This window comes from Melanaphis sacchari, unplaced genomic scaffold (genome assembly GCF_002803265.2).
Source record: "Melanaphis sacchari strain LSU unplaced genomic scaffold, SCAv2.0 Contig182_pilon_pilon, whole genome shotgun sequence".
Lineage (NCBI taxonomy): Eukaryota > Metazoa > Arthropoda > Insecta > Hemiptera > Aphididae > Melanaphis > Melanaphis sacchari.
The window spans coordinates 221,861-333,659 of NW_020270870.1; the positions used below are offsets into that span (position 1 = coordinate 221,861).

General features: G+C 26.1%; 8 protein-coding genes across 24 annotated transcripts in view; 3 read left to right on the plus strand and 5 right to left on the minus strand.

The window, feature by feature from the left end:
• Positions 1-568: 568 nt before the first annotated feature.
• LOC112592637 (tropomyosin) lies at positions 569-32,349 on the minus strand. 13 transcript variants are annotated; one of them, XM_025336767.1, is made up of 10 exons: positions 32,240-32,343; positions 31,676-31,935; positions 15,997-16,130; positions 13,339-13,456; positions 7,086-7,156; positions 6,579-6,654; positions 6,090-6,152; positions 4,853-4,922; positions 3,604-3,682; positions 2,067-2,150 (listed from the first exon to the last, which is right to left on the minus strand). In XM_025336767.1, exons 2-10 carry the CDS (start codon positions 31,913-31,915, stop codon positions 2,147-2,149), a joined length of 855 nt encoding a protein of 284 aa, XP_025192552.1. In that variant the 5' UTR covers positions 31,916-31,935; positions 32,240-32,343; the 3' UTR covers positions 2,067-2,146. The 13 variants fall into 13 exon arrangements, with proteins under 13 accessions (XP_025192559.1, XP_025192558.1, XP_025192555.1 ...); XM_025336765.1 differs by lacking the exon at positions 7,086-7,156 and adding an exon at positions 7,641-7,711; XM_025336774.1 differs by lacking the exons at positions 2,067-2,150; positions 3,604-3,682 and adding an exon at positions 569-978.
• A 7,335-nt stretch (positions 32,350-39,684) lies between these two features.
• Positions 39,685-40,944, plus strand: LOC112592630. Of its 2 annotated transcripts, XM_025336754.1 has the most exons (3): positions 39,685-39,887; positions 39,982-40,133; positions 40,514-40,944. In XM_025336754.1, exon 3 carries the CDS (start codon positions 40,515-40,517, stop codon positions 40,917-40,919), a length of 405 nt encoding a protein of 134 aa, XP_025192539.1. In that variant the 5' UTR covers positions 39,685-39,887; positions 39,982-40,133; position 40,514; the 3' UTR covers positions 40,920-40,944. The 2 variants fall into 2 exon arrangements, with proteins under 2 accessions (XP_025192539.1, XP_025192538.1); XM_025336753.1 differs by lacking the exon at positions 39,982-40,133.
• A 1,780-nt stretch (positions 40,945-42,724) lies between these two features.
• LOC112592635 (unconventional myosin-IXa-like) lies at positions 42,725-64,700 on the minus strand. 4 transcript variants are annotated; one of them, XM_025336761.1, is made up of 32 exons: positions 64,298-64,700; positions 63,044-63,385; positions 62,730-62,973; positions 61,825-62,100; positions 61,658-61,752; positions 61,320-61,482; positions 61,109-61,244; positions 60,849-61,039; positions 60,612-60,787; positions 60,350-60,550; positions 60,105-60,240; positions 59,016-59,214; positions 58,867-58,936; positions 57,777-58,025; positions 56,794-57,025; positions 56,564-56,721; positions 56,279-56,504; positions 56,017-56,217; positions 55,877-55,947; positions 55,716-55,793; positions 55,566-55,645; positions 55,185-55,413; positions 54,057-54,307; positions 53,467-53,750; positions 45,217-45,393; positions 44,864-45,149; positions 44,554-44,798; positions 44,382-44,459; positions 43,998-44,194; positions 43,679-43,934; positions 43,438-43,621; positions 42,725-43,215 (listed from the first exon to the last, which is right to left on the minus strand). In XM_025336761.1, the coding sequence occupies exons 2-32, from the start codon at positions 63,370-63,372 to the stop codon at positions 43,109-43,111; spliced, it is 5,805 nt and encodes a 1,934-aa protein (XP_025192546.1). In that variant the 5' UTR covers positions 63,373-63,385; positions 64,298-64,700; the 3' UTR covers positions 42,725-43,108. The 4 variants fall into 4 exon arrangements, with proteins under 4 accessions (XP_025192546.1, XP_025192547.1, XP_025192548.1 ...); XM_025336762.1 differs by lacking the exon at positions 57,777-58,025 and adding an exon at positions 58,314-58,361 and having other exon boundaries at positions 64,298-64,699; XM_025336759.1 differs by having other exon boundaries at positions 43,109-43,215; positions 64,302-64,700.
• On the plus strand, positions 48,264-52,180 carry LOC112592636 (microsomal glutathione S-transferase 1-like). Its single transcript, XM_025336764.1, has 3 exons — positions 48,264-48,538; positions 51,773-51,858; positions 51,934-52,180. Exons 1-3 carry the CDS (start codon positions 48,401-48,403, stop codon positions 52,178-52,180), a joined length of 471 nt encoding a protein of 156 aa, XP_025192549.1. The 5' UTR covers positions 48,264-48,400.
• Positions 64,701-77,701: 13,001 nt separating the features above from the next.
• LOC112592603 (DNA-dependent protein kinase catalytic subunit-like) lies at positions 77,702-82,216 on the minus strand. The gene is made up of 13 exons (XM_025336714.1): positions 82,146-82,216; positions 81,916-82,073; positions 81,518-81,672; positions 81,255-81,457; positions 80,817-81,073; positions 80,490-80,740; positions 80,229-80,429; positions 80,045-80,160; positions 79,819-79,977; positions 78,633-78,796; positions 78,439-78,555; positions 77,995-78,368; positions 77,702-77,826 (listed from the first exon to the last, which is right to left on the minus strand). The coding sequence occupies exons 1-13, from the start codon at positions 82,175-82,177 to the stop codon at positions 77,749-77,751; spliced, it is 2,265 nt and encodes a 754-aa protein (XP_025192499.1). The 5' UTR covers positions 82,178-82,216; the 3' UTR covers positions 77,702-77,748.
• A 62-nt stretch (positions 82,217-82,278) lies between these two features.
• On the minus strand, positions 82,279-104,604 carry LOC112592614 (DNA-dependent protein kinase catalytic subunit-like). Its single transcript, XM_025336731.1, has 42 exons — positions 104,397-104,604; positions 103,445-103,692; positions 102,700-102,875; positions 102,361-102,538; positions 102,191-102,303; positions 101,936-102,128; positions 101,608-101,840; positions 101,310-101,488; positions 100,987-101,249; positions 100,750-100,911; positions 99,673-99,788; positions 99,196-99,606; positions 98,969-99,119; positions 98,552-98,827; positions 98,255-98,365; positions 96,865-97,067; positions 96,230-96,410; positions 95,407-95,606; positions 95,189-95,339; positions 94,565-94,787; positions 94,140-94,388; positions 92,846-93,089; positions 92,598-92,744; positions 92,289-92,404; positions 91,941-92,225; positions 91,041-91,114; positions 89,938-90,037; positions 89,622-89,862; positions 89,142-89,273; positions 88,672-88,887; positions 88,447-88,592; positions 85,922-86,095; positions 85,731-85,835; positions 85,204-85,660; positions 84,813-84,935; positions 84,213-84,429; positions 84,002-84,152; positions 83,799-83,943; positions 83,571-83,662; positions 83,301-83,433; positions 83,021-83,200; positions 82,279-82,320 (listed from the first exon to the last, which is right to left on the minus strand). Exons 2-42 carry the CDS (start codon positions 103,584-103,586, stop codon positions 82,279-82,281), a joined length of 7,431 nt encoding a protein of 2,476 aa, XP_025192516.1. The 5' UTR covers positions 103,587-103,692; positions 104,397-104,604.
• Positions 104,605-105,635: 1,031 nt separating this feature from the next.
• Positions 105,636-106,439, minus strand: LOC112592615 (ATP-dependent DNA helicase pif1-like). The gene has a single exon (XM_025336732.1). It carries the CDS (start codon positions 106,437-106,439, stop codon positions 105,636-105,638), a length of 804 nt encoding a protein of 267 aa, XP_025192517.1.
• A 3,025-nt stretch (positions 106,440-109,464) lies between these two features.
• LOC112592611 overlaps positions 109,465-111,799 on the plus strand; it is a 6,249-nt gene continuing 3,914 nt past the window's right edge. Inside the window, exons 1-4 of the mRNA XM_025336727.1 lie at positions 109,465-109,842; positions 110,904-111,186; positions 111,252-111,476; positions 111,538-111,713. Coding sequence (XP_025192512.1) covers positions 109,836-109,842; positions 110,904-111,186; positions 111,252-111,476; positions 111,538-111,713 — 691 coding nt within the window. The 5' untranslated portion in view covers positions 109,465-109,835. The remainder of the gene's footprint in view (positions 109,843-110,903; positions 111,187-111,251; positions 111,477-111,537; positions 111,714-111,799) is intronic.

Sequence of the window (111,799 nt, forward strand, 5' to 3'; positions counted from 1 at the left end):
TAAAATTCCTCAACATTTCAGATATTTTAACGAACGTGTCATGATATTTTATTATATTGTTATAGCAATTTTCTTTTTTAGTCGAATACAACCTATTTCATTTATAATATTCAAAATTCGAATTTATATTAATATATGTCCTGCCAGACTCTGGTTATCGACGTAATAAAAAAAATGTTTATCTACTCTGAAACAACTCTTAACACACACGATGGTCGATTTTGAGACCCTACTAATCCATCGCAATTTTCGTTATTTATATTCTTTGTGAGCTACATTAGAATGTAAACCAAATAATTTCACGCCAACTATTTCTTGACGTATCGTTTTCACCAATAATAAATACATTGATGACGTGTGGTCACGAGTTCGTACGTTAACATTATATAATAATAGCAGGTACACTAGGTAAATTGTAGATGTATAATGGAAAGGATTGCGAGGACAAGGATAGGCGAATGTGATACAAGGCATGCACAACAATGGTGATATGTGTATATAAAATCAAACATAAAACAATAATAATAGTGTGCAGTGAAATAAAATTTAAATTAAAAACGCATTCGACTGTGTGTAGGTACGGGTGTCTGTATAATTATTATATGTATATAATATATAATCTCTCGGGGTTCGGAACATAAAAACCCCTAATCAGTTTTTCGAAATAACAAACAGTATTAGCATTAATTAACATTTATAATATTTACATAGACAAAAAATAAAAACTGGATGCAATTCTCTGATACCTATAAAAATTATTAATAATTTGATGAAAATGGGCTGAATACAAATCAACATGCTCATGATAAAATATTGTAAAACAACAAATAATAAATATAATTTAAGTCATAGATATCGTATTAATATCATGATCATAGCCACCGTTATACTGAACGCGTTAATCAACAAGTTCAGAGAACGTTTGGTCAAGATCGTCACAAATGTATTTGTATTTCTCTTTCTCGTGAACCAACTCGTCTGTAAAAGAAAACAAAACGAAAATGTTGAAAGCAATAATTTTTTTTTCCAAAATCGCTTTAATATATTTTTTCTTTTACATTCTTTTATTGGTAAAACATATAGCACTTGGGATGACAATAAATATATGTAAAAAAAATGTTTTAATAATAATAAATAATAATTCGTAAAATAAGTTATCAGTGATTACGATCTAAAGTGTTAATGAAATAAATCGTCTGTACAATATAAATAAGACGTAGGTAATATATATTATTTATATACCGAAATGATTATATATGAGAAATTGTTTTTTTTCATTTATATTTTTATCGTTGGTTATTTGACTAATAATGAAAACAATACAAGCTCTATATAAATCACAAAAATACATTTTTCTTTTTAAATAGACATATACAGTTAGACAAAAGTTAGGTTATGGTTTTTTTTTAATGTTATATAAATAAAAACTAAGCGTATATATAAATAATAATAACGTTTGGATAAAAATTAATTATATTTAACAGACGTGTTTTCCGAAGAACAAAAAAACATTTAGGGACGCGTGACGCCACAGCCGGTACAAAGTATCAATAGACATTATTACAATTTCACTCAGGCGGAGAAAAAAGTTATTATAGAAAATAATCGTTACAATTTTATTTTTAATCATTGACTTCGGGGTAGTCAAAGGTCACACCTACGGCGTTTCATACAATTTTTCTACAAGCGTAAAAACAAAGCCGAAATAATATTGTAAAATCAGTAAGCTATGAAATACAATACATTGCAAAACAAAAATTAAATAAATAAATAATAAAAATAAAAATAAAATTTAGGTATAGGTAATTCACTAAAATAAACTAAAAGTTACAAGTTTTGTGTCGAAAAATATAACGCGTGGACACGGTGTTAGTAGCACTGTATTATTAAAATTATATTTTATTGTTTCGTTTTGTGTTTTGTTTATAAAGGGAATGTAGTGTGTGGTAGCTGGAGTAGGGTCAGAGACAGAGACGATGGAAATAGATAAAATTGAGTAAAATCGTGTGTGTCGGGAAAAGAGGAAGTCTGAATGTGTGTATATGTGTGAGTGTGTGTTTTTTGTGTTTAGATGCCATACAAGTCGACAAACGCAAGGTCCAAGCTGTCGCCAATGTCTCTGAATCTCTCCTTTTCGGCGACCAACTCATCTGAAAAGCAAATCGATTACCACCGAGTCAGTAAAAATGTTAGGATGCAGCTCAGGTTTAAGAAAAGAATTTTTGGTCAGGACAGTGTCTCGGCGGAAGTGTATATATATATATATATATATACATACGTAGAGCCCACATCACATAAAAGTACATAGAAAATAAGAGGATGACAAAGCCGAACCGAATTGTCGATCGGTTTTCCGAATAGAGAATGTTAGCAAGTTTTTAGTATAATACGAGTAATATCTACTATACGAATAGAAAAATTAATAATATATAATATTATAATACTAGGTTAATAGTTTCTATAAAGGGAAGAATTACGTCATGAAAGAATACCAATAGTGTTAAAACAATAACCGGTCCGATAATCTTACATGTCTATTAGACAATCATTAGTCATAAAATGTTGTTTAGTACGGAAATTATAACGTAAAAATATTAGTACACATATCAACAAAAGTATTTAAGAAGTCATTATTAAAACTAAAATCAAATTTTACCCAAAACCAAATAAAATGTCTGAACATATACTTAAATATTGTGTTGGTAGATTATGCGAAGTCTACATTAAAATAATTACCAATTTTTATTAAGTATTAACTGTGATTAAACCTACTAACAATTTAAAAGTTTAAAAACGAATAAAAGAAATGAATTTTTTTGTAATATTTTAAACTATAGATTTATATAGATACATTTCTTGTAGGTAGGCGTAATGCACGATGTGTGAATGATTCATTTTATTCATCGTAATTTCCATTATGTGCAGTCCTACACTATATGTGGTACCTACCTACATCATACACTGTAATTGAAATCGTAAGCCAGTCAGTTAATGTCAAGGTGTATTGTTAGAGAATATGTTCGAAATTGAATACAGTTATATTGTTTTATAGTTGCATGATGTGCGGTATTATTCTACTCAAATTATAAGAAGTGCGGACATTATTAGTGCATTTATCGCCTTCGAAAATTCTCTAAAAGTCGCACACAAAGAAATGAAATGAACCTACATCTTACGTCACATCAACATGTTACTTATACCATAAAAATGATTTTAAAATCCCTAGTAAAAAACAAACACTCGAACGTCGTTTTCGTCAACACGATACGTAAATATAAGACTTTGAGTATAGATGTTAGTAGTAGATAATATAGTAGTTTATAACATTAGTAAGTAGTACAGTGATAGAAGAAGAAAATCATAAATTAAAATATTAAAGTAATAAATAAGTGAATTATTAAAATGTGTATAGTCAAACCTGTGCAATAACGAAGTTAGTATGGAGTGCGGAAATGTTAAACAAAACATAAATATAACGAGTGTAAAAGTATAAAAAAAATTGTTTAAAAAATTAAATAATAATATTAGATAATTTTTAATAAGGAGAGGAAATTTGCTAAGAAGGGACGGGGAAGGAAAACATAGGACAGTATGTTATTTTACATGTTTTGAATGTCGTGCAGGGTGGCCTCCATTTCCTCTTGCAGATGTTTGTTCTTTTCCTTTTCGCCAGTTAAGTCATCTGTGTTGCGTCAGGTCCACAGCAAAACACACACACGCGTCACACATGAAAACAAAACATTTAGCTAACATGCACAAACAAGTGAAAATTTAAAAAAAATAAAAATAAAACAAAACCAATATCTAAGTATAAATCATTAGACTACTGGAAATAATGTTTAATATCAAAAAATAATAATAAAACTACGTGCCAAAAAATAAGACGACTTAATAATATTAAAATACAGAATCAAGGATGATAAACTCGGAGGCGCCGAAATATAAATTTAAATCACCAAGATATTGGCAATTGTACTCTTAACACTAAAAAAAAATACCAAAATTTATTAAGGAAAATGTAAACCACTCAAGTAAATGTATATTATATGCACACGTTTGGGTAAAGTAGTATATACATATCACGTATAATATCGCTCTTAATAATATTTACACAATGTAAATTATACCGCTGAAGACAATGAAAAGTTATGTTCGGCGCTACCGAGGATGATGTATCTGCAAATTCGATACTCGTTTACTCTTTATTGAATTATTATTATAAACATTCGTACGTGAATAGTGCACATCATTATCGTATTATTACTAAAATATTATTACGTAATAAACACAAAAGTTTATCGATTAATTGATGTTATTTTTATTAGAACACTTGGCTTTCGGACAACACACGAGCGCAATATTAGAAAACAATCTCAAACACGAAAAAACACATTATATATATTTATATTTTTTGAATTTTAATAGGTGATTCTCGATTGTTTACCATGCGTCTCCCTGCCGTGACATTGAAACGTCAACAGTTTTTGATCATACTGCAGTCATGTATACAGTATACGTCATATTATATTGCATAAAAAATTGATGGGACCAAAGAACCTCATTAAATGTATGGAATCCCCACCAGTTTTATAAAACGAAATTCAGATGACCGTATATTATTATATCACGAGTAAGACGTCAAAATCCGTGAAAAAAAAATTATATTCCCATGTATCGGGAGTGTAAAATACACGCGTTGTTATATTAGGTATGTATTATTTGCTATGCAACAGACTTTGCTAATCTTTATATACGCATTATATAATAAATTATCGATCCCAAGACTGTAAACCGATATAATAGTATTTTTGAAAATATATAAGTAATATAAGAGGGAAACGTATAAACTCACCTTCGAGCCTGTCGACTTCCTTCTGCAATTTCTGCACCGATCTCTCGGCGAACTCAGCGCGAGCCTCAGCCTATAAGTAGAAAAAAATGGAGTGTCGATTAATGTCTGTTAAAAATTCACAGTTTTGTTGGATAAACACAAAAAGTATAAACTTGTAAAGAGATTTTATTTCATCACGATGATTTGACCGTTTTACACGTACGTGTGTACAAATTATATTAGAAAATATCAAATTATCGTGATAACACTCTGTAGTCCGTACACATAGGCATAAAACCATGCGATATAATTAAAAATTAAATAAAACGATCTTATGTGATATATGGTTAATAAAACACAGTGTTATGAACTGCAAATGAAAAATTCAGTTTTAAAATTATTATTAATATTATGCCCATTAACGGGCAGCGTGTGCGCGCGCATCATGCGAAAACTCTGTGAACGCATCGAAAGCATCGGAATGTAATTAACTATGATAATAACATGTGCCATATCTTATACATGAAATTAAAACAAAAAGTTCAAAATAATGATCAATTTTTTTTACCGTAACCGCATAATATACAAGAACAGTCGTGATAATAAACAGATATGATTTATGTACTAAACTCAGCGTCCAGCGAAGCCTCAATTTTAATTCCAAAATTGAGTAACGCAATACGCAATACAAGTAGTGAAGAAACATAGATAATTAATTATTTAATAATAACTAAACGAGAAAAATGTAGAATGAAAATTATACATTATTATTGTTATAATAATAAATTATGAAGAGTATTAAAATTGAGCTTATACCTCTTTGAGCTGTGCTCCGAGACCTTTCACTTGTTCCTCAAATGTTTCTTCCCTTTGTGTGGCCTATATTTATTTTTAAGTACATAAACGTGTGCCGTGTTTGTGAGTTAAGCGTGTACAAACCAATTTGCAAAAAAAAAAAAAAAACAAAAAACAATACAAGTTAGACACAAGTATAACACACGTTAAAATAAAGTTTTATATTACATTTAATTTTGTCAAAGTGATTTTCTATGTATAGTGGGACAATATGTAATGAGTTTTGTGGGAAAGGTGTCATTTAAAAATCAAACGTTTTATTAGTGTTTATATAAAAACGGTACGAGTGGTGTAAGTACGTTATAAGCTTTGGTGTTTTTTATTATTTTTTTTTATTTTCTTAGGCAGGCTAAAATGCAAACAAACGTAGCCTGTGAGTTGAATTTATTTTTCTATAAAGTACCTCCTTCAAACGGTTGGTCAAAGTCTTAATTTGGTTCTTATATTCTTCTTCACGTTGGTTTGCCTGTCCAAAACCGTTAGTTAGAAATTTGAAAAATTTTAACATAAATGATATTATTTTTTTAATACACTGTTAAATAAAGGTTTATGAATTTCTGAAATTTTCGTTAGGTGTATTTCAACACGTCTAACCTACATCTTTAAATTTATTAGAAATATTTAATCTCAAACTAACTTAATTATTTTTAATCTTTTAAGTTCAGTCTAGTTATTTTTATAAAATTAAAATTCTCAAGATAAATTGACTGAAAAATGTTTCACCATTCCGTACTGCCCGGCTAATATTATTTTTTAATACAATCTTAAATTTAACAAACAGATATTGCTTTATTTCTAGCATTGATTGTCAAATAATAAATATTGTTTTTTTTATCGTTTTATTGGTCATAAAATTGAATGTGCTTAATTAGACTGAATTGTATACATGTACCTTTTCTTCTGAAACCTCGAGGGATTTCAAATTATTACCAACAACACGTAATTCTTCTTCCAATTCCACGATTTTTCTACAAGATAAAAAATAACACAGAATTAATTTAACAGATTAGTATAATCATGGACATAAAGTACTATGTCTTTTTAAATAAATATAAACTCAAGATTTTCTTCAAGGGTTTCTATAATATGAACAAAGGTTCAAAGAAAATTGTTTTGTTTACTATAAATACCCTTAAATATTACATGAGTAAATATAACAATAGAAAAAAATTGGTAATTTTTGATTGCGATGAAAAGCCACTCGGACATAACACCACTACTTTCAAATAAAGCAAACATACAACAAAATATATACCCATAGGTGTACATGTTTGTTATTCAGCACTTACCAAAAAATAGTCATTTAACTATAGACTAAAATAGGAGTGGAAATATTTAAAAATCCATTTTATAAATTCATGTTTTTCACTTCTCGACTTTAAAACGATTAAATACTTACGCATCGCTGTGTTCAGCTCTTTCTTCTGCTCTCTCTAAATCTTGTTCCATCATGACTAATTTACGGCCGACCTAATAGCAATTGAAAATCAAAAAAAAAAAAAATATAACAAACTAATTTCATGCAATAAAAACTAAAAATAACAAAATATCTTGGATAAATTAGACATAATATGGAAATAGGATGTGTATAATATTATAAATTATAATAAATGATATGGATAGAAGAAAAACACACTAAACACAAAAACAAAAAAATCAAAAAAATCAAAAAAAATTAAACTCAAACAACCACCGAACGAAAATTATAAAGCTATAGGTTTTTAAAAAAAATACCTATCATTGTGAAAAAAGCCCAAAATAACTTAATGATTATTTTATGCGCGCAACAAATATGTAAGCGTAGTATAATAACACATAATGTAATAATAATACACTACATTACAGTAATTCTGCTAAAGCAACGAAAAATCGCAATCATGAAAATTATCCAAAGATTTCCTATAAAATATGTTCTTTATAAATTATGTAAATCTAATGATTTAATCGTCCTTATGATTCGCCTGATTCGGCACGTTCTTCGGCTCTTTCCAAGTCGGCTTCAACCATGGCCAGCTTACGCGCTACCTAATCGCAATAATTTCCCAAAGAAAAATAATTAAACAAAAACGGTTTTAACAGGTTTTTTTTTTTTTTTAAATACAAATATAAAGAAACACATAAATTATTATTTAATACACACGCGCACACACAAATTATTATAATACACTCGTGAACATGTATTTATGTATAGAGTGGTGTAGCGAGGATATGTGTAAGGTGAGCCAGACATAATAATATAATAATTACTCCGTGAAAATCACGGTATGCCGCCCATCGTGACAAAAAGTTGAGCTCAACCCAACTCTAGAAATTTCCGAGTAGACAACGGTTAACAAATGATAACATCTGATTACCACGGTCAATCAAAATTCAATAAAAGCCACACGACACGATAAATGACGTAGCTTTGAATATAAGCTAAACACTTCCACTATGACACTGGTAACAAGTACATAAAATTATTATTTTTTTTTTTTTACTAATCAATAGAAAACACGTCATACAAAATAACTGATTACCAAGGCGTTATAGGTGTGCACTTTGAGATAAATCAATCTTGCGAGGCCAGGACTGATGGTTAAAAAAATTAACGGATTATTTTTGTGGGATATGGTAGGGTGATGTTTCATGTAATCCCTTAGCTACACCACATTTACATAATATACAATATGTCAACATTTTTGTTGTTTGATTATTACATTGATTGGGAATAACTGCAATATAATATACTGTATAGTTAAGTTGTGTAAAGGAACAGAAAGACAGTGAAAATGTTAAATTTCAAAAAGTTAAACAGAAAACAAACCACAAACAGCAAAACGAGTTATTTCATATTATAATGTATTTTATAATAATATCTAATTGTTATGGAAACTGTACCTATAGCTTATAAAAAAATTATTATTGAATCCAAGTAAACCAACTCTTTAAATGATCGATGACAAATTTGTACAATATAAAATTTAACTTAAAATTACATTACATATATAAAAAATAAATAAAATACTGAACTACCTATATTATATATTAACGTAATTTATAAACAGGTGTATACGAAAATATTAATTTATTGCTTATTTAATAGAAAATATTACTTTAAAATCAACCTGCGGTATATAAAAATAATCGCAGATAAATTTCATTAAGTAATACTATAAATAAGAAATAAGTAGTAACACTTATTATTATACAACTACCGATTCAGTCAAGACACGATTGTTATTTTTACTCCATGTATAAACAAATACAAAATAGAAACTACCTATATTTGATATTTAAAACAGATTATATCATTAACCTATTAATAATAATTGAACATATTGTATTAGCATACTGAGTGATTTTTTTTAAAACGTGACACGTATAACATTCATCATTACAGTCTATTTTCATTAAGTTGATACCATTTTTTAGTTTTTTCTAGGCGATTCCTAAAATGCCAATTTTTAATTAAATGATTTACTATTCTGAAAAGATAAAAATATTTAGATATTTTTTTATTAATATTCAACGTAAAAAAATTAATATTGAAAGTATTTATCAAAAAATAGCATTTAAACGAATATTTAGATAGTAGAAACAAATAGTGACAAGGCATATCTCGAGAAATATTCTACAATACTCAGCTTATTGAATTAATGAAATGTTAACAAGTCATAGATAAAAAATATTCCACTTGAGACTATATAGCATTCGCTTGCTCTAAGAACAAAAGTATTCCGTATTACCCACTAATGCAACTCTCTAATTCAGTTTAGGTCAAAAGAATCTATTACATGTTTTATAGAAAAGGGCATTTTCTATATGCATTAGCCAGACAGTGTTATATTTTCTATTTTTAAATCTTTAAATAATGAATCGAACTATCATCAAACTGAAGTGTAAGAACATTATCTGTGTTAACACGTAGGTTTTTTACGATACTTTAATTTTCAAGTAAATTATGAATACGTAAAACATTACAATTTAAAAATTATCTATAACTCGCTCAAAAATTAAAGTATCGTAAAAAACTCACGAGAAAACGCAAATAATATTCTTGCCTTTAGTTTAAATCATAGGTCAATAATTCATTCTCTATTATAAATGGTTACTACAATGTTGGTAAAGTTGTTTTCTATTAGATAAACAATCAAAAAGAAGTTCATTTTTTCTTAAAAATAATCCTAAAATATAATACGCGTTTCTAATAAAACTATATTATAAAATGCGAAAGATTTTTGCGATTCAAAAACGAACCACAGTTCACAAAATTCGACTGAGACGTTCAGCTTTCAGTGTTGACTAAATCACTCTGTATGGTAATATGTTGCAATGACCACGTTGACAAAAATGTGGACTGTATCGGCGTCAGGAATTTTGGTTCGTCGACGAAACAATGATTCATTATTGTCATTACCTTCATTTTAAACATATTCTTTGTATTCTCCTTCTTATAATATTATCCATCGACTATCGAGTGTGTATCACACACGTCAAATACGTTCGAAATACTCAAATGGTCTACTTTTTATTTTTATTTTTTAACGACATTATGTCACGTCCTATTAATAATTAGACATAATATAGATACCTACGTCATAGTCGTCATACTATTATTATTATTTTCATCATTAGTAATCGTACAAGAAAAATACATTAACGGTTCGAGCAAATTGAGTTTTAAGACGACGTGATTATTGATTATTCATTAAAAAAAAAAAAACTATTACATAATATTATTCAGTCTGTGGTGAGTTCATCTACAGTTTAAGTTCAATGTAATATCATATAGGCATTGTACAAACTACAAATGTTATTACTTATTACGTATGAGGTACGTATATTAATAAAATATTATATTTGATTCGGGTTTGTTGTTCTTCGAACACATTATACTGAAAAGCGATTACCGAGTAATTATTTAAACTGGATTTTCGAAAACAATGATTAATCAGAACGAGTTATAAAAAGATTCATCTCAGGCGCATGTGTACATGTGTGCGTTAAGATTATATCTACGGAAAAATAAATCATTTTTTTTTTTTTTTTAATTTCATGTTTTATAAAAGCGCGTGATTTTAATTTTTCAGATCTATATACCTATATAGTAGTACCTACTACATCGTATTGTTATTGTGTATATGATATACGTACATAAAAACGTTAAGACCTTGGAATTTTAATTTCGTCGCTTTTATAAAATTTAAAAACGTCGAATAGCTAAGTCGTGAGAAAATCATATTAATTTTCCACATTTATGTATATTAAAATTATTATCATGTGTCTAGGCCATAGTAGATAATATGAACTAACGAAAACGTCGAATGGCGACTATGGAAAAAACTGCATTCATTTGTTGTTAATGCAAATAAAAGAGAAAAAAAGAAACCCAAATAATAAATAAAAATCCTTAATCCCTTCCCTATCACCACAATGGAATAATAATGATATATTTTGTCAAAACAAAAAACACGTTCACAGATAAAACATAATAACTTTAATTCGATTTTCAACAAAACGACAAATATTTTATTCCTATGATGATAAATTGGTAGACGTTGATTATACATAATAGGATCATAGAAGTTTGATGTTTAATAATCGATCCTAAACATTTTATTTTAAAAAGACTCGATAACTCGATCAATACTCGATTTACACCCCTGGTGAGTCCAACTTTATTCTTTTATTCGAAATCTGATACTATTATATATTGTTGATAAACAATTTTTCTGCAAGACTGAACGAAATAATATTATGATTCACGAATTCATGACTTTATTGCTGTAACTAGTATTTACGTTTAGCCACGATTACATTGATTAAAAAAATTTGTATACCACCCGATCGAAATGCATTGTTCTCCTACACGAATTCACTAGAAATAACGTCTAAACGTTTTATTATAAACAGTTTCCAAGTCTTCAGTGTTTATAAAACTCACACAGTATACACTGTTTCAAGTATTTTTTTAATGCACATAATAATAACAGAATGTGTATTTTAGAAAAATTAATATAATGGATGAAATTTACTCCTCTGACAACAAACCAGTTTTCCCTGATCAAATACACCCTTTTTTCCCCAGTTCCCGTCGCGTTGAATATATTATTATTATTTATTTCACGTACAAAATATATGTAACACATAAAACTGTCGCGGCGTCACTTTTTGAGTAAAAATCCAATTAGGAATCATTCTTTTTTTCTAACATAGAACAATTTGTAACATATAAATAGTAACTATACGTCACTGAAATAACGTTTAACATTTTAATTATTATTATTATGCTTTCCTTAGCGTGCACACAATCTCCTAGAAATACCACTGTATAGATCACTTTATTCGCATATTGTTTTATTAAATACCATCGGTATGAACTAATCGTCTATCGGTTAGTGTTTGTAATTTTATATTTATTATATTAATTTCTATGACATCTTAGGTAGACATATTTTGTTTTATATTAGACTACAAAAATCTGTCGCTTTTATAATTTATTTCAAACACCGTTTCATCGACCACTCTTTGAGAACTTCTCGTACAATATTAAAATCGTAAATTCATGCTAGTTGAACTTAATACTAGAGTCACTAGTCATTACAGAGTCAACGGTCACCTTTCTTCAATTGATGAAATCTGATACATGACTACTTCTTATACTTTTAGTCATTAAATTATAACAAGTATGATAATTATGATACTAAATATTCAAAATAATACAAAAATAAATTAAAACAGAAATACTGATTTATTCAGTTACACAAAAAAAAAAAATAAATAATATATCAAACAACTCAATTATTAGATAAATTATAAAATCTCCCATTAGTTTTTAGCAAACTTAAATTAATAACCAAGACATTAACATTGTGAAAAATAATAATAAGAAATATTATTTATTATCATTAAAAACAGTTTTGTATAAATTTGTTATAAACAAAAAAGTGTATACATATATATATATATATATAAATTATGCATAATTAAAATTTATTAAGTAGTACAGTTCATACAACATAGAATATCTTAACAATTTATTTTTTAAATCAACTTTCAAATAAATTTGATATAAATTTTAGTTTTTATGATAGAAATGTAAATACTTAACAAATATTATGTTATTTTTCATTATTTAACACAAAAATAAAATTCAAAAAAAGATACTTAAAAAATGTAATGAATTTTCTTACAATATTTTTAAAAACAAAAACATAACAGAATAAAACCTGACAAGAATTCTTTAAGCTTATAACAGCCTATGATTGACATAGGTATACAATTTAGAAGTAGATATATTTTAATATCTATATGTCAATATTACTTGGATTCAATACAAAATGATAATTAGGTAATGTAAACAATTTAATAATGGTAAAGTTTAAACTCACAAAACAATAAAAATAAAAATAATTGTTTGCACAAACTGCCAAAACTCATAAAAATATGCTGACAGCGAAAACGCCAATATTTTTACTCATAATTTTTATTATCTTTAAGCCATTAGTAATGAAATTTCCATTTTATAGACTTATTTGTTCCCACACATTTTTTGTATGAGTCATATTATGCCATATTTCAGTTGCATAACTGACATTTGTAAAATTATTGATTAGTAAAATTCAAGTGAGATAACGATTTAATAGTGTTAGTAACACACTATCGTTCACCTCATCATATTTCTTATCAGCTTCTTCAGCCAAGAAACGGGCTTCTTTTAACTGGTTCTCCAAGGCATCCATACGTTCTTCATCAGCCAAACTGCGGTTTTCCAACACCTTACGTGCACTATATAAATCCCAACCAATAAGTTACTCCCTACAAATCTAGTATTTAAATTGTACCTAATATGTATATTATGTACTTATGGGATTCATAACTCCTAACAAAAAGTCTACTTATTTTGTTTTCCCTAAACAAATCAATCAAATGAACAATGCCTACAGTATCATTATAGCCACATTGTGTTTTTGTGCTTATAAGGAATATAAGGACAAGGTGATAAAATAATTTTAAATAAAAACACAAAAAAAATATTCAGATACTGTTATTTTACCTCCTCATATTTTTTGTCAGCCTCCTCGGCAATAAGTTTGGCTTGAGCCAATTGAGTTTCGAGAATGGCTACTCTATCATCCTCCATATTTGTTCGGTTCTCCAATGCTTTTCGGATCCTTTTAATTTACAAACAACAACACATCAAACAGATGCACACATAGCGTTATTGTTTTAGCGGGTAAATAGTTCATAATACACAAAATTTAAACTAATATTTTCTACTTGAAAACTATTAAATTATTAATTATTAATTATATGTAATACCGGGTGAAATATATTATTTATGGTTTTTCTTAGATACAAGATTAACTAATTAATCAAGAATCTATAATGAAATTTTGATATATATATTGTTGTCTAAAATGAAAATATTACAACATTTGATACATAACAGTAGTAGACTATAAAAAAAACCACTAATATTATGATTTTGAATAGTAATTTGATAAAACTAAAATAAGTTTTAGTAAAAATCTCAAAAAATTTAGTTAATAGGTAACTTATAAAGATGTATTACAATTGCATAATTCACTGAACATTAAGTGGAGAAATATTAGAATGCAAAATATAAAATAATGTGTAAAATTTAATCAAATTTCTAAAAATGCAATATTTACAAAAAAAATATTAAAAATAAATGTATACATCCTCTCTAAATATTTAAATTAAATCAAACCATAAATTATTCATGGGTTATATTACATAAAAAAAAACATGCAGAGCTCACCTATTGAAATTAAAAAAAAAAGATTAAAAATTACTAAAAAACTACTTATGAAGTTTCAAAATGTCAGTGTTTTTAAAATTGCAATAAAATTCTTATAGGTAGTATAATATATAAATATATATATATATATACCATAAATATTAACTAAATAATATCTCAAAGTATAAAAAAATAGTAAATTTATTACATACTATAGATACAGAGTAATTATTTTAATTTAATTTTTGTCATCAAATAATTTACTAATTTTAAATTTATTGAAGAATATTTTCTTTGAAACAAATTTATTTTAATTTATACTTGATATCTTTTAGTTAAAAAAATATAGGTAATATTCTTTATTTTAAAATAGACTATCTGCACTAAGATACATTTTAATTTATGTAAATGAACCATGTGATTAAATAAATAGGCATGTCAACTAAATAAAATGTCCCCCAAACTTGAAGTAAAACTTAAAAAAACCAAATTGAAAAAAAATAAAATAATAAACTTTATCATTTCTGAATATTAACATTTAAAATTTCAAATATCCAACCCAAATTAATATTTTTTTAATGAAAACGTATGAAGTATACGTCATATTATACCTATTTAAAGATTATATTTAACAAAAAGAAAACATTTATACAAAGTCAGAAGATGTTTTAAACTAACTTATTAAGGAGATTCAATTAAGCAATTCTAAAGAATGTTGAAGAAAAATGCTAATTTAACAATTTAAATAAATACATTTAATAACATACATTTACAAAGAAATTTAAAAATGATCTTATATAATTATGATTATTGGTAGTTGTATTAAAATTATAGATAAAAATATTTTTGTACCAATGCCATTCAAAGAATAGTTATTATAAATTGAAACTATCTGTAATGAAATTGTTAAATTCTAATAAATTAGTTAAATAATTTTCCAGCATTTATTAATATCATAATATTATAAATATATTATCTTGATTTGCATCAAGTTTAATTAATCGTTTTTACATTTTATTTACATGCACACAACATTTATTTAAGGAAGGTTTTAATAACATTTTCAGGAATTAGTATTGTTATTTAATATCATTAGTAATTTATTACCAATACCAATAGTTAATAAATCTTGCAAATAAAATATTGTTCAGAAAAAAATTGGTATTGGATACGTATTGTTAATTTAAACTTACCTACATATAGACGACGTGAGAGTATTTAGAACAAGTTAATGTGAATATAATGGTTTTTATGATTGATACTATATTTAATGAGCCTATTAAAATATATCTAGCTTAACTTAAATAATTTTACTTTTTCATTTATTATCTGTTTAGGAAAAAAGGTTTAATTTAAATATCACATTGTATAATTGTTATTTATCTACAAGATAACATTGGAGTAATTGTTTCTTAATGTACAAAACCTATTTAATAGAATTAAAATATGCATAGGGACTAGTATAAATAATTTTTTGAGATCAAAATATTACCTAAATGAAATCTATTTAAGTCTTAGAATCCTGAAAATACTAAAACCTTTGACAAAAATTTAACACACTTACCGTTCAGATTCATCAGCAGCTTGAGATGCCTCGGCCAACTTAGCAGTGGCCGTGGCCAAGCGCTCTTCAGACCTTTCAAGGTCCTCTTCCAACAATTGGATACGCCTGTTAAGTGCAGCAACTTCACTTTCAGCCTAAAATTCAAAAATTAACAATAAATATTTAGTATAATGTTGTTAAGTATGGGAAATAATTCATAATGGTTTTTATTGAACATAACAAATAGTATGGCTATACTTTTGCAAAATTGTTTTACAAAAAAACAAATATTAAATAAATATCGTAATTTATATATTTTCAGGTGTAAAATACCAAATTAACAGGAAACCCAACCTAGGCCGTAACTTCCTGAGTTCACAGTAAACAAAACTGTCTGTATATGTAACATATATAAAGCCCATTGTTAGGAGATAAATTATTTCATCACGCCTCATCGTTCCATACATAACCTTGAATGATCAGCTTAATTTTACGTACTATCAAACTGTTCAATTATTAAACTCAAAAGTTTTTATCCAATGAAACTAAACTCTCTATATCATAATAGTAATCTGAATGTTAAGATTTTTTTAAGATGTGACATTAATAAACATTTTTAAATAAATTAGGTAGATAGGGGTAGGTCCTATAATAATTATTATTTTAATTATATTGTATTTGATCAATTATATTAAAAACTAGTGATATGAATTATGGAAGATTGCAAAATATATAGACTATGTTAATTCTAAGGTATAACGCTTTTAATTATAACTTTTTATCCAAGCAATAATTACAACAATCAATAAAATATTCAAATAATCCCTATATTTTCCCTCGACTAGTTATGAATAAATAAGTTTCAAACAACTATTTGCTAATAATATATTTGATTATTGGTTTCAATAGTTGACTTATAAGTATAATGATTGATGGCTAAGAAAAAAAATGTTCTTAGCTTTAAGCAATAATAAATGTATACTAGGTAGGTACCATAAGTAAATACATAAATATATTTATCCACAACATTTCTAAATAAAAAATATTAACTAATCTCTTTTTTATGTTATGATGATAAATAAACAGAAATACCTACTAAATGTGTATGCCTACAGATGTAATATTATTATTTGTTGAATATTTGTATTAAAAGTATTAGGAATACTTATCTTAGCTTAGAAATAATAACATTTTGAATTTTAAGTTTAGATCAAAAATATACATATTCAATAACTAAAATTAAATAACAACTCAATAATAGTAATAGTTGAATGATTTGTTTCCAAATATCATATTGTACCTAACTTAGCTGTTCTTCAAATGAATAAAATAACAAAACAACTAGAGCCAATTACCAAATTATCAATAAGAGTACACAACTATATAAGATTAAAGTTAATTTTTACGTTAAACTTTGCACTTCTACTAAGGTATTTAATAAATATAAAGAAAATATTATCAACTTTCGGATATTTTATACTGATAACATTTTTTATTTATATTATTTGTTGTTCCATTAACAATATATAAATTCGACAAATTTAGATAAATAGATATTGAAATGAAGTAAAAATGAAAATGCATTTGCAATACATACAGCCTCATAGACAACCACAATATTTCTTTAACAGAAATTCAAAAGTATAATACAAAATTTAGCAGAGGACGCATAAACACCAGTCACATTACAGAGGATATCCTTAGAATGTAGGTCTTACAGTATTGGTGGTAGAAATACGTAACCTCTCGTGTACCACCCACTGTAAACTCTACTCAACAGAAAAACGGTATACGACTCAAATGAATTGCAAGATGGTTCGATCGAAAAAACAGACGGGGGCCTCCCCTAGTATCAAGAAGCCCCGCGACCAAACGTGATGGGAAGGAAGGTGATTTTGTGTTAGGCCAGGCGCCAAAAATACGCGCCATCATAACAATAATTTTATTATGTCGGAAAAACTCAACGTACTTCCTCGCGTCTCATGACCTCCATCTGGAGTTTCTTATGGAAGTCCTCGCACTCCTCCTTATACCTCTCCATCTCCTCCTTGGTCTGACGCATTTTTTTCTTCAACACGTCCAACAGCGAACCTTGCTGTATTGTGGTCATGATGACTTCGCGGCGAGGAGACAAACTAGACGACCGGAAAACCGCGCACTAACGCCGCCGCCCTGGTGTGCCCGACTGGAAGGAACGGGAAGACGGTAGACAACAGCGTCGTCGGACACGTAAACGACTGCTAACAGTATCGGGCGGTTGGAAAAGCGACGAGGGCGTTTTCGCAGTCCGGCGAAATCTAAAAATCGGACGGGCAGCGGTGAGAACCGGCACGCGTTTTTGTCGCGTTAACGGACGGGAGGACACGCAACACACGCAAAACACACGAACACACAAGCAAACGCACACTGAGTCACTGACACTGGGCACAACCACTGAGGACGGTGACGAGTGACGACGACCGCTAATATTTTTACGTTGGTTACGTGCAACGTTCGGCTACGGGGACGCACTGCAGAAGCCACACACACACGCTCACACATACACACACGCACACTCGTTTTCGGTTAACCAGTAACCAGCCAAACCGTATACGATAATATTATTATAAAATATGTATAATATAATACGGTATTTACGATAATAATAATAATAATAATACCTACGACGACGGTTCGTCGGACGAATACAATACTCGCACACGGTGCACACACACACGTACGCGGGTCATGCGCGCGCCCCGCCCCGCCCGTTGACGAGTAGCGGCGTCGACGGGCGGACGGGGCGGTGGCCTTGCGGGCGACGTTGCCGGTTTTCGACGCGTCGTCCGATAGGGGCGGGCGGTGGTAATTTCGTTCGTATTTGGCGTCGACCGAGACGGACCGGCCGGCCGGCGCAAAAATATCTCAAACTGGTTCCGCCGCGGACGGGCGACCGTAACGCGTCCGCAAAAATCTCGTCCCGGGCGGTTTTTCCTCAAACGTGCCGTAGCACCGCGCCTCCCCAGCCCCGCTCAAAAACAATCCACCCACCCCTACCGCAGGCACAAAAGCCGCGCGGACCGGCATGGGACACTCTGTTACCGCCGTCCGTTATAAATGTCGTGAATTTATGATGACTCCGAACTCGTCACGTCGGGACGATCGACCAGACCGACAGTATTATAATGTCTTAAATCGTCGGTTGTTACTGTTGTTACTGTGGTTAGTGTTATGCGCAAGGGTCGTGTGCCACTGACACGCACGACGACAAGCGTTCGCCAAATAAGGGGCGGCGGTGTGTATAGACTTTCCGCTCGTAATCGTACGATCGTTCTCTCTCCTTTCGCAACATCGGAGTCATGACGTCCCGTGTACTCTGACCATGTTTTGCCTTTTACGTATACACACCTCTCGTTCGCCGACGACAACTTACGCGGCTTTCAGGCTCGGGTCAAACGAAAATTAACTGCATTTAAAAAATGTTTAATAGGGACACCGAGATAGATACATGACCATCACGTTTTCATCCACAATATGAGCCGCCATTGCAGTTCTCACGAAATGCAAACCATCGTGTTATTATATTCTGTGAATATTAAATAAATAATCATTAATCATTACGCTATGTGTGTATGTATATTCATGAATCGAGGGACTTGAAAGAATTCAAACTGTTTAGAACTGACGATTTTGCAGTTTGTGCGATCACGAAAAATTCTTACCTGGCGTGTTAAAAATTGAAATGAATGTAAAACAAAAATTCATCAGTTTTACCACACATTAATCATAAATCATAAAAAAATCTCGAAATTCTTCTACAATCTAAATAAGATTAAACAAGAACATAAATTAATCATTATATCTTTCACAATATATTTGAAGGCTTATTGTACTATACATATTATGCATCACTCGACACTCACATATTATATCACCATTATTCAGTCTTATTTATTGAGCAATATTTACGAACGTAATATATGATTAATGATTTTCGCTATTTTTAGATCGTATAAACAAATAAACGCAAACGTGCAAATTCCTAAATACGATCTATACCAACATTAATTAATTTATAGACACAGAGATAATTTCGAATCATGAATAATAAAATATATATTACGATTAAACTACGTATTAAAATCTATTACAATGGTCAATTCGTTTTAGCAAAGTACAATGTACATTGTACAGTATTACTTAATACTTTAGTGTAAAGACTATAGTTTTTACTACTGTAATTATTGTAATTTTTATAATAATAACAAGTTGGACCTGATATTATATTCACTCGGCATAAAAAAAGATAAGTTGATGAAAAACGCTACTTATTTTAGTTATATTACACTTCAGTACTGTACACAGCATAACAATTATTGATGATAAGATGTTTTTACAAGCTATACATACTATACGCATGGGCTATAAAAAAAAAATTGTTTTTTATAGAAACATATGCATTTTCGAGCTATATCTATAATACTCCTATATTTGACCGGTCACGCGGTTTTGTTTTCCATTTGCCACACCTACCTATATACATAATATACTAGGTACCTATTAGGCAGTGCCGTAACTCCCCTCGAAACGATTTCAACTCGACCGAGAAAGAGAACCATAAAACACGGGGAAAAAAGCCACACTAATCAATACACGTGTAACCGGTGAGAAGCGAAACAGTGAAATAATACTTAATGCGAACGTGCGACCAACTAACTACATCGTATTATAATACACGAAATACATTATTACGTGTGGACAGCCGCCGGTTTTTGTCGAGTGTTTAGATAATAATATAATAATATTGATGTGCAAAATACGTATAATAATACACCTAGGTCATGCGTTATGACTTAATACGGTCAGCGTACCGCAATGTGATAGGCTGTACGCAGTAAACGAGTCGTATACGTTGCGCACTTGAGCATAAAAAAAAAAAATAAAAAATTATCTCCGTCGTCGGGTTATCAATACCGCGGAATGTCAGTGTGGACGGCGGAGACCGCATGTTTTGTCGTAGACCGTACCGGGGCGTTTTACGACTTTGCCGTATCCGCCGTTCGACGTATCAGTGGCGCGTCTACGACGAAAAAGGGCAGTGAGTAAACGCTCTGAACAAACGTTTTCGTCGCAGCGTGACGATCGAGACGAACACGATCGTCGATTGTCGATTGTATACAAGATCGTTAACACGTAACGACCTCTGAGCAGTGCTAGAGTAACAGGGAAGGAGAGGGTGAACTCGACGTCCGCAATCACCCTCGGCCCCGTAAACGCGCCACGGGCGGACTTGTTGAACGCGCTGTGCAAACATTACGACGATTTATTGTCCGTCGAAATTTGTTATAATAATATCACAACTCAATGCCTGTGCACGTACGTGCCAACAGCCGAAAACGACGGTGACGACGACGCGCAATATCGATCATAATAATATATTATTTTACAAACAATAACACGACCGATATTATTGTCGTGGTCTAAGCGACATTGGTAATAACCAATAACCATTAAAGTATAAAGGGGACTTAAAACGACTGTAACCAAACGGATATAAAATAGTATAAAGTTAAATATTATGGGCACCATGTAATGTAAATCGGAAAGAACGCGAAGGTTGATGACGCGACGGCACCAGTTGGCCGGACGAACAGTCAGTCCCCCGGAATGCGGTGTGGGATCTGTTCCACCGCCACGGCAGCAGCAGCAGTTAGGACGTAGTTGGCACCGCGCCTACAATTTAATTATACGTCTAAAACGTCGGCCGGCTGCGAACCAGTGGTCGTTAAAGGTCGAAAACTACGTACTATAGTGCGTCGTACGCAATGTGCGCGACACAGTGTAACACCGAAAATCGAACCACGGCGCGGCCAAAAAGGGGTTGCCGGCGCCGCAATAGGCGTTAAGAACACGAATCGCACGGCGGCAAGTGGGAGGGAACAATCGTCGCGCAGCGGTGTAACGTTGAGAACCCGCGGTGGTTCCACGTCGGCGATGCGGGGAGATGGTCCGTCGACGGTGGCGGCGGCAGTCGGCGGTCGACGGACAGTCAGCTGCTACAAATAGAGTCGGCCTCCGTCGCCGCCGCCGCCACCGCCACCGACTTACCCGTCGCAATTGCGGCTTGAGCACGTTGTGCAGTTCGTTCCTGATGATGCTGAACTTCATGCCCGTTTCCGTGCTGAATACGGAACTGGAAAGCGCCAGTCCGGGATAGTCGGGACACCGTCGTCGCTGCCGTCGCTTCTCCCGTTCGGCGATCACCTCGGCGCTCTCGCTGGGACACCGGAGTTTGGCCAGCAGTTCGGAGTCGTCGGTCGCGCCGCCGCTTCCTCCAGTGACCGCTCCGCAGTCTTCCACTCCGTCTCCGGATTCCCGCACTCGACATTCTTGCTGCGGCTGTGGTACCGTCACCGGCAACCTCTGCGTCGGCGGCTGCTCCGTCACTGACGATGTTAGCTGCGGCTGTTCCGTCACTGGCGGTTTTGGCTGCGGCTGTTCCGTCACTGGCGGTTTTGGCTGCGGCTGTTCCGTCACTGGTGGCCTTGGAGGCGGCGTCGGCGACGGTGAAGTCTGGGGCGGTTGCAATCGTGGCGGGCAAGTGGCTGTGACAACGGCAATCGGGGCGACGGTAGCAATCGAGGCGGCAGCGGTCTGCAAAGGCCGGCGGCAGCGGACGTAGAACCGGCCGCCGTTTCGGCGCCGACCACGACACGTTGCTGTAGGTCGGGCGACAACTGCGGCCGCCTGGGTGCCCGGGGGCCTCTGTGCGGACGCCTGTCGCCCGGCCGCCTATCGCGTCCACCGCGGATGTCCATCCGTGTGGTGGCCGTCGGTCGTCCACAACGTGGCGGCGGCGGTGGTGTTGTCGTCAACGGGAACGGCGGTCGTGCCAGCAGCAGCGCTCTCACACGGCCGACGGAGCGTCGTGTACAGCGAACGGCAGCAGTGAACGCGCAGGAAATGCACGCGCACGACGCCGCTACGGTTTCGTGTCGTTTTGTTGGCTGGTGTACAGAAACGTAAAACGACGCACAAGACGACGGGCGGGCGGTACCACCGTCTGGCCCTCCGCGCGTGTTGATCTCGCCGTCTTTTCCCTCTCTCCCGAACAGCGCCGCCGCTGCCGCAAACGGCGCAAACCGTCGTGTTGACTCGCTCTAGTCGCACGTTAATCGAATGAATTAAATAATAAAACGACGTCTCGCGATTGACCGACCGCCGTTAGGTACCGATCGCAATATTGATGACGATTATTGTCGTTATTAATGATATTATTGCCGCGGTATCTGTCCACCACTGCGTAGCGGCGTACGATATAACTGTCAAGTGTGTTGTAATACGATTGTAGTGTGCACTGTGCGGTAGGTACCGTGTTCACGCGCACGCACAACGTATGACACCTATTTTACGCCGATGTGGTGTTTCGTTTTGGACTTGTGATTCACAAGTTGTGAATACAACCGCGTAACAATCATCATCGTGCTCCCATCACTTCGAGTACACGGGTCGGATTTTCAGGAATCACTTGACACGCCATAATGATATATTTTCCATAAACTGATGATAATATTGAGTTCTCTGTAGGTACACGAAATCGCCGCGCCGTGCCGTCGGTCTATTATGTTGAGAGAGAGAGACAGAGCGAGAAACCGTAACCCGATAACGCCACGCGTCTATTGCCGTACTGGCAAACGGATAGATCATTCGACGAGCGTTTAATTATAATATTATTAGTTGGCAGGCTTCGACGTTCAGCGGCACGAGATAGTAACCAATATCAATTATTGGAGCAATCGAATAATAAAAAATATAATATCTATAAACTGTATACATTTGTACCAAGAAAATAAAAAACAATAATAATGATGATAATAATAGTAATAAGATCATAAACCGTTGTCGTTGTGCCGGCAATAGAACGGTCTTGGCGGTCGAGATACTGTTCGGTTGGAATTTCGACTTCGAAGTCGGTAACGGCTTATGAATAATAATCATATTGTATGGCGACTGTGTTGTTGTAATTTGTTATTGCATTTGAGATCGTATTACGTTCGTAAACTATTTTGTTGTTTCAGTTTTATACTTCGATTAGATTAAAAAATTGTATACACTAAAATTATGTAATTATCCGAAGGTCAAATGAACGCAATGTCTTAACATTTCGACCGAGTATAATCAATTTTTAAGACGAAAATCGTATAGGTATATTATTTATGCTGTTGGAGCTATCAAATCAAATTTTTACGTTTTTATTTCCATACAAATATATATTTTTAACAATTTCATGTATTTTTATACGAAATGCCTACTTACACAGGTATTAGTTTTTAAAATACAAAATATTAACATAACCTAGTTTGTTATAAATCTACGTAATACTATAAAGTATGAACTAACAATTTATTGTTCAGAGCTATTTTAGTTCTACGCCCGGTATATAGATTTAAGTTCAAAAACGGAAAAGATTTTTTTCGAAAAATTAAAACTAAAATACTCGGTCATAACCCTAAGCGCCGCATTATTATATTTATAAAAAAAAATAATAATATTATCATTGGTTTGTTATAAATAGTGCTTTTAAATTATAAATTACCTATTTAAAATTTATAGTGGGGATTTCTCCTTGCCACTGATCAGTGATCACTTATTATGTAATCATGTGACTCTATAATATAACAGTATATAGACTACTAATTATGCATACAATTAAACAAACTAAAAATTATTGTACAATTATTGAATATTATATTAGCATGGGCTGAACTGATGACTAGTGAGCGAATATGCGAGAGGAGAATCCAATAACAGTCATTTTACATCTCGTATTCACGTCAACATAATTCGTTTACACACATTACAAGCAATGAATGACATATCAAAAGCTACGTCATTACATACTATGGTTACATTTACATACCTACTAATATACTAATGTAGTCGTATAAAATAATATACCGTAAATGTTATACATCCATATGTTTATATTATATAGTATATAAACGAATAAATTAAATTCTGCAGAAACAAAAGTTTTTTCTATATTTAATGTTCATAGTCGTATATTTCACTAAAATCAATACATTTATCATAGTTTAAATATTATAAATTATTATCTAAAAAAAGTATTTATTTTATAATAGTATTTTGTATACAAATGAAAAGAATTATGCACGTATCCAGAGGGGGAAGGGTCTATGGGGTCTGGACCCCCCCCCCGAAATTTTGATGTGCTATAAAATATTTGTTAGCTTATAAAAAAAATAATAAAAGGTTTTATGTATCAATTACGTATGAAAATTGTACTAAAATTTATTTCAACCCCCCCCCCCCCATAATAAATAAAAAATAAAACCTTGACTACGTGAGTGAAAGGAATTACTATAAAAAGAATGGATAATATTTTTTGATTTAAAAAAATATTAATGGTCAAAAAATTATTATTGATTAATAAGTAAATAACAATTATCTATTAACTATTACTTTATAGGTAGATATTTATTGTCAATAATTAGTTAATAACTAAAGCGATACAATTTAACAATTATAAATATAAATATTCACTGAAAAATGAAAATGATCAAATATACACAAAAATTGAGTAATGACTAATGAGTATTGTATTATTTTATGTAAATTCTGAGATCTGAATATTGTCCACAATATATTGAAAAAAGATACCTAGGTACTTAAAAATTATTATTTAAGTAAGTAGGTACATAATATTAATATAGTTATTATGGTCTTGTATATAGTAAATTTTACTATGTATATAGAATTTATTACGTATAGTAAAATAATTAATAAACAAATACACAAGTGTTATCTCGATTATAGATATAATATGAATACATTATAATTTTAACTTCATACGTAGCAATGTTTAGAACATTAAATTATTAATCTTGGGAAAATTAGTGACAATTCGTAACAATTTTAGGTAAGAATATTAAAAAAAAAATAATCAAATTAGTTTTATTTTTAAGTACTATTTAAGTAACTTAAAAAGTTTTGTATTTTGTATTTTAAATAATTTTATATCATAACTTTATTAATTATCTATGCTTATAAAATTATATATTAAATTTTAATAACAGTGTTTTTTCTAAAAATTTTAACAAATTTTGTACTTTAAGTATATTCTTAAAATATTGAATTAAAATTAAATTAAATTATAACTTTTTAGATTTTTAGAACAATTTGTTAAGTTTCTGAAAAATTATATGAAAAATAGAATTGGTTAAATTACTCGATTAGGATAGTTAGGTTTATAATTTAGAAATATATTTTTATTTACAATAAGCACAAATGATTTTTATAAGGAGTAAAATAAGAAAAACAAATTAAACAAATAAGCTAAATTTTAAAAAGACTAAGGACTTTAGAAAAGGAACCATTTAATGATGGAACATTGTAGATTAAATATTAATGTAATTTAAGCTACTATAATAATAATACTATTATAAAGCTGTACTGGCCTAGCGTATTATAAAAAATATAAAATAAAGTTATTTGTTACCTTAAAGTTACCAACAAAAGAAATTTAAAATTTTACTTTTTACTTTTTAAGTAATTAGTGTTTAGTTTTGCATAATAATAATGAATACATTATACAACAAATCATTACTTAATTATTGACAAAAAATAATTACATGTTTTAAATGTCCTCAGAAAGGAAAATATATGAGAATATTATTATTTATTAATTATTTACGTTATTACTCTTTAATCATATTAACAGGGGTCTAATCGTAAAGGCAATAAGTGTATAGCATTGAAAATAAAAATTGTATTTTATACATTTTATTACTTTACAACTAAATATGATGAAAAAGAAAAATTAACGAATTAAACATATAATATTAGTAATTAATATTTATGTACGATTTATATGCTGAACACAGAAAAGATCGAGGGAAATTTTTTTACGGGACGGTCTTAGTGCTGGAACCCCCCCCCCCAATATACGATATATATACAACAGAACAACAAGTGTTCTCTGTATACCACCTACAATATACTTGAATCTTAGTGTACATAGTAAAATTACTTTCACTATATTTCAATAATATAAATTATCTGTATTTAGTTTTTATTTATTCAATACCTATATAATTATATAATAGACAAAAGTTGATGAGTTTATTATTTTTTATTAATTTATTATGATTAAAAATACATATAAGAACAATAAATAATGATTATTATTAATATACAACTTATCGGTCAAGTTAGTAAAATATATTGCATCTTTATAAATTTAGGCGCTTACTTAACAAAATAATACGTATTTATTTTTGTACTTATTTTTCGGAGTTATTTTCTTCTCGTTGACAGAATGTAAAAAAAATTATAGATCTTATAAACATATCTCTGTATGCAATAGATTACATAAAAATATACTAAATTAATTAATAATTATACGAATTTCAAATTACAATATCATGTAAAATTTAATGTAAGTTGTTATCACATGATATATAAATATAAAATATGGGCACAATAATTCATAATATAAATTTATGAGAATCGATCCTTATTTGGCAAAGCTAGTTATGTCGACATTAACATAATGAGTAAAATATAATTTGTGACGTGTGCTACTTATGAAAAAAGGGTAAACATATTTTTAATAGTATTATTAGTATTATTACTTGCTTTTGCTTCTTAGCATTATAAAAATTAATTCAATAAAACGAGTGTTCAATTATTTTAAATTTCTATTTCCTAATCCTATTGATAATATTGTATTTTTGACTAAAGTAATTAATAATTAATTTACTATTTATAGAATTGTACTAGTATTTCATCATAAGTCATAAGACATTTGATATTAAAAATGGGATAAATATAGATTATTTTAAAATTTAACGATCTGTAATACATATTTTAATATTTGGCAACATATACACTATATATTTATTCTCATATTAAACTATTTATAACTTTAGTGTAGAGTATAAGAAGTATTGACTAAAAGAAAAAAGTATATAAAGTAATTTAGGCTGATTTAAATTTGAACACAATACACCATACGAAACATAAAATAAAAACATAAATACATTTTCTAAATTATACTCAAAATGTTGGTTCACTTTAAAATAACTTAAATTTTTCTATTTTATTTTAAAATATTCTAACAATATCCAACACAATTTAAAAAATATATATTTTCTACTTTTATTTTAAAATTCGAGTTACTATATTAAAAGTTTTAAATTAAAAAAGGATAATATTGTAAAAACTTATACGTAAGTTATAAATAATATTTATTAAGTAAAATGCTGCAAAATATTTTTCAAATAGTTATTTTTGTTTTAATTAACGACTTAACATACATTCGCATTTTATAAATCTAACATTGAAATATTTAATAATAATAAATAGTATAATACATTAGTGTAGTTCACAACTATAGAGAATGTTCTCTCTATTTTATTTAGCGAATTCGCAAAATAAATAATCATCACAGTGAAGTATGCTATTTATATAGTATAGCTATCATAGGCATAGGGTGGTAAGAATTTTTGAAAGGGGCTGTAGCTTCCTAGAGGTAGATATGTAGCGACTCGTGGGGGGCTTCGTCTACATTTTAGGGGGCTATTTTCCAAACTGGGGGGGGGGGGGTTAAGCCTCTCAAGCCTCCTCCCTAACTACACCTACAAATATTTGCTGTACATGAGTGATAAACGTTAAAGATTTGACGAAGTTTGAGTAAAAATTATTTTATTCACAAATTCAGATAATAACGTAATATGTAAATATTGTAAATACACAAACAGGGACACTATAATTTATTTGAGTCTCTTCAATTTTACAATGTTGATACTATGCCTATGGACATAAATAGATGAAAACAAGGATATAATTATCTTATCTAACAAACATAAAATTATTATTATTAACTTATATGAAAAATGAGAAAATGCCTTTTAATTAAATTTTGAAACGACTTAGATTTTTAATTATTTTAATTTCCTCACTAAACTTTCAAAATATTATCAATTTTATATTTTTGATTTTTATAAGTATATAAGTAAATAGTGAGTGCTAATATTAATATTAAGATAACGAGTATTTATTAGTAATTAGTCATTAACCATAAATCAATTCCTAAATAAAACTATGGTTAATTTGTTAGTTGCTACACTTTGCTCTCTTGCTCATCACTGTAGGGTGCAGAATGTAGTAGATTATTGTTTTAAAAATAAAATTGAAACAACTATTTGAAAAAATATTTTATGCGGACCTTGACTCACTAATAAGGCAATAACTAGGTGTTCAAGATTTTGCTAAAATCGATAAATTTAATATTTTTTTCTAAATTTAATATTTTTCACACTTATTTAGTGATATATTAATATGTGTTTTTTTTATTAGTTTTGCTAGATACCTTATCAAGAGTTTTCATTAAAATACAATGGATCACAAATATTTTGCTATTGGTATTCAAAAGTTAATAAGACATTTTTAAGTTATTGTTTAAAAATAAATAATGATCAATTTTATTAAAAATATTTTATAGTAAAATAATGAATTTTGGATATATTTTTATAATTAGTCTTAACTCAAAAGTGGATTAAGCTTAAGAATTTACGGAATTACTTTTTTCTACTAAATTAATAAAATAAAAATGTAATGTAGGGTTTTATAATTTGTTTAAAATGTTAAGAAAAGTGTCTACTTAATAGTTAATTAGGTATATTTATCACATTTTAAATTATAGTAAATTTTCAAATACATTTTTAATAATACATTTTCGTATCAATAATTAAACGATTAATAAAGTTTTTACATATGTTATTTTATAAATTAGAGTCCCTTTCAATATCAAAAATAATATCGTCACTTTATGGAGTATTGAGTTACATTATAGTGAACCCGAAGACATTTGTTATTTATGCAAATCGCGCGTCGGTCCGTATTTGGCACAGTGTAACATAAATACCAGTTCTATTCTTAAACCATGCGGAGGGCCTCTAATTTTAGAATAGCCTAAACCAGCACTGGTCTTTGCACACTGCGCAACAACTTTTAAGATCAATAAACCTTCTTTTAAAAAATATTTTTATAAAAATAATTTTTGGAATAATCAATATTCTAAGGATGAAAAATGTATTATTATAACTAAATTGTTTGTTGATTAATATTAAAATTTACCTCTTAATATAATAAATTTTGTTCAGTCGCAGAACAAATATTTAAAAAATATACTTTGGCAGATATCCAAATGTATTATTATAATAATCCCTGAAGAGGGAATATAAATTACAGCAGGGCGCAGGCACAACTATAAACCATAAATAGGAATCATTTTTGCTGCTATCAAATTTTATGTTCGAAGTGCTCACACATAAGGCTAGTAAGTATTTATCTGGCCGGAAATATTTATGACGCATAATATTGTACAATGAACGTGACTATTTGATATTTATGTATATATATACATACCAACGTAATATTGCATAATGTTTCTGCTAACTAAAATCAAATTAATATTAAAAATAAAGATACCTTGTGCGAGTTGAAGGAGAATATCACAGAACCTCATGAAAAACGTGACAAAACTTTGAAGTCTAAGTGTATATGCTGACGTACTGTCAATATTAAATTTCAATTCTGAGATATTAGGGTACTACTCTACGTAGTTATAATTGATTGATAAACATTAGTTTTTAATTTTAAGTCTGAATGTCTAGATTTAGTATATTAAATGAGTACTATAAATGTTATATAGGTACCTAGATATTAACAAATATGATATGTTCATAACACATAAACTATCTATAGATTATCAAGATATTTAATTTTTAAGTGTTTGTTATATATATATATTTATAATAAAAGTAAAACTGAAAAAATATTTTAATGGTTGTCTGCACCATTGATGACGGTATTCGATAAAACGCATACCATTACTAACGATTTACAAATTTTGTTGGTATGTGACAACTGACAATAGAACCCAGAACCAGAATGTCGTTTAGTCGCTCTTTGTCATTATATATATTTTGTACATGGATTATAAAAATATGTTTTATGCAGGTTTACATAATATTTTTCTTATTTCAACCAGATGGAAATTATTTTAAAAATCTTTAAGTACATATTTTATTAATTTGATACACTGTCCACTTAATGAATAAATCCATTTTAAGTTAAATACTTAATGAAAAATAACCATTGTGCTATTGTGGTGGCATAATATTAAAACAAGTATACAACTCACAAGCATTTAAGTCATAATATTATTATTATTAACTAGATAAACCGATGTCTTTGTGACTTGTGTTGAGGTCAGCATATTTTAAGAAATTCTTATTAACTGAATGGTAAGAACTGGAATTTTATTCGAGAAAAATTATTTAATAGGTTAATTTTGTATAAGTAAATTTTTTTTTGGATTTTAATAACAACTAATAGAAACTATAGAAACGAATTTTCAAATCATAAGAACTATAGAGTAAATAAAAAACTCTTTACCTAGTTATTTGGTATGCAATGCGAATTATAAAATCCTAAAGTAATTCAATAATTTTGTGCTAAGAAATATATTGGGTCTATTATTTGAATTGTATAGTGTAGGTATGTTCCTTGATAAGTGCATAATTAAATTAATAATTAAATATTTCCTAAAAATTAAATTTAATCTTAAATTGTATACATAGAAATAAAATAGAAGTTGATTTAAATAATATAATAATAATTAAAATATACTCACATTTTGTAAAGCCTTGTCCTTTTCTTCAAGTTTGGCGCTAACTTGCATAAGTTGTTCCTGAGTTTGGTCGAGTTCATTTTCAATTGTTTGAATCTTTTTTTGTAAGGCTCTTGCCTCTTCTTCAGCCTTTTCAGCTCTTAAATTGGCATCTCGAGCTTGTTGTTCGCATAATAAGGCCCTGTCCATAGCATTGTCCTTTTCCAGCTTCATCGCCTGCATTTTCTTCTTAATGGCGTCCATTTTGGATGTTTTTTAGGCGACTGAAATTTTAAATAATTAATTAAAGTTGGATTATATTTTAAAGTATTCTTATGGATATTTTACATAAATAAACTAAAAAGAGTGTGGAAGTATTAGTATTTTTTGTGTTTTTATAGATTTAAAAAATACTTTTATAATTTTGACCTTATAAATTATATAAATTATGGATAATAATACAAAGTAAAATGTATTAAATTATTAATAACAGTAGATTTTTAATTTAAAAATGAAAAAAAAAAATAAGTAATTTTTCAGTTAATGAAAATATATTCTAAAATATTTATAGTAAAAAAAAATCCTTACCTAGTCACAAAATATAATAATAATTACACAAAAACGATATTAACTTAACACCCGTAAGCACACGCGTTAACACTGAACTTGCGTCGACTAGCAACCAGACATGTAGCAGTAGACCCCCGGTACGGTTTGAGACAAAGTGGGGGAAATAATGAAGACGATCAGCTTTCTTTTGGCCTCAACAAACAGTAAAAGGGAGAGGGACAGGCTTCTGTCTATTTTTGGGATGTCCTAAAATCTCATTCGGAGACACAAATTATTTATTACTCCAGACCTGGATGACATAATACCATATCCATATGGGTATGTATGACATACTTAAATAGAAAATTGCATCGCTCATGTCATACATAAATAATTAATGAATATTCATACTGGTTAAAATAAATTACGTAATTTTTTATTTAATTAATAATATTAATATACTTTATTCTATTATTATTGTTAGATTTTAATACTTAAAAATTATTAGCTTAAAAAAAATTGAAAGTTAATGAATATAATAATAATATTATTATAAGTAACGTATATAAATAAGAATTTGTGGTTAAGGAAAAACAAAGAGCTAAGCAAATTTGTGTACAGTTAAAATTCTTCCCACTCCCGTTTAAATTATTATATGGTTATTATATATAACGTTAAGAATCGTTTCAAAACTACATTTACATGGTTGCATTTTATACGGGTTTTAATAATATGAAGTTATTTAATTCAAAATAAAACGGTTACTTAAGGTCAAATAAGTTTATTCCTGTTACATTATTAAACGGAAACATAATCAATCGGAATAATTGTGTATTAAACATGTTTTTAATTGTTATTATTCATAACTTATAAGTTATAATATTATTTTATGATGTATTGAGATATTTATTTAGGGGATTGGGAAGAGATCTAAAATATGTATTTGTTTGTTATTTTAGTTAATACTAAATTAAAATTTTGACATTTAGTTAAAATGTGATAAAAAAAGATTTATTTTTCTTTTAATGGGCAGTTTAAGGATCCCACAGCTATATCCTTGGTTATATTATATATTAACTGTTTGCTAGTATATAGTATATTATAGTATCTATAAATAATTTCATGAATTTTATTATATTTTAGAAATATTCTAAACTTTGGACAGGTGCAGTACTGCAATATTTAGGGTGATATCGATATAATGTCAAAATATTTTATAATTTATATTTTATACCCAGCAGAGTGCAGACTAAAATATAGCGTAGTGAGTGTATAAGTAGTAACGCGTCACTAATAAATTATTCCATATATGGCCATAAAATGCATGTATTACAACAAAAACGACAGGCGCGTTACATTAAATCTGTTTAAAAGATAGTTATTATTATTAGGTATTTAATATATTTTAAATCATAAGTATATAACTATTAGTAACTATTCTCATCATAGTGCTTAAAACATCTTTATAATTATTATTTATTAGCACCTTCAAACAACATTTTTGATTAAAACCGTCTTGTAAAGGATTGCACGAAAAAAATCAATAAGCATAAATTGTTAACATTTAATTTATAAGTATAGGTACTATATTGTTATAATTATTTACTGTTTAATTAAAATATAACAACACAATAAATATAATGAATTATGCTGTAACTTGTAATATATTAAACGTTATTGCAATATTGTCATTATATTACAAATTAATTTAAACTGTGATATTTTATTATTAAGAATTTCATATTACAGATTATGGAAATAAAATTATTGATATATAAAATAATCCTATCATATTAGAATTTTAACATGGTAATTCAAATAATATAATAATATTTTACTTACTAAAATTGTATAAAGCAAATTAATCAGCAAAGATAATATTTACATAACAAATAACAACTATAAGTAATAAATTTAAATTACATATTTTCATTATATATTTTTAATATATAGGTATTTTAACAAATTATTCAGTTCCAAAATTTGGATAAAAATTAATTATTTATCATGTTTAATAATTATAACTTTATCATATAATAGTTATAGGAGTATCGAGAAAAAAACAAAGCCATCCCCAAAAAAAAGTTTTGGAGGTTGTTTTTGAAAATTAGTTATTGAAAAGTAAAACTTTTTTTAATAAATATAAGAAATACATAATAGGTATAATTTTATTTTATTTCTAAATCCTATTTAAGTATTTTTATTTTTTTCAAATTTTATTAAAATTTTTATTTCTTAGTATTAAATTTTTATTTTGCTTTAGCCGATTTTACAAGTACAATGTAATGTTATACCTGTCTAAAAGTATAATATAATAGTTAACATTAAAATTGAATAAGTAAATAACCATATGAAAAAACAAATATTTGGACATAAAATTCAAAAATTAAACATTAGAGCATTAAAAAAACATAAGTAGGTAGGTATTCAATATAAAAAACACTCTTATTTCTCATGCATATTAGCATGAAATAAAAAAGTAACTAACTTTAATTATTTTAATTTTATTTATCTGCTATTGTAGGTAGGTACTATTTGTTATATACTTATAATGAAAAATAAAACTAGTACAAAAGGCATATTTTGGTATAATTATACTAGTTTTATAAATATTATTTAATATTTATTCTCTTGTTATTATATCAATTATTATATTCTTTAATTAATAATTATGATTTTTAATTGATTTAAAAATAATATATACCTATCCTAGAGAGTAGGTATGCCTAATTGTAAAATTAAAGTACAAAGGTTGCTGATTATAATTTTTCTAAAAACTACCATTTAATGGAAATCATACCAAAAACCTAATAAAATAGTTTTGCGGTATTGATAATAATACGCTAAGTAACACCTTGAAGGCTACTGTAAACGTGAGTCATCGTATTGCCGGGTTTGATACCATAAATGGTTACGAAACTGCACATAATATTGTTGTTGGTTGTAGACAACTATCACTAGCCAGCGCATATGTTTACCGAGATTTGGATTCTCACCTGGCAATTGGAGCGACAGGTACATAATTTACAGTCTTTTTGACGTACGACCTATATATTTATTGATGTTTTTTTCTTTTTTTATTAAAAGTATAAAAAAAAATACCATAAGAAGGTTATTTTATTATGTCTTGTATGTTATGTATTATAATGGCAAGCAGTGTAATAATTGTACTTAATGCTGTAATGGCTATTGACTATTGTGTATTATGTATACTAATTACCAGCTGTTCAGTGTTCACAGACAACAAAATTTATTTTTCAATGAAAACAATCAAGAAAAAAATTATCACGTTTAATAACATTAATTGAGATGTAGTTACAACTGATGAATTGTAAATGACAATTTTAAATAATTAACTATAGACATTATAGATGCGAAACTTAGTTGGAATTTTAAGCAACTTTTTTTTAACATGAATTTTAAATATTAAGAGTGAAATAAAAAGTGACTAATTTTAGTTTGCTATAAGTGTTGGCCATTTTCTAATGTTATGACATCAGATTTTGTTAAAAAATGATTTTATTTAAGTTTTTTAAATTAAAGGACAATAAAGTTACATAAACTGGGTATTCATAATAGATAGGTACATGAATCGAGAATTGTTATAGAATAATTTAAATTTAAAATAAATAAATTTGAGTTGGGTCCTAAATTTAAAAAACAGCATGAATTGGGTTATGAAATATTTTATTAAGTACATGAGTTGGGTCTAGTCTATTAGAGTTACACAGAAGATACAATTTGGAGGCTGGTTAGTAAGTCTCCCAAAAATTTTGTATTTTGTTATGTAAATAGATTTGATGTAAAATATTAAAAATATTATCCAATTAGCAATTTTTTGTTTTTTGTTACATTTATATTTTATTTTGACGTATACAATTATTAAAATTATTATTAAATTAGCTTAATTTTGCCTAAAAATGGTAATAACTTTCCGATTACATTATTAATAAGTTAACATTACGATAAAATATTACTGTAGGCCCAATTTGAGTATTATCTAATATCTTATAACGCTGTGGACTTGACTCATGCTTAACCTAGACTTTCGAATATTTCGGGACTAAACTCACGTTTTCCTTTTAAACTTATATTATAGATAAAGCATAATATTGATTATGGGTAATCGTAAAACTAGGCCTTAGGAAATAACCATTCAAAAGTTCAACTGTAAATTCAGGCCGTATTTTTCAAATCAAAATGATTAATGCATAAACTCGGTTAAATATTTAGCGTTACTTTTACGTAAAAAAATCTCCCAGTAAGTACCCTCAATTAATAATAGACAACGTCATCATCCTTGTTCGAACCGAAATAAAGTACTTAGGCATAACACTTGATAAAAGACTAACCGGGGCTCCCACCTAAAATAAAAAAGAAAATCAGCGAACATTAGACTTCATCTCCTCCGACTCCTTCTCAACTCTATAATACTATTACTATTCTACAACTAACTTATTATATATAAGTCAATCATAAGACTAAGGTTAGTAACCAAAGCCCCTTGGTACATTTCTAACCTTTCATTACACAATGGTTTAAAAATAACAACAACCATTGAACTAGCGAAAACAATGTACAAACGTTTTTACCAAAATTTAAGCACGCATAGCAATACATTAATAACATGCATGTCCACTTTCACCCTCCCAAAAAATCTACCACGCAGACTAAAGCGCAAATAGTGTAGATACACTAGAGACTTATTAAATTAAAGGAGGTATTACCATTAGGTTTCTTCCTCAACACGTTACTCATGTTATTAACATAAATTATTATAGTTATACATCAAATTTGCTTATTGTAATTATTGTGTACAGGTTGAAAATTGTCTTTCTTAATAAAAAAAAAAATAAATAAATATTTAGTGTTACCCAGTTGACACTATGAGATAGCAATTCTCATTATTCTCTACAAATTATTTTGTTTTATTTTCATTTTCATAATATTATTCATAGTATAAATGTCTACATAAATATCAAATTTTAGAGTTAAAATATAAGTAAAATATATTTTCTTTAAATAAAAAGCCACGAGTTTGATACATTCACTCACCAATATTTCTTTAATTTTATATTTTTTAAGTATTGTTTCTAACGAATTTTTCTTTTTGGATTTTGAATTTGAAATGATGAGTTTAGGCCAACCATAGGTACTTAAACTTTTTTTTATTTGGGCCACATGCCCGTATAAAATATTTTAAAATATTATGCAGGCTGCAAGTCAAAATGAATGGAAAACGGATTCGAAAAAAAAACAACTAAAATTATATTTATTTATTGTATATAACATTTAAAAATGTATAATAAAAAAATCAAATAAATAAAAGTGCTCGACAACAGCGTCATTACTCATTACACATTTAAATCGTGACTAGCCGTTCGAACTGTTCGTAGTTCGAAATATCGAAATGTTCGAATAATCATAATGCGTTATTGCGTGCGCTCTTCCAGCAACCGGAGTCATAGCCCTTAACAGCGTACCAACATACAAGCTACAGCCGGTTTAGCGATAAACGATAAATTATATCAAAATCGATTATAAATAGGTGAAAATACTAAAAGCATAATCATCCTTATCACAATCGCGTACGACACTCATTGATGTTTTTTTATACCTGTTTTATATTTATAAATAATATTAGTTTTGAAATTTATATTGTTCTATCAATTCAATATTTCAATAATTTCAATGACTTCTGTCTGTAGGTACTTTGATTTTATTATGATGGAATATATTATATTTGGGTAAGTTGAATTAAAATGAATTAAAACACGTATGAAATGTTAAATGATTCACATGCATTAAATGTTAAATACTTATCTGCTGATACATTGGCTCACATGTCAGGCGGAAGTATTGCATCTTTTCCCATATAATATAATATATTGACTAGATAATTTGTTGCAAACTTATAGATGTATTGATTTTACAACGATGTATGTTTTTTTATTTATAATCACTTTTTGAGGCAATAGAAACACATTATGTGATAGAAATTTAATAATGATTGCTGGTAGCAAAATTGAATCTAGATATGGTACTTTAGGAGGTCAACTTTTTCTAGTTCTTTCCTTAATAATTCGGAAAAAGAAAAAAGGAAAAATGGGAATTTACACGCTAATTAAGTTATTGAAAAAATTGATTTCTTTATTTTTATTATAATTTTAAATCGAAAAACGTTTGAAATTTAATATTTTCATGATTTTGTTCGTGTTATCTATATTATTATTTTCAATACATCAATACATGATTTAATTATCAAGATATTTTAACTCTGAGCTATTGATATACAAATTAAATTTTTGTTTGATTTTTAATTTTTTTTTTATGCTGATAAAACGTTTATAAATGAATAAAAATGCATGACAAATCAATAAATGATTTGAAAGAAGTGATAGTCATAACTCATAATAGTCATAATATGTTTTATAGGCATTTAAAATTAGACTTATGACAAAATTTCGAAAATTACGAAGTATTTTGTACTTTAATATTCATAACAAATTTCTATTTATATTCAACATTTGAAAATTTAACATAAGTTTTTTATATGTAATTATTAATTAATATTACACAATATAAAAAAAAAAAACTAAACTAAAAATTTTAATTAGATATTCATCCATATTCCATATATTATAATAACTATTTTTTATCAACGAAAATATTTTTATTTTTTTTCATAAATGTCGATAAAAATTATCCGCTGTGTCAAAAATTATTGAAAATTTAGTACAAGATCCCTAATAAGTTGTTTTAAATTTTGTATAAAATTATTAAAAATACATAATATTACATCTTGAACTGGAGGGAGACAGTTCAAGATAGAGACAGGTGGCGAAGTGTAGTAATGGCGGCAAAAACTCTTAGAGAGTAGAAATGCCAGTAGTAGAAGAAGACGTATAACATTGCCACAGTTTTTAAGAGTATTAGAATTCAAATTTTTATAAAATTATTAAAATCACAAAAATTACAAACTACAACTTGTATTTTGTAGTAAAAAAAGTATAAAATAATCAATTTTTTTACCTAATATTTCTTATAATTTATGATTAGGTCCTACTGAAACTAATTTATTAAAAATACAAACATAATTATTTATAGACAAACTATAGATGATTAAATAAAATAAAATCTTTAAACGAAATTGGGTAGGTACCAATTTCAATCTATGGTAATAACATAGAGTCATAGAGTAAGAATATGTGTATTATATATCTTATTTTTCATTTAATGTATTTATTTCATTTATGTTATTAATATTATTCATTTTTTTTATTAATTTTAAATTATGCATTAATGAGGTAATGAAAAAGTAAAAAATAGTAAAATCTAGAAATTCAGCTAAACAAAAAAGCAAAATTTTCAGCTAAAACAATAAAAGAGACGAAATACGGCTTTTGGATTATAGTTTTAATATTATGTTATTGTGGTGGCCACACTGTAGAGTAATGCTGTTATATAACTATGATAATGTCTAAGCACTTTATTATCTCGTTAATTTTCTATAATTCAAAAGCACGGACTAAAATGTCTAAAATTAGTAGAATTTAATTCGCTATTTAGTCCGTGCTCAAAATTTAGAGTCCAACTGAAATTGGGATATATCTTTGCATAATTTAGTACAATTTTAGCAGCATAGATTGAGTTTATTCAACATTTACAACTTCTTATTAGCTACTAGGTAAGATCTAAATTCATAATTGAAAAATAATTTATATGAATCCGTAACTTCCGTAATTTGATTACCTTAATTAATTGTTATAAATATTCTTTAGGATTAGAATTCCATGAAAAATTAAAACTGTGACTGATCAGTTATCAGATCACGTGTTGGCTACTTGTCTGTTATTTGGATTTTGTTATCATTCAGATTATGTTTAAACAGCCCTAAAAGTTAAAACTAGTAAATCTAAGCCTAATATGCGTGGTTTGTATTTTAAGATTTTTTTATAATAATTGTAAAGTCTTATTTTGTAGTTTTTGACTTTTAGTGTTGTTTATACACTGTTGCTTTGATATAAATTTAAAACGGCTGTCCGAGCATGTACTCAATAAAATTCTAGTCTTCTGAAATTTATTTTAATCTAAAAATTAATATCAATATGTATTGAGCAATTAATTTGTTTTCTGTTATTATTATTTTTCATTCCAATTGTTGCCTAATTAATTTTTACATTTTAGTTATGAATTTATAATTGTCATATAAATGTCCAACAACTTTCTAATTAAAATTAATCATAAGAGCAATTACAAAATATTCTAGTTTTAGAAGCATTATATTTAATTTTTTTGTTTTATCCATTGCAGTATGAATGAAAAATTAGAAAATGAAGAATCTATTGTATTGAAATTTGTTCAAGACTTTTTCGTTAGCTACGACATAAATCGTCATATCCTTCACACATTTTTTCCCGAAGATGGTACATTCATTGTGCTTGGCAACCGTATGTCTGGTCATTCAGCCATTCAACAAGCTATGTTAACAATGGCTACAACAACTCATCAACTATTCAGTATTGACATTGTAAGTCTTAACATGCCACTGCCAGAACAAGTATCTATGTATCAAGTACTATGTGCTGGTAATGTCGAGTTTGGAGGTGATACACAAATACACGGATTCACAGCTACTCTTTTAGTATATTTTTTGAGGCCCAATGTTTTGAATGTTGTGTCATTTAATGAACGATGCCAATGGCCTAAATTGTCCTAATATTTAAATAAACAAATTGATAAAATACCAAAAATGTACAAAAAATGTTTTTTATTTCATAATATTATATTCTAAATGACTGTTTTGTTTTATGAAAAAATGAATAATTATAAATAAAAGTAATTTTGAGCGTATAATTATGTATATATAGACAAGTTTTTTCCTCTACATAAATAATAATAAATGTTTAACTTCATGTACAATAACAAAACATGTTCACATTCTTATATACAAGAAGATAATATTTACAAAACTAATTAGATTTAAAATGTTAACATTTATGAAAACAATAAATATTTCACATAGAATGGATGATAAATCACAGATAAAATAATATTACATTAGTGAAACACAGTATTGTAAAATGAATAATTATGTATTTTATCATATTTACATAAAAAGGCAAAACATTATTATAAATTAATCATATAATTTTCATTAAGATTAAAAAAAAAATATTATTTATGTTTTAGATCTAGATTCATATAATTTGACTACCACAATTTTTTATTTCTAATATAATACTTTCAATAGTATTAATTAGAATAAAGAATGTACAACATTAAAATAACAATTATGGTTAACAATACACAACTTAGTTATATTGATAAAAGAAAATATTTCAATTTAATAAAAAATAAAATGTCTAGTATGAATTACATGGTATTGGAATAAATGAATATCTTGTTAAAATTTACTTTTTAGAATTTATAATACAATTTTAATTCAAAATAATATTGAACTTTTTTTTTGTACTCATATAAATAATAATAAAGTAATAATATCTAATAAAAAAAAATATATATATATATAAATGCATTTCATAAAATAATTAAAAAAATTTATTTTCTTCTAAAACACTTTTGAAAATCTAATACTTAATAAATAATAAATGATAGAAATTAGTTTACATCATTAAAAAACAAAAACATAAGTCCTATATTTTCAATTTATGAAATTATATTAAATTATAATCATTTTACTTAATGTAATTTATTTTTTGTTATTTAGTTACATATTAACAACTACTATTATAACAAAGGTTACTTAATTAACAACTATTATAACAAAAATAAATTTGATACTTATTAACTTGATATTTAGAACATAACAAATGATTGAGAATGATTTTTGTAAAATGAATTTGAGTTCAAAACACAATGTTACAAATATCCATATAATTCACAAAAATTGAAAATATCCAAACTTTGTTTAACAATTTAAAAGTTTATAATATGGCATAACATTTATTTTTGTACAGTTACTTCTACACATAAAAAAAAAAAAAAAATATAAAACAGTAAATCATTATATAAGAATAATTAATTTTGTTTTTAGATCACAGCACTTATTCGTTGTTCACGAAAAATAAAATATAAACTTATGAATAAATGGAAAGGTTTGACACAAATTTGGGAACTAATTAATTAATAATAGAAATAATGTTTGTTTCCGGCTAATAATAGGAGTTTCTTTCACTATCAATTTAATTTGACACATCTGAAATCTATAATAATAATAAAATAATATAAGGGCTATTCAACATATTATACGATATAAGACGAGTACAAAATGTAATAAAAATAAAAAAAATGTCTTAACATAAATGCTATACATAAGATTATTTAGTCATGGTAAAATAATTAGTTTATTATAATAAACTAAAATTAATATTTTTTTATAATTACATATTCAATAAGTAACTGTGTAAATATAAATAAAAAAAAATTAAATAAAAATAAAAATTAACAAGAAGTTGACAATACAAAAAAAAAAAAATAAAAAAATAAACTCACTTGTTTAATATAAAATTAATTTGTGTCATTTAACATAATAAATGAAATTCTAAATAAGTATTAATAAAGAATAGAAGTACAAAATAACCACAACTCTGATCGAAGAACAGTCTTTAGGTGAAAACAAACGTTTTTCTTTTTATAAGGCTACTAAAAAAATTAATAATAGTAATTAAAAAAATAAAATAACAATGATATAGCACCAACTAACCAACATTCAATGGACAAAAATATAATACAAAACAACAGGTTATACAAAAGTAACAGCCTTTGGGATAACTTAAGTATTTTTATCAAGTCTTAAAAAATAAAATGCACACATAACCATTTATATTTAAAAAATACAAAGCAAAATGCATTATAAAATTTAATTAATTTACTATGTTCAAAGATTCAAACCATAATTGGATCCTCATCGCTATCCAATGTATTATTGTTTGAACGTTTGGATTTTTTTGAAGTATTTTTCAGTTTTGCTTTACGACTACTACTAAGTGTATCTAGTAACAATTAAAAACAAATTGTGGTTTAATAAATGTATTTTTTTATGGTGATATAGATGATAAAAGAGTGTCTTATTCTGGGAAAATTATGATTATTTTTATTATTATTTATGCTTCTATCATGTAATATCATTAATATGAATTTAATAACTATAACTGGTATTAAATGTATAATAATAAGGGTATACATTAGTGAGTTTAGCAAAATTAATAACTTACTAGTATCAACATCATCCAAACTTCCATCATCAGTTGATAAAAGGTCATCATCTGAATTTGTGCGTCGCAAACTTGGTAAGTTAGAGGTCAAAAAGTCTTTCTCTTTCTTGATTTCTTGAATTTGTCCAACCAGCATTTTTTCTTCTTCATCCATTTTACTGGGTCCTTCAGTTGGTCCATACACCTAATAAATTTGATAATTTAATTTTCAGCAACTAAAAATTTGACAAAATGAACATACTTTTGAAATACGTAAAGAAGATAGCCGATGAGTGGCAGTATGATGTGCAGTATCTAATGTATCAATGTCAGCCAATGTTGATTTGATTTTATCCATTTGATGGCTTATTATAGAACTGATGCAAAGTGTTTGTTGTTCAATATCTCTAAGTGACTCTTGTGCAGGAACTAATTTATTTGTTCTTAGTACACATGGTGCAAACACTATTGCCAATGAACTAGCATTCATGCGGTTTACATTTTCGTGCAATGCAACTCTAAAAATAAAGAGTTATGTCAAAATAAATTGAAGAAAAAAAATCATGGTTTAAAATATGTACCTAGCAAGATGAAAAACAAGTCTCTCCATTAGATCATAGTTGACTTTTGGTAATTTTTTTAAAATGTTAAATAATGTTGAGACACGATCCTCTGATAAACTAGCAGCACGAATAAAATCATCATAACAATCAAATGTTAATAATGGTTCTGGCATGTCACGTAAAAATGACTTCAATACACTGGCAAGTACATGAACCTGTAAAACATAAAGTTAAGTATAATATAGAAATAAAAGCTTTCAGTTTGTATTTTATACTGAATAAATAATACATTTGTTAAATTATATAGGTAGCATATAATATAAAACATTTTTGATTTCAATACATAAAATGGGTAAAAGTTGAATTAGTAATTTTTTTTCTATTCCGAGAAAACAAACTTACCTGATATTTTTCAAATTCAATTTTGCTCACATCATTATTGTCAATAAGCTCTTTAAGTTCATTTACACGTGTTGTAAGCTATAGCAATATATATAAAATCATCCATTATGAACAAAATATTTGTTTTTATTTATCCATTGACATTATAAATTTAATAAAACTTAAAACCTACCCCAGGCTTACGGTATATTCCTTCTGTGTACATTCCATACATTTCAATGATAGTTATAAGACATTCAACAACAGCTGGAACTTTACCCATACTTAAATCTAATTCACCTAAAGGACGTCCAAAAACTTTGCCTTTAACAATACATACTCCCTTTGACTGCATGTTAGTAGTAGAAGAATTCATGTCTTTTAAACATTCTTGATTTGCACGAGTATAACATTTTTTATGACATGTCAATTTACAATCTAAAATTAAAATGATATATTAGTAAATTGCTATATTATTTTAAAAATAACAAATTTATACGCACTTCGACACACCAAACTTCTTTCAATTGGCCACAAAAAGAATGAAGTGCAAACTTCACACGCTGTAGGAATATTGATCATACTCATTTGTAACATATGTCCACCATGATTAATGTGGTCTTCAGACTTTTGCTTCTTCTCTTTTTTACGTTTTGTTTTACTGGGCTTTTCTGCTTCAACTCGATTTTGACTCATAAATTCATTCATGAAACCACGAAATGCATTAACACAAAGAGTTACTGGAAAATCATCTTGGATTTTCTCATTTCCACATACTGTTTCTATTACCTAAACATATTATTAACATAAGATATGCACATAAATTGAAAAATACAATATCTCGACAATATCTTACATGTAAGAAATTAGCAATTAAATCTTTATATTTAATATTGAGCACTTGACCGTTCCCTTGTTTATTAGCAACACTATAAGTTGCTATAAGATTTTCTTTAAATTCACGTAATGCCTGTTTAAATATTTTATCAACTTGGGATGGTTTTTTAACTTCTTCACGTTCAATTTTGTACAGCTGAAATAAGATCAAAATATAACAATTATAACAATATACTAATTAATTTGATACTGTAGTTTTGTAACTTTAATAGAATATTATGTAAAAATAAGAAGACGACTTAATTTAAATATGTAATTTTATAGGATTTGGGTAGATATGCTAGTGCTACACTAACTTTGTAATAATTAATTATGATAAATTATCACATTTAAAAAACAAGTTTGAACAGGACAAGTAAAAATCTACTTCTTTAAATTTCTTAATTTCTTCAAGACTTTTTGTAATATTTAGTTTCTTTAGAGATATTTGAAAATTTTAATTTTCAATTAATGACATTTTAATAATTGACAACAAGATACGAACCTTTTCCTAATTAATGAAAACATTTAAAAAATTTGTGTAAGTATATAATTAAAAGCATATTCTAATAATAGTATAATCATATTATATTCACTGTGACCTACCAGTAATGATAAATAACAACTATTATTAAATAGTGACCTACCTTCTTACCAATACTTTGGTAAAAAAAAAAATGTATATTGATTTATAAAATGAAATAGTCTAATGTTAAACTTCATTTTAACTTTAAGTCTGCCATAAATTTTAGACTTAAGTATAAAATAAAATGTTTAGTTTGTAGATTTGTATCTATATTTATATTTTTTAAATATTAACCTAAATCAGATAATCAGGCTAGTATATCCATAAACATGGATAGAACTTAATAGTAGGTACTCAAAAACTTATTAACGTTTCTATTTAGTAATATTCTAGGTTGACCTAGTTATTATTGACAACTGTTGACATAGTATAACATATTGATATTGATATTTTTTTATAATATATATTACAAATAACTGTTTTTAACCTATAAGTAAATATTGTTGTCGTATAGTAGAATGATGTGAAAAAATTATATTATAATATTAGCTTAAAATAATTCAAAATAATTTTAAAACGTCATTATGTTCGAAAATAATAATATACTAACGCAATAATGAAGTTTCAAGATTTTAAGAATAATATTTTTGAATTGCAGCAAAGTAACTCGAATTGTTATTTTACATTTAAATATTAAATTTCGTTAAAATCTATAAAAAAAAAAGCTTAAGAGGACTTCGCACTCGCATGTGTTGTCTCCGTCTTACACACGTATGAAATAGTAAATCTTCGTTAACCAGTTTTAATAGTGTGCTTTTAGTTTTGATATTAGAGTAAATTAATCTATTTTCAAAATTTTTGTTAAGAACATTATCTGTGTTTTCTCGTTGGTTTATTAATTTACTATAGTATACGTTTTAATTTTAATGTAGTTGGAAGGAAAGGTTAAAATTATACTTTTGCTCCCCTTCTCCGACGCCACTGTATTAGTCACAAAAAATAAATAAAATAAAAAGAACAAAAGAGGAAAGGTATATATATAGATCAATAAATTAGCGATATTTTATCAATTAGACCAAATATGTAGAAGTATTACAAATTTAATAAAAAAATTTGTTATGACACAAAGCTATAAAGTATAAAGTACTATAGTGAATGTGTTAAATTTGAAATTAATAATAAATTATTGCATACAAACAACAATTCTGAATGGAATTGTGGATAATGTAGACGATGATATTACAGCTGTTAGTCTATTATTATTATTTATTAATATTTCTATTACAGTAATTTATTTTACTATCAATAATTTTTTTTTAGTTTTACAGTTTTTTTCGATTATTTTTTAAAAGATCTATGAATTATTTGTTTTAACTATGCAATATACAAAAGTATTATTTAAATTCATTTTTTTTTTCATAATCTCAACGTTGAAAATCAAAGCATTTTTTCTAGAATAGTGTATTTATTTAATAAAACACACACATTGTAAAATAAATACATTCTTCACTTCACTCTGTATCTAAAATACATTATGCATCATTATACAAGAAAAAATACAAATTTAGGGTAACTGTAATAGCCTAGGATAAATGGAACATTCCTGAATAAAATAAAAAGACGTCCAAAATACACAACTAAATTATTAAAATTACTAAGCAACTAAGTGAAAGTAGGCCACATATAAAACTTGGAAATTATATCTCAAATTATGTAATATAGGAAAACTTAATCAATGCCAAACCTTAAAAACTAATTTCAAAGAATAGTCTTTGGTTAAAAGCAATCATTTAATTTTATATATTAAAAAAAAAAATGGTTTGAAAAAATAACTATTATACCTAACGAAAGTGGATGTCCTACATTAAAACTGAACATAAAACATTTAATTATTTACAAATAACGATAGAAAAAATATAAAAAAAAAATCAATAGCTAAAGAAAAATACACGCAAACTAACTCTTCAAGTTATTTTTTAATAACTATAATAATGTATTTTTTTATACAGGGTGATTCTTAGCTGAATAATTTAATCATCTATAAGTAATCGTATTAATCAGAAAATGTACAGAAAATTTTAGACTGTTAAAAAAATTTTTTTTTTTAATCCTTATAAGTATGTACATTTTTTTCAATTATATTATTTGCATAACTAACTAACTGATTTGTTTTACAATTATTTTTAAAATGGGTTGTTAATTTTTTTTTTTAGATTCTATGTGAAATTGGAATGTGTATTAAATAGTAAAAACCAATTTTTATTATGTATCTAATATTAAGTATTAAATATTCGTATGATTGATGTTTCATGTCTATGCAGTTTAAAAAGATCCATTCTTTACGAGATTTTATATTTTTATTATATTCGTGATCCTTTATAAATTGTGAACATTTTAAAATTAAGCATAAAATTTACAAATAAAACAATATAGGTCGTCGAATAACGGAAGGGGAAGTATAATTATCGGTCAAACAGTTCAGGGTTGTCGCTTCTGTAGCTTGTAAAAAGTGGCAGTATGGTATTCAACAGTCAAAATTATCCTCATTCTTCGTTCGTATGCCTACCTTGGATATATTATTTTTCTAAGTGATATAATTTACTAAAAATAAAAAGTGCGATAATATATTTTTTACAAAATGTCAGATAATTCTACCATGGGACTGTTAATGATGTCAAACCCCGTGTTCGAATGTTATGCATTTTACAGTAGTATTCTTATTTTAAAAATGATTATGATGTCTTTTCTAACAGTACTTCAACGATTTAGAAAAAAAGTAAGATTTATTTACGTTTTACTTTTAGTTATAAATGTGTTTATATTTATTATTTCAATTTAATTATTTTCATTAAGAGAAAAAATAAGACATATTTAAAGTTAAAAAAATTGTATTTCATTTCTTTTTTTTTTTCATTTAAACATTCAAAGGGAAAGATTAATATTTTAGCCTTTATGTGCTTATCTTTACACTAATCATAATCAAATATATAATTCATTTAAAAAGCCACATAATAACAATTAAGTTTTTTTTATTATTTCATGAATATTACTTTTATTATTTAAATACATAGTTTTACAAACTATATCATATGATTAATTATGTATTGTAAAATAAGGACTCCCATTTAAAATTTTACACCTAATGACAGTCGAAACGGATTATTCTGTTAAAAACTATAAAGACCTATTTTTATTCAAACTTATTGATTGATAAATATATATTGTAACAGGCCACATACAAGCAACCGTGTATAGTTGTGCATTAGTTGTGCTGAAATAAATAATCTTAATTTCTTCTAAGTGTTTTTTTAATTGATAATACTTCTAATTCCAAATTACTAAATCTTAACATAAACTAGCGTGAAAATAACCCTTATAAATTACATTTGCCAGTCTTACCTTGAGCTCTCTATATACGTTTTTTTATCACTATTCCAAGTCATATACTTTCTGGTTAAGAGATGCGCACCGTCGCGTTTCCACGGTTTACGCTTCTTCAAATTCATGCGTACGTGCGATGATCCTAGTATCTTATGGCACCCGGATAACGTACTTCCCATTCCAAAATCCTTTAGATTATATTTATGTTCAATTGCATCTACCTGATTAAAACTACTGCCTAGATGCTTGTGCCTAGTGAGTTGCATTATTCCTATATGAAATGCGTTTTATAATAAAAGAGTATAAGTTATTACACTTTTGCAGGGACTATACCGGTTTTTAACCAAGTGTCCCGGTTTTCCCAGCGATTTGTTTCGGTTTCAAAATTTTACTCGATAAAATACCGATTTTCAATTATGAGAAAATATTATCTTCTTAGTTCCTACACATTACAAAATTCAAGATTATACGCACGATGATTATAGGTATTTTATTTTAAAGATTTATTTTTAGATTTTGTAAGTAAATTACCGCGATAATCCAAATTTAATGGTTTTTATTATTTAGACTAAGAATATAAATTAATATTATTATTATATTGCTTGTATACATAATTCATTAATATATATAATGACCGTAAAAAGTAAATATTATTTTATTATTATTTAAAATTTACATATTTTTTTTCTTTCATATGGCGAGATAATTTTTTCTTATTTAGGAGTTTCCAGTTTTTTGTAAATATTAAATTAGATCCTTATGGATTTTATAAATTATAATGTTTTAATGTTGATTCAATTTTAGATTTATATTTTTTGACCATAGAGTTATGTAAATTGTTTTGATAGCGTAATAGCAGAAAATCCTTATACCTACCATTTAATTATTTTAAAAATTTGTAATTGACTAACACCTAATCTGGGATAATTATAGGCAAGTTAAAACGTTCGCAATCGTTATAGGCGCAATTTAGGAGGTGCTTAGAATCCTAAAATTACATATTAGCACCTCCACATTTTTAATAACATCATCGAATTTTTATTGGTTATATATTATAAATTATGATATTATGTCATAGACATTAGTATAGATTTGATTCTAGAACTTTTCATCTTCATATTAATAAATAATAATAATGAAACATACCGATCACTGATCAGGATAATATAAAAAATATTATTGTCAATTTATTGTTTAAATTATGGACTATGGTTAATAAATTATTATATATTAATTACACAAGATTTTATAAAACGATTATTGATAAGTCGATAACGATTACGCCAAAACGTCTTTCGATTATTTGGTAAATAGAAAACAGTTATTGTTATTAATATTGAGAGATCTAAGCACTAAAATTGACAAAGATAAAATAATAAATAATTTTAGTATGTCTCAAAGATGTTTATCTTTAATAAAATTTAAAAAATAAAAAATATAATTATTTATAAATTATATTTGAAATTTGTGTTTTATTTTCTTTACTAATACTTTATTTCATTATAAATTATTAATAAATAATAAGGTAGTTTAACGAAAATGTATGAATGGTGCTGTAAAAAAAGGATTTGGGGGAAAAGTCACCCACAAATTTAATCCAAATTGCGCCTATGAGTATAACCATTACTAATGTGGTTGATACATGTTGATAAGTATTAGACATATCAAGTCTACCCATAGTAATAAAAAGTGTTGTATATTACTCTCCCTCGCTATAAAGGTACTGAAATGTGTGGTCAACGTCAGGGTATCTTGTTATATTGTTATAGAATATTAAAGCACATAGTAATAAATAACAACGCAACAAACATTTAGGAAACATGTTTAGATTTTCTAAAATTTTCTAAATTTTTTCTAAAATTTTCTTTACATGTTTATCTTTTTAGATTCTATTATCAACTTTCAACAAGTTAAGACTCACACTTACCAATATTTTAAAATTTACAAATTATTCAATAGTCAATTATGTTTTTTCAATTAAATAAATGCAAAAAGTAGTTCATAAGATCCAAAGTAAACATATTAAAGTGATACACATACATGCACTGAGCCACTGTCTCTATCTTACAAATGTACACCATGCCAAATTTACGTTTATCAAAAACAAATTAGGTATATGCTGTTTGTTTTAAATTAAAGTGAATTGACCTATTATCAAACATTCAAACTTAAGGTAAGAACATTTTTTGTGCTTAGGAGTGAGTTTTTTTCGATAACTTTAAGCAAGATATAAGTATATAAAATACTACAAATTAAAATTGTTTGTATCTAGTTTAAAAAAAATTAAAATGTTGCTCAAGCACAAAGTATGACATAAAAGTTTTAATTTTAACTTTGATAATTTCACTTTTATATCAACACACTAATAATGCATAATCAATTCTCATGAAGAACAAAAATTTGGCATGTCGTATGTTTGTAAAATAGAGACAACACGGATAGTATTCTTAACTATGTTACTATTAAATCGGACTTATCTATTGTTATACACTAAATTATTGTACAAAACATCATTACATAATACTCTTATCCGATTTTTTTTTATACATTTTTAACCAACCGTTAAATCAAATTTTAAACTAGCAAATGAAAAATTATTTACTCAAGTAATTGTTATTGTATTTAATAGATTTTCATAAGTCCAGAAGATACTTCAATCAGCAAAAGAGGTGGAGAAGTTAAATATGATGATCCTGATATCGAAAGAGTAAGAAGGTAAAATTATGAAATTAGATTGTATTATCAATTACTGAAGATTAAATAAATAATAATTTTTAATTTTAATTTTAGGGCACATTTAAACGACTTGGAAAATATACCTATATTTTTAATTACTGGATTACTTTTGGTAGCCTGCAAACCTCCAGAAATGATAGCTAACAATATGTTTAGAATCTATACATTTGTAAGAATAATGCATACAATTGTTTATGTGTTCACGTTACCCCAACCTACAAGAGCAATATTATTTATTGCAGGAGTAATCATAAATATTATTATGATAATTTATATTATCTTCAGTATGCATAATTTTTAATTGATATACCTATAAACAACTTATTTTATTTATTACACTATATATTTACCTACTATATGTTAAATAATAAATATAGTAGGTAAATATATTATTTTGTATTTTGTTTTTTCAAGTTTGTTCAATTTGTACTAACAATTATAATACTTTTTTAGGATTTGAAAATTCACATAAATGCAACTAATTATTAATAATTTTTATTTTAGTATATGATGTAAAATAAAGAACTGTGTAAAATAATTTATTATAGACACACATGTATCATAATCAAATCAATAGATATTTGTCTATTAGTATTTACCATTTAAGTTTAATATGAGCTGATAATTATTTGTCAAGTTATAAAAATATAATAAGGAATCATCAATACTATAGACATCACACCATTAGACTACCACAATTGGCCATAGCCACTAAACACAATGCATTTGCTTGCAAATAAGCTGACTATTATTTTAAGACCTTTTTTTTATATATTGATAATTATGAATTATAATCAATAAAATTAATTTAAACATAAAAAAAACTTTTTCTATTTATTTATATGCTTATACTATAATACTAATATTAGATTCCAATTAGAGCTATAAATGTATTGATTTCACAATAATATGCTTTTTTGTGTCTAAAAAAAAAAACATTTTCTAGTAGAAAAAAATATCCTGATCATCAACTTTGAGGGAGATTACTGGTAGAAAATTGTATTTAGAAAGAAAAGAAACTATTGCAAGTTCAAACGCAGAAATTTCTCAGTATTTTTTTAAATAACTGGGAAAAAAAATATATAAACATTTATTAACATACTATTATTAAAATAATTGTTTGGTAACCATGGTTAGTTTAAAAGTTAGACTGTCTTTGCTAAGAATTAGTTTTTGTATACAGTTATAGGTATATCATTGAATTTAAATTTAATATCTCTATAGAATTACCCAATCAGTAAAGAGGTATATTCAATTATTCCTCTACAGCAAAGCTGATACCTACTTGTCAACTTTTTTACTTTTAATTTAGTATTAAATTAATTAAACCTTAAATTTATTGGAAAGTTGCATACAAAACAATAACCAAATTTAACATTACATAGATATTAATTTTAGTATAATAATACTTAAATCTTAAATATTATTTTTATCGTAGTCAAGCCTTGATAAATCTAATTCAAATATGATAAAAATAAATTTTACAACATTGAAAATATAGGAATTTTCAAGAGACAAAAGAATAATTTGAGTTATTAAGACTTGATTGTACTAATAATAATCTTTTGATAAAAAATATTAACTAACCTTTTTAGTTATAAAATCTTGCATCATTTTAAGTTCACGTACATCAGATATAATCTTGTCAGTACGGTCTGTGAATTCTGATGTACCAGTTAAACTGAATTTCCCTATTGTAGTATTTTGGTTATTTGCTATGTTTGGTGTTATATGAGCTTTATTGCCTGAAGGTGCTGGTTTCCTAGGTTTTCTTCTGTTAGTTGGTCGATTACTTCCATTTTGTTGTATACAAGGCATTTGTAATACACCGCCATTTTGAATACATTTTGTATGAAATAACTTTTTACAATCTAAAACATAATCCAATAAATTGTTTATCAATAATTATTGCAAAAGAAAACGAGACAAAAAAAAATCAATTTATCACTTAAATTGAGTTATAAGTTAAAAAAAAAAAAATAGTCAAGACTATTATGTCTAGTATATAATATTTGATAATTTACTTTTTAATTATTAATATAATAAATTGTAAAAATATGTAAAACATCTAAACAAATATAATTAAACAATTTAAAAGTAGATAATTTGTAAACAATGGGATATTTAAGTATTAAAGATTAAAAATGTATAAATTATAGTAATAATATTTAAATTACCTGAGCACTTGTGTCCTTGAGTTAAAAAGGCATCCATCAATTTATTACAATAAGTACATTTATCTTGAGGAGTAAATCGTCCTAATTTCCTAAACCGGTGGCCTGCTATTGTAAACATGGTAGTACCTTTCCATTCCAGAAGTTCAAAAGATGGTGAATATGTTAATTTTGGTTCATCTGATTTTACTGAATGTGTAGTAGAGCCATCACTGTTTCTTCTTTTTAATTCTTTTTCATTTATAATAGAATTGCTATTGAAAAAATAATATTTACAGTATTTATACTAAATAAAAAATATTTAAAAACAAAATATTATAAAATAAAATCATAATAACTCGAGACTCTAGTAACTTTAAATTTTATGATAATAATTTTAATAACAAAAAAATGTAAGGTTAAAATAAATTATAATCAATTGCCTTCAAATAAGCACACACTTACATCACACATAAAAAAAGAAACATCTACCGCAATGCCTAACTTCTGGTACACTCATTTCTGTCAAACACATATTTTTTGAATACAGAGTACTGAGTATCTGAATTAAGATACAAACATTAACTTTCAGAAACCATAAAAAAAATCATAATGTTTTCAATAAAAGCAGCCTATACAATTAACAAATTAAAAATAAAACTGATCTCTATCAACTAATTTAATATAATCCTAACAGACTGGCAACTGACTGCAAACATATTTTTGTGTTTCTCACTCCAATTTTAAATAATAATAACTTCTATTAATAAAAACTGCTGTTATATGGTTATTCTTTCAAACAGCATATGAATAGATATTTTAAAATATCTACTTAATTATACTAACTTCCAGTTAATCATATAATATAAACAACTTTTATCAATTGTATATTTGACAATAAATGCTGTCAACCATGGTACTAGATAACTCAAAAAATGTTAATCATCATTAGAATGAAGTCAAAATGTTAAATATTATAAATAGTTTAAATAGTATAAATTGAATGATATAGTTGAACTGACCAATAACTTTATTGTTGATGTCATAAATATGTAAAATATATTTTTAAAAAAACCTTTATATTTGCATTATCTGTAAGTCACTTTATTAGATATTAAGTAATTGATCATATTCATATATTTTTTATCTTACTCTGGTGCTGGTTCAGTATTAGATACACGAAGTCGATTAAATAAACGGATTGGAGGATTTGGCTCAGAGGTAACATGAGCAGTTCTGGTCAGTAAAGTGCGTTTATTGGAATCAATGGTTCGTTCTCTTCGTTTCCAAACAACTGGTGGTTTTACATGAGTATCATCTAATTCACTATCACTAAATGCTGTTCCTTCGTGAGTTGAACCATCAATCTTGTGAAAACGTTCTAAGGAATTGAAAAAATATTTATTTTATTTGTTTTACTATCTATTTGATTTAATTCAATAAGATCTAACATTATATTGATGTATCTAAAAAATGTTTAAATAATGAAAAAGTCTATTTTACTATTAAATATTAATAATATAATATTTATACCTTTATGAACATCAGTTGGATGGGATTCTATTCTCAGACGAGATGATATTTTTCTTTTTGGGGCTTTAAATTGTTCTTCCCTGTAAAAAGTAAAAATAATTAAAAATGTAAATAATTTGAAATTTTACATTGAATAAATAATGTTCATACTTAATATTATTTATAATTTTGGATTGTACAAATGGGTCAGCTTCTGATTCACTGTCACCTTTTGCTCCTCCACTACTTCTGTGAATGAAAAAAAAATATAAATTATGCTAATTAAAATACAACTATTATTAAGTAAATATTTCATAAACTTAATTAATTACTCAGAATCATGCAGTTCTTCTTGACTAGAATCTTTAGAATTGCTAATTTGAGGAGCTGAAACACTTTTCCTCTGCAAATATGAAGTTTAATAATAAATTATACATTACACTAATACTTCAAAAACTTTTAAATGATATACCGTATTTTTTATTTTTGAAAATTTTTGTCGAGCTAAATAACCTCGAGAATGAGCTTGTAAAGTAATAACACTTCTTCGTAAATTCTTATACCAAGTTGCAACTCTATGTTTTCGCCATACAGATTGTATATAAACAGCAGCTGATTCATCCATTCTCATTTTATTAACTAGCCTTTGAGCCAATATCATTCTCCACCAAGACTAATATGGGAAAGTAAGTACATTAAATCCAAATTAAAATTTTTTATACATTTAATAATACTTGTAATGTTTCTGTAGCCCATGTAATTCTAAGATATTGTCTTCGTTGTAATAGTGTACGAAACCAACGTTGTATAGTTACAATGCTTGCCATTATTTGTTGGTGAAGTCTATAATCAAGTTTTAATTTTTCACACTCACGTAAAAATACTTTTGATTCACCAATCTGATAATTATCTCGATCTAAATTTAATGTTCTTAAGAAATTTTGAACATCTTGAGAGTTACTATAAATAAAATTTCATTAAAAATATTTCTAAATGAATATTTTTCTATTTTTAGTTACCTATTAAGTCCTTTAGGTAGTAATATTCGATAAAGTTGAACAAATTCTTCATAACTAAGTCGAACATTATATCCAGCTTGACGAATTCTCACAGTTTCTAACATTCCTGTATAACGTAATTGTCTTTGAACAGTATCATGATCAAACATGTTTGCAACCTAAATATTTTAACAGTAATATTAAATTGTTATGTAAATGTAAACATTTTTTTAAAATTATTAAAGACTTACTTTATTACTATTGCTTTTAATACATCGAATAAAAAATGGATTTGCTTGATTAAGAGTATCCATAAGGCTATTTAAAGACATTTGAAACTGAGCAGTTACAGTAAGAGGTTGTTTACGAGCTTTACTGCTAATTGAACCTTGTACTTGTATTCGTCCTGCAAGTGTTTTTACACTTTGAAGATTTTTTAATCCTTTGTTACCACGGTCTTTAGGTCTGAAAGATTTATTTTTCCTGTAACATAAAATATTTTATTAGTTATATATAAAATAAATCTTTTTATTAGTTATATGAAATAAAATATATTTTTAAAACTATCTATATCTATATAGTTTGTATACATACAAATACGTTAACACAAAAAATTGTAAAACATTTTTATATGTAAACAATTTTATTTGTTAGTAAATAATCGAAAGTATTAAGTATTACAAAGCATAAGATCAAAGTTAACTAAGACTTAAAAAAAAATATTATTAAAATAAATGTGGTACAAATATAAATTATGATCTTAATTCATACTCGTTATTAATTAAAATCCAATAGATTTATTACTATTAGTATTAAATGATAAATTATGTTTAATGAAAAATGTATATTTATGAGAGAAATATATTAAAAGTAATTAATATTATTTTTTTGTGTATAAAATTAAAATAATGTTTCATAAAAAAAGATGAAAAATAAAACTTATCTTCTAATTATTTACAAAATATGATTTCAAACCATGCACATGCTAAATTGATATAAATGTATAAACTAATCATATCCCATGCTTAATAAAGCATACTATATGAAAAAAAAAAAATATAGTTTTACAAAAAAATGTAATTATATATTGTAACTTGTAAAGTGTTTAAAGTATTGTTTATTTATTGCACAGCATAGATATATAAAATAAAAGATTCCCAGTTTAAGTGTTTTTAAAAACTCCCGAAACCATCCGAACACCAGTTTTTAAAACTTTTAATTTTTGGAAACATACATAACAATTTGTGTAGCTCGTTCAATGACTTTATCTTCATCTGTAGATTTATTGGCTTGAGTTTTTATATCTTCTTTATTAAGAATTTTATTAGAATTAACAGTTTCTAAGTTTGTAAATTTATTGAAAGCTGAATTATTTTTATATATATTATGTTCATTGTTTGGGGCAGATGCCAATTTTTTACCCACATTAAGTACATATCCACCTCCATATGGTGTGGAATTTACGGAAAATTTTGGAGTGTACCTGGAAATATTATGTTAAATAACAAAGGGCTAATTTATTTTGTCTGGACAATGAAAAATAAAAAATAAAACTTCAATCCATTCAGAACTAATAAATGAAAAAATAAATAAAATATAAATATTATAACTTTAAATTTTAATAAAACTAACCCAAAATAAACAATAAAAGCCACATATCATGTAATATGTCTTAACAGTGCAGTAATTAATACACATAAATATAAACAAATTTAAGTATATTAAAATGACACATTTAAAGCAATAACAACAGTATTTAAACTGAACTTACACTATACGATTAATGGTGAGGTTTACCGATGACATTGTTACTAGATGACTGGATGTAGCATAAAAATTAATATTCAGTAATAATTAAATTTTATTTTAAAATATTATGGATATAAAAAATTTTTTTTAATTTAAATATTTGAAGATAAGATTAAAAACTGTTAAAATATATATACAAATTTTTATACAATTTTATTCTAAATCATATAAAAAATGTATTCATTGTATTACTATACAATGTAAAAAAAACTAAACTTAATAAAATATACTTTATTTTAAGAGTATTTATTAATAATTGATTTAAAACATATAATATATTTAATCATAGTCAATCAAAAATGTGCTTTTTCTACCCCTTTTTAAATAATTTATTAATTGAATATCTATAACATATTGAACTATTTTGTAATTTTTCAAAATATTTATATAAATACCTATACAAGTTTATTTGAAATTTATATATATATTATATATAGTTCAATAATTGACTACCCCTGAAGAAATGATAAAATATGTTTTATGGTATTAATATAATAACTATAAAAAAATATTACCTAATTAAACTGTCGTTTTGCATACTATTTCTGAAACGTAAGGATATACTTGAAGCTTTCACACCATCAACTAAAATAAGATATTATTTTTATTAATATTTTAATTTTTAATTTATTATATCATTAGTTGAATAAACTCAAACATTTACCTCTGCTTTGTCGATGCCTACGACCAGCTTCTTGAAATGAAAAATAACCTCTAAAAAATGCCCTTACAATTGCCCAACGGAACACTGCAACTGGATCTGCACCAACAAGTTCTCGGACAAATGCCATGCTACTATTTTTTAATACACCTACAATGTCTTGTCGCATAAGATCCAAATTTTTCTCTCTCATCTCAAAAACCTAAATAAAATGATTGGTTTATCATCTAATATAAATAGTTAAATTTAATTTGTAGAAATAACTTTAATTGCTTTCATAATTTTACATAATTTACATAAGTACTAAAAACTACTAAACAACGCTTGGACATAGGGACGGATTTAGTATAAGAAAGCAGAAAAAATTATAATTGATAATTTTACAAAAATAATTTTAGAGAAATTAATCTCATAAATAAACTTAGGTAAATATTGTTTTATTTTTTTAAAATTAAATCAATCATAATTAATAGTCTACTTCAAAAGTCAAGTATCTTAAAATTGTAAACATATATAAAAATTGAAATTTTATTATAAATATTATGTTGCTAAGTGATGTGTTTAGTATGTAAAAAAAAAAAACTTGATAATTTAATTAAAAAATGTTATAAATAAAATAGTAGAGTACTTGTATTTACAAGTATAAAAGATGTAGTTGACTACTCGACTAACTTTACTAATGAGATAATATTTTAAAATAATTAATTTTACCTTCATTTTAAATTATGTTAGCCAACTTTACAAAAAAAAAAAAAAAAACTGTACTAACTTTGTATTAGCCTATCATAAATGCAATATTTTTCAGTGAAATAAATATGAAAGGAAGCTTTCTTAATTTGACACTACTCAGAACATTCCTTGAATATGGTTTATTATTATTTATAAACTCTGTATATAAAAATAAAACACTAGTATGATTTAATTTATAAAAAGTGTCATTTAATTAAAAAATCTAGTTACTCTATTAAATCATTAATCAAAACATAAAAAGCAAATGAATATTTAGCTTATTGAAGTATAACATTATTTTTAGTACTTAAAATTTAAGTCAAGTTATTCAACTTTATTTTAATCAATAATATGTTATATTACTTGATATTTAACTCGTCCTGCATAATGTCTTACAATAAAAGCATTTTCTTTACGTTGAGGCATCTCATAAAATTTGTTATCTTTATGAACAGAGTTAAATTTTTGTAATAATGTTTCAGAAGAAGAACCTGGAAAACTGAAAAAAAAAAAATAATAGTAAAAACACTGTATAATGTTATATTCTGTAAAATTACTTTAATAAGTCGACTAATTTTACAGTTATCATTATTGTAATAACTACTTACTTGCATTGATCATCCAATACACACAATAATCCATTAGGTTTGCCTTCAATCATTTGCAAACATCCAGTATTATCTAAAAAGTCTATATCACTCCATTTAATTCCTTCTTTACGGTATTCTTCTTGTTCATATTTAAATACATGTTGATTGAAATAATATTGAAGATGTTCATTGGCATAGTTTATGCAAAATTGCTCAAAACTAAATAAACCATACATTTATTGTAAATAAAAAAAAATCATAAAATTAATTTACAACTTACCTATTTGAAGCACCGAAGTCTTCAAATCCAAATATATCCAACACTCCAATTGAATTTCCTTGATGATCTCTTAAAGTATCTTTTTTTGAAAGTAAAGCATGATTTACTTGTAATACAATCCAATCAAATAGAGCGCCATAAAGACATTTAGCCATTGCATCTCTAGCTGCTATAGCCTATAATATTTATAACAAAAATATTATAATTTGAAAAAAAAAAAAAAAAATGAATGATTACTTCAGGTAACTTATAGTTAATCACTAATGTTTCTCCAGATGCTTTTGCACGTTTAGCAGTTAAAGCAGCTAATAATGTTTCCTGTTTTACCCTAAGGAGTTGTGATATTAAAAACACTATTTCAGGATTTCTTACAGCAACTGCTTCATCATGATGGTAAGCAGACTTGCGAGGTTGAAAGTCGACATTACCTAAAAATTAAAATTAAAAAATATTGATGAAAAAAATAATTGCCATTGTATTTTTAATTGTAGTATTACCCAACAATAAAACTGCTGAAAGAACTGCAAATAATCGGCGTTGCTTTTCAGGTGTGAAACCTACCATTTCCATAGATTGCTTTAATCTAGAGAATTCATATTTTTCATCTAAATTTCCTAAAGTATAGCATCCACTCTAAAAATATAAGCATATACATTTTTGTAAAATAAAAATGAATTATGTTTTAATAGATAAAAAAAATATTCTTACCCCATTTAAATAATTATAATAATCTACTCGATGTAAATGTAATGCCTCTTTTTCTGAATCACTAGCTCCATTTAATAGGTAATAAAATACATGGTAATTACGTTCATTTTGTCCCTGGGAACAAATTCTGGATTTTTCTAAAAGATATTTTTGAACAACAGCGCTAAAATATATTAAAAAAAATAAAAAATAAAAATAAATAAAAATATCTTATACTTAAGTTAAGCTTAAAAATATTTTAAATACAACTTTAAATAGTTATTTAATAGTCGTGAAAAAAATCAAAATCAAATCATAACAAATTAAATGGACACAAAATTGAATTATTAAGTACTTACCCATGTACCATCCCATTTTCTTTATAATTAACTTGTATAAATTTACCAAATCTACTTGAATTATTATTATGGGCTGTTTTAGCATTTCCAAAAGCCTAAATAATAACATAATAACAATACATTGAAGAGTTAAAAATAAAAAAAAGTTATAATAATAAATTACATACTTCTAACACTGGACCAGCACTTAATATAGTTTGTTCAACACCACTACCATGACTACCTTTCTGACTCAAAGCAGTAAGATGGTGTAAAAGAAAATTTGTAGATTCTGTTTTACCACTACCACTTTCTCCACTTATCACAATGCACTGATTACGTCTTTCCCTTAGCATACAATGGTATGCAGCATCAGCAATGGCAAATATATGAGGAGGTAGCTCTGGACCAAGTCTTCGATTTTGATAGAGTTTTACATATTTTGGATTATAAATGGGATGAAACTAATAAAAAAAATTAATATATAAACATATTAAGTATTTATATTGTTATATTGAAATTTTTTTAGCAAATGACTATTTTTTGGAAATCTACAAAAATGTAAATATTTTAACTAATTATTTGATAAACAAGAAAAAAAAAGTAAATAAACATGAATTTACAAATTTTTTTCAATTAATTTTTATAGTATTCAATAAAAATTTGAAAAATAAATTATTTTAATTACTGACCTATAACAGGCTTTAATAAAATTATCAGGAAAAGGTTATATTTCTAAAATGTTGTTATGTATTTTATATTCATAACATATACACTCAATAGTTTTTATGTTAATGTTAGATTTTAAGTCTACAAAATGTGTTAAATGATAAATCGTCTTGAGAATATATACTAGATTTTATAAGCTAATAAGATGGATAATAGATATTTAATTGTAAAATGTTTTAGATTAGCTTCATGTGTCAATATCAATATTTATAAAAAAAAAACAGTAAATCATATAATAATTACAAGGATAATTACTAATTAAGTACTATCTCTAAGTCATACAAAAATTTGGAAAATCACCTGCTAATTGAATCCCATAATATTTTACAAATGAGGAACTTAATAAATTATTTTTGTATGTTACCTTAAAAGGATTGACTGCAATTAAAATGGAACCAACATAAGTATATATATGACCAGCCAAAAATCTAGCTCTTAGATTATCTAAAAGTGTTTGTTCATTGAGATCAGGAAGTTGACAAAGATCTGGATATTCTCGATCTTGTGGTTGATAAAGAAATCTATAGAAGTAGTCTCGTATAAGTTGTGGGTCCATAGTAAAACCATCAGCCCACAAACTGTCTGATAACTTTTCTCTCAAATAAAATCTGAAAAATGTACAATTAGTGAATTTAATAAGTAACTAAATACTTAGAATAAGTTTAATCTTAGTTTTACCTATAATATTCTTCTTGTTGAGTGTGCCTACGAGGTTGGGGCCATAACAGCATAACAGCAACAGGACATTCTGTAGGACCAAGTCTGCGTTCCTTACATTCTCGTCCAAGAGCATCACCAACCACCTCAGCTAGCTCAAACGCACTATTGCAAGTAGTTCCACAACCCCCTGATAAAGAGAGTCGTTCCACTATACAGCTAACAATCTCATCAGAAGAAGTTTGTTTGCTAGCCTCCACACTGAGTGCTTCATAGCATTGTGATAAAGCACCCACAAACACTTGCACTATGTACCTCTGGTTGCCTTCACCCATGGCATTTAAGTTCATATAAGTGGCATAACTTAAAAAAAAATAATGATAATTATTATTATTAGAACCTAAATTAAAAAATGAAATAATATTGAATTAGCATCTTAAGTAACATTTTAATAATCCAATATTAGGCTAGTATTAACTATATAAAACACAATTTGAAATAATATTAAATTATTTAAATTGAATATAAAATGTATTATAATTAAATTCTTAAAATCAAAATCATGTGGAATAATGGTCTTGTTCAAGGTTGTATTCATTAACGCATTAAGGGCAGGGCTAAAAAATGTTTTTATACTTGTAAATTGAAAAAATAAAGAAATTTCATTGAAAATAAGATAGCAATTTATTAAAAAAAAAAAAACACATTAAACAAAAATAAAATACTGTCATAAGAAATAAGCTTAATATAAATTATAAATTACAAAACAAATATACCTACTATAATATTAATTGTTATTTTTTTCGATATATTATAGGTACAGTAGAATAAATTGAATATTTTTCTAACCTCTTTAACTAATTCATATTTACACTAGGTATCTAAAAATATGCATAATAAAAGTTAACATAAATTTAATCATGGGTTTTACGTAGGAAAATAACTGGCATAATAGGTACTTTTAGTAATACCTAGGTAAAAACGTGTAAATAAAAAAATACTAGTTACAGTGACAGTTGAAAATTCTATGCTAGGTAATGTACGCTTTAACACCACAATATTATGATTGTTATTTGTTGTATATTTAGGAGATTCTGATTTCTGACAAGTCAATACATGACTGATTAGGGACTATTTTTTATTAAATATCAATTATTAATACATTGGTTTGATAGGAACTTTTCTACACGATACGTATGATCTGTGGTAACTATACAAAAGGGAAATACTATAGTTCCGGAGGGGAAGTGACAAAAGAAAACTCAAGATTTTTACCTACGGAGGACGGTCCTGATAGTCGCGTACAGACGTCGACGATAATGGATCGCACTGCTACAGACGAGCTCCGACTCTGGCAAGTATTTGTCGTCAAAATAATATAGAACTCAATGGATCAATGATAAGACGGCCCCGTCCGGATGGTGAATCGCGCGTCAATCACTGCCGATTAACGACGTGTGATCGTTAAATGTAAATGAACGGCGGTACAACATAGCGCGCGCAACGACGGTTGTCTGAACGTTTCGGATCCAGCGACGAGAAAAATCTCGGCAATTGACACTCTTTCAGTCAAACTGTTCGAGGAAACCACAAAAAAAAATCAATTTCGCATACCCACTCACTAATACAAACCGCGACAACGAACACTGACGGGACACAAACGAATGATAATGATGATGATACGGTTATACTCACTTGTTGGCGTTTTTCTTGTGCGTGCGCCGTGTATGAGTGCGTGCGTGTGTGCGCTACATCGTTTTGAAATTCGAAAATGATAATAACAGAATGTACGTAATCACCAAGGTTTATAGATAATAGAGGTTGCCTCATTTACAAATTATGAAATTTTAGGAGTGGGAGAAACCACACAGTGACGTCAGCCGAAGTACAAAATGTCAAACTGTACATTTATTAAGTATTAACGTTCAACTGCTGTATTCGGTCACTACTCACGTGTTTTCTATTGTTCATTACATTTCATTTTTTGTTCAATCCACGTTTAGTATTAAAAAATATTAAGACATGACAACAAAATCATTAAAACCCAAAGGTGGATCATGTTGTGCTGTAGCAACATGCATTAATTATGCTGGAAAGGTGAAGCGAGATGGAAATACTAATAATATATCATTTTACAGGTAATAATTATAATAATATAAATAATTTAATACTAATTAAGTTAATTATAAATGTAAATTCAATCGTATGTATAAAATAAATATTATTTTGTTTGAGAATGAATCCTTTGTACCTACAGTTTTAATTTACAAGTTGCAATATTTTTAATTACTCAAATGAAATGACTAATAGATACGGCAATACCTCAAAAATTATTTGCTCAGTTAGCATACTTTCAAACAAAAATATAGATTTTACTCTAATTTTTAGATTTCCAAAAGACCCAGAGCTACAAAATAAGTGGACTCTAAAGTGTAGAAGAGGAGATAGTATGAATCCTTGTTTATCATATATGTGTTCTGAACATTTTAGTGATGATGCATATGTTCGAGATCTTAAAGCCGAACTCTTAGGTAATTATATTTTTAATTAAATTACCTCATAATGACAATATTTTTATCAAATTGTTTTAATAATTTTAGCATACACTCCTAAATTTCGTAAATTAAAACCTGATGCATTGCCTACCCTAAATTTACCAGAAGATTATACCCACAGTAATGTAGCATCAACATCATCATCTAGTCGTAGAAGTAGAATGGAATTAAGAAAAAAAAAACAGGTGATTATAATTATATTATGTTATCATTAATTACTAATAAATATTTATATTATCTAAATATAATTTTGTGTTAAAATAAATCATTTTAATTTTTCATAATTTAAATAAGTTGAATACATATTATATTTTTTTTTATCATAGTGTTTTTATGTGTTATAGGATCATGATGATTTAATAACTTCAGTTATGAATACTGATACGAATTGGCCTTCTGATGTATCTAGTTCCACAGTAATGATTGATGATGATTCCACACTTCCACCAAAACCCAATTATGAACAAATGTACAACGAACTACTTAAAATGTATGAAGTCTTACAAAATGAATCTAATATAAACTCTCATAAACATGAAAAATCTAAAAAAGAACCTGTTATTGATTATCAAAAAATCAATCAATCTCTCAGATCCTCAAAACAACATTTACAGATAGCAAACACACTTTTAATAAAAAATAAAAAAGAACTGACAAAAGAAAATAAATTGCTTTCTAAGAACAAAAGTCGTGCGGTTGATGTTGAAGCTAAAAAATATTTATCGGCAATATTTTCTAAAAATCAAATTGACTTGATAATGAAAAAGAAAAAGAAAGTTCACTGGACTACTGAAGACATTTCAAAAGCATTTACTTTGAGATACTTCAGTAAACGAGCCTATGTTTACGTTAAGGATGAATTGCACTATCCTTTGCCTGGTAAATTATATTTATTTTATTAACTTTGTTATTTAATCACAGAAATAATTCTATAATTTAATTATACTTAAATATTTTAGGACTGTCTTCTCTCCAAAGATGGGCAAAAAATATAGACATGCGGAATGGTATTCTTGAGGATGTAATCAGAATGATGCAGCTTAATGGTAACACATTACAAGATTATGAAAAACTCACCATCTTAATGTTCGATGAAGTAAAAATATCCAGTACTATGGAATATGATGTACTCCGTGACGAAGTTGTTGGCCCCCATAGTCAAATGCAAGTGGTTATGGCTAGAGGGATCGCATCACAATGGAAACAACCTGTCTTTGTTGGTTTTGATCAGAAGATGACAAAATCTATTCTTTTCAGTATTATTGATAGACTAGATCAAATTGGGTTCAATGTTTTATGCTGCATAAGTGATTGTGGGGGTGGAAATGTTGGTTTATGGAAAGCATTGGATGTTACCTATGAAAACCCTGTATGCTCTACTCCAAACGGAAAAGAAATTGTATTTATTCCTGATGCCCCTCATATTTTGAAACTAATAAGAAATTGGTTATTAGACACCGGATTTCAATTTAATGAACAGCTGATCAACAAAAAACCATTAGAAAGTTTAATTAAACAAACATCAACAGAAATTAGTATTTGTCATAAGCTTAGTGAAGAGCATTTAACCTGTGAAGGACCTCAGCGTCAAAAAGTAAAATTAGCCTCACAATTATTGTCTCATACGACTGCAACAGCTCTTTTACATTACAAACCTATTGACGATACAAAGTTACTCAATGATACTGCTAATTTTATCGAACTAGTCAATAATTGGTTTGATTTGTGTAATGTTTCTCATTCAAATAACCATCGGACCCCTTTTACAGCTCCTTATGGATTTTACTTGGATGAACAAAATTCACTATTAGATAAAATGTACAATACATTTTTGTTTATGAGATGCAATGGAAAATATAGTCTTCAAATTTTCCAAAAAGCAGTTCTCATGCACATAAATGGTTTGAAACTTCTTTTGAAAATTGTTCGCGATCATGGATTAAAGTATATTTTATCTAGTAAAGTTAATCAAGATGCACTAGAAAACCTATTTTCACAATTACGGACTAGGGGTGGGTTAAATGACCATCCATCTCCTTTGAATGCCTTATATAGACTTCGTATGATAATATTGGGAAAAACTCCCGGTGTAACTTCTAATCAAACGAATACCACTGATAGCAATAATGAAGAGTTTTTATTAGCCAAAACCATGAAGAAAATTGATTTGAAAATAAATTACGTTTCTGAAAATATTGAAGACAGTGAAAATTCTACAGATACAAATAGTGATAATGAGTCAATAGTAAATAACTATAACAAAATTGAAATGGTTCAAGATGCAGTTGAATACTTGGCAGGATGGGTAGCTAAGACATTCAGACTCAAATTTCCTGAGCTTGGTTCAACAACAACAGAACAACATTTAAATGAAAGCTCCCATGGACATGATTATGGGATACTTCCATGGATAAATCACTTATCCTATGGTGGTTTAATAGTTCCCAGTGATGAATTTAAAAATAATATTTTTAGAATAGAAAGACTTTTTAATAAAATAACCAAAAATAAAATTCCTGAAGGACAAGGAGTAGTTAAAAATTTAACAAAAAAAATATTTAATAGAATGGAAATGCCTGAAAAGTATTATCCTGTTGTGCAAAAATATGTAAAACAAAGGATTCTCATACGAATGAAGTATTTAAACCACCACAGTAATTTACTCAACAAAAAAAGAAAAGCTAAAGTAAATCTACAACGACTTCAAAAACTTAGAAGACTTATGACATAATTTGTATAATATTATTATGTAATTATTAATTATTATAATTTTTGTATATATTATCCTATTTTATGTATTATTTTGTATATTAAAATAATTTGTGAAAATAATATAGTTTTAATTTTTGTAATTGATTTATCTGTAATGTACTTAGTACAATAGTACCTACTCTAAATATCAACAGAAAAATGATAACACACTACATATTTATATAGGAGTTTTAAAGAAAGTATTCATGTCTCATAGCAATATTTTTTCATAATTATACAATTCTATGTAAGTAATAACTATAATAATCAACCTTTTTAACTCAATTCAAATAGTTGAATTACAATTTTGGGTTAACAAAAAAATTTAGTACATGAGTAGCGAGTATAGATGCTTATAATTACATGTTACTACAACTAGATACAATTCGTAAAAATTAAAAAATAGTTAAATAATATTATTTTAATTATTGTCTATTATTGGTGTAATTAAAACCTGTCCAAAAAAATAGCGAAAAATAACGAATTATATTACCCATGAAGCATAATATTTCTAAATAATAAAATAAATATTCAATAACAATTCATCGATATTAATAATAGCAGTAAATCAATAAGTATAATAAAAAAAAAAAATACCTAGCATAAAAATAAAGATATAAAGTATATGCTTTGACAGCATTTCTCAACGCGCCGCCTTGAATTTTGTACTTCGGGTGACGTCAGTAGATAAGGAATGGTGCGGGGTGATCGATTTATTTACATGACTATGAGGCAACCTCTATTATCTATAAACCTTGCGTAATCACTACAATCACTAATCACACGAAAGACACGTCCATAGAAAATAGATTATGTCTCCGATACTTCCCGCGAGGTCAACCCGTAAGAACTAAGAAGGGTTCTAGCCGTTCTAGGGTTTCCCCTGGTTTACTCGTGATTTCACATGAGGCTGACGTCCGAGGAAGTGTTTGTATTGTTTTCATTTGCTTTTTTCTTTACCATATCCGAAATGACGCGTGATCTCCTCGGAAAAACGGAAATGTTGAAAACCGATTTTATAGATTAATACTATAATAATTCAAAAACGCGGTCGCGCATGCGTCGATGAGTGTACAATATAGCAGGCGACGAGCGATCCGTAGCGTGATATGCCATACCCATGTCCCATACTCGTCTCTGTCTTGTGTCTATCTGTTCTCCAGAATCTGGACAACTGTGCGTCTACGCGTGCGCTAAGCATTTTCCCACGGCCGAAAAATATTTTTCATTTCGAAAACGTGTACCTACTTATACGGTTATACGGCTACACACAACACATTTAATGTATAGTAATTAGTAGTCTACTGAATAGTGAGTATACACTATACACCCCTTTTCTATTACACAATACACGTACCTACTATTAACAATTATATTATGATATTACTATTTCAAATTTATATTATGCCTTGGGCCTTTGCAATAACCAATATGCATTATATTATAATATGTGCAAAAATTAAGAGGTATTTAAGTATTATTAGATTCTTAGCGAAGCGATGAACGTATTGATTTTACAGTTATGTACTTCTGTGTCTTTTTTTTGTATGTGTGTACGCACGGTATGTAGATAGGTAGTTGATAAAGTTCTTTAATTTTCAACTTTGAGGTGATTTTGAATTGAAAATTGAATTTTGTTTGTAATATATGAAGAAGTCAAAATTAAAAATACCTAGTATTTTTCAAATAATTAGGAAAAACAAACAAAAAGACGAGAATTCTTACATTACACCAGTTTTAGACAAAATTGATTTCTTAATTTTGCTATAATTCAATAACGAATAACAGCAGAATCTTGAAATTTTGACTAAGTATTTATATTTTATATTATCATTTTTTTATAAATGGTATTGTTTTTAACACTTGAACTATTTATAGGCACTCAAAAGTTAATAACAATAATTTCATATGGAATAATGGTATAAACATGTGTTATTAATTAATAATTTTCATACTAATTAGTAATTATAAGTTTATAAATAATGATAAAATTAATTTAACATTTTTGGAAACAATTGTATCGACCGTTTTATTATTTATTAAAAGTAAAATAAATGGCTTTAATAGCTAGGTGGTATACAAAAAATACATTAAGAAATATACTTAATGCTTCAATATAGGTTGACAAAGTGACAAATTATAACCGCTCAAAATCAAATTTAAAAAATTCATTACAGTGATCTGCTCAACACTTAATACACAGCAAAACGGTACCCATTTACTTACCTTTTTGTTATTAAAAGTTAAAACCAATTTAAAAATACCAAAAATAGTTAAAAAATTATAAAATTAATAGATATGTTAAATTTTTAAAGTTAAGGGCTGATAATTAATACAACTTACAAGGTTCCTTTAGGGTATCTATTTGTAACTCAAAAATCTTGAAAGATATGAAAATACTTATAACTTATTATTTATAGATAAAAAATTCAACTACGGACAAAATTAAGTATTTAAACTTTTTAAAAGTAGATCAAGCAACGATTTTAATTATTTTGTAGTTATTTAAAAATATTATTCGTGTACCTAAATTTAAATCCTTTTCATATATCTATTACCTATTATATTTTATATAAATAAAATAACATTTTCAAAATGTTTAAATCCATTTTAAGTTACCCGTATGCCTATTCATATCATAAGCATACTTATACTCACACTATTCTATGTACAGTAAATTGATAATAATAAATTAACAATAATACAATATATAGATCATGGGTAATACAAATAAATTGTATTAAAATTAAATTATTTAATAAATAGATAATATGATGTAATATATTTTTAACAAAAATTAGTTTAACATTCTGTACTTACTGGTTACTATATTAATAGCAAATAATAATAATAATAATAATAATAATAACTGTAACAGTAATATTAATAAATAATAATTTAAACTTATAATAATATAGGCTGACAGCTGTCAGACCGTCTACGTAGATTCGTTGGTCCACTCAGGTCTCAGATTTGTTTTTTGTACGCAATGATTTAACAAAATCATTATAGTACCTCTATTCAATGACAAGGTATTCCCCTCAACATCTACTGTACAACCGGCTAACGATTACCTATTTTTTTTTCTGTCATATCAAAGTTCTTTATCGAACTTGTAATACCTCTACATACTAAGTCTAATTAAGAAAATGTCGCTAATTGATCTAGATTCTTATCGTTTATGAAACTACATTGATACTTATTAGTTATTACTTACCCACTATATCCGCTAACCACTATCCACTACATAGGTTTCCACTCTCCTTAAATGCATCGCCATTAAGAATATATTATAAGATGACAAGATGTATCCAGAAAAAACAGTATAGTAATATTTTAATAGTTTTAAATTTATTTAATTTTTATGATTTCCGTTTTTGAATAAAGTACAATTAATTCTGATGTTCCATTCCTGTTCTATATCTACCCACTTCTCTAAAACAGAGGTTGGCAATAGGTTGCCTGTGCGTCAAATCCGGCTTGAAGAGGGAGGGAAACTGAACTACCAAAAATATATTTGTTAATGCTATATAAATTTTACTATGATGCACGTGTGAAAGTCCTCTTGACTATTAATATAATATAGTAATAATGTGTTTGATACTTCTTTTAATGCATTTAAAATGTCAAGTATTTGATAATGATAAATTGCCACTACATTTTCAAGACGACTTGGGGTATCGGGCAACGAGTTTCAGATCATTTTTCTATGACTGTCATAAAATAATGCTGCCCTTCCACCGATACAAATAATAACATATTTTATACAGCATTTTAAAAGTATTTATTATTTGCATATATTCAAAGTCTATAAATGACGGTACCACATAATAGCCGATAGATACAATTAGGATATCAAATATATAATTATAAAACAAGACCTACCAGCACTATACTGTCTAAACTCATCATATATTAAAGTCGCATATAGGTATATACCAGGGACGGCCAAACATTTTTTGGCCACGATCTTCTAAAAGTATACTTAACCTTTGAGGATCAATTTCTAAAAAAAGTTTTTTATTATTAAATTACTATACCATCATAATTAATTTTCGTGTGCATAGCCTAAAAATAAATTCTAACACTATCGAATTTTAAATCGTTTGCGATCGATCGGATCAACTGTTTGGCCACCCTCGGTACATACATACTATATTATAATGTGTCCGTGGTATACCAAGAGAATAATAAAACATTAAAAACGTCGGAGGGTCGCTCTTATTGCGTAATTCTTTCGCATCGATGCATCGTTGAACTGATCTGTGTGTATAATATTATTTTCAAAGGTACAATATTCGCGTACACCACACAATTAAAAATATCACTATATATTATGTATAATGTATATATATATAAGGTGCGTGATAAATTTTTCATTATTTTCATTGCTATAATTTGTTGTATATATTATAGTAAAGTACTATATCTATTTACCTATACCTTATATCATAGATTCCCAACCAGGGTGCCGCAAACTTTATTTAGGGTTCCGCGAAATTATTTGAAATATATTTTTTAAGAAAAAACGATTTCATGAAAATAATAATAAAATAAAATAAAATATTTGTATATACTATATACCTACGTCTTTCTACTTTTGTTTATATTTATGCATTGCTGAATAAAACCGAAGTAGTCTATAGGCCCTATACTCTATAGACTATAGACTACTAAACCTAACCCTATACTATAGGGTGCCTCCGGATTTTTAGAAAATGATTAAAGGTGTCGTGAGTCAAAAAAGGTTGGGAACTTCTGCCTTATATATTTATTATTATAAGTACATTAATAAATAAAGAGGCTGACGCAAGAATTAAAACGTCGTAGGGTAGGCTAAAAAAGTATAATTTTTTTTTTTATTTAATAAATTAATAACCATGTAGATTTCACAACATAAAAATAAAAGTAGGTAGTACTTTAGCGGTTTTCTGTTGCCCTTCTACACCATGATTGGACGCATGGTAACCGTCGTTATTGGATTTGAAGTTTAAACCGCCGTCCCAGGATTCTATATTACCCTAAACAATTTTTTTCTCTCCAGTAAATATATCCTAAGTTATAGTTACTTGAGGACTGAGGAATATATATAAAAATATGCTAAAATATTTTAATATTCACTGGGGGTAAATATATTCTAGTATATTTTTACCCGCGATAACTTAAACCAGGGATATATTATTTACCTTGGTAAGGTGAAAATAATTATTGGAAATAAATATTGCCCGTTACACTAGTGACGCCGTGGCGGATATTAGACAGCCGAATGGCTGACACTGGTTCCTTCTATACTGTTGTCTGTTATGTAATAGTGCTAAACAAATATAATTATGATATGGAATATTTATTTCAATGATGAACTGATGAATGGTTAATGATTATGATAGAATTAAATACCTATATATAATATGTGTTCACAGATAATCAATTTGACGAATAGGCAAGGCTGTACTAGCCACTAGAACTGTAAGAGACAAAGTTACTAATCTAATCCGTCAGTAAAAGTGTATATATATATATATATATATATATATATATATATATATATATATATACATTTATACAGGGGTATGCCAAAAAATCGGGGGAAAAGGTGTCAATATTTTTACTAACACGTATTATTAGTATATTTATTTTACTAGATATTAATTTGGCATATTTACAATATTAATAGGTCAGATCGTGTCAAATCAATGGTAATATTCTATAATACTAGATAGATCGACAATGGATTACATAAACAACTCTGGTCTCTAACAAATGTTTGTAGTATAAAACTATAAACTATAAAATTTAAATTGTATACAAAAATATGCAATACATGCAATACTTTTTTACTATATTCGTTAAAATTTCAAAGGGGGGTTAAACACCTATTTTAATCATCTTTCCAATTGTACAAAGATCAAAATTTTATCTATAGTTAGGAGATATTATGATGGTTAAAATATTTATTAAAGGTAGCTAATTCAATAAGATTCTGAGAGGAATCTCGTTGAATAGACCTATTAATCTAACAATTATGTGTTTTTAAAACTCTTTTTTTTATTTGTAATCACTTTTTGGGATGGTCAAAACTTACATAACTTTGTTTTACATTTTTAAGTCTTTGCTATTAAAATTGAATTTTGTTGTTCATTTATAAATTTTTTTTTAATATTTTTGAGATAATTTGAGCCTAACTTTCCACATAACTTGTACCTGTTAGATTTTCAAACTTTTTAACCAAGTGTAAACATTTTTAAAGAAATGTATAAAATATAAAAATTTAATTGAAGCTTCAAATAAGTCATATTTTAATAACTATTTTGAATATAAAAAATATGGGAGCGATAAATCATTTCAGCGAAAAAGAGTCTTACATATAAATTTGCAAGTTTACCTTATTAGTTATTACTTATTCGTATGCTTTTACCTTCTACGACCGATATTGACATATTGCTGTTATTTACAATTAATTTTACCACAGTAATGTATGTGTTGCCGTGTAGGTAAATTTGTAAAATCTAATTTATACCTTATTAAAAATAGATGAACATTGAGTAAATTCGAGTTTTATGATGAATAACGATGTTCATAATAACATTTAGTAATAATTAATGTGTGATATTACCATGAGTTATTGTCGTATCATTTACTGAATTATCATTTTATAAATAATAACGTTTAAATATTTTACATAAATAGATTTGTGAAATTCAAGTAAAAAGTTAAACTAATGAGAAATATGCACCTATTTAATCGAGTTACACACCATTATCGATTTTTATCAAGTAATCAATGTACCCCCCACACCTACCTAGGAATACCAAATAAACTATTTCTCTACCTATTAATTATTCATATAAAAAATTAAGATATTATAATTAATAGGTAGATTCATAAAAATAGAGTAAGAATTATTAAACTACATGTACATAAAAAAAAGTGTTTTTTGAACCATAATAAGCAGAGTAGGTACAGTTAAAAAAAAAACTTACCCATTTTCAGTGTAATGATAGCCTTAAAGGTACTAATGTATTACTCAAAATATTAACAATGATTTTATTTATCAGTATTTTATACTAAAAATAGCACCGGTGAAACTCACTGTAAGTGAATACCCTATGTCGGCGAAACTCGCTGTATGTGAATACCCTAGGTCGGTAAAACCCGCTGTATGTGAATACCCTAGGTAGCTGAAAATCATTTTAAGTGAATTTCCTAGGCCGGAGACAGAATATTAAAATACCGCAGTTAGAAAAGTCTAGTAGGCGAAACCAGTGATAACGACGTTTGAAACGTTGGTACTTCTGAGTTCTGATTTGGTGACTACACTTTGGCGGTGTCGTTTTAAACGCGTAAATAATAATAAAAGTATATAAAAGTCCAATTCGAGCGTGTAGTAGTCGGTCATTTCATTAAATTCTCGAGTTTAATACACCTTTTCCGGCTTGTCCGGAAGCTTGCCCGGTGCCTTTGCGTATGGGAAATAAATAAATACAACTCCGAAATGGTAATTATATGTCTAGCTATCAGTTATCGTCCAGTGAACATCGATTCTTGGCCGGGCAATCCGCCTACGGTTTGATATACCTTCTGACGTCGAAGGCGTTGTGCTGTTCAGGACGTAAAAAAGTTTAAGTCGAATTGAGGGCTTGATTTTCAAGCGATCATTATTGAAAATTCAGTTAAACGCGTTTAAACCTACCAGGTAGGCGACCGCCGACCAGACTGCGTCGGATCGCAGACAATGTGGGTGTAAAGGGGGAGATTTTAAATGTATTATGGAAAATACATTTCAAACGTTAGCAAGTCGTGGTAAATAGTGAGTTAAAGATCATAAAACTATATATATTTAATATTTTTTATGATATTTTATAGTTAGATATCAAAAAGTAATATACATTTTCCGTGATAACAAAAATTACAATTAATTAACAAAATTATTAAAAATCAAAAAAATCTGTTTCTGTAATATATATAAGAATTTGTTAAACTCGACACATGTCAACAATCGTACGCACGTTTTTTTTTTTTTTATACACAATCGTATTTTATACGCTATCGAGACAGTACTGATGAGGTCGTGGAGGTGTCCGAGTGTTCAGACACCGAATACAAAACAACACGTATTCAATACGGATAAATAATTTATTAAATCGTAAAAAAAAAATACAATAGTATAAGTGACGATAGGATAACCGACCGAAGAACACACCGCGGGTACTCCGGTTTTCCGCACGCGACGGCGACGGATAGGTACGAATGGGATTTGGGGACAGATGGCACGCGCGGAAGCGAAAAAGGCAAAACCGACTCGCGCCGAGAGAAAAACCAGAAAAAAACGTCGATGTTATCGCTACGGCTGCGGCCGAGGACCGAATCCGTACGAAAAACGCACACAGAAAAAACGAAAAAGACACGCTCTACGCAACGGAAAAAGGTCTCTAAAGACTGGAAAATCGGGCGAAAAGCGAAAAAAACAGTATAATAATAGTATTAAAGACAACCGCAACGATAATGGGCCGTCGGCGGCGGCGGAAAATAACGACGGTGAGACATAAGGATAGAAAAAATCTAATTTTCTGATTGGGCAGTTCACTATACAGAAAAAAGCGAACTATTTTTCGTTTTATATTATAAAAAAAAGAAGTGGAATCTGAGGAATACATGATGTTTGGTTGTTAAATACCTACCTAATATAATAATATAAGTAATATTATTAAGTACTCATAGTATTGTACATAATAATATGGTAATACAATATATATATATATATATATATATATATATATATATATATATATTACATACTACTTAGTATAAATACATACATTATGTCACTAAGATCTATGCATTTTTGTTATAAATTATTTATGCACAACACACATGTAGCTTACTCTCTATAATACCTACTATTAAAGTAAAATTCTATTAAATTATTATACTAAATGAAAAACTATTTGAACGCTAAACCCCTAAACTACAATGAAGCCTTAGAGGTTTATTAATAATTTCTATTATACTGTATAAATGTTTAGCAGCAAAATAATTAAAAGTAAATAATTTAATTCATGATATTTGCATATAAATAAAAAATAAGCATTTAGCTAAATATAAAAAGAATGTATAATTTTTTCTAAAATGTTCCTTTAAAATAGAGTATTTTATACTTATTTTAATTTATGGCACAAAATGTCATATTGTCATGCCTTATAATGAATTAAATATATTCTAAAATATTTTAATAAATTAAACTTACTCATCAGATAATAAATAATAAATAAACACTCGTAATAGTACTTTATAGGTACTCATATTTATTTTTGAACTTAAAATTATTTAAATGACAAAATTTAACTATTAGACAATTTTGTTTTTACAGATAAATTATAAAACAATAAATGTGTAATATTATATATAAAAAGAGGGTTTAAATTAAACCCAAAGTTGAAGACCACTATAAGCTAGACATAAAATTTGATGGTCGGTCGCAATATCTAATAGACAATCAATCTAAACATAAAAAAAAATAAAGGTAATAATTAGTTGAATAGTAATTATTTTTATTTTTAAGTTTTAACTTATCAATGTACTTAATATAAAATACATAGAGATGTATTTAGACATAATATTAAATAAAAATATTTAAATTAATTTAGTTTCTTTTATATTTTATTATACCTGTTGATTATGAGTAATATTACATTTTTGTAGTTTTGACCTTTTGAATATATTGTTTTGAGAATCACTTTTAAGTATATTAAGCAATGCTTTTTTATAATCATTAGGTATACAAGAAATTTCAAGCTCACGGCATAATATTTCAATAGGATTAATTCCATTCAATTTATCTTTGCCAGAGAGTATTTTTTGTTTAGGAAACCATTGTATTTCTTTTGAGTCAAATTCACCATTAATTCTTAAAGTTTCGGTTTTGGCTATTTTTGCCCAGTCTGCAGTAGGATCATTAATAAATACTTGCATCACAGACAGTATCATTTCTTGGTTATCAATTAAAGTTTTCAATGTATGCACCATTGTTTCACGAATAAAACCTTAAAATATTAATTGTATTTAATATTTTAAGAAATAATTAGAATAATATGTAAAATAATCTACACAAACCTGTTAAATTCAGTGGTGCCATTAAAGAAACAATATGAGGGGACATTCTGAACGGTATCAATTCAGGTATAACTTGTATACTAGTTGCTGTATGAAAAGCAAAATTAAAATCAATTCCTAAAAAAAAGTTAAATAAATTAATAAAATTGTTAATGTTTATAGTCGAGTTAAAATTATAACTAGTATTATATTACCCGTACAAAATCCTGTTTTTGTTGATACAATTGTATTGTCTAGATGTCTATCACCAATTCCCAATAACCAATGACAAATTGAAAGTACTGAGAAACTGGTTATAAATTTCGATCTCAAGCAAATATACATCTCAGCATAATGGCATAAATTTAACAAAGATTTCCTTTAAATAAATTACTGTTTTAACATTATGTAAAGTTATCACAATTATATCCATAAAAATAAAGTTAAGACATTTTTAAGTTAGTGTATAATTTCACAAAAAACAATAGAAACATAATTAGTATTTTACATCTAAATTCACAGAAAAATTAAGAAAACACTAACTTGCATTTTTTATCTTTGTAAAAGTAACATAATAAATATTTTTAAGAAGTTCACATTTAGATTTTTTATTTTTTATTTTTAATATTAAATTGAATTGACCAATCATTAAATCTAAAGCTAAGTTTGTTAAGAACACCTTTAAATTTCATGATTTATTTTAATTTTAAAATTAACAAAAGTAAATGTAAAATGCTGATATGGTTCTTTTTAATACATTAGCACTGTCATCAGTCATTTATCACTAAAAATACATGAATATATAGTCAACAAGTCAAAATTTTAAGTACTTTTAACTTTAAAGACTAGTTACATTAATTTATTTCCTAGTTTATCTGTTTTTAGTGCTTGATATTAAACATTAAAAAATGCAGCATTATATTATTATATTCCTCAAATGTATACAAGAACTAAGAAATGGTATATTTTTCTATATTTTAAATTAATAAAAGGCAATATGTATATAATATATTTATTATTAAATACAAAAATATAAACTACAGTTTGTGTAAAAAATATAACTAACTTGTCGCGAATAAAATATAACTATTGAAGCATTTCAAACTATAGCTAGAATAACAAAAAATAAACAAAGTATAATAGTTCCAACAGTAATATTTTTTGATCATTATTCAGTATAAAATAAAATTTGTTATAAAAAAACTAAAAAACCTATGACCATAAGTGACCAGTCACATATTATAAATGTAATTTATATTTTAGAATTGTATACATTTATATGTTTAGCAAAAGTGTACAAAAGTAGGTACATGAAAACACTCCAAGATTAGTTTATCAAATAGTAAGAAACTATTAGCAAAACTCTTTTGTAGAACATAGTAACAATATTTATTATAGTACCTTAATATATCAGCAGGGATTGATTGGACAAGCTGTTTGAATTTTGCTACAGTAACCATGCTATTATAATTTATAGTTGCTTGTGTATAGACAGTCAATTTATTTAATGAATCAGACTTTTCAGACAACCAACGGTAATGTTCAACAACTTTTGAATGTCTATAAACAATATAGTTTAAACTTTAATAATTAATAATATTTTGTAGTCATTATAAGAAGTACTAACAATTGTTCTATTCCAGAATCTTTACCACCAGGAAATGATTCACAAATAAAATCTTTTAATGTGACTGTGTTATTAATCCATTCAATCATACCCAATTTTGTTGTTATTGGAAACACCTGAAATAGTAATTTTTTAATTCTTCCAAACTTCTAAAAACATATGTAACAAGAATAAAATATCTTACTATATAATTAGAAAGTGACAGTTGTCTCTCACAACAATATGAATTGTTTAACAATGTATCATTTATTACTTTATGTAATTGTTGAATTCGTTGATCTTGCCTTAGATCTTCACCAAATTTAATCAAGAAACTATATTTTTTTCCATTATTTCCAATCATTGTAATTTTAATAGGATTTCTCATTGAAAAAATTACTTGTACCTTAATTTATAAAACAATATTTAGATCATTTTTATTATAAAATACATTTAAGAATTTTACATTTGGTTTAAATGATGTGATAGTAATATGATTATCAATATTGGGTTTTCTTGTTCCACAATACTGTCCTGGAATTTCAATTGTGTCTATATTATGATTAGAATACAGAGCTAGCCATGGACAATAATTTATTAAATTAGTAGACAACTTTCTATTATAGTATTCATTTTTATGAGTATCTATTTGTTTTTTAATTGTTATTAATGCCATACAAACATCATTTAGATTGGAATAAGATGATTTTAATTTGTCTGTAAATATAAATAAAATTGCAAGTAAGCATTAAGCAAAGTAATATTAAAATTTAAATATTCAATGGTAATTTACCAAAAATTGATTCGAGTTCATTTTTAAATATATCTAATGTTTTAAATTCTTTTCCTTTAAATTGTTGATTTTCTTTAGTTATAAAGCAATTCTTAAGCATAATTTCAAACACTAATATAATCAAACTCAAATTATTTGTTTTTATACTCTCTTGAACATCATTTATGTATTCAAGGAGCTGAGTAAATGGACAACAAACATTACTTATAGCTTTTATAAACATGTCTATATAAATATCAGATATTAATGGAACAAGTCTGTAAAATAAAATGAATATAAGTTAGTATTATTTTTCATTAAAAAAAATCTGTGATAATAAATTTTAAGCATAAATTAGAAACAACTTAAAATAAATTAAATAATGTAAAATGATAAAAAATGTATAAAGAAAAGAATACACTAAACTATGGTTAAATAATAATAAATGCATAAACATACTTAGTTTTTAAGAATGTTTCACACTCTTCATTTTTGTACACATTTCTTTCCATAAAAATTTTCAAAGGAAACTGAATAGCCTTAGGATATACTTGACACAAACGAATTAAAAGTGGACTAATGACATCAATTAAAGGAGAGTCCAAGCAACCTAAAATCTGATTTATCCACTGTAGGAACATATACTCAGGAACATTTTGATTCTATACATAAAACCAGTATTATTAAATAGTATTCAGCACCAAGTTAGGTATATAAAATACTTCTGAAATGAATGTTTCTTTCAACGGATAGTTAGAGAGATCTTCAAACTGTAATATAATAGGAAATAATTCTGAAGCTTTTTTAGAACCATATTTCATTGCTTTTAAAACAGATTCTATAAATACCATACATTTCTGATTGTTTTTAATGTTTTCTGTAAGTATACAATAAAGGTGTACATAATTTATTATATACAAAATATGTTTTTTTTTTTAACATATCAATGTGTTAAAATTAAATTAATATTGAACTATTTATACTCCTGTTTATCTTAATTAAATGACTATATCTATAGCCAATATTAAACTAAAATATTTGATTGATATGACTAAAATGAATTATTTTAATCATAATGTTAGTTGTTACCTACTAACTGTATATAATATGTAACATGTACCTTTAAAATTTAATTCCTCTAAACAATATTGTGCTAATATTATATAAGAATCTACAATTGTTTCAGTACATAAATTACTATTTAAAGCAATATGTATGCAATTTTTTAAATTATGTATGATAATACAGTCAATTTGTTGTAAGACTTCATTAAGACTTCTGTAAATAAAATCAATGTTAATAAAATAACAATAAAACAAAAAATATTAAATGTTAATGAAAATAACTTACTCAAATTGTATATTGCTTTTTATTTTACTCATTATTTCTGATAATACATTATTTGATAATAAATTAATATCTGATATTTCATCTAAAATATGAGCTATATTTTTAGAAATATTTACAATATGAAAATTAATTTTTAATAAACAAACTTTAGAACACTGTTCTTTGATGATATTATCTAAAATTAAAAAACAATAAATTTATATACTTGATATAATGTATTAACTATTAAGCTACTTGGTTATAACAAATATTACCTAATTCTGACCAAGAATTTAAATAGTATTTAAGTTTTTTTTCTGTATCAATTGTATAACAACTAGACATTGCTAATATTTTACTACGACAAAGTACATAATTTGATGTCCAATTTTCAATATTCTGAAATAAATTTATATTTAAAACATAATTTTGAATAATTGTTTGAAAAAGTTTACTTCAAATCTAAATTCATTCATGTATTTTTTAGCAAAATAAAAATTATTTTTATTTATAGCACTTTCAATTAGAGTTAACAATGACTTCACTTCATAATTGTTTAAAATTTGTTTTAAACAACATTTTTCTTCTGATGGTAATACATATTCTATATCTGTGTTGATCTTATTTAAGAAAATTGATCTGTTAAATAAATGTAATTTAGTTACCACTATTTAATAATTAAATATATTAAACTTATTAAATCATAACCTGTTGAGTAATTTGGTATCCCACAATAATAATGAGTCAGAATTTATAGGCAGTTGTGATTGCCAAATTTGAATTTGTCTTCTAATAATTTTGGTATAATCATTAGATTTAATTGAAGATGATTTTATGAAATACTAAAAAATATATTATAAATTTATAATCAACATTAAATTAATAAATAATCTCACATAGATTTCTGAAAGTGTTTGTAAATTTAACAATTTACTAGCTCGTAGCTTATAATATTGAGGTGATATATTTTCCCATTCTTTAAGAAAATTACGCATTCCAAGTTTACACCATAGTTGTGCTTTATTTAAATCATCACAACATAAAAATATCATACAAGCTTGAGCTGGTACACATGTCTATAACATTAAAAAAAAAAGGTACCTAATTTTTAATTGTTAATTATAAAAATACATTAATGATACATAACAAAGATGCATATTATAAAAAATATATTACTAATATATATTCTTCTTTATGTTTGTCATTTAACCAATTGCTAAATGTCTCAATAAATTTATCATTATACGTGCCATTAAGTATTTCATTTAATTCTGATTGTAAAATTCTATGCAAAAGATGATTTTTGTACCTATAATTTTATGAAAAAAATAAATAAATAGATAGAATATTTTAAAACTTATATTTACAATTTTTATTATATTTATTATTATTTTTACAAGGTATATATTGAAAAAATTAACTAAAATGAAATAATTTAATCCTTACCAATTATTGTCCCAAATTCTTTCATAACTTTCTCCTGTTTGAGATTTTAACATTTTTTTGATTTCTTTCCAGTCAGATAAATTTTCTGAGCACTTAATTAAAAAATAAAAAATAACAATTATTATGCTGTGATTAATTATTAAAATCATTTAATACTTTATAATATTCTTCAAACAAAAAATCTTTATCACTTTCTGAAATTAAATTTTCATCATTACATTCTAATACTGATTTAAACTTTATTTGAGCCATTCGCCAATCTTGAGATTGTTCAGCTTTCAATGCCTCTTTTAATGAATCACATGATAAATTATTAACTTTTTCCTGAAATATACCTTCAACAACATCCAATTCACCCATATTTTTGTATATCCTTTGAAAAAATAAAATGTTAATTATTTGATTATGTAAAAAAAAATTGTATAATATACTCTGCTAATTTTATCCAATTGTCATCTAGGCATTTATAAGTAATTTTAGATTTCTTTTCAATGTGTAAATCAACTTGTGTTGATTGTAAATAATTTATTGATGTTTCTATAACTAATGCTCCTAATGACATTAAGCCACACGATGTTGCGACTAAAGAATAAGATATAAATGTTAAAAATAATTATTCTTAATGATAGAAAATACACTTACCTTCAGTTACTTTATTTGGATCTAAATTAATTTGAGTGGGATAACAGCATGCTGTATCTAAAATAAATCCCGTAAGACTATGATTACCATGACTATGATTTAACATAGTAATTAAAGATTTATTTAAACTTTCAAAATATTGCTCATTAACTTTTGGATTATTTTTCAATCCATACATGATTGATGAAGAAATTATCCTTGCTATATTATTATCCCTCTGAAAAATTAGTATTTAAAATTAATTTTTAAACTATTTATTAATGATAAAGGACAATTACATTACGAAAATATAAATTATTAATAATAATAATAATAATACATAAATTGATTAATTAGAAACAAGCTGTTAAAAGACACACATTTTTAAATATATATAATTTACTATAATTTTATTTTTATAATAAAAATTGAATACTTATTTAATAAAAAGTAAAACAAATGTATGATATATAAAATTATGTTTAAAAATATCAGTGTATTTTTTGTTACTTATTCTGTGTATTTAAATAAAAATTTAACGCAAATTTCCCTGACATAATATTGCTTTCTTAATGGAAACTGTGTAACATCTGGATCAAGATTATACTCAATGATACTTACTTTGGATAATTCAATCAATGGCTTAATTACAGAAGCATTTGAAATTTCAATATCAGGAAAATCTCCAATCCTATATTTTCTATATGTGTTAACAGATGATTCACGTTTTTGTGCTCTTTCTTTCTTAAATATTTCACGTTTAACATTTGTTTGTATATTTTTTACTGCAAAATGTTTACTTAACATTGATTTGTTACGCAATATACGATTATTTTTTTTTTGTATAAAATGTGATTCTGAATTTAGTATATTATCTACAAAATAATATTTAAGTATTATAAAATAAAAAATAAACATTTTATATAACATTATACTATGTAATAAATTATGTATTAAAATATAGAAAGAATAAAAATATACCTAAATTTTGATTCCAGCTTTGTTGATTTACACCTAACGTAGATATGTTTATTTCATCTGATGGCATTTGAGAATAAGACTTTAGAATTGAAATACTATCAGTTAGTTGAGTTTGAATTATAGTTGGTTGAAATTGTAAAGTCATTGTATTTTTTATTTGGAATTTTTCCTTGATATTAGATTCAGAATTTCCAAGTGTATTCGAACGGTTAAGTTGGCTAACAATAGTGTCAGCAAATTTAGGAAAAGTAGATGTATGTTTTGCACGCCATGTTGTAGTTAAATTATAATCTTCAAATTTACAAGCATGTAGAGGATATTGAAATATATTTTGATTATAATCTAAAGCTGTACAACATGATTCTAGTAGTATGCTAACAAAATTTCCTAAAAAATGTGATTCAATATCTGGTGAGTAAAGTTGATCCAAAAGAATTAGTAAACGATCAACACATTTCAATGGTAATCTCTTATCATCTGCCCAAAATCTAATTAGTAAATAATAAAAAATGATTAATTTAGTAATGGTTATCTAGTATTATTAATGTTTTTTACAACCTAAATACTTTATGTCGAAGTTCATCATCATTATCCATAAGACCATTTAATAAGACCATTTTACATTGTTCCGTAATTTGTTTTGAAGTATTAGTATTATTTCCTCTATAAAATTTAAATAGATGCCATAAATAAATATTACTAATAATGATATTTTTTTTTTTCTTTTAAATAATAAATCTTTAACTTACAAGTAAATTTCATATGTAACATACATTATTTCATAAATCAACTTTCTATGATCATTATTTTTTTGTTGTGAAATTTCAGCAATTATTTTTATTAATATTATTAGATTTTCAGCATGAATAGTTGGTATAAGTTGTAGTACAATTTTCAAACATATTAGTTGATTATCAGTTCCACTAAATATTAGTTACAATACTATTAATATTTTGTATTTTCAATTTATGAATTAAACATTTTTTACAACAATATAAGTTATATAAAATAAATTTTATCAATCAAAATTTTTAGTACAATCATACATAATTTTTAAAATGTTAATACATACTTGTCTTTTAACATGTTGAAAAAATCATTTAGTTGTGTTATTTTTTCATATGAATTATTTATTATGGTCAATCTATTTAGAATCATTTCTAAACATTGAGTTCTATGAATACCTTGTAATTTTTCAAAAATATGAAACAAATCATCCAAATAACTTAAACAAAATTTAAATAAAAAAGATCAAAAATGAAAACATCTATTATGTTTTAAATGTTATTCAAAAATATTTTTTTAATAAAATTAATTTCTTATTTATATTTACTAAAAAAGAGTGGTGGTTAAAATAAGAACTATAATATAATAATACAAATATTTATTACCTGTCAATAATCTTCGGGTAATGTTTATGTGTATAATACAAACAACTTAAAACTTTTGTAATATCTACGCTTTCAGAAAATTTTAAAACTGAGGACAGACACTGTAGTAACTCCGTTTCATTTAATGAATTTTCATAATAGATCCTTTAAAAAAATAATACATTTATAAAATCAAATATCATATAATATTATTTATAGTACAGAATCTAGCAAAAAATCTCCCATATTTAAGGTGTATATATGTGTCAACAATGGAGGATGATTATCTTATCAAACAAAGTATTTAAAACTAAGCAATATAAAATAAATAACATAATATAATCACAAATAAAAAGATTTATTTGTATCTTTTTGAAAAACAGGAAAAATTTTTGCTGGACCCTGTATAATAATTTTTATAATTTTACTTTAATAGCATTCCAAATATCTCTGAACTAAGCACATAAATCACTTGATTATTATGTCTTAAGTTTTCTGTAAGCAAACTCAAAAAACTAGAAAACAAAAATTAATTAAAAACAATAAATTATAATAAAAACAAAATTGATTAACATAATAAAATTACATTTTTTTATTAAATTCATTGAATGGTGTAATACCATTGGTAGATAAAATTCCAATTAAATGTAAGCCACATTCTAATAATTTGTTACTTATTTTATTTGGTTTAATTAAAGATAAAAGTTCATCATAATCCATTTCTAGTGAACATTTCCAATTTTCAACGATAAATCTACAAAAAGATACATAATGTAATTTTATTTTAAACTTCTCTACAATAGATAACTCTATATTCTTCATCAGTGTTTATTAATTAACAGATTTATTGTTATGAAATATTTAAATAAGTATAAACTAAATAATTTTGGTTTTTAATAGATGACCCATATGTTTGTATACATATTAAAAATGAAATATGACATAGTTAAATGTATAATCATAACTTTTCACGAATCTATTAGGTCTGTGAAGTTGGTCGTTCAATTTCAAAATTTTTAACACAAACTTTCTGCATAATTAGTAAGTCATTTATTACTATTTATAAGTTCAGTTGTTTTAAATTATTCTTAAAAGTTTATATCACACAGCTAACTTTTATAAACTTAATCGGTTTGTCATTTCCAAGTTTTTGACTTAAACAAAATAATGTGCATAATTTTTAAGTATCTACTTATAACCATAAATTAAAACAATCAGATCAACAATTTTTATATAGAACAATTAAGTTTTATTATGAGTAATTAATGGAAGGATAAATTATAAAATTTTAATTGTATTTACAAATTACTCATGATATTTAATTAGGAAATGATAAAACAGCCAGATTTTACTGAGGTTAGTTGTAATTTAGACTTAAATGGATAATTTAAAATATCTGAACTTCTACATTTCTGATTTCAGAGACTTACAATAAAATTAACAGACTAAGCACTGAGAAAACTTTAATTAAAAATGTATAAATTGGGTGACCAACTATATAGACTTGTATTTACTATCTATTATATTATTTAATATAATTGGTTAAAAATAATAGACATTGTTATTTATTTATTTATTTTTTTTTTTTTTTTTTTTTTTTAGCATATGGCGCTTATGTCCAGGAGTAGGCCCGAAGGCCTAGTTCGGACGCCTATTTGGCAGAATTTTTAGTGGGCACCCGTAGGTTTCTGCCATGCCCGGGTGGGGGGCGGCGGCTTCTCTCTCCAGACACCGTGACTGCCTGAAGAGTGACGCCGCCCGTGACCGAGATTCGAACTGGCGACGGTGCGCGACGCAACCGCCGCCTTAGTCCGCTCGGCCACTTCACCCCCACTGTTATTTATTAATATTATAATACAAATTAGGTTAATTTAAATCAATTTTTACAGAATAAATATATTTACTTAATGAATTCCATGTTATGCTTAAATATATTTTTTACTTCACTATGAGAAACTGACAAAAGAAAAGAAAACAGCTTTTTAGCAAGAAGTTTTTCATCTTCTGTGGAAGGAACTGCAGTATTATGCCACGAAACAAGCATTGATACCTATAAAAATTAATTTTTTAATAAATTCATAAAACGTATTAATAATATAAATAAAATTATTTATTCAAATAGGTATTACCACATCAGTTATAAAATAATTTAAATTATTTCCGAGATGTTTATCTAACACAAATTGCATTAATGGACTAAACCAGTGTTTTGCATATGGTTCAAAATTAGTTTCACAATTAATAATCAATTTTATAAGTAATATTTTTGAATTTATTGTGTCTGTTGAATTATCACAGAATACTAATTTTAAATTATTCATCCAATTTGGCATATCCATGTTAGGCTAAAATAGATAAAATAGAATCTTAATAATTAAATTTATAAATATAAATACCTATCAATAAGAAATAATATTTTCTAATAAATTATCCAATGATTTTGAAAAATATTTATGTTAGTAATAAGTAATAATTGTTTATTTTAAGTAAGTAACATTTTTAATGTTTTAGATAATGAAAGGAACTATTAAGATATTAGAGAAAAAGTAAAAATTAAGCTTAATATAATCTAATAATTATATAAAAATACGACAATTACTTTCTTTGTAGTGCCAATTAGGTTTTCTGAAGTTAAGTATTTTATAACAGCACACAAATGAGCCATACATTCGTGATTATTAAAGCTATCCATTTCTAGTTCGACACTTAACATTTGATTAAATGATTGAGACTAATAACAAATATAAAAATGTTTCAATTTTAAAAAGTATACATTAGTTTTTTTTTAAATTTTATTTTAATACATTAGATATTGAACAATCTTTTATGAAGTTTGATCTTAAATAAGAACTATTATAATCATAGCTTCCTAAATCTTCAATAAGTGTATTTTTTAGATGACTGCTCAAATCGATATATACTTCAGGTATATTCTGAATGGATTTAGTCCTTATGTTAATTAGTTTTTTTTTCCACTGTGGTATCTAAAAAAATAAAATTAACATATTTTACTTTTTAAATAATCTTAATATAAAAAATATGTGAACACTTATATAAATAATTCCATTCATTATAATACCATTTCAAAGTCTATAGGAAATTCATAGCATTTAGAACAATCTACTAAATTTCTCCAAATAAATTGTTTTGTTGGACGCTCATTAAACAAAAATATTGTGTATTTATTAACATCATCCTCAGTGTTGCTAATAATAGTTATAAGCGTGTTATATGAATAACAATGTAACTGTCTAAATAATTGTTTTATTTCATTTGATCCTTTAGTGTAATCAACATTACTATAACGAACTTTCACTGCACTACGGAAACAAATATAAGTTAATATAGTTTAGTTTTTGATATTATTACATAAACAAAGTACAAAATAATCTTACGAAGTTCTAAACTGAGTTATCAAATCTTTAGATTGGCTTCCGTTATATGTGTATGGTATTTTTTTAAGTTCTATGTTGGTAAAAAACTTGAACATTTCTTCTATAAGTTTAAAACAAGCTATTTTTGATATTAATAAATGCCGTGCCTAAAATAAAAATAGCAATATTTAAGCACATTAAATTTAAATTTAAATGCAAATACTTTTCATATTAAATCCAAGAGAATAATATAAGAGTATTTATTTGTTTTAAATGAAGGTTAGTCAAATATTTTGAAATTATCATAAAAATAAATATACTGAATTTATTAAACAACACTCATTATTATAAAATCTATTAACATTTTTGAAAAACATTTTTTACTTAATATACTGTTAAAATAAAACATTTTAAATTTTTTATGTTTTTGAATGATAACATACATTTTTAATTTTATATTCTAAAACAGAAGTATTTTCAGAGTAATTTAATATACAAAAATCAAAATTCGAACTAGTAGTTAATAAATTACCAGATTAAATGAGCGGAGTAGTGAGCTACAAGATTTATTCACAAAATGTTAGTCTACAATTTCACTTATCAAAACTTTAAATATTTATAAAACTATAAGTTATAGCCTATAACTCATAAATTACTCATCTAAATTTCGATTTGAAATATTCCGAAAAACATTCTACATCTGAATATGAAATTATAGAATATTTAATATGTATGTTGTCTTCAAAAAAATAAAAAATTATAATAATAAGTTTTAGTTTTATTTTGACTGTAAATTATGTAAAAAAATATTTTTAAAAACAATTAGTCTTTTTAATAATGATTATTGTTGGGTAAAAGAATTGCTTTGAATAAGTAGCAATGATATAAACATTAATGAATGTTAATCTAAGCTATAGTTTCTAATTGTTATTTGAATAATTTAACAATTTTATCATTAACTATAATGTTAAGCATTACTTTTCCACTGTCATTTGCTAAAAGATTTTCATTTACGGTCTTCAAAATAAAATCAATTATGTCTGTATAAAATTTGGTGATCACATTTCTCGTACAAAAAGATATTATAGGGATTAAAAAAATATTTACAATCATTTCTCTCCTACTTTCAGAAATAAATTCATTTTGAAACTTTTTATACACAAAATTACAACATAGAAGTTGAGTTTCATCAGATAGTCTGAAATCAAAAAAATACAATTGATAATAAACTATTAGAAGATACAAATATGAATAATACTAAGGTTTTTAAATAATTTTCTTAAATTACTGTAAAATAAGTTTAATTAATTAATTTTTATCAAAATGCTATTGCTTAGTAGAACTTTTAATTTATGAAAATAAACATTATACAGATAATGTAGATTACAATATTAAACGCAATTCAAAATCTTTAAAACTATTAATTTAAGAAGTTTTATAATTATCTGTGTAACACAATTAAAAATTAATACCAAAAAATGGCATTTTATATAAATTATACCAAACCTTTGAAGGTTTTCATCAATTTTCTTAGTTGTAAAACATGAATATAAAATAATTTCAAAAATTAAAATTTTAGGTAAAACATAAGTAAAAAGGATTCTTTGAACTATAACTAGCAATATTTGTTGGGGTTAAATAGATTTTAACTTCAAACTAATAAAATTTCTGTTTTCAATGTAAGATAAAGAATAATTATTAAAATTACCTTTGAAAAAAATGATGCAAACAATTTTCTACTCGTTCAATAATTACATGGTTGGGATCTTTAATACACCATTCAACTATTACTTCAAATAATATATATGAAGAACTTAACTCCATAGCAGTTAAGATTTTTTGAAATGTAGTTACTATATTAGTAATATTAAAACTATGAGGATTTAATTTTGACAAAGTTCCAGAAAAATGTTTATCTCTTAAGTCCATTAGACATTTTCTAAAAAAAAAAAAATATCTTAACAATTAATTTTATTAATATAAAAGATAGGTATAACATGAAGTGAAAATTACAATTATACTACCTAATAGTACAATCAAGATTTTCTTTATAATTTTGATTTGAAACCAATTTTGGTAAAAATCCCAGAAGTCGGCATTTATGATAAATATTTAAATTGTTATTAGTTAAATGCTCACAAATCCATCGTTGAAAAAATTGCATGTTTTCATTTCTAAAATGATCAACTATATTAGATGATAATTCCACAAACTCAAATAATTCATTCCAAGTAAATTGTTTTTTAAATTCTTCACAGAACTGTCTATTGTTTACAATTTTTTCAATTAGTAACTTTCCTTGGCCATTTCTAAATATTTACACAATAGTTATTAATAATTATTAATAGAACTAAATATAATATATAAATTACTTATTTTTATTATTAGATGATCTAAGAATTTCTAAGATCACATATAATATCTGATCATTTAATGGATATTCAGTAAGCAATTTAATAACAAAAATGTCAGGATTTTTCAAATAATACTTAGTTATTGGTTTACTAAACAAACTAAAAAAATACTGACTGAATAATTTATGTTTATATTTATTGGTGTCAATAATACAATTTGTATCCATGATTAATAATGTTATTATATCGTTCTAAAATAATAAAAACAAAATGTGTAAGAATCATTACAATTTATAATTGAATAGATTATTTTTTTAATGTACTTACCCCACAATCAAGATTTATTAAAAATTCTATCAAATTTTCAAAGTATGACAATCTAGTTGACTCAAGTATTACAATTACTCCATCATTATATACATATTTAAATACATTTTCAAGAATATATTTTCGATTCACAATTTTTTCAAGATCCTATAAATATTAAGTATAGTAATTAAAATAAACATATCTTGATTTATTCTGTTTAAATGAATATTTATGTTAACAGTTTAAATAAAAACCAGTTTATTCACCAGAGTTGAAAATATATTGCATTCAAGGATCAACTGATTTACAGCAATAAAATTTCTTTTAAATGTAAATTCAGTTAATGTATTGAAATTCAATTCAATTTTAGACCAATTTTTTGAAAGATGTTGTTTCAATTTGTTATTAAATTTATTTGAAATATACGGTATCTTAATATATTGAAGTATCACTAGTTTATGTTGATTTAATTTTTCATCAGAATAAACCATTTCACAATCAAAAAGATATCTTAAAAAAAACATATTGGATTAATTAATACAAAAATTAAAACATAACATCTAAGAATTTTTTTAAAATAATACAGTTTTCGTAGCTTATCTTAATAAGCATATTATAGACTAGTCATTTTCAAATTATCGGGACTTGCAATCTCTTAAGTTATTATTTTTTTTATATACAAGCTTTTTGTTTAAAAAATAAACTTATTGATAATTACTGATTTATGTGTGAAAAAATAGACCAATTTGAAATTATTAAATATATATCAACATGTATCTGGATCTAATAAATCCTAAATTTAGTTACAACTTGTTAATTGAAGAATAATGGTATAAACTGATACATGATCATAGAATAATTTTATTATAAAACATATAAATTTATATTTAAATAATCTTATTGTACATTCAGTGCCTAACTATTAGTGTAAGATAGGCACATCAAACATAAAATATCAACTGAGCCAAAAATATTGAATAGATTACTATGTGGGCCACACAATAAGCTTATTGAATGAAAAAACATTTTATACAAATTTATAACAATTATTATTGTTAGGAAAGTATACATTATACATAATGAATACATCAAAATATATTTCTCTTTAACTTAGTTATAAAATAAAATAAAAATTGTATTTATTACATGGTACTTTTTTAAAGACGCATGCAAGTTGGTAATTATATCAATAATATTAGACAAATACATCCGATAACATAAATACAATTTTTATAAATATATATGTATAGATAATAGGCGTCAAATTATATATCATATTAGCTGATATTGACATAATAACAAATTATTTAATATGTATGCATTTAAGGAATTTTACCAGAATCTGAAATTAATGTAGTTTTACCGAATATATTGTTTTGACTAGAATCAATTTAGATGATACTGACTATAAATATAAATAATTATAAGTGTACATTGATCAATCAGCTTACAACTTGTGATGTCACTAATAAAGGTAGAGTTAGTTTTTTAGTTTATTAAATGTATTATATAAAATCTAGTAAATAAACATAAGTTATAGTAAAAATATAATTAATTTACTTGATAGCAAGATTATAAACTTTCTCGTGATTTTCATCATCCAATAATCCACTAATTAAATTATTTTCAAATGCATTTATGAATTGAAAAATACCAACTATAACATGGTTTTTTAAAGTATTAAAATATCTAGATTGAATAATAATATTTTTGTCACTTTCTTTGAATGGTATGTTTAAATAGATTAACCATTCCATTAAACTGAATTCTTCAATATGAAATAAAAACTGATGTATAGACTGAAACAAACTAATTTTTTTTTTTTTTTTTTGATTTAATATTTACTAAAAAAAAAAATATAAGTTCTAGTATTTAAAATTAAAAGTATTTTAGAAAATTAAGATAGAATACAAGAAAATTTTTTAAAAATTAGTATAATATAATAATTATAATAATAGGTACTCATGTTATATAACCACTCTTACCAGGAACAGGGATTTTTCAATACTATAATATCCATCATGCTTCTTTTAAAAAGTGATGTATAACAATCTAAAGTAGCAATAAGTTGATTCAACCAATGTATTAAAATGTTAATGTTTGTCAAAACATTAAATGAATTCAAATCTCGTTCAATACATTTAATTAATTCTTTTTCTCCGTGTGACATTATAAATGAATTTATAATACTTTTTAATGAATAGTGATCTATAAAAAATTTTAGATTACTAATAAAAATGTAAAATAATAATTTGTTATAAATTAAACAGATATTTCGTGATTTCATATTTTTAAAAATATTTAATATATTATATCATTTTATTATCATCTATAAAGACTTTATAAATTTATGAAGTAATGTTTTGTGCATAATATGTCAAAATAAAGCCAACATCAATGTAGTTAGATACAATTTACCTATACTCAATCTTGAAATACATTATTTTTGTAAAATGATTACATAAAAGTATTTCCATTTTTTATCTTTAAAACTTTTATACATAAAAAAGATTGTATAATAATTTTTAAAACATTTCAAAATATAACAATACAACATATTTTGTTCTACGAGATTAAAATTGTTTAAGTAAAATAATAATTTGTATTACCTTTTACATTCTTAGAAAGAGAATTAGCCATATTTAAACACTTTGACCTACAACTGGTCATTGGCGAACCAATATATCTTAAAAGCCATTCAACTACATTAAATAATTGAGTCCCAAGAAATGGTTTTGGTATTATTCGTGAAATACAAACCTATATTAAATTCCAAAAATTTAAATTAGTTTATAGTTCATATTATAATAATATAATTCTACATTACTTCATTAAATAAGTTAGATTTTTCTAAGAATACTCTTTGTAAATGATCTATAGATTTTAATACGTGTTGTTCTGAATTTGTTGATTTGGTTGAATCAAGTTTAACAATAAAATAATATAACAATTGAATCCACAATTCATCAATAATATTTTCATCTTCACGTAGTATAGAATAGCAAGAATTAAAGGCAATAGCAGCTCCTATATAAAATATACATAAATATATACATATTAGAATTTTATAGAATAAAGTTGCTTACAGGTCCATATATGACAAGCTACAATGAAAACCTCAGCAGGCTGTTCAAAATATGGGCCATTTATAAGTGTTTGATTTTAGTTTTATTTTTCATAATAATAATAAATTAGTATTAACATTAGAAGAAAATATAATTGAATCAAATTATTAAACCATTCAATAGCTGTAACTATAATCAAATATTAAAAATTTTATAATTCGGTCGACCTTGCCTATCTGGTGCTAATTACTTAGACTTTATACAAATCAACAAAACTCTTGCTTTTACAATGAAACAATTGTTTATAAATAACAATTAATATTAAATTTAAAGACATATTTTAATGATCACTATTGCTCATAAGTATATTGTATTTTAATAATCTCTTCAATTTGTTTTGATATAATTTATAATTTTTTGGATAAAAAAAAAATTTAAACTTTAAACGCAAGATTCATTTATAAAATATTTATATTTTTATTTTAAATTTTAAGAAACCAAAACTACAAATTATAGACAATATGGATATATACATTTTAAATAATGTACAAAGATAATTTTATATTCATTAATAATACAATTTACCTAGCTGTTTATTTGGATCAGAATGCAAACAAAAGGATTTAATTTTTTTTATAACAATACGCAAACTAATTGAAAGTTTTTGAGATAAATTGCTTTCTTTTAATGACCAACGTAAAAATTCCATAATACATTTTGCAGAAAAATCTCTAACTGCTTCATTGCTATTTTCTGATATACTATCCTGCAAATACATAAAAAGTAAAAATATTATTTTTTCAAACTAATCAGTCATTATTATTTATGCATAAATTATATAATAAAATGTAATCTGGCAAATAAGAAAGAATGTAATAGGTTAAAATATGCAACTAAGAGAAAATATACTACTAAATTAAACAGGTACCTACTCATCATCAGAGCAAAATTTAAAAACAAACTTTGTTAATAATGAAAAATTGAAAAACAAATTACTTAATTATCAACAAATGAAATGACAAAAGTTGAAAAAATTTGAATAACAAATGAGTAACTTTAACGTCTTTAACTATAAAAAATGTAATAAATTACAACTTATAATTATATAAAAATGATTAAAACATAAATATACTTTTTTATTTTTAAATGTTTAATATGTTAGTATAAGATAATTCAAATAATATGTCATCCAATCCTAAAATAAATAAAATTGTTTTTACCATTAATATATCAATAATAATAGGGGTATAAATGCTATTATACTGGATTCCACTTGCAAAATAATGCACAATCCCAATTGCTAAAGGTTCAAAAAGTTGTTGAATAAGATTATCCATATCACAAGCCAATTTTATAACTATTGGAATAATTTTTATTGTAACTATTTCCATTTCTGTTGGTTTAGAACGTTCTAATATAAGATCTATAAAAAAAAATATAACTTTAATTTATAAATCAATAATCAATAACATTTTGAGATACAAATAGAATATAATATTTTATTTTTATAATTGTTATATGTTTATAAAAGGCTTATAGTCTTAGAAACTATTGAACCAACTGGCATCAAATTTTGCATGTATATTATTTGAGATTTAAGGAATATTTTTGCTTTGATTTTAATCCATATAGGTTGTTTATACATAAATTTAATTTTCCTCAAAAATTAAATATTGTTTTTATTTATAATTAGATATATTATTGGTTATAGAAATAACATTTTAAAAACAAATTAATATAACCTAGACAACCTGTCATACATTGCGATTACGGGTTATTTTTTTAAATAAAAGAAAATAATATTTAATTAATTGTTTGTTATTCAAATAAACAAAAAAAGACAATATCTACATGTTTGTAGTTCTCAGACTCAAACATTTTAAGATTAATTTTGACAAAAATTTCAAAGATTACTATTAGATACTAGGAATATTAGTTTAGAGAGTAGTTCAAACCATAATTAAATTATTTCAAAAAGTAAGATAGATGGATACTAAAATATTGAACTACGGATTTAACATGATAATGTTTGATCATTTTTTTCCAGACAAAATTTCGTTGCACAGATAACTATCTGTATAAACTAAATCTAAAATAAACCACAATAGATATTATTTTAGAGTACAATTAGTCTATGGCCAATTAATTTTTTTTCAGCATAATTAATTTAAAAAATAAAAATAACATATAATATTAATAATAAACATAATGTATGAGCAGTTCAGGCATATTTTTAAATAGGCTAAGATATAGTATGAATTTTAAATGTTATAAATTATGATAAAATAATAACTATTTTTAACAAACTGTTCTGAAATATATAATTATCTACATTCTTTAATATTAAATAATTAAATAATAAAACTATGACAAGGGCTAATTAAATCATTCACTTATGAAGTAATTCATTTAAAAGACACAATTATCATATTAAATTTTAAAAATGAAATCTATTTTTCATAAATAACAAGAAAAAAAGTTTAAAATATAATTATAAAATATTTAGATAATTGAATTGAAAATTATGCATTTGAACCTTAATTTATTTGTAAATTAGTATTGTCTCACATCAAATATAAAAACTAATGATAATTAACTATAAAAACTTACTATTTCCAAGATAAAGTATAATGTAGGCATGAAAAATTTCACACGCAGTAAATCGAATTTGACGATTGCTGCAATATTGGCATAACTCTAAAATTCTAGGAAGAAGATGATCTAAACAAATTAAATTATATAAATAACTCTTAATAGATGTTATTAATAGGTATTTAATGTCTATACTCCAGCTCATGAGAGAACATACCAGAGAGCGGTAATAAAAATCTCTAAAAACTCACAAATTTCACATACTTATAATGCTGGAGTATAGTAGTTCTATTATGTCTTAACAACATGACTCACCAAAAGAAATGTTTATTTTACAATCATTAAATGATAATTGGTAATTTATTATATTGCGTGGATAGTTTATAATTTTATCCGGATCTCCCAGAAGTTTTAAACAAGTAGACATATCCAATTGAGCTATATATTCAAGAATTTGAATCTGTACAATTTCTAGTTCAGTTTCCGGTTTCATAATTAGTTTATTCTGTTTAAGTAATGTTCTTTTTTTATTATCTTGTATTTGCATTTTATCTAGTATTAAATTATTTAACTCAACTTCATTGTCATATCCTAAAAATAAATGTATTATGATAAATATATTATGTTTACCACAAGACATGTAAATTAATTTGTCATTTTATAGAATACTAATAAGACAAAACGGCAGTTTCTTAAAATTATGAAATAGCATATTTAGGATTAAAATCAAACCTTTAGTCCTAAGTAATAAATCAAGATATGGCATAATGCATTTTAAAAGTTGATCCATTTCATTCTTTGATAAATCTTGTTGCCATGTTTTAAGAGCACTTACAGCAGTTTTTGCCAAAGGTAGAAATGTCGAACCCACTATTAGTGTAGACTTAAAAAAAGTTATAAAAACATAATATTATACATTTATTTGTGATTTTTTGATTTATTATTTAAAATAAAATTACTTTTACAACTTCCACTATCTGAGTGTTAAATATTTCTTTAATAATAACTGAAGGTAAATTCATTAACATTTTAAGACAGCAATACTGCAAATCTCCTTTAAATGTATTTATATATACCATTACACAATTCACATATTCTATAATGTTTTCCTTAATAGTATTATTGTTAGTTTCCTCTAAAAATTTGCACCAATCTAGCTCTTGAAAAATAACAGTTAATATCCTATACAATGAACTAATAGTTGGATATTCAATAGAATGGTTGATAATAACATTAAGAGTATAAGGCAACCATGAAAATGCAGATTCAATATCAAGCTCAAGATTATGCAATACATCACTGTAAATTTCAACTAAATTAACCAAAGCTGTAATATCTGAAGGTTTTCTGGCAATATATTCAACTTCCAACTAAAAAATAATATTAGATGAAACATTAATAAATATAGATAGAGTTAAAATTGAAATGTTATATACTTCATCTGAAGATTTATTTGTAAATAAATCTAATTTTCTTATTATTTTTAAAACACTGGACATAAAACTACACATAAGTGATTTTTCTAGTATGGATTTTACTATTATTGGTATATCTGTAAAAATCATATGAATAAATTTTTTTTCAAAATCTTTTATAAAATAATTATATTGCTAAGAAATTTTAATCAATCAACATTTTTTGTTTAAAAAAAATGTTCAAATTTTGCTATGTTTGACAAAAAAATAAATATATCATTCAAAATATAATTATATAAACAAACATGATTGATACCTACTACCTAGTCCATAAAGTTAAATAAAAGTATAATTAAAAAATGTATTTTATTTCAACGAAATAGACTGATTTTGGAAATTCTAATCTTCTATATATTTAATATAATAATGAAAAAATATCATTCCAAAATTACAAGGCTTTTTTAAACGTTCAATAAAAATATAGAATAAATTCCTGATCAAATAAAAACTATGTTTTAGTTTAGAATTATTTTCAATATTAAAAGCAGTTAGTAATAAGTAATAACTAAGCATAATTTATATAAATGTATTTAAATTAAGTCGAATATTTTTATAAACAATTTACAATTTAAGGCTACTAGTATTTAGGTAAAATAAATATTGATACAGTATTTAACTTTTTTGTAACTAATAACAATAAATATGTTAATTTTTAATTTACAGTTAAGTAGAGATAATGACTAATTTTAAATTTATTTTATGTAATCAAGAAATTTAAAAACTATGAGGTAAGAAAAAATAGGAAATCACAAGAATAACTTAGATAAGCCTTTGTATAAATACATTATTTACAAGAAATTTAATATTTATTGATAAAATTATTCTCACTAACATGATTTTTATTTATGATTAAAACTATTAATCATCAAATTAAAAATTTTAATTAATACTTAAATTTAAAAAAGCAGTTGCTAACTAACTTTAGTTATTTATAAAAATTAAAAAAAAGTATATGTTAGATTTTTTATTGTAAGATAAATACTATACTTTTTTCAATTGAATCTCTATTTGTAAAGTATAAGATGAAAAATTTCTTACTTAAATATAAATCGAATAAATGACATTGGTGTGCTTTTAATAGAGATATCCATAGTGAAACATAATTAGTACTTTTAATTAATACATGCCCAGTACATTCTTCTACTATTTCAGCATCAATAGCTGCACGATGTGAACAAGATTTTATTAATCCTACATAAACTATAAAAATAAATTATTTTTTATTAATAATGAATTAAAGGAGTGTATATATATAAAGAAATACAATAAATTTACATAATTGTTTTAAGTACTGATCTAAAATTTTTTCATGCGATAATGCTATACAGTATATAGAAATAATTATAGCATTACTAATATTGTCTTGCCATTCAGATTTTGACTGAGCAAATATAAAATCGTTAAAACAATAAATGCTTAATTTTTGAATAAATAAAAATTGATCGGTGTTTAGAGATTTAATATTTCTTATAATCAGTGATAATGAATTTAAATAATTAGCTGCGTTTGGATCATAGGTACTTTTTCCAATTTGACAACTAAGAAAAAATAAATTAGAGTAATTAAATGATCATAAATAGTTGGAATAAAAAATATACTTTAAATATTTTTCTTCAGCTTTTAGAGACAAAATAGTAAATATTTCAATTAAATGTTCTTCTCCCAAAAGATTATTACATGGTTCAGCTAACCAACCAATACTTCTTACTACTGCTGCATGTTCTTGATAATTTAACTTGAGATCACATAACTTTAATTTTAAAAACTTAATCATATTCTAAAAAATAAAAACAAGAATAAATTTAAAGAGTTTAAAGAGTACATTATAGTGGAATAAAATAATATAAATTTGTTTAAAATATAATTTATACAAATTACATTATTATTAATTTATACTTTTATTATTTCTTGTTGAATACTTGATCCAGTATTTATATTATGCTTTGAAAATTCTATTGAAGCCCCTTTATAAAGAATTTCAAACGAAAATAATCCAATTTTTTTATCTTCTATATTTGGCAATAAACTCCAATCCCAAAGCTTTTTTTGAAACCACATAATTTCAGTTAAATTTTTAAATAATAACTTTAAAAATAATTGAATGTGTTTTTGAAATAAATTTAGACCAGCTGAAATTAATATATTGTTTTTATATAGTAGTTATAGCAAGTAATAGATTTAATTTATTATTAATACTTATAAATAATTATAATTAGTATCATACTTCGATTAATAACATGTCTTTTATTTTCTTCAACAATTCCAATCAATTTTTTTAATATTTCATACAAACGTAGACAATAATCATGAGTTTTAATATGGTCTGCAAAATTATTTAAAAATCCTGTCAATCCATTTAAACATCCTATAGCCACAGGAGGTAAAAACTTTTTTAAATTTGTCTCTCTTATATCTATCTGCAAAGTTACACATTATAATATTTTTTCAGTGGAATAATAGTGATAAAAATAATAATAACTTGATTTTGGAGTTCATAACAAAAGAGATTCATAAGTTTATCTTCATAATTTTTTAGGTACATAGGATGATGTTGAGCAATTACACCAAATAGATTATATATATGCTGGCGAGCTAAAAATTATTAATATATCATTATTATTTAAAATTTAATTGGATAAAAAAAATTACCTGTAGGGGGTATTTTGTCACCTAACGAAACTTGATTATCTAAGTGTTCAACTATTTTATTGATTTCAATTTGATCACTGAAATGTTTTATTTCTAATAGTTTTTCATATATTTGATAAGTTCTTATACTTAAGTCTGCATTTTTTTTTGAAGTTATGATGGATAGATTACATAAATTCTAAAATAAACATGTTATTATTTAATATTATTTTTTAAATTCACAACTATTAACTAAATTATTTAAAAAAACATAACAAACAATGGAGTCCACTAATATAGACATATAATATATGCATCTATTTTTTTATAATTAATTGAATTAGGTATATTTGTATTTACCATTATTGGTCTGATATAATTAACAACATATATAGGAAATAACTCAATTAACTGTTGAAATAAGAACAGAATATCAGCTGTAACCATTTTAGTATTTGTTGAATCTAAGCTGATTATTGATTTTGCAAAACGTATAATTCCTTTATCATCCGCAAATAAAATTTTGAGAGCTAACTCTAAACATAGATAAATACATTTTATAAACAAGATTTTATTAATTGCATGTATACCTTATTAATATTAATAGTTATTAGATGGTAGTTTTATCAAGTAGATACTGAATTCAAATAAAAGAAAAAAAATGTTGAATATACTTATAAGGAGAGTTTATTCATACTTAAGATTAAGTACAGAGTTAAGGAGTCAGTCAATTTTAGTTATAGGTTACTGCAACAAAATTACTATTTTAATAATTTAATAGTAATTTAATTATTTTTACTGTGAGTAATTTATGCAGTTAAAATTAAATTATATATATTTTTTTAACATATTTCAAGAACCAAATGATAATAAGTAAATATATCAAATATAAGTACAAATTTTTACTTGTAACATTTATATAATGGATATTTAAAAAAAATTTTAAATCAAAATTTGAATCAACCTAAATACTTGATGATTTTTTTATAATTAATAGTTGTTAACTATCATTAAAATGATAATCAACCTTTTAAAAACTGTACTGTTAAGACAATAGTTGTGCTCTCCCTGTAAAATTCATATTGTAGATATTTTAATAAATCACCAGATTCAATAGATGTGATATCACTTTTGAAATACTGATTTATCTGAAAAATGCGCTGTTGAGCAGCTAGAACATCCAAATTACTACCATTTTGTGCAATATCTGTGTGTAGTGCACACAAACATAATTTAATGGTAGACATTCTGTATAAAATACTTGTACAAATTATAAATATGTCCCAAAAATGTTTCACATATAACACTTATGAATGTCAAAAAATCATAATGTTGTTAGGTTTACTTTGTATTCTGCAAAATAAAAAGAAGGAAACAAGGTTTTTGTAATATATTTTAAATAACAAAACTATTATAATAATACTATAAGTTAAAAACTAATTATATCATATATTTTATGAAATTTAAAAACATATTCATATTATTTAGTAACTTCATATGATTTTGTCTATAAGCAAAATATTATGAATGTAATATTTAAGTTGCATCATATATCATAAATATTAAATAGAGTGAATTTATTGAAATAACATAATTGGTGCAATTAATTAATACTTGGCAAATTACCTATACAAATATCAGAACATATGATAATTTAACATATTCAACACATTTTGTAGGTATACCGTATGCATAATGTAAATTTTACATTTGACAAAGCTCATAGTTACCACATGGCATAAGCAGCTAGTTTTATAATTTATAAATGAAACAAAATATACATGGAAATATGTTATCTAATAAAAATTATTCAAACGTCTCAAAAAAATTAAAATGTTTATCATAATAAATATTAGTAAATAGTAATAAAAAATAAAAAGCTAGCTAAATTAATAAAATTTTAAGTTAGATTTTAATGCGAATAAGAAATACTACTTGGGTGTTTGGTTTTAGGAGCTCTTTAACTATTGAGTTCATGCTTCATTAATTAAATCTATAAAAACTGAAGAAACTAGGCAAGAACTATTCAATAAACTTAAAATGTTAGAAGAACGTACAACAGAAATAGAATTACGTGCATCATGTACAATTCACGTCGCCACAGTAAACACTAAACATTAACTACACTATTACAACAGACTACAGATAACAGTAAAAGGAAAATGGTTGTCAGTACACAGTGACCACTTGTTGAATATCGCAACAAATTAATGTAACCAGAGGAAAAAAGTACTCACAAGTCACAACTTACAAGAGTCGGTTACATACTTACACAAAGGTTATCCTTATCAATATCCATAGTGATTAGTGGCATAATTACATAAGCTAAAATGTGGCGCAACCTGGCAACCATATAATATTTAAAAGTGTGCTATCGCCTCTTACACATAGAGTATAATGTTTTCTAAGAACAAGAACAAAAATACTATGCAGTATGCAGGAATTTTTATCATGGAATAAAAATTATTTTTATTTTTATCAACTTCTTTATGAAAAAATTATAATCTGGCGACTGCAGTACAGTAGACTGCACTAAAAACTTAAAAATAAAATATATAAATTATAAATTATAATATCAAGTATATAAATATATTAGTTTGGTATTGTCGCCTGTCGGTATTGAAATTTAAAACCTTGTTGTTATTGAAAAAAATTCAATCGGAAATTCATTCTTATTGAATGATGAAAGTTTGTAGATTTATTTTTATTAAATCGTATTACTTTGGTGCATTTAAAACGTTACCAGTTTAAAATATAGGTATTATGAAACCGAAGACAAATTTGCTTGGTAACGTAATTTTGTTGAAAATATATATAATTATTAATTATTATAATTTATAAGTTACTATAATGGTTACTATTTCAAACAAATACTAATTTTTAATAGCTAATACTAAAAAATCTGACAAAATGATATTGACCAATGGTTTATTTTCCTAGTACCACATGATTTTTAGGTACATTTTTTTTACTACGAATAGAATACTTTTTTAAGAAAATAATTTTTTGACAAAATATAATAAAAACTAGCCGACCCGGCACAGCTTCGCCCGTGATTGGTTGTTTATTTTGCCTTCGAACCATGATATGTAGAATTTTTTATTCAAATATTATTGTTTGATGTGATCGGCAAGTAAATATAAAAAAAACGGTTTATGAAAACGGATTGAAATTTTTCTAGCGTTATAAATGATAAAAATAAATACAGATAAAAAAGAAATAATTTATGGTTGATAAAGAATTTTATTGAAGTTGATGAAGAAAAAAAAAGAAAAAAAAGAATTAAAATAAGAATTTTATAAGACTTCTAAGTATATGATGTTTTTTGTTATATTTCCTGTTGAAATTAAAATCATAAGATGATTCGGGTCCCCAGTTCGAGAAAATGCCACGTATAATTGGCCATGTGAAAAGCACTCTGTACGAAGATCTACGCCAACGTACTTGAATGTTTGTCCTTGCGCTTTGTTTATGGTAATGGCAAAAGAAACTTTAACCGGGAATTGAAGCTGTTTGAAAGAAAACGGCAAGTCAGAGGGAATCATGGGAATTCTTGGAATAAATGCAATTTCTTCTTTCGCTGACCCTGTAAGAATTACGGCTTCTATAATATTATTTCGCAACGATTTTATTTGTAATCTTGTACCGTTACATAAGTTCGGTGGTTGAAGATTACGTAATAATGTAATTGGAGCACCAATTTTTAATTTTAGCTTATGAGGAGGAGATCCTGAAGGAGAAAGAGAATTGAGAAATTCTTGTGGATAATGAATAGCATCATCTGTTGATGTAACTGTATCAATAGATAGATATTCACGTGAGTGTCCATCGAATTTTAAAAGGATAATATCATTAATTTCTCCTGCTGTTACATTTCTCGGAGAGATAATAGCTCTTTCAAATAACCACTGATAAGATTTATTGGACAGATTTAAAATGTCAGGATAAACTGTAGAAAACAACTCTTCCACGTTATTGACCACCCGTCCGATCGTGTGATTGACAGAAATGTAACCATTTTCATTTTCTAAAGTTCCGTTTCCAATTTTCAACAACTGTGCTGGAAAAATATCGCCCCCTCCGCATAAATAAACTCTCATGTTTGTTCGCAAATAAAGTTTTCAACATAGTTCCATATAGGGGAAGATTTTAAGCAAGCATTAACGACATCAGCTCGAGTACCTTTATCATCATAATTATGTTGCGGAATCTAAATCCTCCTAAATTGTGTAATGGTACACGATTGTCCATCAAGAAACTGATGAACAATGTAATACAATCAACGATCATCAAGGGCAATTTCAAAGGGGAGGAAGTCCTTATCCCACGAATTCCGACCATTCCAACAGATCTTTCATTTCAGTTTAAGCGGATTCAGTTTCCTGTTAGATTGGCTTTTGCGATGACAATCAATAAATCGCAATGCCAATCGTTGGAAGTCTGTGGGATCAATTTGAAATTTCCATGTTTTTCGTACGGGCAGCTGTACGTTGCCAGTTCGCGTGTTGGAAAACCGTCTTCGTTGTTTATTTTTGCACCAGAAAACAAAACGAAAACATTGTTTATCAAAATGCAATATATTGATTTCTGTAACAATTCATTACAATGGAATACTTGAATTTTATTATCAATCTAGATTTTATTTGAAGGCGTTAAGTTAACCGGGTCAACTTAATTTAAAAAAAAAAATATTAAGCAAAACAACGTTTGCCTGGTCAGCTAGTTATTTATATTATATTTATATTTATATTTTTATCTGCTAGAGGGCGCCACCGGTGTAACTCAGTTTTTGTCTCTAAATCTCTAACTCACAGGAGTTAGGTCCATAATTTATGCTATAAACCCGCTCCCCGACATTCTCTATCATTTAAAAAAAATTTCAGCCAAATTGGTTCAGTAGTTTTCTCGGTTAGCACGGTCTAAGAAAAACCCTTACAATTTTATATATAGTATAGATTAATACATTTCAAAATAAATACAATTCAAAAAAATATTTTCCTAAATTATTAACTCCAGAGTATATCTGTACATGAGTAATAACAGAATAAGTATATAGGTACCTAGTAATAATGATTATAAGATATGAAAATTTAAAGTGTGGAATCTACATTTATGATTGATTTTAAAAAAGTTTAAGGTAATATTACAAGTTTTAACCAATCATAATAAGCAATTTATCCTATTTAAAAATACACTATACGCTTCAACAACTGAAAAAGTTTTTTTTTCCCAAAATCAGTTTTCTATTCACATAATCCACGATTATGTTCTCTTCAAATTTCACGTTTCACATTTTATTTGACCATTTTTCAAACCTAAAAGTATTGAACATAATTATTTAGTTACGCAATTTATACACAGTTTTTTTTGATAGATATTGTCGTTGATCGTTGCGATATAAAATTTGATAATGCATCTAGTGTATTATCTAAAGTTCTAAAAATAATATTTATCAAATATATATATGTATTATGATTAATGAAATAAAAATAAAATATTTTAATACTTGTATTTAATACCTACTGTACAGTACATTAAATTAATAAGTTATTTTTATTGAAATATTAAGTAGGTATTGTTAATGCCCCTTATAATAAATTGTCCCTAAAACATAACGTATACGGCGACGATCACCAGTACCGGATCTAACATTTTTTTAACCCGGGGCAAAATATGAAATTGGCGCCCTTTTATATCAATAACCTTAGAAATTTGTGCCCCTTTATGAATAGTATCCGAGACACATGCCCCGAATTTCCCCCCCCCCCCAAGATCCGGTGATGACGATCACCAAAATCTCTTTTTACAGTTCTCCGCACAACGAACATCGACATATTATCTCCTCCGGACAGTATAAAACCACGCTATCTGAAGGAGTTTACACTACTTACTAGTTTTGTTGTTTATCACCTAAATATACCTTAGATATCTACCCATCTTAATATCACTCAATGCCATTTGAAAAAAATTATGGAGAAAAGAAAACAATAATTGAAAATATTTAAAGCAGATAGATATAGGTAATAACTTATAAATTAATTTATACTTACATCAGTTACATCAATGGTTATCAAAATAGTAACAAAATAAGTAGGTTTTAATTAAATCAATCTTAATGATTGATTTTAAAATAACATTATTATTAATAATAATCTGAAAGACTGAACGCATCAGTATAATGGTATTTTTCTAGTAGAAAAAATGTTTTGATTTTCAATTAGGTACAATATTTTTCCTTTTAGAAAGATGAATCTAGTTCAACGTATCTTCAACGCTCTACTATACATTTATCTCCAATCAAACATCAAACAGTGGCAGGGAGATATAAGATTATTTAAAGCAATTTCTTCATGTATGAAAGCCCTTTGGCTACTGCTACTTATTAAGGGTGGTGGTAAAAATATTTAAAATATACAATATGCTTCAAAGCCTCCATAATTTCGCGCCGCCACTACAATCAAACACTACGTAACGATATTAATATGAAATCCATCGATAAAGAAGCATGATTCTATTATACACGCTTTCACAAGAAAATTCAAAATCATTCCAGCATTATCAGAGAATTTACATCGTAAGTTAAAAAGAACGCGGTTTCATGATTTACTTCAAATTTAACCCATATCCCTAAACGTTTTGAAATAAACAATAATGTTAATGAAAAAAAAAAAGAATCAAGATAAATGTCGCTCAAGAGCGACTGCTTAATCCTTAATCATACCCTTTAGTACAAAAGTTTATTGTGCATCTTATGTATAAATTGTTAATTTCAAATAAAAATATAAAAAAAATAATTTTTATTTATTATATTATGATTTACGATGTAGATACTATTAGTAAATAATAATAATAATTATTATTTAACATTATAAATAGTTAGTTATAGTATAGGTATTAGATTATAAAATTAATATTGTTTTAAATTAGAAAAAAATCGTGTTAATTCTATGATTATAACGTTTATAAAGTGCGTGTCACTGAAATGGTGAAATCAGAAATAGATATAATTAATAACTATTTACTATATTGTAAAAGGATCTTTTAAGTCTATGTTATCACATTGGTGACGTGACGTCATTGGTTATGTCTGTACCTTGGGTTTTTTATTACATATTTTGAGTTTACGACGATTTTGATGATTACGTTTATTAAAATCTATTGTGTATTTGACTATTTGTGTTAAAAATCGTATTTCGCGTTCGTGTCGTGAACCGACTGGACATATGACGTTTTGACGTTATCGCCGTGAAACAAACCGAAAATATTGTTATTAAAAAACAACGGATAGTTTTAGTCTTATCGTAGTTGTGGAATATGGGTTAGTACTTAGTATTCAAATTCGATCGAATTATCGGCCGTAATACAATCTGAATTATTGTTAATTTATAAACCGTTCGTCGTTTAAGAGTTGAACCGTTTTATGGTCGATGTTACTTACGTTATTACATTAATTGCTCGTACCTCATAGCTCAGTTGGCACTGGGTAGCGACCAAAAATGGCAGGTAAGCGTTGTACCATTCTTTTACTATTGGGTACTGTACGTTTTGTTCGTGAAATCGGTACACAGTGGTAAAAGTGAGCTTTTCCCTTGCATACAATTGTATGATTATATACATCATCATTATTATTATTATTATTATTATTGTCTATTATCATTATATTTACGTAATGAAGGTATTTTCAATATTGTTTAATATGTTATTAAATTATAAATTATTTCATATTTTATACTTAACACATTACGACCCTATGATCTTAATACATTTTATAATTATTTGTATGCAAGTGTCAACTTTTGATGCTTGTCCCAAATCTTTATTCTATTTGTATAGGCAAACTGAGTTTTAGGGTGGCAGGGTGTCATATTTTACTAGTGTTATATGGATGTTTATGGGTGACGATTTCATAATTCCTCTATTATATTGTGTTAACTATTAAAAATATATCGGTTATGTTATTTTATCCATTTTTATTTATTTTATGAACATAAATTGAATTGAAGTATATTACTCTATTTTGTGTTAATTTACATTTGCAAAATATACATGAATATATACTATGTAGTATAAAAAACAAAAACAAATTTATTATTGGACTATAAGAATATGCTTTTAAAAATAATAGTTAATTTCTATGAGTTTCTTATAAAAATTAACTTTTCTTTACAAGACATCCATTGTCTATCTTCATTAGTTAATTAAAATTTAAAATCTATTGATTATTAATTGAGTCTTTAAGCCAGTAGTATGAATTAGTTTAGGTTAGTTAGGTAAGTTATTTCATATACAACATTCATAATATACTATTTAATATGTTAACGTTTGAATACACTTGACATAATTGTAATTCATGAAATAAACATACATAGAATGTGCTGTTTTGTCCACAGTATCTGTATGTTGATATTTCATTTAATATTAATATCAATATAGACTTCTAATAGTTAATTATTTATTTAAAAATAATTTATATTTTTTCAAAAATACACCTATTAAGATCAATCATAACTATTTATTGAAGTTGATAAATAGGTTTTAAATATGATTTTTATTTCATTGTCTAGACCATAATTATTGTGATAATGAGAATGTATTAAAATTCACTGAACCATCTATTAGTGACAATTATGAATCAAAATGTATAATATCCATGTCAGATGATCCTGAGTATGGAGAAGTACCTAAATCTGGCCCTCAAACAAAGCTTAAATCAAAAATAAAATCGGAACAATCTCATTCCACTTGGTCACCAGTTCGCACTGCTCCAGGTTTACGACCAAATTGCACAATATTTTATGATGGAAATGGATTTGCCTACCACAACCATAAAATTGCAAATAACAAAAAGTAATAATAATGTAATAGTGTTCAAATAAATTGAATTTTGTTTTATTTTAAATATTTTTATACAGGTATTTAAAATGTACACAAAAAAGTATTAAAAAGAAACCATGTCCAGCTAGAGCAGTTATTAGAAATCATGACAACATGATTCGCCATTCAGGAGAACCGCACACACATAAACCAAGAAACTATGATGAAGATTTATTAAAAAGAAACTTTTTGATGACAATTAGAGAAAGAGCAATCAATGAAAACACACCTAATAGAGCAATTTTTGATGAAGAAATAAAAAAGTTAGTTTACTTTATCATAAATTGTTAATATAATAATAATGAATTATTAAATTTTTAATAGAACACCAAAACTAAGAGGTAAAGTTACCTTTTCGAGTACTGCAAGAAGGATGCAGAGATTTCGTCAACCACAAAAAATGCAAGGTCCATTATTTCCTATAGAAGATAATGAACTCATTGATGCAATAAATGATTTTAAAAATATTCCTCTTGAAGAAAGTTCTGCTAATAAAGATAGTACTATTAATAAAGAGAGTACTACTAATGAAGAGAGTACTATTAATGAAGAGAGTCCTATTAATGAAGAGAGTCCTATTAATGAA

Coding starts and splice junctions, on each gene's coding strand:
- LOC112592636 (XM_025336764.1), top strand. CDS start 48,401: ATGTCAGATAATTCTACCATGGGACTGTTAATGATGTCAAACCCCGTG. Junction 48,539..51,772: donor TTCAACGATTTAGAAAAAAA/GTAAGATTTATT, acceptor TGTATTTAATAG/ATTTTCATAAGTCCAGAAGA. Junction 51,859..51,933: donor GATATCGAAAGAGTAAGAAG/GTAAAATTATGA, acceptor TTTTAATTTTAG/GGCACATTTAAACGACTTGG.
- LOC112592603 (XM_025336714.1), bottom strand. CDS start 82,177: ATGAGTAAAATAAAAAGCAATATACAATTTGA. Junction 80,430..80,489: donor TCACATCATTTAAACCAAAT/GTAAAATTCTTA, acceptor TTATAAATTAAG/GTACAAGTAATTTTTTCAAT. Junction 77,827..77,994: donor ATATTACTCATAATCAACAG/GTATAATAAAAT, acceptor TTTTATGTTTAG/ATTGATTGTCTATTAGATAT.
- LOC112592635 (XM_025336761.1), bottom strand. CDS start 63,372: ATGAACTTAAATGCCATGGGTGAAGGCAACCAGAGGTACATAGTGCAA. Junction 58,026..58,866: donor CAAAACGACAGTTTAATTAG/GTAATATTTTTT, acceptor TAATATTTCCAG/GTACACTCCAAAATTTTCCG. Junction 43,935..43,997: donor CTTGTTTTTCATCTTGCTAG/GTACATATTTTA, acceptor CTTTATTTTTAG/AGTTGCATTGCACGAAAATG.
- LOC112592614 (XM_025336731.1), bottom strand. CDS start 103,586: ATGTCTACCATTAAATTATGTTTGTGTGCACTACACACAGATATTGCA. Junction 85,836..85,921: donor GTTACATATGAAATTTACTT/GTAAGTTAAAGA, acceptor TAAATTTTATAG/AGGAAATAATACTAATACTT. Junction 84,153..84,212: donor TCCAAATAAAGTAACTGAAG/GTAAGTGTATTT, acceptor CTTATTCTTTAG/TCGCAACATCGTGTGGCTTA.
- LOC112592637 (XM_025336770.1), bottom strand. CDS start 31,915: ATGGACGCCATTAAGAAGAAAATGCAGGCGATGAAGCTGGAAAAGGAC. Junction 16,131..31,675: donor AGGACAAGGCTTTACAAAAT/GTGAGTATATTT, acceptor TTTGAATTTTAG/GCTGAAAGTGAAGTTGCTGC. Junction 6,153..6,578: donor TCGAGGTTTCAGAAGAAAAG/GTACATGTATAC, acceptor GGTTTTGGACAG/GCAAACCAACGTGAAGAAGA.
- LOC112592615 (XM_025336732.1), bottom strand. CDS start 106,439: ATGAGAGTTTATTTATGCGGAGGGGGCGATATTTTTCCAGCACAGTTG.
- LOC112592630 (XM_025336754.1), top strand. CDS start 40,515: ATGAATGAAAAATTAGAAAATGAAGAATCTATTGTATTGAAATTTGTT.